The sequence below is a fragment of the Eucalyptus grandis genome, chromosome 2, assembly GCF_016545825.1.
Source record: "Eucalyptus grandis isolate ANBG69807.140 chromosome 2, ASM1654582v1, whole genome shotgun sequence".
NCBI classification, from domain to species: Eukaryota; Viridiplantae; Streptophyta; class Magnoliopsida; order Myrtales; family Myrtaceae; genus Eucalyptus; species Eucalyptus grandis.
Window position 1 is genome coordinate 41,425,708 of NC_052613.1, and position 128,248 is coordinate 41,553,955.

General features: G+C 40.6%; 19 protein-coding genes and 1 long non-coding RNA gene across 28 annotated transcripts; 10 read left to right on the top strand and 10 right to left on the bottom strand.

The window, feature by feature from the left end:
* Window positions 1–6,101: 6,101 nt before the first annotated feature.
* LOC104432856 (MLO-like protein 6) lies at window positions 6,102–11,281 on the top strand. The gene is given in 15 exon segments (XM_010045418.3): window positions 6,102–6,479; window positions 6,586–6,643; window positions 6,905–7,143; window positions 7,417–7,533; window positions 7,617–7,677; window positions 7,786–7,874; window positions 9,153–9,227; window positions 9,382–9,526; window positions 9,624–9,664; window positions 9,765–9,938; window positions 10,032–10,067; window positions 10,174–10,241; window positions 10,382–10,442; window positions 10,535–10,949; window positions 10,952–11,281. Coding segments are annotated over 15 exon segments (1,737 nt in total). The 5' UTR covers window positions 6,102–6,356; the 3' UTR covers window positions 10,987–11,281.
* Window positions 11,282–11,960: 679 nt separating this feature from the next.
* On the top strand, window positions 11,961–14,596 carry LOC104432858. 2 transcript variants are annotated; one of them, XM_010045420.3, is made up of 4 exons: window positions 11,961–12,135; window positions 13,089–13,136; window positions 13,408–13,748; window positions 13,848–14,596. In XM_010045420.3, exons 3-4 carry the CDS (start codon window positions 13,413–13,415, stop codon window positions 14,394–14,396), a joined length of 885 nt encoding a protein of 294 aa, XP_010043722.2. In that variant the 5' UTR covers window positions 11,961–12,135; window positions 13,089–13,136; window positions 13,408–13,412; the 3' UTR covers window positions 14,397–14,596. The 2 variants fall into 2 exon arrangements, with proteins under 2 accessions (XP_010043722.2, XP_010043726.2); XM_010045424.3 differs by lacking the exon at window positions 13,089–13,136.
* Window positions 14,597–15,362: 766 nt separating this feature from the next.
* On the top strand, window positions 15,363–21,035 carry LOC104432859. 2 transcript variants are annotated; one of them, XR_005548222.1, is made up of 4 exons: window positions 15,363–15,493; window positions 16,324–16,773; window positions 17,780–17,997; window positions 20,307–20,442. It is a non-coding gene; the product is annotated as an uncharacterized LOC104432859 (long non-coding RNA). The 2 variants fall into 2 exon arrangements; XR_005548221.1 differs by having other exon boundaries at window positions 15,381–16,773; window positions 20,307–21,035.
* LOC104432860 (NAC domain-containing protein 68) lies at window positions 20,532–21,811 on the bottom strand. Its single transcript, XM_039306254.1, has 2 exons — window positions 21,171–21,811; window positions 20,532–20,928 (listed from the first exon to the last, which is right to left on the bottom strand). The coding sequence occupies exons 1-2, from the start codon at window positions 21,486–21,488 to the stop codon at window positions 20,551–20,553; spliced, it is 696 nt and encodes a 231-aa protein (XP_039162188.1). The 5' UTR covers window positions 21,489–21,811; the 3' UTR covers window positions 20,532–20,550.
* Window positions 21,812–28,329: 6,518 nt separating this feature from the next.
* LOC104432861 (zinc finger protein GAI-ASSOCIATED FACTOR 1) lies at window positions 28,330–30,694 on the top strand. The gene is made up of 3 exons (XM_010045426.3): window positions 28,330–28,709; window positions 28,807–29,209; window positions 29,440–30,694. Exons 1-3 carry the CDS (start codon window positions 28,616–28,618, stop codon window positions 30,356–30,358), a joined length of 1,416 nt encoding a protein of 471 aa, XP_010043728.1. The 5' UTR covers window positions 28,330–28,615; the 3' UTR covers window positions 30,359–30,694.
* Window positions 30,695–33,496: 2,802 nt separating this feature from the next.
* Window positions 33,497–34,645, bottom strand: LOC104432862 (fasciclin-like arabinogalactan protein 12). The gene is given in 1 exon segment (NM_001319972.1): window positions 33,497–34,645. A coding segment is annotated over 1 exon segment (798 nt). The 5' UTR covers window positions 34,610–34,645; the 3' UTR covers window positions 33,497–33,811.
* Window positions 34,646–36,242: 1,597 nt separating this feature from the next.
* LOC104435375 (ena/VASP-like protein) lies at window positions 36,243–38,690 on the bottom strand. Its single transcript, XM_039305904.1, has 4 exons — window positions 37,964–38,690; window positions 37,670–37,757; window positions 36,787–36,828; window positions 36,243–36,670 (listed from the first exon to the last, which is right to left on the bottom strand). Exons 1-4 carry the CDS (start codon window positions 38,648–38,650, stop codon window positions 36,606–36,608), a joined length of 882 nt encoding a protein of 293 aa, XP_039161838.1. The 5' UTR covers window positions 38,651–38,690; the 3' UTR covers window positions 36,243–36,605.
* A 1,163-nt stretch (window positions 38,691–39,853) lies between these two features.
* On the bottom strand, window positions 39,854–41,618 carry LOC104432863. The gene is made up of 2 exons (XM_010045428.3): window positions 41,101–41,618; window positions 39,854–40,859 (listed from the first exon to the last, which is right to left on the bottom strand). Exons 1-2 carry the CDS (start codon window positions 41,393–41,395, stop codon window positions 40,123–40,125), a joined length of 1,032 nt encoding a protein of 343 aa, XP_010043730.2. The 5' UTR covers window positions 41,396–41,618; the 3' UTR covers window positions 39,854–40,122.
* A 1,597-nt stretch (window positions 41,619–43,215) lies between these two features.
* On the bottom strand, window positions 43,216–47,489 carry LOC104432864 (probable pyridoxal 5'-phosphate synthase subunit PDX2). The gene is made up of 7 exons (XM_010045429.3): window positions 47,321–47,489; window positions 47,066–47,193; window positions 46,371–46,458; window positions 46,161–46,234; window positions 45,707–45,883; window positions 43,680–43,777; window positions 43,216–43,613 (listed from the first exon to the last, which is right to left on the bottom strand). The coding sequence occupies exons 1-7, from the start codon at window positions 47,370–47,372 to the stop codon at window positions 43,487–43,489; spliced, it is 744 nt and encodes a 247-aa protein (XP_010043731.1). The 5' UTR covers window positions 47,373–47,489; the 3' UTR covers window positions 43,216–43,486.
* Window positions 47,490–54,369: 6,880 nt separating this feature from the next.
* LOC104432866 (serine/threonine-protein kinase GRIK1) lies at window positions 54,370–59,709 on the top strand. Of its 3 annotated transcripts, none has more exons than XM_010045431.3 (13): window positions 54,370–54,816; window positions 55,012–55,236; window positions 55,476–55,873; window positions 56,365–56,439; window positions 56,516–56,560; window positions 57,069–57,143; window positions 57,470–57,557; window positions 57,688–57,809; window positions 57,940–58,035; window positions 58,569–58,635; window positions 58,737–58,852; window positions 58,949–59,027; window positions 59,154–59,709. In XM_010045431.3, exons 3-13 carry the CDS (start codon window positions 55,544–55,546, stop codon window positions 59,315–59,317), a joined length of 1,257 nt encoding a protein of 418 aa, XP_010043733.1. In that variant the 5' UTR covers window positions 54,370–54,816; window positions 55,012–55,236; window positions 55,476–55,543; the 3' UTR covers window positions 59,318–59,709. The 3 variants fall into 3 exon arrangements, with proteins under 3 accessions (XP_010043733.1, XP_010043735.1, XP_010043734.1); XM_010045433.3 differs by having other exon boundaries at window positions 55,557–55,873; XM_010045432.3 differs by having other exon boundaries at window positions 55,054–55,236.
* Window positions 59,710–62,676: 2,967 nt separating this feature from the next.
* LOC104432867 (F-box/kelch-repeat protein At5g60570) lies at window positions 62,677–65,005 on the top strand. Of its 3 annotated transcripts, none has more exons than XM_010045437.2 (2): window positions 62,677–63,024; window positions 63,138–65,005. In XM_010045437.2, the coding sequence occupies exon 2, from the start codon at window positions 63,524–63,526 to the stop codon at window positions 64,661–64,663; it is 1,140 nt and encodes a 379-aa protein (XP_010043739.1). In that variant the 5' UTR covers window positions 62,677–63,024; window positions 63,138–63,523; the 3' UTR covers window positions 64,664–65,005. The 3 variants fall into 3 exon arrangements, with proteins under 3 accessions (XP_010043739.1, XP_010043736.1, XP_010043738.1); XM_010045434.3 differs by having other exon boundaries at window positions 62,677–62,940; XM_010045436.3 differs by having other exon boundaries at window positions 62,677–62,859.
* A 5,493-nt stretch (window positions 65,006–70,498) lies between these two features.
* LOC104432868 lies at window positions 70,499–74,358 on the top strand. The gene is given in 9 exon segments (XM_039305944.1): window positions 70,499–70,942; window positions 71,523–72,023; window positions 72,216–72,324; window positions 72,327–72,377; window positions 72,770–73,064; window positions 73,324–73,396; window positions 73,496–73,586; window positions 73,728–73,807; window positions 73,912–74,358. Coding segments are annotated over 9 exon segments (1,542 nt in total). The 5' UTR covers window positions 70,499–70,858; the 3' UTR covers window positions 74,170–74,358.
* Window positions 74,359–75,195: 837 nt separating this feature from the next.
* LOC104432869 (yrdC domain-containing protein, mitochondrial) lies at window positions 75,196–77,752 on the top strand. The gene is made up of 5 exons (XM_010045440.3): window positions 75,196–75,433; window positions 75,550–75,760; window positions 76,153–76,328; window positions 76,585–76,876; window positions 77,336–77,752. Exons 1-5 carry the CDS (start codon window positions 75,364–75,366, stop codon window positions 77,400–77,402), a joined length of 816 nt encoding a protein of 271 aa, XP_010043742.2. The 5' UTR covers window positions 75,196–75,363; the 3' UTR covers window positions 77,403–77,752.
* Window positions 77,753–80,715: 2,963 nt separating this feature from the next.
* On the top strand, window positions 80,716–87,316 carry LOC104432870 (4-hydroxy-3-methylbut-2-en-1-yl diphosphate synthase (ferredoxin), chloroplastic). Of its 3 annotated transcripts, none has more exons than XM_039307424.1 (20): window positions 80,716–80,945; window positions 81,320–81,546; window positions 81,961–82,118; window positions 82,539–82,645; window positions 82,722–82,822; window positions 82,894–82,970; window positions 83,403–83,522; window positions 83,657–83,887; window positions 84,146–84,262; window positions 84,356–84,430; window positions 84,515–84,592; window positions 84,754–84,813; window positions 84,924–84,986; window positions 85,141–85,285; window positions 85,397–85,535; window positions 85,898–85,975; window positions 86,056–86,215; window positions 86,309–86,407; window positions 86,500–86,604; window positions 86,850–87,316. In XM_039307424.1, the coding sequence occupies exons 2-20, from the start codon at window positions 81,336–81,338 to the stop codon at window positions 86,949–86,951; spliced, it is 2,226 nt and encodes a 741-aa protein (XP_039163358.1). In that variant the 5' UTR covers window positions 80,716–80,945; window positions 81,320–81,335; the 3' UTR covers window positions 86,952–87,316. The 3 variants fall into 3 exon arrangements, with proteins under 3 accessions (XP_039163358.1, XP_039163357.1, XP_039163356.1); XM_039307423.1 differs by having other exon boundaries at window positions 80,716–80,976; window positions 86,850–87,196; XM_039307422.1 differs by lacking the exon at window positions 80,716–80,945 and adding an exon at window positions 80,958–81,099 and having other exon boundaries at window positions 86,850–87,196.
* Window positions 87,317–88,571: 1,255 nt separating this feature from the next.
* On the bottom strand, window positions 88,572–89,948 carry LOC120290722 (skin secretory protein xP2-like). The gene is made up of 2 exons (XM_039307096.1): window positions 89,900–89,948; window positions 88,572–89,333 (listed from the first exon to the last, which is right to left on the bottom strand). The coding sequence occupies exons 1-2, from the start codon at window positions 89,946–89,948 to the stop codon at window positions 88,822–88,824; spliced, it is 561 nt and encodes a 186-aa protein (XP_039163030.1). The 3' UTR covers window positions 88,572–88,821.
* A 1,344-nt stretch (window positions 89,949–91,292) lies between these two features.
* LOC104432871 (protein disulfide isomerase-like 1-4) lies at window positions 91,293–95,532 on the bottom strand. The gene is made up of 12 exons (XM_010045442.3): window positions 94,909–95,532; window positions 94,589–94,718; window positions 94,005–94,170; window positions 93,795–93,913; window positions 93,635–93,715; window positions 93,093–93,179; window positions 92,937–93,011; window positions 92,785–92,853; window positions 92,621–92,701; window positions 92,403–92,537; window positions 92,060–92,116; window positions 91,293–91,698 (listed from the first exon to the last, which is right to left on the bottom strand). The coding sequence occupies exons 1-12, from the start codon at window positions 95,481–95,483 to the stop codon at window positions 91,528–91,530; spliced, it is 1,746 nt and encodes a 581-aa protein (XP_010043744.1). The 5' UTR covers window positions 95,484–95,532; the 3' UTR covers window positions 91,293–91,527.
* A 3,712-nt stretch (window positions 95,533–99,244) lies between these two features.
* On the top strand, window positions 99,245–101,292 carry LOC104432872. Its single transcript, XM_010045443.3, has 3 exons — window positions 99,245–99,387; window positions 99,533–99,652; window positions 100,890–101,292. The coding sequence occupies exons 1-3, from the start codon at window positions 99,367–99,369 to the stop codon at window positions 101,004–101,006; spliced, it is 258 nt and encodes an 85-aa protein (XP_010043745.1). The 5' UTR covers window positions 99,245–99,366; the 3' UTR covers window positions 101,007–101,292.
* A 1,117-nt stretch (window positions 101,293–102,409) lies between these two features.
* LOC104432874 lies at window positions 102,410–103,212 on the bottom strand. The gene has a single exon (XM_010045444.3). The coding sequence runs from the start codon at window positions 103,023–103,025 to the stop codon at window positions 102,594–102,596; it is 432 nt and encodes a 143-aa protein (XP_010043746.1). The 5' UTR covers window positions 103,026–103,212; the 3' UTR covers window positions 102,410–102,593.
* A 2,379-nt stretch (window positions 103,213–105,591) lies between these two features.
* On the bottom strand, window positions 105,592–107,208 carry LOC104432876 (probable aquaporin PIP2-4). Its single transcript, XM_010045446.3, has 3 exons — window positions 106,792–107,208; window positions 106,126–106,562; window positions 105,592–105,977 (listed from the first exon to the last, which is right to left on the bottom strand). Exons 1-3 carry the CDS (start codon window positions 107,093–107,095, stop codon window positions 105,864–105,866), a joined length of 855 nt encoding a protein of 284 aa, XP_010043748.2. The 5' UTR covers window positions 107,096–107,208; the 3' UTR covers window positions 105,592–105,863.
* A 3,229-nt stretch (window positions 107,209–110,437) lies between these two features.
* Window positions 110,438–112,034, bottom strand: LOC104432875 (probable aquaporin PIP2-5). The gene is made up of 3 exons (XM_010045445.3): window positions 111,643–112,034; window positions 111,023–111,459; window positions 110,438–110,898 (listed from the first exon to the last, which is right to left on the bottom strand). The coding sequence occupies exons 1-3, from the start codon at window positions 111,944–111,946 to the stop codon at window positions 110,785–110,787; spliced, it is 855 nt and encodes a 284-aa protein (XP_010043747.2). The 5' UTR covers window positions 111,947–112,034; the 3' UTR covers window positions 110,438–110,784.
* Between the last annotated feature and the right edge of the window lie 16,214 nt (window positions 112,035–128,248).

The following is a 128,248-nucleotide window of genomic DNA, read 5'->3' on the forward strand; positions in this document are numbered from 1 at the left end:
TGAAGGTCCGGAAAATTAGTTTGCGAAAATTTCTTTCATTCGAACAAACATACTTTTAAATATCAAACGCTATTAGTAGTGACAAAGACAGAGAAAAAACAAGGGAAATCTCAGCAAATTCGCAACCAGAAAATCATTTCTAAGTTTCTCTACGTGATGAAGATTGAAGAGGACCGCAATCATAGAAGTTGTCCATCCGTCGTAGATCTCACGCGTCATCTTTGGCTGCGATTTTGGCACGTTCTTTAAATTTGACTAACCTGAAACTTAGTTTAGATCGTGAATGTGTGTGCACACTAGACCTAAGACTTATTTTCATTGTGCATATCTCCTCAATCTTTGGATATCATCCGCAACACCACGTTCTTGAGAATTTTCATTGCTGATTTTAAGCTTGACCATCCTTTCCGTTTGGAAATCGTTAGTGGTGCAAATGCCTTTTACACATATGGTGAAGGTGATGAAATCTCCATATGACATACAATTTTCTTTGGCATTTCTTCGAGGGAATAGAAATGGGCCGTTATGATTTCTGCCGGTTCTTAAGCGGTGGCAGTGAAACTTTTCTTCGTTGTTGCCTCTGAAGATTCCATAGGAATTTCCAATAAATTCACATCAAAACTAAGATGAAAGCACAGAGTGAGTGAGTGAGTATGAGATGGAGTGAAGGCAAGAAAGGGCTGAGGTGAGTTTGGACTCAAATAAGTTGTTAAACTATTTAAAACTCATTTATGAACAATTTATAACCCATAGAGTTGACTCTAAACTCATTTATAACTTATTTACAGAATATAATTAACTCATATAACAACCTAACTCATTAAATATGAATTAAGAAATGGGTTAATCCTATTTTGACAGCCTAGTGCACACATGGCATGACTAGCATGTCTTTTTAAACTTGGTAAGACTTTGGATATTTTCATCTTGCATCTTAACGCTTGCCGATGAACTTATTCGCCATAACTGCTTTGTTAATTTCGAAAAAAAAAAGTAATTTGAAAAATATTTTTCCCAATATAACTGCTCATATTACTTGCAACAATGAATAATAATTTCATCTTAATGAAAAATTTATCATCAATTGATAATTTTTAGTGATATAAGTGATTATTTTTAAATTGTTTTAAAATTATTCATTTTTTTTTTTCATAAAATAAGCGTGCCCCACATTCAATCTGTAAAACAATATCACCCAAATTAACGGGTTACGTTTCAACACGACATAGCAAAGGAAGACGTACGAGAACACTCAGCATATCTCGTGCCATATAATTTCCACCCGTTTACCTTTTCAAACTCTTTGAACCATTCCCAAACGTGGCAAATTCCAGCACGTGCATTTTTCTAAATGACACTAACGGCTTCCATACGAAAAGAAGTTGAAGCGAACGGATTCGGCGTCTTTGGTCCAATATAGTAAGCCGTATGTCCCCAAGTTTTAGACTCTCGCACGTAGGAAATTCCAAAATCTTGTTTGTTCCTCAAAATTCGGGAAAAAATAATTGTTTAGTTGTGGAAGATTTAGAGAATTATGGAAAAAAAAATTGTGTACACAAATCGCTGGGTCGATGTTTCTAGACTTTGAAAGTCCAATAAACAACATTTTAAACATCAAAGAAATTTTAATTAAGTGACTTCTTGCTTAAAAATGTCAGAAATCGACGGACCAACTCTAAAACATCACAACATTTGTGAAAACTCGAGAGAGGGAGTTGATATTTTCTAAATTTTTGATCTTTTGAAATCACGGCTTGTGATTGCATCTCAACCACCATTCGTTTTCTAGCGTGATATGCTATAACATTGAAGGCATGAACTGAGTCAAGTACTCAAGAGCATAAAATAAAGATAAGCAGCGAATGTCGCTAACGCGTAAATAATCAGTTTTGTCGTCCCACATTCAAAGCTAACCTCGTTTGTCTTCGGTTACTGAAGTAGTCGTTCCACGACATCGAGAAGCTTTCGGCAAGGAACCCCTTTCGTCGAGCTTTTTGATTTTTTTTTTTTTTTCGTTTGGTCCGGCCCGACTTTTCGTTTCTCTTTTTCACCCCTCGTGAAGTCCTCTGTTCACAGTCTTGGATGTCGGAAAAGACATGTTATGCTATCAATACTTCATCGCAATCGTCAAGGTCCTGCGGAAACTGATATTGGCCGACCAAATTTGAACATCAAGCGATGGATCATTGACCCGGAACTGGGGCCAAACTTAAAAGAAGAAAAGAAAAAGTCAACGATCCAAATCAAATAACGACGATACACCAAACCAATGAAAACCCATTCGATAGAATGCCTAACAAGCTCTCTAATAATGGATGTCATTATAATGCACGATCGACCAAGTGCCCATCAGTTAAATATTTGAAGAGCTAGTTGCTCATGAATTTCCAATGGATAGATTTTTAAGTAGAGTTCATGACATGTGGCAACAATCGAATAATTCGAAACAAGGAAGGAAGTTTGGATCCGAGTCAAGAAGATCCATTGACCTATGGAACTGTAGCTAAAGGATCAGCAGGAGCAGTTACAAATCATCTTTACAGAAGCATGCAATTTAAGAGGCAAATTGAGATTTCTGTGGAGTAAGATCTAAGATACACAGAAGGAGTGACCCATTAAAGATATAGAAGCGATCAAAGTAAAAGGGAACGCAATACTTGACACATAAGGGACGTCGAATGCAATACCTGGCACATTGAACACAGACAATACACCACAGCATCAATCAAAGCATCAGAAATCGCGAGGGGTTCACCAAATTTTGAAGAAGATCAACTGGATTAAATTTTCCTTGAGTTTCAATTTCAAATTCGAGTTAGATTAGCTTTCCTAATTCTAGCTCTTGTCTTTGACTATAAAAGCCTTCCATTTGTGTCTTGTAAGTTTTTACTTTTTCTACACACTTCATCAATTTCCTTTAAGAAGTTTACATCCAAATTTAGCTATCCAGTAAGCATGGTTTTCAAGAACATAAACCGTTCGTTCCGATTCAATAAATTTCCTCGCATTCTGAAATCCATTTGCTTTTAATCTGAAGTCAAATTTGATACTCTGATCGGCCATCGCTAACCCTTGATTCGGAGTTAGTAATTGAAACTACTGAATTTTTTGGGTGATCTTGATCGGTGGTTTGTCCTCACTTGACCAGCTTGTTTGAGTTAAATTCCCGGGGTAAAGTGATTCCACGCGTAACGTCCGATGTCCGAGGTTCCAGCTGCTCGGAGGTGAAAATTCTCTGATCGTCGGTATGAAACCGGGTGGGTCCCGACAACGACCTCCTCCAATTCCGGACAGGGACGAGTGTCATGGAAAGCACCCCCCGATTCCAATCATGAGTCAGTCTCTCAACCCCGCGCTTGACCAAATTGGATTTCGTGATTCAGCGATTACGTATGACCCGCGGTACTGTGCAATTGTGCATGCATCGTTCATCCTATCGAGTGGATGTCGGAAACGCATTCTATCTTTGCCAAAGGAGCACCGTTTTTGGTCCTCCAACACGTGCATGTTTGACTTTCTTTCGACCTGAAAGAGAGATGAAGAAAGGCGGAAGAAACGTAAGTCGACCGGATCTCCATCTTCTAATTTAAGAGTGATCGATGTCAAAATAGTAGGTTTCATTTTTGAAATGTGAAATCTACTTTATTAGAACCGCTTCTTAATTTTTGAAATCCGAAACCGAAACCTATCCTATTTGCTCTTGAACTGACCATGAAATCTACCGTATTTTTATGATCCGATTCGAAAGTCTACTCGAGAATCTATTTTTTTGTTCTTTTTTATTTCATTTTTTATAGCAAAGTAATATGAGTGACAAAACTGTTCAAAGTAAATGATGAATGTGGGTGGGTGAGTGAGCAAATGTGAGTCAAGAACAAGCTAGGGTTGTAAGGCTTGAACAAGCAAGGGCAAGCTACGAGAGAGAGAGAGAGAGAGAGAGAGAGAGAGAGAGAGAGATGCTAAGAAAAAAATTAGGATTTTTAGGGTTTATGAAACCAGCTCCAAATTCGATGTTGATTCCCAAGTTATTCTTCAGTTTGAATTGGGAACCAGATTGATTCCAAAAAGAACTTAGAATCAAATTTGTTTCTTAGATGGCTAGTCCAGTTTTCGAACAGAACCAATCCGATTGCACAACCCTAATCTCACTCGCCCTAGACTTCACGTAGTCTATTATCATTGTAACATGCCTTGATGTTCCATATCCATAAGTACTTGCCATGGAAGGCTCGACTAATTACTAATTATCCAACTCTTTTGAAGGCTTCTTGATTAAGCGAGTTGCTTAATAACTAAATTAGGTAACTGATTTAACGTGGAAGAACAAAATTTAGGGTTTTGCTCGTTCCACTTGCACCTCTTCTAATCTCACTCGGTGCACAACCCTAATCTCACTTGCCCTAAACTTCACGTAGTCTATTATCATTGTAACATGCCTTGATGTTTCATATCCATAAGTACTTGCCATGGCAGGCTCGACTAATTACTAATTATCCAACTCTTTTGAAGGCTTCTTGATTAAGCGGGTTGCTTAATAACTAAATTAGGTAACGATCTAACATGGAAGAATAAAATTTAGGGTTTTGCTTGTTCCACTTGCACCTCTTCGATCTCACTCGGTGCCAGGAGACGCGTAACCTTAGCATGAGAACTCGTATAATTAAGTGAAACTCCTTGAGAGAAAAAAGAAGAAGAAGATGCTTTTGAAAAAAAGTTATATACTAATTTTGGATTGTGGACTCCATATAATTAAATTTCATTCTGAATTTTCAATAATATCCATCCATCAATATTGGTCATATATCGAGAGATAGATTACCCTTTAATCAACCTGAATAAGTTGACTCTGCATCGTTTCTACATATTCTATATGGATCAGCCAATCAATTTCGACCAAGCAAATTTATAAAAAAAAGGAACCCATGAACGTGGACATTATATATTTGAGCCACGGATATATAAATTCCAGCTGGAAATTTCTGAGCCGCCGGGAAAATGATGCGTCCACAATTTGTCAGATATTATACTTCTAGTGTCCACTCAATTAAAAGATAAGGGGAAAATAGTTGTTGGAAGGGACCGCAAAATACGGCGCGTCAAAGCAAAAGTTCAGTTAAATGATGCATGGAGACAAAAATATAAGCATTAGGAAGGCGTGATTTAATATATATTTATTTTAATATTAGCTATTAATTAAATAGCACGTACAATTTGGACGCACTTAACGTCAAGCTCATACTCACGAAGGACGGACAGAGAAATTTAGAACATAAAATTTACATAGGATTTTTTTTTTTTTAACCTTCCTTAGGCAAGTTAATTTTTTTTTCAATCGCTGGCCTAAAATTAGAATTTATTTATGTGCAGTCACTGCACACGCCATTGATTCTTGAGGCAACCATCAGCTACTTTGTTTTCTCGAACATTGTCTAATTCAAAAATAATAGTCTACTAACTATTAGAAGAGAAAATCATTTCTTTATAATCAGTTGCTATCGCTCGAGTAATCAAATTTGAACCGGGTGCCTTCCTTAAATAGGAAATTTGCTCTTCCGTCGCTACATCAAAGTCTACGAGAACTTGCCGTGCTTGGATTTGCAATGAAAAGAGTTCGAGCTATTTCCTCGGATTAGGCCCCAAATTCACAGGGCTACGCATGTTGCTGATATTTTTTAACATCGTGCATGGAAGTTATTGCCATCGCTGCTCCTATCATCATCGTCATCATCCATCAGTAGCTCGCCATTATCATCGGACGAAATGAAGTTTCGGAGCAAGCAAGAGACGTCACTGAGCTCGGGGCGTCGTCGCAAACGTGGAGGGAAAGGTAAGAGTTGACTCGGGAGAGGAGCAGTGCCGCAGCTGTTTGAGCTCAATGGCTATTATTTTAAGAGTCTGAATTGGACTCTCTCTCTCTCTCACCACGGTTGCTGTGTTTTCGGTTTGTACGACTTTATGTCGCAGCTTCGTTTACACATTCGCATTCCTCGCATCCGGCTCACGCGTCTAAAAAGTCAAAAAGTCAGACCTCTCGTGTCTTCCCGTTCATCGATTCACCGTTTCTCCCCACGTTCATATAAAGGCGCTCGGCCCCTTCGTCACTTTGTCCCTCGCTTTGTCCCACGCACTGCTTCGCACCACTTTCCGTCGCGATCCCTCTTTAGACCCGCGTAAAAATCTGGTCCCGTATTCAGGTCGAGTCTCGAGAAAAAAGGGCTCTCTAAAAAATCACTTCTTTCTCGAGAGGGAGCTGAGTGATAGACAAATTAGAGTTGAGTTCGTAATTGATCACCTGAAAACCCAGATAGAATTTGTTCAGAGTTTGCTCGCGGAGCCACCGTTGAGAGCCTGGTTCCATGGCGGGTGCCGCGGGGGGGAGATCGCTGGAGCAGACGCCGACGTGGGCCGTCGCCGTCGTGTGCTTCGTTCTGGTTCTGGTCTCCATCATCATCGAGTACATCATCCATCTCATCGGACAGGTTAGCCGGCAACGGTCTTGTTTAGCGATTTTCAGCACGAACTCGCATCACTATAACTCGAGCAACAACACGATCTCATATTTGCTTCTTTCTCTAATCTCTACAGTGGCTGAAGAAGAAACACAAGCGTGCACTTTACGAAGCGCTCGAGAAGATCAAATCCGGTAGGCAATCTGTTGAATTAAAAGATTACGACTTTAGCAGTTCCAAAAAATTATTGGTCCATTATTTCCGCGATCCAAGTCTTTGCGAAGAAACGGTTGATTAACTTGATATTCAAGTTCGTCAGAAGTTCGTTTCCGTTCTTGATTATGCAGTCGATGCTATGAAACTCGCTCGAGCGAAAACGGCTCGTTTGCCTGCCTGATCAACTCGTTTCGTTTCGTTTTTTATTTTTATTTATTATTTTTTAATGGGTGGTGCAGAGCTTATGCTTTTGGGATTCATATCGTTGCTCCTCACGGTGGGACAAGGCCCAATCACCAAAATCTGCATACCGCAGAAGGTGGGGGCCACATGGCACCCGTGCAACAAGAAGGAAGAGGAGGAGGGGGCGGAGGAAGAATCCGACGCCGGCCGGCGGAGGCTGCTCGGCATGATGGGCCCCGGGGGAAGCTTCCGCCGTGCTCTGGCCACCGCCACCACCACCAACCAGTGCGCGGAGGTGTGTACAAACGCTTTCACGTTCATTCCACACTTTTGTCGTGTTTGTCCTGGGAGTGTGCCGACTGCACAGAGAGACATGCACGTCAATGATTGACTTAGGCGATAACCAAGTAGGGACCTAGCAAAACATGATGAATTAGAGGGGCTATTGACATGGAACCGATGGATCCAACGAAAGAGATTAAATTGCCATGTTCATTTTCATACGAGTAAATTGGAAGGACTAAATTGATTTGGATTTTGGTGGTGGGCATGGATTATATCTTTGCAGGGTAAAGTTCCGTTTATTTCTGCAGATGGCATCCACCAGCTCCACATATTCATCTTCGTCCTCGCTGTTTTTCATGTCCTGTACTGTATCCTCACCATGGCTTTGGGCCAAGCCAAGGTCTTTCTCTCTCTCTCTCTCTCTCTCTCTCTCTCTCTCTTCACAGCAACGATTAATATCTAAGAAATGATGTGATTGCGCAGATGAGAAGCTGGAAAGCATGGGAGACGGAAACAAGAACAGCTGAGTACCAGTTCTCCCATGGTTAGTGATATCCGTTTTATCAGTTCAGTTCACTCCATTATCTGGGTTTGATCTTGCATATGCGTGTATGGGAAATAATAGTAGCTGTTTTATCATTGTGCGTGACAGATCCACATAGGTTCAGATTCACCAGAGAAACATCGTTCGGAAAGAGACACTTGAACTTCTGGACCAAGACACCCGTCCTCATCTGGATCGTAAGTCTTCAAATTCTTACCTTCTGTTTTTCTTCCCCACCTTTATTCATTGATTTCTTGATTGTTCCATTGTTTCATTTTCCCTTCCAATTAGGCGACTTTTTTTTTTTGGTCATTAATTAGGCGACTGAAATCGCCCTAGTACTTCATGAGTACCTCTTTTGACTCTGTCGGGCTGTAGAAAACGTGGAGGTTTTGGTTTCCACATGCTATGACAGATTTACTTGCGAGAAGCATGTGCTTTTCTCAATTCAGGCAAATTTCAATCATAGAATCGGGACCTAGAAAAGATTGAACAAATCCCTTTAGGGCATTAGCGCATTCTTTTCTTTTCGCCCCCTTCATCGCTCGACCTCTCGATGAGGTCGGCACATTGCCAATAACTGGATCATTACCGAAAAGTGTGTCGATTGAGATGACATAGTCAATTGTCGAAGCGACCATATGAAGTTTTATAGGAATAAAGTCATAGAGATGCAATAAGTACGTGCACTAATGGTCGCTCACCTCCTAAGCCAAACCTCCCCAACCCCACCTAGATTTGCAAAGCTTAAACATGGAAGTCATTAAGGCAGCTATGCTCTGCAACTTAGCAGTAAAATGAAACGATTGACTTAGGCACTTTGCTTTTTAGTCGATCGCTTGCAAATGGGGTTTGTCCAGATTAGCGGCGTTTTTCTAATTTTGGAGTTTAGAGATCTTAATTAACTGCAATGAAGTCAAGGTTGGGGTGACGGTCTTGGCATGGCTCTGGATCACCTAGATAACGATGGTTGCTGTCCAATGCATCTCTCTTGTTTGACCATTTATTAGTACGGCGTATTTGACTTCTTCAAACCGGGCGGAAGAAAAAAAAAAAAAAAGGGAGAGAGACGCCATAAAGGGCAATGTACAAAGTAGGTCTTGGTTGACTTCTCGCCAATCTTCCACGAGCAAATTCGGTTCCAGAAGGGACTTCGTCGCACGATCGACTGGTTCTCCACGTTCTTCAATTTGGCTGTTTTTTACGACCTTTGAACCGAAAGATTGAACGGATTAAGTCCGAAGAGGGCTTTTTGTTTCCAGTTCATGAAAGTTTCTACTCATGTTGAGAAAATCAGAATTGCACTGAGATAATTATCATTGCGGATAAATGGCGTCATTTTTCGCATGGTGTTTAAACGGAACTTCAAGATATAAGGAATATATATTAAAGTAATTTACATAACGTACACTGCAGGTGTAACGTAAAATAATTTGTATATGAGCGATTGACCCTTTCCCTTGTTGGATTTCAAGGTCTGCTTTTTCAGGCAATTCGTGAGGTCGGTCCCTAAAGTTGATTACTTGACCTTGAGGCATGGGTTTATCATGGTAAGTTTCCATTGTTTATTAACCATTTCCTTCTTTTACGCTTGACTCTTTTCATTTTTGTTTTATGTTTTGAAGATCATTTGGAGTGAATAATCTGTCCTTTTTCCTGACGAGAGTTTTGCCTTTCGCTCTTGCGTTTGACTCCTTTGTTCAGGCACACTTGGCACCTCAGAGCCAGACCAAATTCGATTTCCAGAAGTACATCAACAGATCCCTTGAAGAAGATTTCAAGGTTGTGGTAGGGATCAGTCCACCTATCTGGTTTTTAGCTGTGTTGTTCTTGCTCTTCAACACTCATGGTAGGTAGTCAACAAATTTCGCTTTCTGAATGGTCGCACTTGCAATATAAAATTTTTGGCCGAAATTTGACTGAATTCCGATTCTTGACGTGTGCAGGGTGGTACAGTTATCTGTGGTTACCGTTCATCCCACTGATTGTAAGCACAGTCTCGACATCTCATCGCTTGGAAACAACGTTCCTGCTCTGGTTTTCGTACTTTGTTAGGATCTGATGCAGTTAAATTCAATGGCTTGCAGATCATCCTTTTGGTGGGAACAAAGCTGCAGGTGATCATCACGAAAATGGGTCTCAGGATTCACGAGAGGGGTGAAGTCATTAAGGGCGTGCCTCTTGTTCATCCGGGGGATGACCTTTTCTGGTTCAACCGTCCTCACCTCATCCTCTACCTCATCAACTTTGTTCTGTTTCAGGTACTGCAGTCTACATTACTGTCGCATTTGCTTCTTGTGGCCTAGAAATCAAACTACATGCTTACCTTTTTGTGATATGTTGCTCTCCTGCAGAACGCCTTTCAGCTCGCTTTCTTTGCTTGGACTGTGGTGAGTTGATTCGCTCTCGAACTTCAATTGAAGGGCATCATTTGATTCCTAGATATCGGTATATTCATATGAACGAGACATGAACTCTTGTTTTTTCATTTTTCAGTATGAGTTTGGGTTCAAATCTTGTTTCCATGCGCATACTGAGGATGTGGTGATCAGAATCACCATGGGGTGAGTTGTCCCGATTCGATATTTTTCTTTTACTTTTGTTGAAGAGCATGTTAGGTATAAGCAAGTAAAGATTTTATACAAAAGCATTTCTGTCTATTGGAAAGAGGAACGTCTTTGCTCATCGGAATTGATCTCGACAGGGTCCTGATTCAGATCCTATGCAGCTATGTCACCCTCCCTCTTTATGCCCTCGTCACTCAGGTAAAATCTCTTTCTCTCTGTCTCTCTCTCCAAAACCAGCATGGTTACCTGAGGATCCAACTATCCCGAAACTGATTATTTTGCCGCGCCAGATGGGGTCGACCATGAAACCAACTATATTCAACGAGAGAGTCGTGACGGCGCTGCGCAGCTGGCACCAATCTGCTAAGAAGCACATCAAGCAGAACAAAAGCTCCTCCGTGACCCCCATGTCGAGCAGGCCGATGACCCCTTCGCACCACATGTCGCCTGTGCATCTCCTGCGCCACTACAGGGGCGACAGGGATAGCTTCCACACATCGCCCCGACGATCGAACGTCGACGCCGACCACTGGGAATCCGAGACTCCATCCCCCTCCCATCACCATCACCACCAAGGCGATGGCTCGTCGTCTCACCGTCACCACGGGACGGAACACGGTCACGTCGGACCCGAGGTGGGTTCGTCGCAAGCGGTGCCGGCTTCTCAGCCAGTCCAGACTCAGCACGAAATCAATATCGGGCCGCAGGATTTTCATTCGACAAGAGAACGAGTTCCGCGTGAGCATCGCGATCCCGCCCGGCATCGTCGCTTGCTTGACCATGGCGTGCGATTCATCAGGAAAAAAAGGAGAGATGAGCCACTGGCTTTGCATCCCCTCGTATATATATAGAGAGAGAGAGTCACTTCTAACTTGTGATGGAAGATTACCAGCTTTTATATTCTTCCCATTTCTTCCCATTTATTGTACTTGTTACTTCAAGAATTTGTATAATTTGCAGTTGTATATCGCTGGGTCGCCAGAACATGAATGTGATAGTTTTGATCCCCATATTCAATTCCAGTCTTTTTCCTTTTATTTTTTCTCAATTGACATTTTTTTTCTTCGATAAAGAACACTAACGTCGTTTGGAAACTTTTTTTGGACAGGATCATATTCTTATTATTATATTTTTTGGCTTCTCTTTATCGAATGTCTTAAGTTCTGACTTTTTATAACAAGGCTCTCTTTTTGTTTTTTTGTAAAATTTACTGAATTAATCAAATCATTGAGTTATGGGTATCTGATTATTGCTGTGAAAATCGAAGTAGGAAAAATTTGAACTTTCAATGCAATATCTCTTTTTCTTACTTTTCATTATGTGTAATTGATCGTTGCTTTTGAAATTGAAATATTTTCTATTTGGAGGTTTCTCTTTAACTAAGGATCATCAAATAAATACAATGATGATTTTGTGAATTAGTGTGCTGGAAAAAAAAGATACTATAATTATAATATATTTGTTTGAGAATAGATTTCTTTTCATTAAAAGTTAAGGCCTGTTTGTTAAAAAGTGTTTTTGTTTTTGAAACAAAATTTTCTGAAAATAAAAAAACTTATTTGGTAAAACATATTTGGTAAAATTTTTATTTTCGGAAATAAAAAAAACCTATTTTTCACATTCCCTCAAATAGATTTGAAACGGATACAAAAAATAGAAAAAAGTAATTAACGTTTCCGGAAAAACTCAAAACCCTTCTTTTGTTTATTTCTGCGTCAGCCCGTGCCCTTTGTCTCAGCCAATACACCCGCGCCCTCTCTGTCTCGAGTCCCTCCTTTCTCCGGCGTCTCTCAGCTTCTCCACCGTCATCCTCTCCGGCGCCTCCCAACTCGTCTTTCTCTCCGGCGCCGACAGCTGCTGTTCCTTCACCGGCTGAAGCTTCTGATTCGAGGTAACTTTCATCCATCTTGCTGACCTGCAACCATGGGATGGACGCCTTCGGCTAGGGCTTGGCTGAGACGATTGACGAGGGCTTCGGCGAGAGCGACCCCTCGCGGATCTGGGCGATGGCTGCTCGGGGCTCGAGTGCGACGGCTCGCTCGAGCCAGCGGTCGCCCAGATCTGCGAGACGCTCGCTCGAGCGAGCCCTCGCGCTCGAGCCAGCGTGGCGAGGCGACGGCTCGAGCGAGCCCTTGCGCTCAAGGCCCGAGCCAACGCTGCTTGCTGGAGCCAGCGCGGGGAGGGCTCGAGCCCTGAGCCAGCGCGGCTCCAGCGAGCAGTGCTGTAATTCAGACCTCCCGTTGGGGATTAGAGATTGTCTTCGATGATTGCAACATGTTTGGCTTGCCTGAAATGCAGAAGTCACCGTTCTATTTCTTTGCTGGTTTGAATCGAAGGTAATAGGAAGGGAGGTCTGATCTTCACTTTGGCCTTTGAACTCTGAAGCATTTGGTTAGCATCCTAAACGAGCTGTGGGAACGGATTGGATTTTTAATCTTATGTGCTTTGGGAGAAAACTGAAAGGACTGCTTGAAGAACTGCTTTAGGGGCTGTTCTTTTCGTCATCGATTTTGTTTGGTATAATGTTGACATTTAGCTTCCAACTAGGCCTTTTCTACGATTCAATTGGCTTGTCTATTGCGGATAGTTTGATATTGAACCTTATCACGTTTACAACGTTGGAAGTTACTTCTCATGGAAATTGTTGAAACACAGAAAATTAGTTTCTTTCTTTGAAAGGTTTTTGTAATCTATGACGCGTGATGTCGCTGTCATGGATTCAATTTTTTCCTATTTGTGTACTTGAGCTTGGTTTGGTTTTTGGTTATTTCTCGTCAGGTTTTTCATTCTCACTCGACTGGTTTCTACTTGCTCGCTTGACATATTCTTTTGCTACTTGCGCAGTTCCATTGATATCAGTGTTTCCAAAATCTTGCATATCTCCAAAATTTGGTAGGTTTCTCACAATGCTCTTTATTTAATTTTAAGCATTCTATTTCATTGATCATTGATCGTCATAGTACTATATAGTGCTTGTAGCTCAAAATGCAACTTATGCAGCTTATGTTAGCTTCTATACAAGCTAGTTCAAGAATTGTCAATGTTGTCATTATAGGCTTCTTTGCTTGCATCTCTTGAGAATGATTTTGTGTATGGCGTGTAGTTTCTATAGTATTATATTATTGATTTAACTCATAACTCATATGATGCTCAACCGGTCAAGGTTAAATGGCATCTGAGAATCAGACATTCAGTGCAAAGTGGAGTGCAAAGTGGACCGAGTCTGTAACCAACATATTAGTAAATTTGTTGGTGGATGAGGTTAAAAAGGGAAATCGCACCTCTTCTACTTACAACAAAGCGGGGTGGAAGAATATACAGACTGAATTCATCAAACAGACAGGATTCCAATATAGCATGGTACAACTGAAGAACAAGGTAAACAAACTAAGAAAACAGTATGGCAGTTTTAAGAAACTTATTTCTCAATCCGGATTTGGTTGGGATAATGTGAAGAAAACAGTTACTGTCGACGATCCAAGTATATGGGAATCTCACATCAAGGTATCTTTTTAATTTTTTGGTCATTTTGATATCATTATAGATGTAAATTTAAAATGTATGATTATGTTCTTTGAAATGTCATTATTGTGAAAATTGTAGGATAATGTCGATTGGGCAAAATTCAAGAAGCATGGATTTCCTCAGTATCCCAAGCTATGTATTGTATTTGATGGTACATACGCTAGTGGGGATTGCACCAATGTTGAAGATTTGACGATGTCGGAGGAAAATGACAATGGTGGTGGTAATGCAGATGGTGACAATGGTGGTGGCAATACAGATGACTTCAGTGAATATCACATTGATGAGAGAGTCTTTACATCTGACAGTGCTCCAACTAAGAGGAGAAGGAGTAACCAATCTGAGAGGATTAGTAACCAATCTGCTATTGCTGACACTTGCAAAGCCATACAGGATTATTTTAAAGCTAGGGCAAGTCAATTTGTTAGTGGCTCTGCAACCTCAGTGGTTACACCACCACATGTAGACCCTTTCTCCATATCTGCCATGATGGATGTCCTACTTAGTATGGATGGGCTAGAACAAGATCTTTATAATAAAGCAGTGGAACGAGCATGCGATAGTGCCCCATGGAGGGAGGCTTTCATTAAATCCTCACCTGAAAGGAGAATTGGACTTCTTCAATGAAAGGGTCCATGTAGAGATCTATAAGATACTCTTCTTTTTGCTAGCTCTTATTGTAAGAACTTTACTTAAAAACTTTTCTTCCAAGTATGTACATATGGCCATGTTCACAATGTTTTTCTTCACTCACCATGAACAAAATTAAATTGGTGAGTATTCCCTGAGGATTATATCATCCCACCTGCCTCTCATTTTGTGGATCATTGCTAATGGCCATGATAATATCATTTTCATGGTCTTTCCTAATCACACTATTTTATTTATCTAAACAAGCACCTAGATTTTTTTCCCCCTTAAAAATAGGAACTTTCGATTATAGGTGAGGACCTTATGGTTATAGACAGAATACTAGGGGATCTATTTGTCTTGCATCTGTCACAAGTTGTGCATCTTTTCGGTGAGATTGCAAGATTGCACTAAACGTGGCCCAGTTTAAAAGGTTATGCACCTTTGTTATTGTCTTAAATTGTGTTGTTACATCAATAAATAAATAAAAAGTTTGTACTAATTAGGGAAATTGATACAACTAATCCGTGAAACTTTTACTCGATGTGTAATGTATTTTCTGAATTTTAAATTTGTTCAATGTGGATTATGAATTTTTGCGCTATATGCAATGTTGTCTTTAAATGTTTATTTTGTTTAAGGTGATATATGAAAATATTCAATGTAATTACTGAAGTTGAATTAATAAAAGATAACATTATATGTTTTTATACAATTAATGAAGCAATCGAACATTAATAAAAAAATTAGAAATAATATTGAATAAATTAAAAGTTTCATGGACGACATTTTATATAAAGCAAAAATTCAGTTATCATATTGAATAAATTAGATTGACTATATTGCATATTGAATCAAAATTTTAAGAGCTCATGTAATTATCCCTATTAATCAATTTGGCCCCAAAGATAATAGGCCTGGTTTCAGAGCCCGCCAAAGGCATTTGCATGGCCGGGTTAATCTCCCAAATGCACTCGTGTACAGAAGCGAACGAGCTCTCATCCCTTTCAGGATCGACGCCGTTCGCAGAGAGCCATCGATTTCAGCATCCATGGAGACTCTGCTTTCGAGCTTCGGCTGCCGTAAGAACTCAGGTCGATTTCAGGTCCTCGAGCTAAAATCACGCTCCTCGGATGCTCTACTTCCGATCCCCAGTCTGCAAAGTTCACTCAGTTTTTTTGAAAAATTCCAGCTCGGATTCCCGTTAGCTTTATGCTCTGTCGAGTTTTATGTCACCGCTTAATGCTTCTGCGCGTTTCGACGTTAGTCCTGGAGGCAATGCTTTTGAAGCTGGTTATTTAGGTGATGGCAAGCTTTCTTTCGACGCCCAAGGGGGCCTGGGGAACGAAAGTGTCCTAGGACAACGCGTCACTATCAATTCTATCCATTTGTCTTTGTACGTTAGATTATGTTCATCAAAGCCGTGGGCAAGAGACATAGTTCTGATGTTATGTTTCTCATGTGCTACGTTGTTGAGCTTGCTGTCATAGTCCCCATGTTTCAGCTGTCAAGATGTATCTTAGAGGAACTTCATTGTTGAGTCTGTTGATGAATACTATCAGGTTAAATTCTGTGAGATTTTGTGGGATTATTACCAACTGTTTTAAAAAGTTAAGCTGTTGGATGAAGGTATATTTTAATTTTTAGATAATCTATCAATCTCCTCACACGTAGGCTGGACTTTTTGACCTAAGCCTATAGCATGAAAATATGTAATTTTTTTTTCTGTATATGAAAATATATGATTGGGGAGGCACATTAACGTGGTTTAATATTTATATTGTATCAACTTCTACACTCTTCACTGTTCAGAGATTGGCTATATATACGTAGTTTTAATTTTCTGGATTTCCCAAGAACTCTTCACTTCAGAATTGATTTTTATAGAAGTTTGCTTGTCATTTTGTCTACATGATTTGGAAAGAATGGATGGCGTTCACGAGGATGAGATTGCAAGAACGCTGCCTTAGATGAGACAAAATTTGACTGGATAAGAAGAGGATTGAGAAGAATCTAGAAGAAAACTTGTTGAATAGCCACATAACTGGTTAAATCACAAGAGCACGAGGAATCTTAGGATCAAACGGCCGGAAGAAGGCAAGTCTATTTCCCCACATCATACCTTTTTTTTTGGAAGGGACAACTAATAAGTCCATATCTGTTAAGGTCTTTAGATTTCTTATTGTTGTGTATAATCAATGTCCTATGCAAGTTATCTGTTAGCAGAACTTAGCTGAACTACTTCATTGATAAAAAGTTTTTAGTCTCTCTTTTTTCAATTGACTCCACTTCATTGCTTCATTGAGGAGATCTTGCGATTTGTAGACACCACCCAGCTGCTCTGCTTCACCGTGATGTATTCTATCCAATCAAGGTCAGCTGCTGCTCACGATTCACTGTTGCTTCTCTTGGTCAGTCATTGCTTGACATTGTCTGAAATGTAACTTCTAATGTTCTCTCATCATGATCGACCCTAATTCATTTTCCAGCATGATAAGTTACAAATATCAAGAAATTCAAAACCACCTGAGAAGGAAATCCTCTCTTTCTTCACACTAACTTTGAACTCTTCAGTTCATTACTGGGGAACTTTCTGTTGGCCATTCTTTGAGCTGTAATAAGGGGTAAATGAGCTTCACCTGTAAGATAAAGGATTGAAGAAGGAAGAAGGTAAGGACGCAAACTACGTCCTCTACCTACACTTGGCCAAAAGAAGGTTTATGGAAATGTGGAGTCGTAATTGATCCTAGGCAGCCCTGCCTTGTGAAAGGTAGCTACACTGCATGCAGAAGTCTTCAGTCTTGAAGAATATAAGATCGAGTGCAGATTAGTCACGTTTATGGCCAATCCTATAATGAACTTGGCTTTCATTCCAAGTTCAATACTCCGTCATCATAATTCCTGTGAAGAAGTTCCTCAGTTTAGAGATCCATGTTCACTGATCTTATATAGTGTTTTACTGGTAACACCCACACTCTGATTTTCCTGTGCTGTTTGCATATTGATAAATTTATGCAATAGAATGGGCTAAGAGCATCATCAGTTCAAATATTGAAAGGAGATAGGAACACTGGACTGAACCATGAATAACTTTTCTAATTAGGAAATAAACAGATTAATGCAATCACTGAAGAATGAGAGACACTTTTTCTATGATTGTCATCCTATTAGTATGTTCATGTGTGTTAAGGGACCGAACTTGTGGCTTGGTTAACATTGCCAGAAGTTCAGTGCTAGACTTCAGTCCTCATTTCTGAGTTCTTGGTAATTCCGACTTCCTTTTAAGAAAAAATTGTTTCTGAACCCATAACCCCACCCACTACGCGGAAAGCTTATCTGATGAGAAGTAGCTGATCAGTACCTGGCACAACATGATGCAGAGCAGAAGAGTTTGGCACAATTGTCACCTCACAGAAATATCTTGACTTCTTGGACAACACAACAAGAATTGCTCATTCTTAGATGCAGTTGGTGATAGCATTTGTCGCCTTTTCAAATATGGACATCAGTGAGATGTCAACGAATGTCTTTCTTTTTCAAGTACTGAAATCAAATCAATCAAGCATCAATCTGAAGTATGGAAGATGAATCAGGGCACGTAAGCATCTTGACTTTTTCTTATTATTTGTTTTGTCTGTCTTTCTCTTCAGCAATGACCGGTTAGTTCAATCGTAGGTATTTTCCTATAATGGTGCACTAGTGATTTGTTTTGTGAAATGAACCCACAGGATCAAGGTCTTAATGCCATATTGGGAGGATTGGATGCATAGTTAAATGTGGCTTGTCAATGAATTTAACCATTGTTTCAATTAATCATATATTTTGTTTGGAAAAATATGATTAATTGAAATAATGGTTAAACTCATTGACAAGCCCTATTTAATCTTATTTCACTGCTAAACAATTTGCTCCTTGCAATTTGTTTCAAAGTTGGATTGTCAACTTCATTAACTGTATGCAAATTTGCCAATTTCAAACTATCAAGATGGAACAGGTGACCTTATGACTTGTGTACTCTTGTGCAGAAAAGCCATAACTGACTTTGAAACAGAAGATGAGCTAGTTACTTCTGCATTCATGTGTAGAAAAGCTATATCTGATTTTCAAAAGAATATTATCAGGCTCATAAACCTAGGCCTTTTACCCTAATCTTTAGAATAATGTTGTATTAATCATTATTTGGGAACTTTGGGTTTCCAGATGGGATTAGCAGAATTCTTCATCTTGAAATGATTAATCCGTTGCCTTCCTTAGTACCATTTCCTATACTTACTCATAAAGTTCAGCTGAAAATGATATTCTTGCCATAAAATTTAGTCCCTGGAGAATGAGAAGGTCAGGCTCTTAGTCGTTTGTGACTCTCTCTTGTTCTAATTTCACTCTTCTCAAATTGAAGAAACTACTGGATTTCTCAACAATTAAAACTTGGTTCATTCTGCTTTGTCCAAGTTTCTATGAACTCATGGCAGGGACACAGAGATTGAATTTTTCCCTTACATATGGTATTTTACTCCCGTCCTTTGAGACCTTAACTAGATTTGCTGGTGTTTATAATGAAATAATCTAATAATTTGAGTCACTGATCCCTCGGCTACTCTGTGTCTTGCTGTTTTCGTGCTTGTAAGTAGGCATAGGTCTGAGAGAAATTAGACTTATGATTCTTAATTTACTCATTTCTCATTAAAGACGACTGCTTTATGGACCAGTGACTTGGTCCACATTGTGTGATCCAAGACCTTGCTGTCATTAAGATATTGACCAAAAGTTTTGCATGCATAACACATGCAACTGTGCTTTCTTCCTTCCCCTTACTATCTGGTAAATCTCATCTTGGACAGCTCACATCAATTTATGATTTCTCTGATCAGTTCACAGAAATCAAAATGACCATCTGAAAGTGGAAGTGACCTTAGGAGCAAAATTCATTAAGGGAAATGTGAATTACAATTTCACTACTTATTTACAGCCAGTATATGTTTGACATAATTATTTGAGAACTGCTTTAAATATATCATATCTAGAGAGTATAAGTTGAAAAGGGTGATAATTGTTGTTCTTATGTTTCTACAAAAAGGGTGAGGTTAAAAGCAACTCACCCTTCTCTGCTCTGAAGATACAGAATGGCATGTGTTTCTTGACTGTTGAAACCAGAGGAAGAAAGAAAGAAAAAAGTACCAGTAAAATGATATGAATATAATGATCTACTTAAAGTGATTACAGAATCCCTGAAATAATTGCACCTGAGGAAAAAAGAAGTGAAGTAATTTTTTGCACAAGTCTACTAGTTCCTTGTCCTCAAGTTCATCCCCGCAAGTACTTCATTATCTTATTGTAGAAAATTTACAATTGGTTGAAACTATAGAATTATAATGTAGCCAGAAGCTTAATGATTTTCAAGAAATGAAGTAGACTTAGAATCTTCTCATAAATCACTTGTATGCTTCAGGCTCTACACAAAAGGCTGTCCTGGAAATTTTCTGATTCTCGATCCTGTTTTCTCTAACAGACAGACATTGGTTTCTCCTAAGTCCTTAGAATAATTGATGTGGGCAATGATATATTCCCTAGATAGCCAGATACCAAATTTGGATTCTGACTATAACGTAAGAGATCTTCTGCATCTACCAACAAATTGCCCGCGTTCTTTTTGCTAATCTATTTCATTTCCCTCCTCAAACATGCTAGCAGGAGCTGTTTACTTGCAATCATCACATTACCATTCTATTGGGTAACATACGTAGTGAGCTTACATGGCACATATATCCACTTCCAGTTTCACAATACAATTTTAATAATCACAGAAATATATATCACATGCAAATGTAGAACTGCTAATATTGTTTCTGCATGCTTTGTCTACAACTTATGCTGTACACCCTGAATTTGCCCCTAAATGACCACCTTCAGGAAAGTCATGCCCTCCTGCCCATTATGTGCTTCATTCTTGCAAGTGTCTAATATATGCCAAATCATTAAGTTCCTGGAAGTCAATCATGGAATTTGGTGGAATCATGTTGAAGATGTTCTCCTGATACTGGATGTGGCTGTACCCATTTGCATCATCACCAGCTCCAGCGTTGCCAATCAAATCCTTGTTGCGTCCATTTTTGTTTTGCTTCCTGCTGTCCTTAGTGCAAATGTTATGCTCATTCTACTCAAAAGCTTTCCTTTTTAATGTGTTGACACAATTGCTTGTTGGATACACAGTACTTGGAGAATCTATATTATCAGAACTTTCATAATAAACTGAGTTTATATTGTTACCATTCCTACTGCCTTCAACACTTATATTAGAGATGGCTTCCATGGCGGGTGGAGCTTTCCCAGCCAGCAGGTATGCTATAAGTTGGCAATCTTTGAACAGATGATCCATGCTCATATGAGGATTGAAGTATGTGCATGTAGGTTGTGCTGCCTCGGTCTGTAGTGAGTACCTCGGTGCTTCAGGTGATTGTCTATCTTGGTTTTGAACATTCTTTTTAGGTACCTTTGTTTTTTGTCGCACTCTGCATAGCACCCAATCATCCAGCTGCACCAACAAAAGGCAATATTTGTTTCACTCTTCTAATGATACGTGATAGAAAATATAGTTGAACATTAACTTCTTTGTTGGCCGAGCCATAGAGTAGCATGATATCTTGTAGGAATATAGTTTGTAAACACTTATATATATATATATATATATATATAGAGATATATATAGAGAGAGAGAGAGAGAGAGAGAGAGAGAGAGAGAGATTGTGTTGTCATAGGTGCGATATACCCACTTACTCTCATGGACCCTTTTAACCTTGATGGCCTGATTACTGTGTCGAGCAACCTGTATTCATTCATGATCCAATCTGTCTTGGCCGACTTGGTTGGGCGACCAGTATAGAAGACAAGAGCTTTCTTGACTCCTATGCTCCTTGATTCCCCAGAAGCAAGTATTGGCTTGTCGGTTCCTGTTGCTTTCCAATAACCGGAAGCTGCTGCCCTGTTTGGTCTTCCACCATTTGGATATTTTCTATCTCTTGGACTGAAGAAATACCACTCATCTTCCCCAAATAAAGCCTTCTCTGCTGGGACAAAAAGAAAACCAAAAGCCATGAAACAAGGAAAACGGGATCTGCAGTCTTAAGTTTCGAGGAGTAAAATGAAACGAGTACACAAGAAAATGGTGTAGAACAGACTGGGTAGCTCCCATGGATTATACTTGTACAGGTCTATATCGGCAATCACTGGTGCTGGAAGCGGAAGTGAAGTGACCTTGTTCTGCAGGTAATGAATTATGAGTTCTTCATCTGATGGGTGGAACCTAAAACCTGGAGGAAATTGAAAGGTCGAACTGGATTCTTTCTCCATTTGCAGGTGGTCTTTTCTTCTGTCTTAGAAGAGTATGGAGAGAATAATGGAATCAGGAAACTCTGATAATATCAACCAATTTAGGAGTACCTTATGAGAGCACAGTGCCAGTGTTATATGGCAGAAATTCATGCAGATGTGGACGTGATTTAAGATAATAGACAGGAAAGAGCCAAATCAATTAGAGAGTGACCCATTTTGTTCTACTTGTTGGAGCTGACCTTAGTCTGCAAACCTCTTGGAAGTGTCAATAACTGCATCATGCATGAGGAAACCATTTGTTAATGTATATTTATGAGATCAACTTCAGGTTTATCCCTATTTTCCTATTTTCTTTTTCCCTATTTTTACTTGGTCAGGGCTCAGAGTTTTGTCGTTCTGGTAGCTTAGCCATAATATGGAGGGGGCTCTGAGCCTTCACCTTGTCATCATCCCAATTCTCACCATAGATTGGAAGACAAAAAGATGCAATCAAGGGAATTACTTTATCAATATATTGAAGATAAAGTATGCAATTACTTGTTCACGTACCTCCATTTCATGGTTTATGGCTTGTTATTCTGACAATTTGGTTCAATCGTCTCAGCTGGTCATCATAGTTGAGAAGGGCATAATGATACAGTTTTCTCCAAATGCAAAATCACATTTGCTTTTTAACAGGTAAGGCCTGAGAGTAGCCCAAGCAATGGAAGTAGGCACTTGTTATGTTAAGCTATTGTACATACCAAGTAACTAATAATTTTAGTGTACAGGTTCAGAAACAAAACTCCACTAATTCGATGGTTGTAAGTTGAAAGAAACTACTACATAAACAACTTCGAGCTTGAAGTTGTTAGCTATTAGTATCAAATTACCAAGATGAAGAACCTATCCCAGATGTTTGACATATATTGATTATTGATCAACGTATTTGAAAGCTCTCCATGCATCACATGCCTTATTTCCATTGAGAAAAGCAGAAAACAACGAGATCTATACGCATTGCTGGTGTGAACAGGTGAAGACATTGGCGCATTTCTTAATTACATTGAATTGTTTGTCCTAATAAATGCATGAGAGATTCTCCTAAAATGTTATCAATTATTTTAAACCTGGATAGACGTCTAGATTATGACATGAAAAGTAAAAGATTCAAGCCATCCCTTTTGGTTTGGATATGATCAATGTATTTTGCAAGTAGGAGCTTCACGCCGAAACTCTGTAGAGATGCTTTTTTTGGCTATATTCATCCTAGGACATTGTTCTCACCGAGGCAAGATATGGGGAGAATGCCACGCCGCTGGTTCATGAACATAGTAACAACGAACAAACTTGACAGCAGATCCTTGGCTGCATAGGTTACTTTCCTTATTTGGAGTCTTGTAAGAATGACTTGTGTGTCTTTTCCTCTGGCTTTTGTTCTGGACATATCTAAATGTGCATGGAGTTCATTGGTGTATGTTAACATGTCATTACAGTACCTCCGTATCCTTAGTCTCTGGAAAGAATGAGAAATGTGAGCTGCGTTGGCGATTCCTCAGGTTATTGACCATCTCAACTTAATTCTTTCTTTTGTTTGCAGGCTAGGTTTCTTCCGACCAACCTCATTGGTTAGCAATGGGAAACTGAAGCTCAATGAGAAGTGAGAACATTTGCAGGTTCGGCCTTGATAACTCAGTAGAATCAAACAAATCAATCCTTGAAGTAAGATGGAAATATGGTTGTAAGGAAGAGGAACAAACTATTACCACTCGGTCCATCACGCATAGGATCCCTCACACAAAAAAAGTTGTGATAACACGACCAATGGACCGGGAAATGTTTGTAACCTGGATAAACTACATAATGTGATTTTATTGAGATGAGAAACCGTATCACGAGTCGGACCGATGACATGGTATAATGATCACAGGATCCAGAATACGCTATTCTTTTCTCCAGGGTGCAGAAAGCGACTTTGGCATATTTTAGATAGAAACTAGAGATCTTTAGCTTGGAGGCGTTTGGAAGAAAGTTCCTCGTGCAAGTTCCTCTAAATAAAAACAAAAAGTGGACGATGGTACCCAGGTCCCATGTCTTCCTTATTGGAGATAACAGGATACGATCCTTAAAAGAAAATTCAAAAATTGACACATTCGCGTTTTGAACCTTGTTAAAATCGAGGGAACCTTGTTTTCTTCCTGAAGAAATTGATATTAGAATCCTCGAAGTTGGTGCTCCTGTCTTTTATGCATTGACTAACATGTGGGGGACCATTTTATCTCCTGTCTCTTATGCATTGACGAACCTGTGGTAGATGTTAGCTGGGCTCATATGAATCGAGTTCACGTTATAATCTTCCCACAAATGAATGAAAAGATCTGGCCAGAAAATAGGGGGAAAATGGTAAGAGATCACGGCGGCTCAATAGTCAATCCCTAGCGATTCATGCTTCGTTTTTATGATTTGGGCCGTGTTCGGCCCAAGTAGGCCCAATCTCTGGCCAAGATACACACGGGCATTGGGTGTTCTAAAAGAGAAACAATACACACGGGCATTGGGAAGGGAACTAGTTGCCTGTCGCGGATCAGCACTCGAACTCAGCTGATCCAAAGTTAGCTCACATAGGATGTGCCTATCAGTTCATGCTGAGATTATTCATCAAGACATGTCATATCGAGCCATCGAACTGGGTAAAATGAGGTGCAGGTCGTTTCATCCATATTTTTCTCACAATGAAATATCTTTTACTAGAAAGTCGTTCTTCGGTTTCATTAAAGAGGACCAGAGTTTTGCGCTAACTCTGGATAGAGGATATCTCATGCAAGAAGGAATCGAACCTCTTTAATTCAAACAATACTACACAATCCCAAATCGAGTCGAAATTTAATCAATGACGAGACTCAAAAGTTACAAAATCAATATCGAGCTATGCCGAAATCCAATCAACAACATTGGATTTTAATTAAGGGCAAGGTATCGAAATAAAGACATATGCCGCAACCTAATCGACAATGCGAATATGAGAACTATAGCCAATGAAATTTAAAGTAAAGTGGAGGAAAAGTAAAGATAATTGAAAGATAACATTTTGCTTGATTTGTGTGGGCTCTTATGTTTGATGATTGGTGGTATTTTATAATGAAGGTGTCAAAACCACTCTTCAAGTATGCTAAGGATACGAATGGTAACACTTCTTGACCGAGAAACAGTTTCTTTTCAAAATAATTCTTTTTATTTTTACTCCTAACAATTTCTAAGTAAAATAAAGTGTTTTGTAACTATACAAAATTTCTATTCTTGAAATAGAAAAAAAAATAGAAATGTATTTGGTACGATTTTTTATTTTTTGTATTTATTTGTTTTTTATTCTTGCTCACGGACCGCTACTTGCCGCCGCCCGTTGCCCGTCACCGCTGCCCACTGCTCGTCTCCGTTGACCGCCAACGCAGGATCGCCGCTGCCGATTGTCGCCATTGACCGCCACCGCATGATTGCCGCCCACAACCTCCTGGCCACCAAAGGCGGACAAGCGACCGTAGGAGGCGACGGCCGGGGCTATGGGCGACAATCGGCGGCGGTTAGTGGCGGCAATCGGCGGCACGGTGGTCCTACGGCGGCAGCAATGATGGTCGATGGCATTCATCGACAGTTGGGGGTGGTCAGTGGGCTATGGACGGCAACAACGACGATCAGACGGTGACGGTGACGATGGTTGCCACCGGTTGAGCAGAAATCAGCGACAACAGGTAGTCAATCAACGGTGGCCGTGGCCGACCAAAGGTGGTCGGCAATTGGTAGGCGACCACCCAAGGCCGCAACAAGCAAGAAAAACAAAAGAAAAAAAAATTGACTTATTTCTGAAATTGTTTCCGAAATAAGAAACTACTTTTTTTTTATTTCTTGTTTCGTTCCAAATCTATTTCCTAGAACTTTTCTATCCTAGAGAATAGAAAAATAAGTTGGTGTTACCAAATGGATTTTTGTTCTTTTTTTATTCCAGGGAATAAAAAAATAAAAATTGAGAGAAATGGAAACATTACCATACAGACCCTAAGCAGCTGTGTTCCTCCATGTAACTTCCATTAGTCTCACCTATACTCCTTTATTCCCACAAGCTTCACTTGCCCACATTCTTGAATAATTGTCTCATTATGTGTTGATGGTTTTATAGTTATCAATGATTGTTCTATGGCTGGGTCTTTGAATGGCAATTGCTCCCTCCACAATGTGCACTCTTGATGCCAAATCGTCTTGATTTGAAATCCTTTCAATGAAAACTTGCCACTAGTGCCCATATAGGTGGCCACCAACCGTCCATTATCACATTTCAACAACTGCACAGGTAGTAGTAAAGAACATTGTCATTGATCACCATGCTTCAAATGTCAACAGCTCAATATGTACAAGATAATTGTCATGTGTCATGCACGTGACTTCTTCTTATCACTACTCATATGCCACATGTTTCTCACTCCCATGCAAAGCATGTGCGTATCAATAACCAAATCAATTTTTAGTGGCAACATGGGTTTTAAGAGAAGAGGAAAAATATGGAGTTTGACACCTATGGATCACACCTAGGTCTCATTTGGTATCATGAGTTGAGCAAACAATGAAAATTTTGGATGGATGGACAACCACTCTTGATTGACAACTAGACTCGTCAAAGAGATTGAAAGCATGAGGCAATGGTAAGATATTGTCTGGGAAAGCACGGTTGAAATTCGACACCTTTATAATGAGGAAATTTGAGAGAAGGTCCATAATTTGGTCCCGTTGACATTTCTAGTTAGATTTACATTCATTCAAAAACTCAAGTCATTGAGTAACGGACCAACCTAGATATTGTCTGTTGGTTCTTTTAGCATTTGAAATCCCATTTGAGGCTTTTTTTTTTTTTTAACTTTTGCACCTTGCAATGGATGTTATGGTAGAAATTCCACACGCTTTTTGCACTTTTATGATGTTTTACATCCATGTCCTACTTTTCAAAACCTCCTTCCGACCCACCAATCAAATGTCGTGCGGCTATCAACCCTTTCACATTAATAGATCCTTTTCTTCGCATTAACTAGTGTTAAGGTCTGGGGCGTCTTTAACACCCGAGAAAGGTGTTGACCCTGTCAGAGGACTGAACCTTTTCTCTTGTATAATGTGACTAAAACCATAGTGCTTAACACCCATTTCCCTGATGTAGAAGTAGCCCATTCAATACGATTTGTTCATTAATCTCATCGTGCTTCGGCTCTCGTCCATTGGAATGGCAGCAAAGTCAAAAGGACTGGGCCCATCCAAGAAACTCCCAAGTAGGAACCTTCCCACCTAGGACCCTCTCTCTCTCTCTCTCTCTCTCTCTCTCTCTCCCCTGCGTCCATGGGACGTTACAATCCTTTGATTGGCCAGATTTCGGATGGACCCACCAATCCCATCCCGTCTTCGCGAATCTGGTGAATCTAATGGGGTTGTATGATGATACTTGACAAGTATCAAGTCCTCCTGCTGTGTGGTTCACCAAATGCGACTCGCCTTATGAGCATCGATGAGCTCATGTCAAAACCTCGGAACCGGGCTTTGCGCTTGTCATCAAATCCGTCAAGCACGCTTTAAGACTCATGCCCATCATCCTAGACTCGCACATTCCCTCGGAAAAACTCAGCAAGGGACAAGCAGGTCGACGTCGGCCGTTTCTAGAATTCTGCACCGCGCGAAATGCATGAAACCGAAAGACAGCGGGACAGAATTCGACGAACGGGTGCGATATTTCTCCATTGGAGGCCCTCCTTCATGCTCTGTTCCATAAGCGTGTTCATTGACTGGGGGCGACTGCAGGCGAGCGGGACCCTCGGCGTCCCCACGCTGTCGGACCTAATCTCCCAGTTTAGCGAGCCAGGTCTCACGGACGGCACTCGAGTCACGGTGGGAATCTGTGGATCCTTGATGATGTGCAATTATTGACACGGACTCCTGATCGAATATTGCCCCTTTTCTTTTAGAAATTTCCCATTTAACCATGATGAGTGACTGTTAAGGATGACAGCTTTTGTTCATCGCCCTTGTCACCATCTATCCTCCCACTCTCGCTCGGCCTTTTAGGAGTCCCACGTCCCGAACCCCTGATTCGACCCTTTTCAGCCTTTTTTCAGATTTCGCGGGGAACTTTCCCCTGCCTTTGATGCGTGTCGTTATTGCCCCCTAGCAAAATCCCGTTTCCAAGAAAAAAAAAAAATTCCCCCTTGCGACGTACGATGATGATGATGATGATCTTGATGAAAAAGAGAGCGAAAGTTCGTAGACGGACGTATCGCGGAGGTGAGACCGGCTTGGGCATCTCTGCTTTTGCCACGATGGACTGATGTTGCTAGACGTGGCAGTGGAACTTGCCTTTCGGGGCAAGTTCTCTTCATGTGAAGAGCAGTAGGGGTAAAAGATAGGCGGTGAATTGTGCAGTCTACATGTCTGATCTTTATCACCCAAAAACAACGTATCAATCAGACCATGTTTTGCACGTCCCTTTCATCGTTTCTTCTTACTTCTCACATGGGAAAGAAAGAGAGGGAGAGAGAAAGAGAGGGGTCCAGCTAAGTCTACGGCTGACCGACTTTGACAAGAGCCGTGCAAGATAAGGAGAGCATGAGAGAGAGAGAGGGAAAGAACCAAACTCCATGGTTGCTAGCTTTTACACACTTCTCTTATAATAAGAGTGATGACTCAGATGTGAAATCTGCAGCAAGAGCCTGATTGAACTGGTAGAGTAGGAACCTAACGGGTTCATTGATTTCAGGGACCAGAAATTGGTCTGTCTCCCTCACTCCGCTCTTTTCAAGTTCTCTTAGATTAGCATTTTTGTAGATTTTGAGGTTCGTTTTTCCCTTCTACAAAAGACCATCCAGTTACGAATATCAGTGCAGAAGATGTCTGGAAATGGGCTCTTTTCAGTCAGAGATCCTGTTCAAGAACCCAAGGCTAATCCAATCAATAAAAGGAGAAACTTGCCAGGAACACCAGGCAAGTTTGAACTTTCTTCGCAGACAGCTTTTCGAGTTTCGAATGAAGCTCCCTTTTTTTTATCTTACCATGGACTTATCTTTTAACTTTTGAGCAGATCCAGATGCTGAAGTGGTTGCTCTATCCCCAAAGTCTCTGATGGCCACCCACCGCTTCGTGTGCGACATATGCAAGAAAGGTTTTCAAAGGGACCAGAACCTGCAGCTTCACAGGAGAGGACACAACCTTCCATGGAAGCTGAAGCGAAGGACCAAAGACAGAGAGCAGCCAAGAAAGAGAGTTTACATATGCCCGGAGACAACCTGCGTCCACCATGACCCATCAAGAGCTCTTGGGGACCTCACGGGGGTGAAGAAGCACTACAGCAGAAAGCACGGTGAGAAGAAGTGGAAGTGCGAGAGGTGCACCAAGAAATATGCGGTCAAGTCAGATTGGAAGGCTCACAGCAAGATTTGTGGGACTAGAGAGTATAAATGCGATTGTGGCACCGTCTTCTCCAGGTAAATTTTTCGCTTTGTCTTATTCCATTCACTTGTTTTGGACTCGCACACGTATAATTCAGCTTTCTATATAGCACTGAAGTGATTAGGTTGGTTGAGGGAAATAAATGAACACACTAGGCGCTTTCATTGTTTTCATTTGATTGCAACAGGGGCTCTGTTATTCCTATTAATACTGAATATAATTGAGACGATTTTGATTGTTAAGATCATGCATCATCATGATACAGGAAAGACAGCTTCATCACCCACAGAGCCTTCTGTGATGCTCTAGCTGAAGAGAGCACAAAATTCAATCCCTCAAACTTCAGGAATGAGCCAACACTGGCTCCTCCTCCATCAGCTGCGACAATCCCTGATAATTTCAGAATACTCGGCCCGGAATTTGCTATTCCTCATCTTAACAGCTGTGGATTTTCCGGTTCATCTTCCAGTGCATTCTTAGCTTCAGTTTTCGGCAGCGACCGACCAGAATTTGTTCCTACCGTACCGATGAGTATTTTCGGGTCGCCGAGCGCATCCTTCCTTGGGTCCGGCGCATCCGTCTTGGAGTTGCCTCAGTGTGTGAAGGAGGAAGAAGAGAGCAAGAGTTCGATATCTGATGCAGTGAGTTCTTTGTATGGTTCAAGCGATCAGAATCATCCGCATCAACAAAGCCAAGGTCTCATGTCAGCCACTGCACTCTTGCAGAAAGCAGCCATGTTGGGAGCTACCATGGCCAATCCACCACTCCTCAATGACATGGGTCTCGGACTAATGAACTCATCGTCATCTTATTTTCCCAACACTACAAATTTCTGCTCCCTTTCTCAGAACTTGAATGAGTCACTACTGAGTTCATTGTCCTCTACAGTCACTTGCTCTCCTGGAGGAGATCATGTGCTGGTGTTTGGCGATTCGGACTCGAGCTCACCGACAGCCGACACTGAGAACACGCTGAGTAACATGGTGATGCAAGCCAATGGGAATGTGAGCCGACCGAGAGTCGTTCAAGGGAAGCTGAATCATGCATTGGTTGAAGGCAATTTGACAAGGGATTTTCTTGGTGTTGGAGGCAAACCAAGAACACACGTCAACCAGCAGGGGCTAGCAGATTTTGCTTCACTGGGTTCGTTGTCCGCGGATTTGAGCCCAGTACAGTTCACTTAGCTATGCTAATATAAATTATATCTTGTTCTAGAAATCTTTCATGTACTAATAGAATTGATGAAAGAAGCTATTTCATGCTTAAACATATCATGGGAAGGTAGAATGGTGAAAGCTTAAAGCTTCAACCAAGCCTGTCTTTAGCTAGTCCGCGCAAGTGGCAGCCCGAGTATATTGAAACGACTCGTCACTGAGCATTAGGTTTAACAATCGAGAGGACGAAGGCGAGAATGGGAGATGCTTCGATTTCTCTATGTAATCAAAGCTCGAGCAAGTTTATATTTGAGTCACCCACTTGAATTTTGACTCGCGTCTTATCAATGCATGAGGTTAATGAGATATTTTGTGAGTACATTTATCTATTTAAACGAGCTATTGCATTGTCAAGACAGGAGTAAAAAAATATGTGAAACTTTCCATCCAGGGAATCAGAAAGAAAACGCAAAGGGACTTTAGCGACCGGAGTCATCTCTCTATGCATGAACAAGTGTGAAATGTTTTACTTTTCTGCATTGAATGTCGACATCTTTTCGCACATTAACATCACTCCACTAGCAAAATTGTCAAGTGTTGCCGTGACTAATTGGAAGGGGATCTTCACATGCTTCCGACACGCTTCTTCTCCAATTCTCACTTGCTAGATTGTCCTTCGATCACACGTAATTTCCAGAAAGACCGCAGCCTTAATTGACTAAAGTCTCCCCATGGAGTAAACTCTTGATTAGATGGATGGATGGATACGGCGGACCTTGCAAGCTATTCTGTACCAATCATTGGGGCAAGCCACACCACGGTTTCTAGGAACTCGATGTAGTCATATTGTATTATTGATGTCTTTGAATCCTTAAATAGACCGGCAGGCAATCCATCGTGCCAACAAATCTGAGGCCGTAGTGGATGGAGCAGGGATAAGGGCGTGTTTGAACAATTTTGTTTCCGGAAACAATTTCTATGCATTTTAAATCGTTTGATAACTTTCCAAAATTTCGATTCCTGTATGTAATCAAGCGTTTGACCTTTATTATTGATTCTATTCCAAATCAATTTATTTTAATTTTTAAATAATTTTGTTACTTTTTTTCCTTTTTTTCTTTTATTTTTTTCCTTTCTCTCGCTATGCTTCTTCTTCTTCAAGTGGACAAGGACCGTGACCTCACGGAGCGTCGCTCGGCCTCTCGGGCTAGGCAAGGCCCGCCTAGCCACCGGTGAGCTTGCCGGACCTTGCCCTGGCCTAGTGAGCATCCAAAATTGCCAAACCGATTGCCGGCAATCGGCGGTAGATGAAAAAGAAGAAAAAGGAAGAAGAAGAAGAAGGCAGAGAACATATGAGTAGAGGAGGAGTTTCACTTTTTTTTATTCTTTTTTTTTGTTCGGAGAACAAGAATTAAGTTTTTTTTTTTATTATTCTTGATTCTACTCCAAATCCGTTCCCGGAAATAAAAAATCAAAATTAGTTACTATTCGGATGGTTACTAAATAGGGCATAAGTATGCCGTTTAGAAGGAGATGGCGCTATGTACGTCGTTTTCGAAATACTACTGTACACGACACGAGCTATCCCGTAGGTCAACCATCAGATTGACAAACTATTCCTACTTTCTCATAAGCTTTTGCACTCTTGTGAGTGTATTTTGGACTTCGTAAGGAAGAGGCCTAATTCAAACTCTCCATTTTTTAAGGATGGTTTGTAGAGTCTCAAGGCTTGGGATTGGTGTCATGATGGGCTTGTAGAGTCTCAAGGCTTATGATGTCAAAACAGAGAGTTCCAAACGGAGCTTTAGGACGCGTTTAGTTCAGCAACCTTGCTCAAAAATTATTTTCCTAATGTAAATGAAAAACTATTTATGTTCCTGAAATAATTTTTGAAAAGAAGACGTTTGGTAAACTTATTCCAGTATAAAAATAAACAAAACACGTTTGTAAATTTGTATTCTTTTTTTGTTTCTTTTCATTTTTTAATATTTTTATTTTCTTTTTCTTTTTTCTTTTTTTTTCTTCTTTTGGCCGGTCGTCGGCCTCGGCCATGGTCCGGCGACCGGCCAACAAGGGTTGGCGACCTCGCCCAGCCACGACAAGGCTCGCCGGGGGCCGGTGACGCTCTGGCGAGGTTGCCGACCCTCAACGGTCAGTCACCCAGCCATGGCCGGGGCCGGTGACCGGCCAAAGAAAAAAGAAAAAGAAAAGAAGAAAAAAAGAGAGGAGAGAGAAAATTTGTTCTTAAAAATTGTTCCAGAAACAATAAACATGTTTTTCTTATTTTTCGTTTCTGTTCCAAATGTGTTTCTGAGAACAAAAAAATAGATTTGGAATAAAAACGCAAACAAATGCGTTTATGTTCTTTTTTTGTTCCCTGGAACAAAAAAACAGAAATTTTGTTCAAAAACAGGAAAAAAAAAAATGAAAACAAACGGGCCCTTATAAGCTCTTCTCGTGTGTACGTGGATCACTGATTTTCGTCATAATTTGGAGGAGAATGCATGGCCAAGGTTAAAGGCCCAGGCAAGGTAGAGGCCCAAACAAATTCACAAGCTCAGTGCACCCGGACTTCTTCTTTACTGATGGCTTGATCGTTGCGTACTCGTCCTCGTTGGAATGATATTGTGATCTCTATGACCCCTTCTTTGTAGCCAGTCATCAGACAATTTAAGCATCTCATCGATGGATGTTATGTGTTTTTTTCACTTCCTGACAGATAGAACTTCTAAAAATCCATCCTTTAGCAGACATAATACTGTATGAAAGAGCTTTTGCTAAGTATTTTCTCGTGAGAATGCTTGCGCTGAATTTGTATGGTCCTAAATAGATGCAGAAGAGAGGTTGATGTTGTCTGTTCTCCCCTGAATTTCGAGTTACCCATGAAGATCTAATGTTTCTTGAAGAGACTTGAATCCTTACGGTTTTTGAGAGAAAGTTGCGTTCATTCTTGTCCGAATGGTTCCTATGCTGCTGCTGGTTAGCAGCCTATTTTGATGCTTACCAAAGCGAATGCATTGTTTTCTCAGTCATGTGCAAGGGCAACGGATGGCATTATGCAGTAACGAGTCATTGCTCCTTGCAGTTAACATAATGGCTGTTAGGTGCATTAATGCTTTCATATCATGGTGATGGAGGAAGCAAACTGAAGAAGAAGAAGATCAATTTCACAATCCAGGAACATACAGCACTTCCTCAGCAATGACACAACAAATAAGTACATGAAAACTGAAAGCAGTGAACACAGGGAAGGGAAGGAAAAGGAAAGGAAAATGAACAGACTCTTGACTCTCTTTTTTCTCTTTTTCTCTCATCACTGGCGTGTTCTACCATCGGGACTCGAATTTATTTCAAATCACTGACCACATCTCTCACTGCCCTCTAACCAAATTCACCAAATAATAGCTCATAGGAGAACCCAAAAGTGACCCCCACCTCGGTGTTTCAAGCTGATCATTCTCGTGATGTCCCAAATGTTCCTCGTCACGAGTAGAATGTCCCAACAACACTCAATCCAATGAACACCATCATTCCAGGGACCATCAATTTCCCTTCACCAGATGTGTCCACCGGGACGCTGTCGGCTACCGGGCTTGATGCCAAGGCAGGCTTCTTCTTTGGCTTTGCTGGGGCAGGCGCCGGCGCAGGTGGCTTCGGGCCGAATATGCTCATTGGAAGCAGAACCTTGTCGACCATATACACAGCCAACTGGCCATCGTTATATACTGTTTGGTCCACTGTTGCATTGGTGACACCAGTCGATATGTTCACACTGCTACCGGATGTAGTCAAAGTCAGTGGGAACTCGAACTTCCCGCTCCCGCCTGCTTGTGTCCTCAGCGGATTGCTGACTGTTTGGAATTGGGGCACAGCCAAGTATGTCGGGACTACATGGAACTGCACGAGCTCAACCTGCTGCTCAGACGAGAGCTGGTTCAAAGTCCCAGACTTGAGGCTCGAGAAGGCATTGTCATTCGGGGCGAAGATGGTTAGGCCATTGTTCGAGTTGTTAAGTTGCGCGTTGATCTGTTTGTCGACTGAGGTGGCCCTCATGAGCTTGAGCAGCACCGTAAATTGGCTCGCCTTCTTGAGGACCTTCGTGATGTCGGTTGGGCCTGCAGGAGCTGGGCCTAAGACAGGAGGAGCCGGGCCTAAGGCAGGCGTAGCAGGTGCAGCCGGGGCTATCACAGGCGGAGCTGGGGCGGCCGCAGGCTGAGCCAAGGTGGTAGAGCATTGGAAGAGCAGGACCAGTAGGAGCAGAAATGACAGTCTCTTCATCATGTTTTTTGCTTTGCTCTTGGTAAGAGGGGGATTGTGAAGAGAGGACAGTGAAGAAGTGGTACTTGAAGAAGGCTTTTGGTTGTGTGAGGAAAGAGGAGGGAGAGAGTGGCAATTTATTTGAAATCTGGGAAAGAGAGTGGTGCTCATCAAAGTGGGAGAAAATGAAATTAGGTGAGAGGTTCCAATTTTTAGTTAGGGGAATTCAGTAGTTAGCACCTCAATGATAAGTGTTGTGCGAAAAGCAAAAACATGGATGGAATAAATGGAGAGAGAGAGAGAGAGCCGGGGGATCATTCACTGTTACAGCAACTAGTTTGCTTGAGAAAGCAGGAAAAATAGTAGAGGGAGATCAAATGGACATGGCACAAATCAGGCCATGCGTGATTGCTTGGGTTTCACTTTGTATTTATTTCTGGTACAAAATCAATTTGCTTGCCAACAAACTTAGGAGGAAAGCTTTTGCAGCTTCCTTATCTTTTGCGAGGGAGATGAATCGAGATTCATGTTTGCTGCAGAAAATAGGGCCCAACACTCTCATCAACTTGATTAGGATTGAGTTGACTTCTGCATAGCAACTTTGGTTGTGCGAATTTCCCTTTCCTTTTTTTCCCGAGTACCTTGTTATTCATTATTGAAAGGTGAAACATAAAGTGGGGTAATCCAGACTTGCAAGCACCAAACAACCAATGGTTTTAGATATTTGCATTTGTCAGCTGTGATTGAAAAGAAAGAAAAGGCATCTGTTACCAATCAAACATTCGAGCTAAGGATTAAGACTTGCCAGTGCCATCCATCCGCTCTGTAAGGCATCGCTGGATCCATATTAAAGAGGAAACAGACATTTCACCTCACCCCCATCAATCCTTGTTAGGTTCTCTAGATGTCTAGTTACAAACAAGGTGATTGCCTCTGCGGAACATACATGAGAAATATCATCCACTTGAAAAACTGACATCTTCGCCACTTTAGTTCGAATGGACTAACTAAAATCTCAACCATTTAGGATTTGTTATAATCTTCTCCTCAATGATTGAAATGTAAGTTCTTTCCATGTTTGCAGCAGAAAGCAGACTCTTTTATGCTATTGAAAATGATCTTTCTCGCACGAACTGTTCGCTACACTCGAACCCCCTTCATGTCGTGCTGTACATTAAAAGAATGCATTCGAAGACTTGTTACAGCGGTTCTCTACAGTTCTGCGTCACTGCCGATGGCTTGTATAAGACACCTTTCGCCACGGCGGCCCAACAGCTAATCTTCAACACCTATCGTCTGGTTAATTTGATATTACTCATTACACACACCCACACACACAGAGTGCGATAACATAAATGACAGTCATCAGTAAGATTCATAATCAATCATCTCAGCATGATCTGTCCATCACTATAACAACATTTGCCTTTCCATTTCTGATGGCTGGCAAACACGCGATGGTTTAATCATCTTTGATCATAACCTGCTTCCTAAGCTAAAAAAAACCAGAGCTTACAGCAGTGACTGTGTGAATCCAGTTCGTAGGGATCTGGATATCCATTCTTAAAAACTATATTGCCAAGATGCAACTCTCCTCATTAGACTCTCCGGGTTTTCGTGAATAGATTGACATAGATTGATCTGAATATCTTTAGTATAACGCAAAACAGATATAACATAGGCCGAGAATCAGATTAACTACAAAGTACTTGTCCATGACAGATTAATTACAAAACACCTAACTCCCCAGAAGAAGCTATCCCACCATCCATGTTAGCAGGGCATGAGACTATTTGCTGAAAAAATTACCAGAAGTATAAGCATTTCTCTTCTCCAATGTAACATGCGAAAAAATTCGCCCATACAGACATCATCTGCAGCTAAATGTAAGTGCCCATTTTGCTGGCTCTATTCTGCTATAGCAGGAAAAGAACCAAATCACAGTATAAGATGCTCATACAAATTGAAGCCCCTCAATCAATGAAAGTTACAGCTTCTTGACCTAAGATTAGTATCATATTCATGTCTCTTCTGGTTTCCTCTCTGCCAATGCATCTTCTGCTTTCATTTTCTCTGGAACGAAATCTAGCACACAACCAAATGTCATTGAATAGGTCATACTGTCATTGGACATACAAACGATCAATACAAAAATTTCATGATTTAACCAGATGTATTAATATGGGTATGAAAACAAGTACCTGAAAGAAAGTCATATCTCTTCCACTTGCAAACAAGTGATGCTGAAGGAGGGGGGAAAAAAAGACGCACAAGAAATAATCAGCATAACTAAGAAAGGTTAATGCCTAATCTCCATGCGTCAAACAGCCAAATTCACCCTACAGCAACTTTCATCATTTAAGTGTCATAAGTACAGTAGCGCTCAAATATGTTAAATCACAACAAAGATGGTCAAAAATAAAACTTCAGTAAGGCATCAAGTTCATCCAAGCAAGTGCACCAAATGATAACTTCGCATAGTTATTCCACACTGGCATGTATTTTAAAGTTTTCCATGTTCAGGTTGGAAATCCCCATTCAATCTCTCCACAAGCAAGGAAAATCTACACAAATCTAAGTTGGAAGAATTCCACAAGGACTGAACAAGAACAACTGTATCTCTAGAGGAGGGTAAACAAAATGCGGACGAGGCAATTCAGAGTGGCGGACAATTAAGCTACGATATTTTCCAGTTTCAACTAGAAAATCAGATAACACAGCTCCTTTTCCAGGGAAGAAATAGGTTTCATGAGCCAAATAATGAGTGAGTAATTTACTCATAACACTTTGTCAAACCAAAGCCGAGAGCCTCCCCACCCTCAATCCTCACAAGTTTTTGCAAAGAAACTTCCAAGTGTAATTATTTCAGAAATCACTTCTAAAACAACAGAAAACCATTATTGAAATTCAAAAAGCCAGAGACTCCGCAACATTTTACAGCTTCACTAAGTAAATGAAGGTGGAATGGAAGATAACTCAATGTCGAACCTTATGATGTGAAACTCGGTATACAACAACATCAAGCATTCAATTTATTTTTTTTGCAGGAGTTTCAGTTCAAATGAAAACAAGAGAGAAACTTACACAGGTGGTTATACTTGAAAGATCTTCTACTATCGCGAGCAGCAGCTAAGGCATACGCGTCTTCACAAAGCTGCTCGATAAACTTTTCCTGCAACAGTCCCAAGAGCTGGATGAGAATCAGAAGCAGGACACATGATTCGTCACTCACAGAACAAGTATGTATACATCAAACCATCGATATACTCAAGCTAGGACTGGAGTGACTAGTGATTCGCAGGGTTTAGCAAGACTATGGAAAATGCTGCAACAACAGGACTGGGATTCCCAACAAAGCCAGAGCTCACGCAAGCATACCGTGGCTTTGTTGATGACGAAATAAGCCTCGTGATTGATGCGCAAGTCGGATTCTTCGCTCTTCGCGATCGTCCTGATCCTGTTCATCGGAAAGATGCAGAGCTTCGAATCGTCCCTGCTCTCGTCCCCGTCCTCTCGCTCCTGGCGCTTCCGCTTCTTCTGAACCGCCGCCGAGCCCGCGGCGACTTCTTCGCGCACCTTCGCGCTCCGATCTCCCTTCGGCTCCCGCTCCCCTCCTCCTCCTCCTCCTCCTCCTCCTCCTCCTTGCGACTCGGCGCTCGAGGACGGGACGACCAGCGCCTCGGGTTCCCGCGCCGCGGCGGCGCCATTGCTCATGCTCGATCCACGCCCCTCCCCGCTCGCCCCGCCTTCCTCCCGCTTGCGACGCCTCCGCTTCTTCGCGCCCGCCGGATCACCGCCGCGCTCGCGCGCCTTCGGGCTCCGGCTTCGCTTCGATTCGGGCTCCCGCGCTTGCGATTCGGTGCTGGAGGACGGGACGACTAGGACCTCGGTTCCGGGAGGAGGCGGCGCGACGCCGTTGCTCTTGCCGGCTTTAGGCGGCGGCGGCGGCGGCGGCTGCTTGTTCTTGACGGCGGGGGCGGCGTCGGCGCCGCTCTTCTTGTTCGGCGTCTTAGAGCTTCCCGCTCTCTCCCGCGATTTGGCCTCTGTCATCGTCCGACGTTGCATGAATTTGGCGCCGATTCTTTTTTTTCGCAGAGCGATCGGATGACTCGGGGGAGATTAGGGCACAACTGTAATTTGGGGATTCATTTGATTGTGGGCCGTTTTGGCCCGCCTCATCGAGACTACTTTGGTTATGGGCCGTTTCGGCCCGCCTCGCTCAGGTGAGGCTTTTGAGACTACTTCTTGTGTGGCTTTTTCTGGCACTCTCGTTGTTTGATCGGTACATGAAATCAATTTTTTAGGGTTAATACTACCAAAATTTTCAAATTGATACACTTTCCACAAGTGTACCTCATCTAATTTTTTAACCATAAAAAATTCCCGAACTGATATATTTATGATAAATTTACCCTCCATTAGTTTTCCAAAAATTTTACTACCAAATTATTTAATAGGGTGACACATAACAGTTAAAAAATATATCAAATTGGGATTTACATTCAACTAGTCACTTGTGATATTCTTGACATTAATTCGATTTAACATAAAACAACGAAGGGTAAATTTGTTACTCATGAACCAGTTTAGAGTTTTTTTTTTGTCAAAAAATTAGTTTCGAATAAATTTATTATCACATGTATCCCAATTAAAGGATTTTTTTTTTTTTTTTTTTTTGTATTAATCTCTGCTCACGTTAGAGTAAGAAATGCGGCAAGGCTGTTTTCACAGTAGGCAGAACTTCTACTACTTCGTTCAAGGCGCAAAGAACGTCCGCCTCTTTTTCTCGTTTACAGTAGCAAGACTATCTCAACGAAACAGTTGTTATGGATGCAAATCAGGTGATCCTCGGTTGGCTACTTGCTGTTGGCATCCCTGCTCTCGCGAAGGAAATTTCTTGGCGGTACTGAGAGACGCTGCAATGTTGAGGCATCTAGAGCATCTTTGAACATCGCGCAACATCGATGCATAGGTTCGCTGTTGTGCAGTCTAATGTGTCCATCTTTCTGTTTCATTTGTCATGTGTATTGTCGATTCAAGCAAATGTATCTCTTGCTTGCTTGCCGTTTGTGGGCGTGAAACCGAACTCGCAAAAGGTAGTTCTCTTCCTCTGTAACAGTATCATCACGAGGTTGCATATTTAGTTATATGTCCTAAACATAGCTTTGATAATAAACACCATGTTCAGTTTGATTAAGTTTTATCGACCTTCGCCACTATTAAGCAAAATTAAGAGGAAAAAACAATTCGTGAAGGACTCTATTCAACTTGCAGAACAGACCAATTGATGATGCTTCGTCTACTGTACGGACACATAAAGGCTCAGGTACTTTCTTCCTGAGAAATTGCTGATACCAAATGAAGATAAGATTTAGTGGAACACGACATCATGGGCCAATTTGTCCCTTATTTTGTACACACGTGAATCATTCAAGTACAAAGCAGAAGACTTCCCCCAAAACAAGATGCAAACACAGATGTTTTCTGTGATTAAAATGAGAAAAAAGGAACGAACTTTCTTTTTGTTATCAGCATGATTAGTACTGAGCAACGCCCTCAACACTAGCACGCCCAGTTGGCCCCTTGAACCTGCAAACTTTGCAGACAGGTGACAATAGAGATGGTGTTTGGTACTTGTCTTCGCCGCCCATCATCGGCATGGGAACGCCGACCTTCACAGGGCTCACGTAGTTTGGCCTGTAAGTCTTGCCCAGAACTCCTTCAACCAGGTCCGACAGACTAGAGAACCGGAACTGTGTCTCCAAGTGAGCGAACGCATCGTCTTTCGGTATTTGATAGTTGTGAACCCGGTTCTCTTCTTCACCAATCGGCCTTACCCCTACATCCATTTCGAGCAATCCACTCACCGTCACCCTCACAGAGTTAGTATCATCGGTCCTTTCGACTATCACGGTCCTGTCCTCGCCTTCATGCCTCCACTCGGCCTCTCCGTCGGTGGGGACTTGGACCGCCTGGTTGTCCCAAATGACGTTGAGAGCATCTACATTGTCGTCCCAGTGCGAGACTCTCTTCGCTTGGATGACAAGGGTGTGCTTGTCAAAAATGACCGCGAGGGCTTGGACCCACGTGAAGTCACGCGCCCGTCCCTCAGGGCGAGTCCCGATGAAGTGGGCATTGATGTGGAGGTTGTCATCAGAGACGAGCGCAAAGTTCCCTCCAGTTGCCCCGTGGAAATAGAACATTACGCCGTCGCCGCCGACGAACCGAGGGTCGTAACAGAGAGAGCCATATCCCTGGCAGTTGGCTCTTCTATCTGCAAGAGCAAGAAGAAGAAGTGAATATCAATACGTGAGCCTGTTCCCCGATGGTTCGAACTTTTAGAGAAGAACGGTTGTGTCAAAATCGATGTCCAGGATTCATTGATCATGTCTGCATAAATCTCGCCAAGACAAGAAAGACAACTATCGTGCTTGTGTTTTTTCGAAGTAGCAATCAGAAAACAGCTTAAGACGTAGGACTGTTGTATCGGGAGAGTGTGAGAGAAGCTTGCTTACATTTGCAAGTGGCTTCGCACTTGCTGCTGCTGCAGTCGATGAAGCAACCCTTTTGCTTCTTGTTCTTCTTGGGCTTCCTCACCTGGCACTCGGTAGGGCAAGTGAGCCTCTTGAAGCGACACTTGCCGGACGCCAGACAAAAGGCTCGTTCATGGCCAGAAGACGTTTTATTTAGCATCACGTACTTGGTCGAATCGGGGTCAGGTTTTGTGGTTGCCCCTCGGACCATGGATGCCCCCAGCAAGACCAGAACCACAAGGCTAGCCATCAAGATCAATGGCTTTCCTCCCTCCATTGTCTTCGAGATGCAATCGCAGCCCGAAGATGCTTCTCTCAACCTGTTTTCCTCTGTTGATTGTCAGATGCTTACAGCAGAAAATGATGGATATTCTTGGACGGATTAGAATGTTGAGAGAGGCCTCTTTATATGGAAAAGTGAAAATGCCTAACTTAAACAAGGCCTTGGAGTTCGGCTTAATCCTTGTCTTTCTTGCTTCCTAAACAAAACGTAGGTTTTGACTAAGAATCGTAGGCCATTCTTATCATATTTAATGAGTCTTATTATACATTTTGAAAGGGCTTAAAGCTTCTATTTGCTTGAATATGTAAGAGTTGACTATGTGCCAGTTGTAAAACTATTTGCAATACTTGAGCCTGCAGCAAGCTTATCGACCTCGCCAGCATATGCTCCACTTAATTGGTGTAATTATGGTAATTATCATAAGATTTACTGTGAGCTCATTATCCACGTTCTCCGAAGCAAAACCCATAAATTTTTAATCAAGGAGTTATTGCAAGCTGACAAGTTATAACTCAGCTTAGGACTCTAGTATTCAAGAAAATCCAAGTATTGAGTTCAATTTAACATTGTTCTCATGGCAATAATTCACTGAGTAAACTTTTGCAAATCCTCTAATCCTAGCTAGGGTTACCGTAATTTACATTGATTCTTCTTGCTTAGGCTCATTCATAGTGAACTCCTCCATATATGAAATAACCCTTAAGGAACTCTCGTGACTAGCTATGGTAGGTAGGACAAAGCATCAAGCTCGAGTTTTCAGACAAGTTTTCATCCTCGAGACCATGCATCAAAAACCCGCCCGGACTTACAGAATGTGACATGTCATGATGCTGAGGGTCGGGTCCATGTGGCTATTGAATTCGTGAAAGAGTAGCTCAACCTGATGTAGGAACCTAAACACTACTCAAGGTAAAGAGTTTTCCCTTTTCTAGGCGTAGCCACGTTTTCAGCTTGAAAGATGGCTTTCCCTGAGGAGATATGAACAAGATCCAGCTTATCATATCCGAATAAAATAAGCGAAGAAGAAGAAAAGATAAGGGAGTTTGTGCTCTTCGGGAAACTTAAACTCCACTTGTATATTACTCAGCAGACCCTCCGTTTCGTTTCTGCTACGCACAGGCCATGTGGCTTGAACTTCGAGCCCCCTTAAATTTGCCTTGGATCCTCTGGTCTCACAAACTGATGATTCACGTAATTCTGAGCTGCTAAATCTGATGTTAATGGAAATCTCAAGTCGTTACTAAGGCACTTGCTTCGTTTTTTATACTTCACTTACGATGGATTCAACAGAAGGAACGCCTCGTGTGAACCAAGGTAAAGTCGAACGCATGCTTGCTGTGATCACACTTTAATTGCAATTGTTACCGTCATCGTACAAAATGGGACACTATGCCCATTTCAAAAGCTTCCGAGTTCAACTTCTATTCTTTGATAGCCGGAAAATAGTAAATGGTTTTTTATTTCTGCGGGAGGCAACTCCCGCCTAGCATTGACCAAGCAATCTTGGAAGAACCGACGGGCCTTAATTGCTGGAGCAGAAAGCCATGTACATTAACGGGAAAAGGTCAAGTCCTGCTATCACAGAATTTAATAATGGTCATCAGGCTTAAATGAACTTCTGCATACGGCAACGAACAACGAAAGCCGTAGCTCTAATGTAAAATGTACGTGGAACAAACGCGTTTTAGGGGTTGCTTACATCGGCCGCAAAGGTTGCTCAGTCCACGGGCCAAAAAATGCCCCAACATTTTACCCAAGGGACAGACCTTAACTAGCCAAGTTGATCAACAGAACTACAATGGACGCCACTCCAATAAAGCTTAAGTGCTTTAAAAATGGATACCCACACAGTTAACCCGCAGAATTGGTAAAGCTTCATCAACTTATTCTTTTACAACCGGGACATCAACATAACCAAATTTCGAAGCAACATTATATACACGTTCAGCACGCAGGAGGAAACATTAAAGCTGGACCGAAAAACTAAGACCTGAGGAGAGGTCGAGCATCATAAAGTCACCTATAAGTGAAACCAATTTGACTGTGAAAAGAACGTTCCCGGGTCAACGAGATGAAAGTGAAATACTATTGGAATATGGGAAGATCGTTCATTGGCTGTTGGTCAAAAGTCAAGTCACCTCCTTCGACCGCCACAATGCTGTTTGAGGCTCCTCCTTCGATTTCGCTTGCCATTTTAAGGAAGTACGTATGCCTGCACAAGCACGTTTAATTAAAGAGATGCAAGGAGAAAAGACATTCATGTAGATAAATAAGTTACCATCGTGAGTCCGCTGTCAACTCTGGATGGAAGGCAGTCCCAAGCAAGTTCCCTTGCCTGAGAGCTACAATTACTTTCTTTTCAGATCCTTTGTTCTCCTAAATGTCACAGCAACAAAGAAAGGTTCAGAAGGAGATAAATTACAGGAATGATATATGGAACCTATTCTAGCAATATCAACTTTCCTGGGGGAGAGAGAGAGAGAGAGAGAGAGAGAGAGACATTGGCATCTTGATACCCCCAGTAATGGGAAAAATAAATTCTAAGGAATCAAAAGAATTGAAAACTTGGACCTATGTCCAATGGATCACCTACTGAGGAAAAGTATTTCATTGAGCAATGCAAAAATCCGGTGTATCAACCAATTGAAGAGCAAGATTCAGGCAATAAGTATTCAGACTAACTTCCATAAATGTATACTCCAAACAGGAAAACAAGAACAAAAGAGCTCGAATAATTCATCTCCAAAAAAAAAAAAAATGATGGTGCAACAATAACTTCCACATCAAGAGGAACAAACAACATTAAATAAAGGTCATAGAATTCCACAATAATAACTAAATTGCTTGCAGGAAATGTATGATGAGCAATCCACAGCAGTTGGCATCTCCACTTACGTTGGGAAAGAATATGTATTAAACATGATAAAAGCATATTCAATTCAATGCAACTTTTTAAAGGCCCCTTCGCTGTCACTTCCCTGAGCCTCAACATTGTTGAACCAGGATACAGCAAGCTCATAGTACAAGTTTATTAGCACTCTGACAATCTTGTAATCTTTACTTGACGAGCTGCTTATCCTAGAAGCCAACAAGATGAAGCTGCCATGTGCCTCCCTTATGCCCTTATGACAGGGCCTGGAGGGAGACAAGGATGCATGGCCAAAACTGAGTATGGCAACTCTGTAATTTGATCTAATGGCTACCAGATCATATCAAAGCAACTTTCTCTTGCATCAAGGTCACTCCCTCAAAACCTCAAGATGACAATGAGCAAAAGAAAAGTACATGCTTGAGGTCGATATAATGCATAGTATCACAATGTTACTTCTAATCCAACTGAAATAAAGTGGGGGCAGTCACATAGATCAGCAGGCCCAAAGGCCGAACTCAATTCACTGGAAACAGTAGCTAAGCATCCACAAGGAAAAACTGAAGACTAAACAGAATGTGCAATTTGATTGTTGTCCTTAGAAATGATAGTTAATATCTAATGCTTCATTTTAATTCAATGCCACAAAGTTATTATCGCTTTTTAACATTTGTGCCTTACTCGATCAATTTAATTGTTCTAGAGCATTAGAAATGTAAAAGTCAACCAAATTATTGATACAAAAAGTGAAAAAAACTACCTTAACATAAAACTGAACCTATACTTATTATAACTCCTTATATAGGAGACCTTTTGACAGTGACTGCCATTGACAACTTTTAGGTAAAACTATTCCATATCATACCCACTTTCCTGAGTATGGCCTAAAAAGTGTTGAACTTAGTACTAATCTAGAAAGTCAAATAAAAGAATCAAAATCAGTATTACTCTTGCTCCTCAATGTGAAACTGAATTCACACTTAATGGGGTTCTCACTGCAAATTATCCAATCCACTCACTGGAAAATTCACATGGCAACAAATTTCAGCCATTCGAATGAATAGAGCTGGTATGAGTAATGCAAGAGGACTGACAGGGAAATGATAACTCCAGTTGAATTAAACCCACATTTCTGTAATGGCAGCTACAAATTGAAATATGCAACTATAACACCACATCATTGCACTCAAAAGATGCAATATGGAGCAAACATGTTTACGATTCAAAACCTAACAGATACTAATCATGTTTACGATTCAAAACCAAAGAATTTGGAACCACTATCAAGTCAGAAGCATACCCATGCAAACCTAACCATGAGGGTTTGACATATTCGAAAAACTAAATCTCACTATAAAACTTGTTATATAAGAGCAAGACATAGCAAATTATACCCAATGAACTTTCTTGAATAAAACAAATATTGTATGCCATACCTCTTGAGCTTCATCCATCAGTTTGTCAGACGGAACTGGATAGTCAGCAAGCACTTCAACTTCTGGCCCTACTTCAAGTACAGCAGGAGCTCGAATAAAAACTCCACGGAACGTATCAGGACCTCCTTCCTTTGATGCGAGCTCCGGAACTGAAAGATCTGCTTCAAAGCTCTGAATCTAAATATCAGGGGGGAAAAAAGAAGCGAGTCAATTCATACTTCATTGTGTATAAGCAACAACATGCTCACTCTTATGCAGGTTCAGATTTTGTGATATCATAAAAATCACTGTGGCATAAAAGTTACATATACTGGACACGAAGATAAAGTCGAGGTTCACGCTCGCAATCTCGCATGTGATAGCAGATAGTGCAACAATTATTTTCACCGAAACAGCTACAATGTGTCAGAAATAAAGTAGAGCAATATTTTCAGAATCATGAGGGTATGCAGACCTGACTGCCAAAAAAGTTCCTGTGGACAGTGCAATGTAGGCCTCCAATAAGATCTTGTCCTCCTGCCTTTTGTCCTGTGAAAAACAAGTATCTTTTGTCAACCATCTGAACTTCATCACCAGCATTCCTCACATAGCATACAGATAAAACAATGAATTTTGTAGCAGTGCAATCTTCAGGCCTACTACGAAGCTACAAGAGAAGACCCACCAGTTACTTTGTCAGCCAGGAATATCAGACCAGCGCATGTTCCCCAGACAGGATTTCCCATCTTAACAAACTCTCGAAGAGCCGGGAACTGCAGAATTGAAGGACTTAGTTACAAATGACTGAACTAACTGTACCTTGCTGATAGCATTACTGTGGAAAAGTAAATTAACTCAGCAAAAGTCCATGAAATTGTACAGGGCACGCTGAAATACCACCGAACATGCATGCAGCAAAGAAATCAGAGACAAGAATCATGGACTCTTCTTTCCTTGAAAAACCAAATGAACCGATACTCTTGTCAATTCTCAGAAAACATTTCAGGAAAAGAGAAGAATCACTGCATCCTACTCCACACAAAAAGTTACTTCAACAGAACTGGCCGTGAATTCGCAAAGGTGGAGCACTTAAGACTTGCTCCACCACCACTAAATTCCACGCAGCAACGACAGCTTACGACAAATGAACACGTCTACATGGGGCGAGTCCTTCCAGGTTGTGGAATTCTCAGAAAGCACTGTCCAAAACAGACCGACCTCATCTCATCCTACTCCACACCAAAAAAAAAAAAACCGACACTACACTCACACCGCCCATCCTAAACCGATAACAGCAGGGGCGCGTCTCTCATTGCCCAATCCCAATTCGACAACCACCGCGACGAAGGGTTCATCGGAAAGGCTCACGAGAGCACAAACCAGGTTATGGAAGTCGGCGAGCTTGGCCATGGTGGTGCTCTCCCCGCCGGGGATGATCAGCGAGCTGACGCCCTGCAGTTGCTCCGGCTTCCTTATCTCCACTCCCTTCACCCCGAGCCTCCGAAGCGCTGGCGAACAAAAACGACAGACAGACAGACAGACGGATTCCGTCCGGTCACGAGCTCATTATGCAAAAAAAAAAAAAAAACAGGCGACGGCCGGCAGGGAACGAGGCGGGGGGGAGAAAAAACGTGCCTGCGATGTGTTCGTTGAAAGATCCCTGGAGAGCGAGGACGCCGACCGTCATCTTCCGCTTCGAGGGGGCGAGGGTGGGAGGACGAGCGGCCCCGTGAATTGTGCGCCAATGAAAGAGGAGGTGCGTGCGAGCGAGCGAGAGAGCGAGAGGGAGACGTGGAGCGATTGAAATGTGGAGGCCTTTCGTTTCGAAAAGCCGCCCTTTTCTTTTTTGTGCGCTTCGCTCTCTCTGGGTATTTGGCCTCAATTGGCAAAATCTATGTGGACTAAAATATTTAGATTATAGGCAAGTCTATACTACCCATGTTTTTTTGTTTTTTTTGTCGGTCTTACTTTATACTTATTTTACGCTCACTCTCAGGCTTTTGTCCTGCCTCTTGCAGGGCGTGCGAGTCGAAACCCACTCCTGAAACTTACACATCCTCACTCAATTCCCCCTGAGAAGGTGGGGATTTGAACTCCTCACCTCCCCCTTCCATGTTTATGTGCCTACATTATGCATTTTCTTGCGTGTCTATATGTGTGTTATCAGCTAATTGAATCGCGCGAACATTTTGGCTGTTCACGCGTGCTACCATGACACGGTATTGAAGCATGAGATTTTGTTTTCGAATTGGACAATACTACAAAAGACCCCCTAAACTTTGATTATATAAGCAATACCACCATTCTTGAACTTTAATTTATGCAATGCGGTCCCTGAACTTTGGTCTAATGTATGACGTCGTCCCTAGACTTAGATTAGGTCACGTCATAAATGATCCGATTCAAATTGATTTAATTCATTTATGACCCATTTATTTCTTGATCCAATCCATACCCGAATGGACTCATTTAAGCAACTCTATAAAAGCTTGTTTCTTATGATTTTTTCAAAAATGATATTGTTAAAATGCTCTCATGCGGTACATATCTAGTGAATAATTTTGATAATATTTTTGAAAAATTGAGGTTTCATTTGTATTTTCTAGAAAATAACAATATTTGCTAGTGTTTACTGAAATCTGAAAATAAATTAAAAGATATTTCCAGTGATCCTTTTAATATTCTTTATCTTTCTTTTTTTAAAATTGAATTTTAATTATTTTTAATTTTCCTTTTTTTCTTTTTTCTTGTGGTAACAATTGATAACTAACCATAGGTTAGCTCGAGCCTGGCCACAGGTTGGCGAGGCTCAAGCTAAGCCAAGCCAACTTCAGGCCCGACTTCACCTCGCCTGTTGGTCGCTAGTCGTTGCCATGGGTGACCACCAGCTAAGGAAGATGGGAGAAGGAAGAAGAAAGAAAAGAGAAAATTAATTATGATTTTGATTTTAATATATATATATATAATCATAAGGTTGTAGAGGGAGAGAGAATGTGTGAGAGTTTAGTGGGTTGGCAATGGGATTTAAACTCAACACATTTAAGCCTCATTATTTCTAGCCTTTAAATTTAAGATCATTTAAGGTAGTCTCTTCTTGAAGTAATTCATATATGACCAATTTATGGATTTAAGAACCATTTTGACAAGTCTATAAGTCTCTTAACTTTTCATTTGTTTAATATGATCACGGAATTATTTTTTGAGAAAATCCCCTATAATGTTTTGAAGGTGACAACTAATCAAAAGCTACAAATGTATTTATTGGTTGAGTAAACTAGTTGAAAGACTAACAAGCTATTGTGCATATGGTGTCCTAACATGATGGTATGAAGACAATGAGTGCACTACTCTATCAATGGTGAACAAGGCATCGAGCATAGAAAATGTTTATAAATTGGAGGTACCTACGTAGAAGGTGAACAAGCCCAAAATGGGGTTTCAGTAAAAGCTTGGAGGTAGCCATAATTGCCAATATACTTGGCAGAACCAACATATAGAAGCTCCCTGGTAACTTTGACAATGTCGGGGGTATTCGAATTATGAAGTAAAAAGACCGAGGAAAACCAGATGGACCTTTATGGAGGTGAACAACTCGTGAAAAATGGGACACTAGAGAAGGTGGACAATTTATATTATTTTGGATCATCGAGATGCTGAGGAAGATCAATGAATGGAAGCTCATGAATTGAATAAAAGCGGGCTTCTTGGATATATTCGTGGATTGTTGGCGGAAGTAGTTGCTTATATAATCTGCGAAGAACATATTTATAGAGTGTTTGTGTGATCCAAATAAGAAGACCTCAATATTTCTGAACTTGCAAGTTAAAAGATTTAATAGCTAGTCATCAAGGAAGAATCTAATCAATCGTCAATCTTTTGGTGACAATGAAAATCTCCTAATATAAACAATCCTATTCATGGAAGCAACAATATTACTAGCAACAGGTAATGGGATATGCCAAAACTTGGCACGAATGAACACTTAAATACCAAAAGTTTGGAAAATGACAACTAAAATTGGAATAAAATAAATCACTTAAGTATCACTCTGGCTAAAATCTGGTTAAAATGTTGACGTGGCGATTTTCCAGCAAAGGAAATGCAAAACAACACCGTTTTGCACGGCGACATGACTAAATAATACAAAAATGATATCGTTTTGGTTTTGACGTCACAAAAAAATTAAATTAAATTTAAAACTAAACTTTTTAAAACATTTAAAAATAAAATAAGAATATTAAAAAAATTTAAAACTAAAAATTTAAAAATTTAAAATAAACAAAAAATATTTAAAAACTAATTAAAAAACTAAAAAAATTAAAAATTAAATAAAAATTATTTAAAACATTTAAAAATAAAGTAAAATATTAAAAAAAAAACTAAATTTAAAAAAAAACTAATTTAAAAAAAATTAAAACTAAAAATTTAAAACATTTAAAAACTAAACTTATTTAAAACATTTAAAAATAAAATAAAAATATTTAAAAAACTATAAAAAAGGGGGGCCGGGCCCTTTCGAAGGAGGCAAGGAGGTGGCGACGGCGGGGCTCAGCCCTCAACTACCTAACCCTTTTTTAATTTTTTTTTAATTTTATTAATTTTTACTTTTTGAATATTTTTATTTTTATTTTTAAATGTTTTAAATAAATTTAGTTTTAAATTTAATTTTATTAATTTTTATATTAATTTTTTACCATGTCAGCACAAAAATGACGTCATTTTTGTATTATCTAGCCACGTCAACGTGTAAAATGACGTCGTTTTACACTTTCTTCGCTAAAAAGTTGCCAAAACGTCGGCATTTTACACGTTGACGTGGCTAGATAATACAAAAACAACGTCATTTTTGTATTATCTAGCCACGTCAACGTGTAAAATGACGTCGTTTTACACTTTCTTCGCCGAAAAATTGCCCCGTCAACATTTTGGCCAGATTTTGACCAGAATGGCATTAAGTGATCCATTTTGCTCCGATTTTGACACTTAAATGTCACTTTCCAAAATTTTGGACTTAAGTGTCTCTCCGTCTTAAGTTTTGGCACTTGGGTATACTTTGGGAAAAGTACCAAAAAGTCTTAAACATTTTGTATTTGTGCCAATTTAGTCTTAAACATTTTTTTGATGCCAATTAAATCTTGAACATTTTTACGTTGTGCCAATTCAGTCCTTTCCGGTCAATTTTGGCCGGATTTTGCTAACTGGACACCGGCCGGCTGACGTGACCTCATCGGTGCCGACGTGGACAACTTTTAATAATATTTTAGTATTTTTGAATTTTTTTTCTTTTTTTCTTTTTCTTTTTTCTTTTCCTCTTCTAGAGGCGACGGCCAACGAGGTTGACCACGACCTTGCTGGCCACCTTGCCGGGCCGCGAGGGCGGCCTTGCACTCGGCAGTAAGGCTCGCTCGCCCGACGCGAGGCTGCCCTCGAGGCCTGGGCGGCGAGGCTCGCCCTTGCCGGATCTGGGTAGGGTCGAGCCTCGCCCATGGCCCGTGAGGGCAAGCGAACCTAGGGAGAGAAGGGAAAGGGTCGATCGGAGGACGAAGGACCCGCCGTCGTGACCGTCGCTCCCTATAGTAGCCTCCACCCCCCCCAACGCCGTCACCTTATTGTCCTCGCCAAACCTCGAGCCATGGGCGAGGCTCACCCTCGCCGACCATGGGCGAGGCTCAACCCTCGCCGGATCCGGCGAGGGCAAGCCTCGCCACCCGGGCCTCAAGGGCGGCCTCGCGTCGGTCGAGCCGGCCGAGCCCATGGCCGGCGAGGCTGCCCTCGCGGCCACTAGCGAGGTGGCCGGTGAGGTCGACCTTGACCTCGCTAGCCGTCACCTCTAGCCGGTTGCCGAGATCCGACGATCGGCTAGAGGAAGAAGAGGAAAATAAAAAAATAAAAAAATAAAAAGAAAAGAAAAGAAATTAAAATATTGAAATATTATTAAAAGTTGTCTACGTCGACACCGATGAGACCACATTAGCCAGCTGGCGTCCAATCAGCAAATTCCGACCAAAATTGGCTGGAAATGACTGAATTGACACAACGTAAAAATGTTTAGGATTTAATTGGCACCAAAAAAAGATTTATGATTAAATTGGCACAAATAAAAAAGGTTTATAACTTTTTTTGCACTTTTCATGGTATACTTCTACCATTGTATAAGTGACCAAATCTCCGGCGATTTGATTGCTTATCTTCGACCGTAAATTGATCCTCTTGAAAATTATGTAATAACTAATTTAGAAATTGAATACTATATAAGAAGACCAAACTACACCGGAGAAATCATAACTACGAAATTGAGATAGCTTTATACACTTATCCTCTCGTGGAGTTGTTGAAAGTTTGTATTTATGGAGAGCATTTATCATTGATTGTAATCTCTTTTAAAGTGTATGAGTGTTATAACGGTGCTTTAAATTAGGTAGTGTGATCTATCAACTTGAGGTATAAGCAACACAGTTACGCTTGGATCTACTTACAGATTACTAGTGGATTCCAGCCTTATTGGTTACTATTAGAATGGGAGAGTGGAGATAGACTTTGTTTAAACATAATTATTATAAAATTTACGTGCATCTTATTCCATCTCTATATTTAATTTCTATATATGTTTGATAGATGCAATGCACTTGGTATAACCAATTCGTTTTTGCATATATTAGATTGTTCCTACGTATATTGACTTGATTATTTTTATTTCAAGAAAATATATCATATAACCTATTCAACTACTTTAGGTGATGTTCTTGGTTATAACGAACTATTGGTAAAGATTCAATAAAGTCGTTACATTCGTGTCATTTTCATTAATCTAAGAATTAAATCAAATATTTATCAATAATTTATATAATATATTAAACAAATTTAAAATTTAAAAACAACATTATACTTTGAGTTAAATTTTAGAGATCACATCATATAAATTAAAAATTTAATGATGACCTTTGAATCATTTGTCCCATTTTTCCTATTTCAAATCTTTCAAAGCCTTATAATTCCACGGTCAAATCTTTAGGCTAGCTTAGACTTCCAGTAATATTTAAATATTAAAATCACGCCGCCATACAACTTGAAGTTTATAAAATAGTCATAAATGATTTCACAAGACCTTCGGGACCACCTACGATTTATCTCTCCTCTTTTTGGGGCAACCTACGATTAACTCTCGTCTATTTCAAGCGGGTGCTAAAAACGGTTGCTGCATGTTCGAGAGGGCTGACGCTAAGCCCTCATTGGTCCTCCAAATGATTCCACGTCGAACCCTTAAAAAATTCGAGAGCGAAAAACAACGCGAAAGCATAATTAGGTGGAATCTTCGGAGCCTTTTTGCAAAGCCAATGTCGATTGAATGGACTGGGTACCTCCGAAACCCCAATAATCAAATCCGTCAGACGTCGTCTTCATGTGCCCGCACGGACAAGATGCTCTCCTACGTTAATAATTCTCTAACTTAATCCCACGAATCTTAGCATTATAGGACGATTGGCCAGATCATTCGAATTGATTAGTCTATTGCGAACATGATTTTGTCGCAACCAGATGGGCCGATGTTTTTCCAGTGAGACCGATCACCTAACGCAATGGATTATTAGCATGCACGCGCGCCGGTCCCTTGCATAATACCTAGCTATAAGTCAATTCACGCGAACTTCGTAACTCTTTAAGGTCAAGGTAAAAAAAGGGTGTTGAGGTGCTGAAGTTGCACGCCACCGCTCGAAAGAGATTGGGGGCGCAAAGTCAAAAATAATAAATATTTTCTGACCCGAAAAGAGAATTAATGATGATTTAACTTCATTGCCATGCGTAGAATTTGAAGGGGGGAAAAAGAAGGAAAAGTAGTAATCAGGGGGCGAAAAGGAAATTTGGATTATGTGAGGGTGTACGATCGGAGGAAACTTCTCGGTCGGACAACGCCAAGGGGAGAGTACTCGCACGGCTTTGCTCCGTGAGTGTCTCCAAGTAACGGTTACTTCGTTGCTAAGCTTTACCCCCTGGCGCGAGACGGTGACTTTTTCCGACCCGGGCCATGTGATGTCACCATCTAACTGTTGCGTACTGGGTTAACTCGTATTTTAGGTATCAGTCAACAAAACATCAACACCAGGACATTGACAAATATTAATTTCGAGGAATTGCATTGGATGGGAATAAATTTGAAAGTTTCATGTAATTTATATTTAATTATTTTCATCAATGATGATTTTTTTAAATTCTTTTAATCGATACAAATGATTAATACTTAAATTATTAATTTTTTGCGAATCAAATGGATCTTTAAAACCTACCGGTAAACAGCTGTGATAGTTTGAGACTTGTTTATCATCGTTGAGATCGCAAGTTTCGAATCTCCAAGCTGGTGGGGTCATGTGCTAATCTCCCCGAGATATAGAGGTCAAATCCTTCGACACTGTCCGAGCACGAGGAGCCCGTGATGTAGTCCTCGATTACAAAAAAAAAGAAAAAGAAATGGATTTTTGAATGTCCTGCTGATTAGACGTGGCTAAAGCACGTATGGTCTGCCCAATTGGAGCCCACTCGGGCCATATATACCCCTACAAAATGGCAATTAGGGCGTTTTTTTTTTTTTTTTTTAAACGACGTGGCGCGGGCCGATCGAAATCAACGTCCGATCAGAACGCAGAAAACCTCTGCCCATCGCTATTTATACATTCGTCCCTTCCCCCACCCTTTCTTCTCCCCACTTCCCTCCTTCCCCGGACGCGCTTTCGGTTATCTTCCAATTTTGGCCCCCCGGGATTCCCCTAATTTCTCATCCCGCCCGCCTCGCAAAAACCTTCCTATTTCAACCCAATCGCGCAGGCAGGACCTCCTTCGGAGGACTCCCCCGGTCTCGCGGCGAATCTCCCTTCCCGATTCCCGTCGCTCCCTCCCGCCCCGGGCCGTATTTATCCATCGCGGCTTCGTGCTCGATTAGGGTTTCTGGATCTCCAGCCGATTCGCCTTTCGGAGGTGCCGCCGATTTCGCATCGCTTTCCGGAGGCCTCGCGCCTTCGTGCGCCGAATCGCCCGGTGCCGCCGTCGGGCCGTTCGTATCGCCGAGCGCGTCGTAATGCTCGCCTCCGAATAAGTTCCGGCGCCGGCGCATCGTCTCCTTCGGCAGATTATACGCAAGGGTGAGGTTTTTATTTTGGATTTGTCGGACGTGCTTCGGTTCGATTGCCCCGGAGGGTATTGTCTGGGAGTTCTATGCGAGCGTGTCGCTTTCGTATTTCCTGTTTATGAATTTCGTCAACTGGGCAGGTTTTTCCTGCGTTAGCTTGTGTTATTTTTAATTGCATTATTGTTGTTTTTCTTTTCTTGTCGGGAAGGGGTCAAGAAATTCCATTGCTTTTGCGAGGTGGTGGATTCAGCTCTCTCTCTTTGTTTCTCTCGACAAGGTCTTATAAACTGGAGCTGTCGCTATGTTGGTTCTCGGTAGAAACAGCTGCTGCAGCAACGTAATCAGCTGTTTCGTTCATTTGTCTGAATGGCATCCGTTGGAATAGCAGAGCTGCTTGGGGCTTGAAAGCCCTGTCCTCTCCTGTGTACACCAGGTGTGTGTGTGAAAGTCGATTTTTTGTTCACTTGTGGAACGTGATTGATTTTGTGAATATTTCGTGAGGAAGCTTCAGAACTACACGTGCTAATTTTGTTCTGGAGTGAGGATTTCGCTACCGAGTGCACTTCGTGGCGACAATCAAGCCAAGAGTTTTGTTTCTTTGCGTGTCGTTATCATTAGGCATCCCTTTCTTTTGGCTTAGGAGAGGATATCAAGGGTGTGCATTTTTTGCAGGTTTTTGGACTTTTTGTTTATCTTGAAGCTGAAAGTTGCAGTGTATAACTATAGTTTCCAAATTTCTCATGTTCAACAAAGGGTATCCTATTGCAAGATTCATGGGCTGCTGTAGTTGCTTTGGATTCTCCCGGAAGCCCAAAAGAACCTCGAGGCCCGTTTCTGGATTGAATAATCATCCTTCTCAGGAGTGTCTGTTGGATGAAGACATGGAAGATGATCATGAGGATGATCGTTCATACAATGGTGAGGTCACGGATAGTGCTCATGAAGATGATGACAGAGAATTGCGGAGACGTGCCCAACGTTCGGAAGATATACTGAGGTTTAGAGAAGAAAATGGCATGATTTGCAGGCAATATCCTGTAAAAGAAACCCACAAAGTGTTCCGTACAGAGGTAAATATCGAGGAATTGTGAAACTCTTCCTTGGCCACATTCATGGGAGTATGCTGCAGTTGTTTCTTGAGAGATCATAAATGGATATCTTGCTGTCAGGGAAATTATTGTTGTGTGTGCTGTCAATTTGCGTGTTCTTTTACCTGAAGTAGTTTTTCTATCCAAATGTTGTCTTAAGAGTTGAGCATCTATCCGGCTCGCTTGTTATGATGCCTTCATATAAGCTGCTGATTATACATATACGACACACTAGCCTGCACAGCTTCCTTGAGTGAATCGTGCACGCTTTTAGTCTTACCTCAGTAGGGGTACCTGTGATATTGAGCAAAGATATGTGAGTCTATCTGAATCACTTGTTCTGAGTGTTTGCAAGTGATCTTGGTTGTGTAATTTATCATCTTTTTTCTACTTTAAGCATACAGGTGGTCATTTTCTGATGAGGCACATGCGTCTCTCTCTGATCATGCATTTATGATCGATTTTCTTATCAGGATGAAAATGGGAATAAGATGGTCAATGAATATGTTCGTGAGTGTAAGATTGGCTCTGGTAGCTATGGCAAAGTGGTATGTGGTTGTATCATAACTTATCTTGTTACTTTCTTAAGGAAAATGAATTACTTAATTCTTTCATGTGCAACAGGTTCTCTACCGAAGTCAAGTCGATGGAAAGCATTATGCAATTAAGGTAAGTTATATACTTTCTGGCTGCTAATAAGTTTGCTAAAAACTCTAACTAAGAGATAAAAATTCTCTCCCCCTCCTCTCACCCCCCCCCAAAAAAAAAAAAAAAAACACACACACACTCCCACAGTCTCTCATCCTTACTTTTGTTGCAATATCTTGCATGCATGATATATATTTTTTGCGAGCATGATATAATGATAAGACAGCAGCTTAGAATTTTGGAGTAGTTAACTTAATGAATCCTTTATCTTTGTCTGATCCTCATTTCTTGAAAAAATGATGGATACTTCAAAGATGGTGCACTAGGTGGCTGTACATCTATTGGTGTGTCAGACCTTTGTTTAGATGAATCTCATCTGATGAATCCCATCTCATACTATTTCTCTGGATTAATTATATCTCATTGTCCATTAGAAGCATGTATTTTTTCTGTATTTGCATAATGTAGGGGCTTGTTTTCAATAACTAGAAAAGTATAATCTGTATGAATTTTAATCATTCGATTGCAGGCCTTTCATAAGTCACATTTGCTAAGGCTGCGTGTGGCACCTTCAGAAACTGCCATGACCGATGTTCTTCGAGAAGTATGTTTTCAGTCTGAATCACCTTTGTACGCTTATCTCAATTTGCTAGGAATTTGAATTCTCTGAGCAAATTGTGTTGAAGATGACAGAAAAAAACATGCATCATAAAACTTAACTCTTAACTTCTTATGTCGCCGGATCCATGAATTCTATTTATGTGGTGCAGCCATTTAATGTCATTCATATGCTATTTCTTGCTCAACTATGACATAATAAACACCTTGAGCAACATTTGTTCCTTGACATAACCTATTAGAGGATTAGAGCAACAACATTTTGCATGGAGTTGCACTTTCAGTTCATTTATGTTCCTCCATTCTCTGTAGGTTTTGATCATGAAAATGTTGGAGCACCCTAATATAGTCAACCTCATAGAGGTGATTGATGACCCAGAAACAGATCACTTCTACATGGGTATGCTCATCAGATTACTTCCCATTGGTTTTTTCTGATGAATTTTCTGTGTGCTTGATTATGCATTAATTTTCTGTTGAAATTGTCTCAAGTATCATAACATTGACAAATGGTTTGTTTTTTGTGTTAGTCCTTGAATATGTGGATGGCAAATGGGCTTATGAAGGATCTGGTCCCCAAGGGATTGGAGAAAATACTGCCAGAAAGTATCTGCGTGATATTGTTTCTGGGCTGATGTATCTCCACACTCATGTATGCTACTACTATCTGAGTTGAAATATATGTGTGCAGTACTTTATATTTTTTCCTTCATGCTGTGATGATGATAATCTGTCAACACTAGAATAAGTGCATGTTCTTTTCTTTAATGCGAGGGAACCAGAATATAGTGCATGGAGATATCAAGCCTGATAATTTGTTGGTGACCAGTTCTGGCATTGTGAAGATAGGAGATTTCAGTGTTAGCCAGGTCTTTGAGGTAATGATTGCTGCTCCCAAGGCTTTTGTAAATCGTCAATGACAGAGAAATTACCAAAAATGCTTTTGCTTGATAACTGAAGTAGTAAATTTGAACTTCATATTACAGTTTGTATTTTCTGGAGGAAAAGTCAAATCTTTAACTAGCATAAAAGATATACTTACTCTTTGACCCCCCCGCAGGGAGAGGTGTTTAATGTTGATATTCTCCTATATCAGGCAATCTGTATAAGTATGCGATAGAAAAGTTTATGCTAGCTCATGTTTGTGGATCTAAACAGGATATTCTGATGCTACGTTTGGAACACTTGGAGGTTAGGAGAAACGATGGAAAAATTAAAATTTCCTTCCTTTCTTCCTCATGGAGATTTTAAAGTTTATTACATTTTCTATACCCACGTGTCCTTTTTTTTTCCCCTCCTTTCCAATCAAACCAGAAATGTACCAAGTGTTTGGATTTAAATACAATAAATCCTGTGGTCACTTTTTTTGTTAAATGATGGGATTTTGAATGTTTGTCACTGATATCTGCAGGATGATAATGATGAACTCCGGCGATCCCCTGGGACTCCTGTTTTCACAGCACCTGAGTGCTGTCTAGGTCCAGTCCCTTATCCTTTTTGGGCAATGATAGAACAAAATCTTGACATGAAATGATTTTTAACTTCTGCTCTGTAATATGATTTTCTTCCTGGTAAATAGGTCTCACTTATCACGGGAAGGCTGCTGATACTTGGGCTGTGGGAGTCACTCTTTACTGTATGGTCTTGGGACATTATCCTTTCCTTGGAGAAACACTGCAAGACACGTATGACAAGGTGCATATGCCTCACTCAGAACTTTACCCCTTCTTTCTCACCATTTCATCCCATTAGTTGAGTTGAGTTTATGCTTTTTGAAATTTGTTGTGGCAGATAGTTAATAACCCTTTGATACTCCCGGATGGTCTCAATCCACAACTTAAGAACTTGCTGGAGGGGCTTCTTTGCAAAGGTTAGTATTAGTAGTGTTGGTGGGCTCCATCACATACCTTATCCCAACTGCAAGCTGTGCACAATGACTGTTTTTCCCCCTTCTTCTTTTAGTTGGATTGCTAAAATGCCAATCTATCGTATGCAGATCCAGAACACAGGTTGACATTGGATGCTGTTGCAGCTCATGCCTGGGTTGTTGGAGAAGACGGACCGATCCCTCAGTATTTATGCTGGTGCAAGCGCAAAAGCTTGGAGGCGCAAGAACGTGATGGGAGCAAAAATGATACTGACATGAGTTTGACTAACTGAGTTTCGTTGACTTTTGAAATTACCTATCTGTATAGTAAAGCCCAAGAGCTTCTCCTTTCCTTTTCCTTATTGGCTCATGAGCTGGCGAATCTGGAGACGGGAATCAGAGATGCTGCTGGGAGGAATTATCCGTTGAAACAGGGATGAAAGACCTGTGCTCAGAGTGGAAATAGAGATGGATAGATATGTCTGGATGGCTCTAGAATGCAGATATGAGTTTTAGTAGGTTAAGGCTTTTGGGATTTTGTTCATGATCTCTTGCCGGAAGATTAGCTTGTCTTGCCATTTACATTGGGTTCATAGGTTTTGAAACTGAGAGAGAGATTGTACTGACATTAGTCAATTCCTTAACGATTTGCTTAATGCTTGATTTTCTACCGTCTTTGGTTATAGTATGATTGAGTAATAGTCTCACTGCACTTCACTGATATTCCTCACTAGTTGGATCGACGTGGTACCTTATACAATCATAACAAATTTTCCGGCGTGAAGTCTTCATTCATGCCTACATCCTCTCTATGTGATGGATGGGGCTGGAGATCTCATTGACAGGTGCAGAAAGCAACAAGTGGCAAGTGGTCCTCGAATGGTTCTCCGAGTCATGCTGTGAATAGAGATGGTTTTGAGTTATACATCGTTCTTTAGAAAAAAAACAAGAAGCACTCGCGTGCGCATAATCAAAAGTTCAGTATACACATTAGAGAAGCCTCTCATTACCACGTCTTATTCGAAAGAGCCATGCTTGCAAACACGGATGTTCTTATCATCACTCGCTCTATAATTGTTTAATCGAGAGAAGAAGAGTAATGGGTTAGGTGAGTCTGTCAGAGATTATCTTCATCTTTATGTGTCATCATCTTCAATGGGGACAAAAGTAACACAAGCCGGATTTGGTCCACTTTGGCCTTTCCATGTAGTCTAGCAATCATGAATAGCGCATTTTGTCGAAAAATACTCTGTAGGTGGGTTGGTTTCGAAGTGAAGTCAAGAACTAGCGAATCCCTCTTTATGATGCCATAGATAGAATGGATTTGGGCCGTCGGATCGGATGGATTTTATACCGTCCATTACGGTTAGCTCGACGTAGGAAAGTGTTCCACCTTGAAGGCTGGGAGGAGTCGGCAAACTTGAAAAGTAAAGTCGTGGTGTTGGAGATGAAGATTAGATAGATGGCTAGTTGCGATTTTAGCTTCTTTTGGTGGGATGAATATCGACCTTTCAGGCCAGACTTATAGAGCCGAAAGAGGGGGGAAGAGTCGATGAGCACAGCAAAGCATTGAACATTCAAAACCTACTTCAACTCACAATAATGAAGTTCTGCAGACGGGCGATGATCAAGACCGGAACCAACGAATGAGTTCAACTTCAAAGCACGTGTCGGTCGGCATGACCCCTTCCGTTCGCCGAAGTCAAAGCTCTACATCAAATTTGCCACGCATCGCGGTTATAGGGAAGATTTAATGAGGGCATACCTTAAAAGATCATCTCAACGACACCCTTTTACTTCCTCATAGAAATACACTCCGTATCTTTCGTTTCAAATGGTATCATGAGCAATCTTTCTTGCATTAACACTCATATCATCATTTTTCATCAAAAACAATTTGATGTCGAAATTATGATTTGATAGTCGCTGCTCCTCATCCGTTTGCATTTCTTCTTCTTCGTTCGCTTTTGCGTTTTCAATTTTTCTCCATGGAAAAAAGTAAGAAGGCCTCATTTGGTTTCTTCAGAGTCGTGGAACGCTAAAATTCAAGGTAGGGAGCTGGGGAAGAAGAGACGTGCCTTGGACAATTCAAACTTCGATAAAGTGTAGCCTTTGACGACAGAAGATGCGGCTCAAACCCACCCGTGATTAGATCCCCAATATGCATGCGCTCTTGCAGACTTTTTTATTCATCTTTCTATTTGTTTATTCTACCTTTTTTTCTTTTTATTTTAAGGCGGCTGTCAACTAAAAAATTGCTCTAACTTCACCTCAATCTATATATGTATCTGATGCGTGCGAGCTCACTCCATTTTAACCATTAGATCATGTAAATCTTGTGTGGAACATTTATTATTTAATAACCGAGATGGAGTAGATTACATGCTTTTAGTATAATTAAATTTCTTTCTTTCTTTTTTTCTTCAAATTTCCTTGCGGTCGTATCGTATGGACGGCAAGATAACTCATTTGGACAAGTGCTCCAGAAGCTGGACGCCGGTTCCTTTCTCTTTTCTTGCTTTGGCGATAACCTGCGCGTTCGTTTGGGATTTCCTTCTTTATGGTCACTACATCTTTAACATTGTCGAAAGCTAATGTAAGATTATCGAACGCATAGGACATTACCAAGAAATCATAACGATTTAACGACCTCCAACTTCCATCGCCCCGGGGCTTTTGCACTGTTTGTTGACTCCGGCTAGTCACCCGTTCCTTATTTTCTCTTTAATTAAAGATCAAGTAGTATCCGACTCACCTTCACGCACTTTGTCCGATACATCTCTTAGATAATCCGAAAAGACGCGACTAATCATCGTTCAACGCGACATTAAGTAGTTGTTTTATTTTCGTGTCTCGATCTAACCAAAATATCTTTCGAATAACGATGGACTACCAACTTAAGTATATACATTGGTGCTGTTATTACGTGCAATTGTTCACATGATTAATCACAATTCAAAAGAAGATTGTACTCCTGTTCTTTCCCTAAAGTTTTACATTAATTCTACAAAAAGCTCTCAAACTTTAGATCAAATCCCAATTTTGTCGTGATCTTTTTTTTTTTTGTCTAAAGAAGTCCACAACTTTCACCCTAATCCAAATTTGCCCATCCATCCATAAATTAGCGCTAGTTTCTTCAAAATTATCAATATGTGAGGTTGTTGTTTTTCTTCCATAATAAGATGTGAGTGGTGGTGAATACATAAGTATCTACAATGAACATCTAACTAACCCTAATGTTGATAATTTTAAAGAAGTAACGTGATTTTTTTACGTGTGAAAGTTGAGAATTTTTTTTTTTTTTTTTTTCAAAGTTTGGGTTAGAATTGAGATTGGACTTAAAATAGAGGGATTTTTTTTAGAGAATTAGGCCGTGAAGTTTTGACGAAGATAGTCAATTTTTTTGTTCCACAAAATTGACTTGGTGAATTCAAATGAATCTAATGTGGTTTTTCGCCTACTTACATTGCATTGAAACGTGTCGCGAATGCCATGTCACAAGGACAAAAGAACAAAAGCAATCATGTCACCAAATTGACCCAAAATGAAAAAGCTGGGGGCTAAAACAGAATTAAGAAGGAAGTGAGGGGCGAAAATGGAAGCACCGCGAACATCTTTTGTTATTTAACGCGATTCTCTCTCTCTTTCTGCCCTCCCCTCTCTCTCTCTCTCTCTCTCTCTCAAGCTGTGCCAGCTCAGTTTTTATGTGCTAAAGTAGCTCCCATCTTATTCTCTCTCTCTCTCCGGCGCCGGAATCCGGCGACATGTCCGCCGGCGACGACCGCACCGCGAATGCCAAGCGCTGAGATCGAGGGCCGCGATTCCGAATTCCCCGGTACGCACGCGCTCGCCCGCCATCGGCTCGGCCGTTCGGGAGGCTCGCTCTGATCTTCATGGCGCCCCCCCCACGCTAGCGGTAAATCGCATGCGGATCCGAGCCCGGTTGTCGCAAATTGATTCGCTCCGAATCCGGATTGATTCGCGCAACATTTCATTCGATGTTCGATTTTTTTTCTCTCTTTTGATTCCCGTTCGTTCGTAGTAGCGGGAACGGAAGCCGGATGATGTTGTGGCGCCGGTGCTCATGTCGAGTTTCTGACTGATTTTTTTCAGATTCGTGAACCCGGTTCGATTGCTTGTATGGAGGAGACGCGCGCGATGCTATCGGTGACGGGGAGGCTCTGGTTGATCGTTCGTGGGAATTATGAGCTTTTGCCCAAATTAGAAGCTTTGGTTCGTTAGAAGCGTTTTAAATTCGGGCATGATCTGAAGAAGGCGGTTTCGGGTTCGTCGTTTCCCAGTTGGATGAATTTATCTGAAGAATGAAAAGGAGATGGAAGTTGATTGCGTGCAAAGGCCAAGACTTATTTCCTGGATATGGCGTCATAGAACTTTACTTTAGCGTTTTCTAGAAATCTTTCTGCGTGGGAAATTGCGGGCATTTTGCGTGGAGGGTCGGTATAGTATAGACAGATACGGTGAAAAAGGATTGTTCAGAGATGGAGGAGGTACAGGAAGAAGTGGATTCTGTTTTTAGCTTAAGTTTGATGGGAGAAGTGGATGATGGTCATTCACCATCCAGGCTGAGACCAAGTGATTCACTCCTTCCGGGTCTTATAGATGATGTTGCTTTAAACTGTCTTGCTTGGGTTTGTCGATCTGATTATGCTTCGTTATCGTGTACCAACACGAGGTTTAGAAAATTAATCAGGAGTGGGCTTTTGTATGAGCTGAGGAGGCGGATGGGTATCATTGAACATTGGGTGTATTTTGTTTGTGATCCAAGAGGGTGGGAGGCGTTTGACCCTGTTAGAAAGAAGTGGATGTCCTTGCCTAAGATGCCTTGTGATGAATGCTTCAACCATGCAGATAAGGAATCGTTGGCTGTCGGCACTGAATTGTTGGTTTTTGGCCGTGAGCTGTTGGATTTTGCCATTTGGAAGTATAACTTGGTTCATCTAAGTTGGGTAAAGTGCGAGGGAATGGAATACAGACGCTGCTTGTTTGCCTCTGGTTGCCTTGGCTCTATTGCTATCGTGGCAGGTGGAAGTGATAAGAAGGGGAATATACTGAAATCGGCTGAGTTGTATGATTCTTCCACCGGTAAATGGGAGTTGTTACCTAGTATGCACACACCACGTAGATTGTGTTCTGGTTTTTTTATGGACGGCAAATTCTACGTGATTGGTGGGATGTCGAGCCCTACTGATTCATTAACATGTGGAGAAGAGTATGACCTAGAGACAAAGAAGTGGAGGAAGATAGAGGGAATGTACCCAAATGTCAATAAGGCTGCTCAGGCACCTCCACTTGTGGCTGTTGTGGATGATGAGCTCTACTCTGTAGAGCCCTTGACCAACATGGTGAAGAAGTACAACAAAGTGAAGAACACCTGGGATGTGCTGGGGAGGCTTCCGGTCAAGGCTGATTCTTCGAATGGTTGGGGCCTTGCTTTCAAGGCATGTGGCAAAGAACTTTTGGTTGTCGGAGGGCAGAGAGGTCCAGAAGGTGAAGCTATTGTGCTGAACTCTTGGAATCCAAAATCGGGGGTCAAGAATGGCACTTTGGATTGGAAGGTGCTTGGTGTCAAGGAGAATGTTGGGGTGTTTGTATACAATTGCGCTGTGATGGGTTGCTGACTGGTAAATCAGAATTGACTTGAAGAAGGTACAGTACCTGCTATCTGACCTGGCCGTTTAGGATGCTATCTTGCACATTTGTTTCAGCAACCAGACTAAGTCTTTACAATAGGATTTGAACGTTGAACTTGGTTTTCTTTCTCAATGCTTGTATTTGGTTATGTTTATCCCTCCCCTTATTTGATGTTTATTGCATAAGAGGAATAGAGAAATCATTTCAGCCTTGTCTCATCTCTCTGTCTGATGCACAGGGAGGTCATCCCTGCAAATGAAGTGAAAAGTTTTAGTGTGTACAATAATGACATTCATCTTTTGATTCTTAATTTGGCTTCTTTTCTGTTATCTTTTTCATTGAAGCCGTTTTCAAGGAAAATTTGGATTTTGTTCCTTGGATTTGAAGTTCCATGTTCCAATTTAAACATCATTCTAGTTGTGGTCTCGTGTAAAGAAAATGCTTAGCAATTTGCTTCAGATATCTTTGCTCAAAGCCCGGTGTTGAAAAGATGGCATGGTTGAATCAGACATGTCATCATTGTCATGCAAAAGCACTCTGATTTCCAAGAAATCAATACGGATTATAGACCATGACATAATGAAGTTGGCATCATTTCAAAACAGGATGCCAGATGCACTGTTGTGAGCATTTGGAAATGTCAGTGCGCTTGGGTAGTGAGGATGTTTCTTGCTTGACCATGGTGTAACCTGTTCTGCACTTTTACAATGAAATTTTTTTGCATAGTGGGAGAAAATTGACATACTTGCTTTGCACGTCATAGCTTTTAGTCTCTTTAGTATATTTCAAATGCACGGTTAGTTGTCTTCCTCCGCTGCTCATCTCACACAGTTTTCTCTGATTTATTAGGCTTTTTTGCCAGATCTTCTGTTGCTCCTTGGGTCAAGCATTTGCACCATATAAGATTTGTCAAGTTAAATTTCGTTTTCATCACACTGTCTGTCTGGATTGTTGCAGCAGTTCAGTTTCATCTGATTAGTTTTTTGGGCAATCTTAGATGAGTTTCTTCCAGCTCGTCTAGGGTCTTGAAAAATTTGCGAGCGACCATAAGTCGCAAAGGGTTCGACTTATTGTGATGGTCAGTAGCCTTGTCGAACTCTTTACAATGCCTGCCAGAATGAATGTTTCGCATGGTTATTAAAAGTAAAAAGAAGGCGTCCCCGTGCACAAGGCCCTCCACACAGCAGGGGCCGGGGAGGGAATATTCGGCATTGTCATGATAAATAATCATCCGACTTGTTTCTTCCCTGTCTGTATATTCAACATGAATGACACGAGGGAAGAAAAACCAGGCTCGGTTCATAACATTCGACGCCATTTTGACAGGTCTGGTTTCCAGTCTGCGCTTTCATATTAGGAATTATTTCGCACTTTTACCACATCCTTAGCAGCTCTATGGTTCTGCTTGTTTCTTTTCTGGTACTATTGATTACCAAAGTACACTGGTCTGTGTTGGGTACGGACTAAAAGGAGGAGGAAGTACTATTGCCATTCGTGCAATGCAGCAACGGGACTAGTCAGCGGGCCAAGACCCTAGGCCCTTTCATTATTGTACTTCGGATCTCTGCGTCATTGCAGGCAGGCCCATATGAACAGAACTTGGTTCATAGTATTTCTTGTTCCCCAACGTTTGAGGTGATGGAGGACGCAGTATGGGGTTGGGTTAGGGTGGGGCAGGCAAACTGGTCCTTAATCTCTTGTCTCGATTTTCTCTCCCAATTCTCCGTAGTTGTCACAAAATCCTTCGTAAGAAGGGATCATCGACAGCAGGGGAGTAAGCCTGGACTGGGCAACCACAGCAATACCTGAATCCGAACCAGGAAGAAAAAAGATTATGGAATTATATTCGAGGCATGGTTAGACATATTAAGGGTGCACTTATTTGAGTAATTGTTTTCCCAAAATTAGTTTTCTCCACTTTCATCAAAAATATCTAGTTGACCAAAAATGTTTTTCGTTCAATGAAAAATTCATGTATAAAATTAGAAAAGTGGATTCCTAAATTTAAAGAGTTTGAGGAATTGCTCATCTTTATTTTTTAATATTTCATGTTTTTCTTCTTCTTTTTTCATTTTCTTTCTTTTTTTTTTTTTTTTTTTTTTCCTTCTCTCCGTCAATTGTTAGGTCTTGGTGACAACTAGTGACCGCCAAAAGCATAGGCTGATGAGGATCAAGCTCAAGCCCAGCTTGTGGCTTGATACTGGCTGTCATCAAGGCCCGCAAGCCGACAAAGGAAGAAGGAAAAGAAAAAGAAACAAAAGAAAAAAGATTATTTAAGAAATTTTTTTCCTTAGATAAAGTTAGGAGATTGAAATTATTTTCCAAATGAGTTATAAATACGCAAAAACATTTTTGGTCACATATCACTAAATAAAAAAATATATATACATTATTATCTTAAGACTGAGCACGAGCTCCGACTTGATGTGACATTCACATGTTCAAGCTTAGTTCTAACCTAACCCAACCAAAACATGGATCTTTAGTGGAGTTGAAGCTGGACTACCCAGGTTACTAGAACTACAACAGTCGACGTCGAGGCGGGTCTTAGTTGATTGGGTTAGGTATTGTCTATGATATTCAAATTTTGACTACTCCTCCAGCCATAGAATCGAATCGAACTCAATGACTAGACGGCACGATTGACTAGCTGTTGCGAGCTTGACCACGGGTCAACCGCTTGTAGAGGCAAAAGCAGTGGACGATGGAGTCAGAATAGGATCATGATCGTCTTTTGATTTTTTGCTTTGATGAGTTTGTGCCTACCTTTGCTTTTTGGATCAGCCTGAAGAACAAAGAGAAGCCTCAAAGTTCATTTTCCCCCTTCCTTTCTCTTCTTTTCTTCTGGGTTTTTTCAGCTTTTTTTATCCTCCTTGTCCAACATAAATCCTTTTCATCCACCGGCTTTCTCTTCTTTTCAATTCGCAGCCCGAGCCTTGCAGGCGATGGACCCTTCTGGACCTAATGGCGAAGTCATGGTCCATTTTGCCATGTCCCAAAAATAATACTTAGATTCTCTTTTCTTTTTCACCCAAAATTTTCAAAAGAAGGGAAAAAGAAAAGATACTTTGTATGGACATAGAGCTTTCTATGAGCACTTTCTTGGGCTTATATTGTGCCCTTTTCATTTTGTCCGGAAAAAGGTTCGTTGTCATCGTTGAGCTTAAGACCTATCAAACGAGTGAGTTAAGTTGACTTGAAAGTAATCTAACCCAAGTTAACCAATTTAGTCCGTTTTGATAAATTTCTATGCAATACAAATCTAGTGACTCATACCAAACTTAACATGCACCTGACTCTATTTATATTGTTAAAACACTGCTATATTTAACTTAATTTTAAAAACTCAAACATAAACTAAAGTAAAAGAATGGAGTGAGCAAGCGTGAGATCGAGTGAAAGCAAGCGAGAGGAAAAGAGAGACGTAGAGATGAGTTGCATTTAAATAAATTACAAACCTATTTAACATCTATATTAAACCCATTTATGACTCATTTATTGAATATAACTTACTCATATAACAACCCTATGAGTTAAGAAATGGGTTTATGATCACTTTTAATAGGTCTAGTTGAACTATCGGCCAAGTTAAATTCCACTGATTATGTATTCATCTTATTGAGCAAACCAATTTCCTCCCAAGTTCTTTCTAATGGAGACGTAGGGGCTACATGGTAATGTTCTTTTCTTTTGTTTATGAACAAAAATTTTGTTTTTTTGTTCCCGGGAACAAAAACGCGTTTGTTTGCGTTTTCGTTTAAAAACTGTTTTTTTGTTCCCAGAATGAAATTGGAACAAAAAAGAAACAAAAAAAAAAGTTACTTTTCTGTTCCATAAACACTTCTTGAAGAACAATTATCTTTCTTTTTTTTCTTCTTTTCTTCTTCTTTTTTCTTTGGCCGGTCACCAACGCCTCGACCATGGTCGGCGACCGGCCTCGAGGGCGACGCCGCCGAGGGTCGGCGACCTCGCCGGAGTGTCACCGGCCCCTCTGGAGGCCGAGCTCGCCCGGCCAAGGCGAGACCGAAGCTCGCCCGGCCACCACCGAGGTTGCCGGCCAAAAGAAGAAAAAAAAAGAAAAAAAAAGAAAGGAAAATGAAAAATAAAATAAAAATATTAAAAAATTAAAAGAAACAAAAAAGAATATAAATTTACCAAACGTGTTTCTATTCATTTTTTATTCCCAACAAGTTTACCAAATGCATCTTTTCTGGTCAAAAATTGTTCCTCGAACGTAAATAGTTTTTTCTATTTCTATTTCTTAACAATTTTTAAACGAAACGTTACCAAATGCACCCATAATCGACAAAATCATTCGATACTCTTTCAATTTGCGTATCTCCGATATGTATTTTCGTTGTGTGTAAGTGTCAAAATCATTTGCACTAACTACCTGAAGCAGCCTCTTCTCTTTAGGTAGGTATTGGCAAGCAAAGGGACCTAACTTTTGTCATTTTGTTTGAAAATTTGTGTGAAAACAGATGGTTTCCCTGTTTCAAATGAACCTAAACCCTAACTTTGTGCCTAAAAGTAGATCGTACTAACATTATCCATCGGATTGCAAAAAAAAAAAAACATTATCCATCGGAAGTCGAGGCCCAGGAGACTTTGCAAAATTTGATGAACTTAGCTTACCCTAGATCCATATTTTCGTAAAATCAAAAAGAAGTTTGATTTCAAAGTTTGGTTCCATAAGTCCTTCTATACAGTTGGCGTGCCATTTTCTGTACAGGACAAGTAGAATCATCCAGGGATTACAATAATCTGAATTTGATCCCCAATCTTTTCTTCTATTTTTTTTTCCAATGATTGGACAATCCAAAAGGAGAATTATATTCCCATCATTCAGTTAAATAACTCCAAAAATATGTGGACCGTCAAATTCTTTTGTTCACGAATCCATCCTGCTCTTTTCCAACCGCATAATAAAACAATAATAACAATAAAATACAGAAAGAATGTTCGTTCACTAATAATTGATTTGTTCCGGTAAAATGTTTCCTGTGGGCTCGAATAATTTTGAGATTGAGTAAAAATATTTTGCACCTTGAAGGCATATTTAGAAGAAGCTTTTCAAGATACTTGCCGACTTTTGGCTAAATCGCAGAAAATAATGTTAGAATACGAAGGAACTCGAATAGTTCATATAGAAATCGTACAATCCATATCTATATAGGTGCTTTTTGAAAGCTGTCGGGCGTTCAGCGTTTGATAAAACTGAAATCCCAAAGATTAAAGAGAAATAAATTTAAACGGACTCTAAAGTTATGCAAAGTAAATCAAGTAACTAAACAGATGAAAGCGGGGAAAAAGAACTGCAAGATCCGGATTGTTCCGCTTCTGCCCTCTCTCGCACCTTGTACCTCGTCAATTGGATGATGATGGTGCACGATGAAACCGGTTCTTTCTTCTTTTTTTTAATTTCAGTGCATGATGTGATATCGGTCCATCGGTGAATCATCATCCATCCATTGCCTGCTGCATGCTGGTGCGCAGCAGCTTTGCCAACCCTCGGCCTTTTACTTGACCGAATGATAACGTGGGCGAGCGAGCAAGGTTCGCTACGGTCGAGAGATGGCACGCACGCACGCACGCACGCACGCGGTTAACGTCCAAAATCAAAATCTAAGATGCATCGTCCGCTGTGCTCTGTTCAGGGGAACAGTGTTTTGGCCACCCGCAGAGCACACATTGCAAGCAGAGCATTAAACAAGTGATGCTCTGTCGTTCACTTATCGACGACATGATGAACCAATTATCACACGCAAAAGGTGGCGAGAAGTCCTCGCGCACTGCACGGAACTTAAGTGGGGGGTGCTTGTGTGTCGTGCGTGCCTGCGCGTACGTTTTGGGAGGGCCCTCCATGATAATGAAAATCTTCGCACCACCATTAAATGAAGTTAACGCTAACGCTTCATCTCCTCCAGGATCCCATTTATGTCCAACACTCAATTCCTCTTTCTATTTTAAACTTCCTCACACACACCCTTCTTCTACTTCTTCTTCTTCTTCTCTCTCCCTCCTCCCTCTCTCTCTCTCTCCCCCTCTTTTCTTCCTTTTCCAAGTTGTAAGCGTTATGGTGTGACTTTTTGTATGGTCTCGTGCTGATTTCTGTGTTCTGTTCCGAAGGTTGCTCTGTTTGCTGAATCCTCTGTATACCCTTTCGGGGATTTTTAATAAAAATGGAAACTGAAGACAAGGTCTCAGAGAAGGTGCAGGGAGACGTTATTACTGGTGAAGCAACTGTAGTCATTCCCATTCATAAGGTAGTTCTGTGGCATCTATGTTTCTTTCTTTCTTTCCTTTTTTTTTTTATTTGGGTTCTTTTAATGCACTGTGATTTAGTTTTGGTGAGAGATGTTTTCTGGAGCTCAAGGACTTTGAATTGAGTGAAATAAAAACTCCAATGGCAGTGCATGTTTTCAGGGACTATTAATCTGCACCCCGAAGTTGCAGCAGTTTAACTTGTACTGCTCTTTGCCATCTTTGTAGTTAGTACTTACTCTAGCAGTTCTTTGTCTAGTTGACTATTTCTTTATATTTTCTTCGAGATCGTTGATCCGATATGTTTCTTGAGTACTGACGTTCAGCTTGCCTGCATTTCTGGCACCTGGCTAGTGCACTCGGTATCTGAATGAGGTTCATCATCTCGATCCGTTGCTTTCTGGTTAGGCCAATGATTTGTAGTAAATTCTGCCATAATAACTTGGATTTTGTTGTTTATCTTGTATCATAAAAAGGGATTGAGTAGCTCCACTGCATGAATAAGGCTTGGCAGATTAAATTTGAAAGCGTATATGAAGTATGGTTTCTGATCAGCGGTCGATCCTTGTTTCTTATTTCTAGGTCGAAGATTTGATGGGAACAGCGCAAGAAGCTCCACAGGCTCATCATTGGAAAAAACAGAATCTTTTCCTAGACATACCTTCGAGGAAGATGGGAACGTGGACTCAAGACAGTGTCATCATCAAAATGCCGCCGACACCGGGTGCCACCCCTAAGAGAGTAAATTTTCTCTTGACGCCTAGCTCAAACGAAGCGAGAAATAATATTGCGTCTCCAGGTCCCTCTTCTTCTAGGGGCAAATCATCCATAAAAAACTTACTACCTAAGATGAGCTTCATACACCGAAATTCAGCAGCAGACACTGAGAAAGCCACCAATCCAGATCCAGATGCTTCGATCACAGGACTAAGAGAAAAGCCTTCCATAGCTAGGTCGCTGTCATTTACGAAGCTATTCACTCCTAGATCAAGGAGAGCATCTTCGCTACCGGCGACTCCAATTGGGAACTCCAGTAAAGAATCCTCGCACAGCGAAAGAGTGTGTAGTACTCCACAGCCCACTGTAAGACATTTACAATACCGTCTTGTGAGCATCTAGTACCACCAATTTTAATGGACTTATCTTGAATTTATTTTTTTAACAAACTTATGACACATAACTAGACAGTCTGTTGTGGGAAGGAAATATGAAATCACTTTCTGAGGGTTCTCGATTTGCAGTTCTTGGTTGATAATTTTTCTGTGGATTTTGCAGTCAACAGGACTTCAAAGAACAATTCCGCGGTCACGTTCAGTTCCTGTCAATGACAAAGAGGATAGCATTAGGAGAATGGACTCCTTCTTCCGCATAATACCTTCCACACCCGGTCAAAGGAAGGAGATGTGATGCCTAACATATCTCAGACAGCTGATCACGGTATATTCTCACTGATTAGCTAACGGATGAATTCTATAGCTTCCTTCTTTGAACTCTTTTACTAAATTTCTTGTGCACACCATTTTTCGAAGAAATTTCTGCTTTGAGATATTTTCAAATCGCTGCTAGATGTGTAGCTGCAATCGTGTTACTAGTTTAGCCCTTAGAGGAGCTACCTGACTATTTTAATCCATGAACTATTCGCCTTTTTTCAATGTCTTCGACTTGTCCAATATCTCACAGCTCTTTCTCTGTCTCTCTCCATCAGAGGGACAATAGCTTTGCGGTATTCACAGGCGCACTTCTTTGCCTGCTCTTGTTGCTCAAGTTTGTCTAAACATAAATGCTTGGTGTTCTGGTAATATCCCATACTTAACCTTTCAATTGAAAAGCAGATGATACTGATGGTGAAGACATACCCGAAGAAGAGGCGGTCTGTAGAATTTGTCTGGTTGCTTTGTCTGAGGGCGGGGAAACTCTCAAGATGGAATGCAGCTGCAAAGGCGAATTGGCTCTGGCCCATAAAGAATGCGCTGTGAAGTGGTTTAGCGTCAAAGGTAACAGGACTTGCGATGTGTGCAAACAAGAGGTTCAGAATCTGCCTGTGACTCTTTTGAGAATACAAAGCATCCACAATGGAACCGTGGGAGGCACTCGATTTGAGATGGAAGATCTTGGTCGATACAGGTAAGTGAATGGCCACTTTTATTTACACGTCCGTTTTGTATCTTTTAAATTTGTGTTTCCTCTCGATTCATCGTCAGATGTTCAACATTTTTCTGGGTTCTGATAAAGGTTTACCAGCACTAAAAGTTGACATGTGATGAACATGCCATCTACTCTGCAATATCAAAGTACTTTCGATCAAAATTGACAGAAAAGAGTGCTATTAATAGATAATTGATGAGGGGCAATTTCCTGAACTTAATACTTCGAATCTTTACAGGCTGTGGCAGGAAGTGCCAGTCCTCGTCGTTGTGAGCACGCTGGCCTACTTTTGTTTTCTTGAGCAGCTTTTGGTGAGACATAAGCCATCTAAATCTTTGGAAATAGAATTGACTCAAATATGTTGTTATGTCATCCTCTCTGTTTCTGAGCGACATGTCTCTGACGTGCAGGTTGGGAAGATGGGTACAGGCGCAATTGCCATATCTCTTCCATTTTCTTGTGTTTTAGGTCTCCTAGCATCCATTACTTCATCAACCATGGGTAGGTCGCGAAAGATGCTCCACAAACATGACTAGGATGTATATATGGCAAAAGAAAAACATGTATTTATCGAAATGGGGTGTATTTTTTGTCGATCGGAACAATGTTTTCTAACTTGACCTCTTTAATGTGTCCGTGCAGTGAAGAGCAGATTTGTCTGGGTTTATGCATCTTTCCAGTTTGGCCTGGTGGTTCTCTTCGCTCATCTATTTTACTCTTTGGTAAGAATCCAGGGCCCGTGTCAAAATCACAATCAGTTTTCAAACAGCTCCTTTTCCATTTTCGATGGGCGAGTCTGCTCAAAACTTTGTGATGCCTGTCACAGGTTCATCTGCAAGCCATCCTATCGGTTCTCTTCGCATCTTTTGCCGGATTCGGCGTCGCAATGAGCGGGAGTTCGATCCTCGTTGAGTTCTTCAGATGGAAGAGAAGACGGCGTGCCCATTTGGTACAATCTCGCCGTGCTCAGGTGGCCATACGTCCCAGCCAGGCTCCTCGGGGATCTCTGGAGTCACCGTGGGAAGGATCCTCTCTGACCCATCCAACCCATGTGAACAACCCGGAAACTTTTAGCGGGAGTTGAACCGGTCTGTACTCTGTAGCAGATCCTGCAAAATTCGATGCGGCCGACCATAAACAGTTTCAGGCCAAATTTTCTGTAGTTTGTGTGGAAAGATGCTGCAATGTATGTGCTAGATAGGCGGTTTCCTTTCGGAACTATTACTAATCATCGTGGTACTGTGACTTGTGGCTGGTTTACGAGCTGCAGATAGATTTTGTTCCGGCCCTAATGTCTTAGACATTCAGTTTTCAGATTACGTTAAGAGCACGCATGACAAAATTTCTAAAACATAAATCAATTTCTAGTCATAAATTAATTTATCAATTTATATTCTTTAAACGAGTTTCTAAGTAAAGAAATGCATTTAATAACGACTCAAAATTTCTGTTTTTGAAATAGAAATTCGTTTGATAACAAAATAAAATTTCTATTTATAGGGCGATAACGGCCAACGTCCAACAATTGGTGGGGCATCTGGCATTCGGCGGCAAGTGGTCGGCAACCAAAGTTTGACAACCTGCAATAGGCAACCGATGACCGATGCCCCCATAGGCTGTAGGTAGGTAGCAAGCGATTTTTGTTCCAAAAATTAAAATTGTTAAATCTATTTTTTGAATAGAAATCCGTTCCCGAAATAAAAAAAAATGAAATTGCGTTACTAAACATATTTCCATTCTAAATTTGTTTCGAAGAATAGAATAATAAAGAAATAGAGAAACGGAAATTTTGTCATATACATCCTAAGAATTCGATACCAAACGAGGTCACTCTATTGTACGTCCTAAGAATCCGATACCAAACGAGGTCACTCTATTTGGGTTTTACATCGAATCGAATGAATGAAACAAAACCTGTCATTGCACAAACCAACTATCGGCATCTAACTTCATCATCGAAAATCAATCTTTATATAAATCGATTACCATCCCCTCCCCCTCTCAATCTGCAGGGGCTTCGGGGCTGTTTCCAAAGGGGAGAATGAGTAATGTAGCTCTTCAGTCCAATCAGCACTCGCCGTCGCCGGTCGGAACCAATTCGGAAAGAATAAGGAAAAAGTAAAAGAGAAGAAATTTACGTAAAGGAAAAGAGAAGGGAGTGAAGAACGCGTCGAGCTCCAAGAATTTAGGGCAATCCGTTGACAAACGGTCATGACACGAGTTGACCCCAGAAACGAAGCGCCCCCGAGATCTTCCGCAGCCTCACCTCTCCGACTGAATGAATGTTCCCACCAAAATAGCTCATACCCTCCCGCCTCTCCTCCTCCACGCTCGCTTCCCTCTCTCAGGTCCGTCTCTCCGAGCGTGAGCGTGCTCGTTCGTTCATGGGTTTGTGGTTTTCCGGCGAAAGTTTCGGTCTTGGTTGCGTTCGGCGTCTGACGTGCCGTTTTGGTTGGCGTTTCAGGTGTGCCCAGAAACGGGTTCGTGCGAATTCCGGAGCAGAGCAGGCGACTCGGGAGTAAAATGGCGCGGAGCCTGGACAAATGCGAGGGCAAGTTGGATGTGGTTCGCGAGGCGACCGAGGCTCACGCCCCAGAGGCAGTCGAAGCTCTCAAGTCGGGGAAGGTGATTGCTGTGCCGACCGATACGCTCTACGGCTTCGCTTGCGATGCTTGGTAAATGCCGCTTCGCTATTAGACCTTGCCGTTGCCTTTCTTAATCAGTAGGCGTGGTGTTCGGAAGAATGCCCACTGATAAAGTGGTCCAATGTTGAATCTTGTGAGGCGCAGTGTTATATCTGTTAGTAGATGGAATTCGAGCCAAATGGGGTTCACTCAATTTGTTCAGCTGATCTTGCTAGTTGCCGGAGGTCTGTCTATCAATTCGAATTATGATTTTCGAATTGGAAGTGCTTGTAGTAGTATGCGAGACAGAATGAGGAAAGATGACAAAATAATTGAACTCTCGAGTAATTGATCATTTTGTGTGTGTGGGTCACTAGAGTACTGTCCAGGCGTTGTGCCTCTGATTTTAGATTACTGATGACATATGGTTTGCTGATCTGCAGTTCTGCAGAAGCTGTTAACCGGATATATGAGATCAAAGGACGGAAGCATACGAGTCCTCTCGCCATTTGTGTTGGGGATGTCTCTGACATAGAACGTTTTGCAGTGACCAACCATTTGCCCCATGGTTTGCTCGATTCTCTCCTTCCAGGACCAGTAACTGTCATATTGAGGCGAGGTACTTAATTTATCTTAACCATCTTGAAGCATGAGTGAGAAATGAGAATCAGTGAACTGAGGAAATTGTTATGCCAATAAAGCAACTCCTGAGTCTCAACCACCTGTGCAAAGGTTTCCACCCTACCTCTAGGAAGAGCATTATGCCAATACGTTTCTCTCTCTTCGTGGAATAATACCATTTCATGTTTCACATTCTATTTTGTTTAATCATCATGCAGAAGAGTTATAAGGGCGGTAATTTAAATGCTTTTCAGGGGAATCAAGTATTCTGGATAAGTCTCTTAATCCTGGATTAGATAGTATAGGAGTCCGAGTGCCAGACTGCAACTTCATCAGGGTAATTGCCCGTGGAGCTGGGAGTGCTCTTGCCTTAACAAGCGCTAACTTGAGTGGCCAGCCAAGTAGTGTCTGCATCAAGGATTTCGAGAACCTCTGGGAACACTGTGCATATGTTTATGATGGTGGTGTGCTTCCTTCAGGTCGTGCTGGGTCAACAATTGTGGACCTTACAAAGCTCGGCTCTTATAAGATTCTCAGACCTGGAAGGTACTCCGCTTTGCTGTTGACTCTAACCATCCCATGCCTATGCGATAGCCTGTATTACAATTTGTACAAACATCATATTTTAAATTACTTGCACACAACAAATTCTGTGACCAAGACAGAAGAGAGCCTATATTTCTCTAGTTTGAGTTAGTAATTTTGAAAAGCAATGGGTTTTGGTTATGCCCATAAGGATATAGCAGCGATTCCTTAGTCATTATTGTCACAATTACCATATGGGATTCTACTATTAGAAGATGCATTGATCTGTGTGTGTGTGTGTGTGAGGATGTGTGCCCTTGTTATGTCATTTCTTTCCTGATTAGGCTAGGAAATGGCTCAAGCTGGAGACAATTGGTGTTTAAACTGACATAGGCAAAGGCTTGCATCATATATCGCTGAAATTTGCCACATGGTTTATTGGTATTAACTCTTCTAAAACTCATCTGAACTAAATGCCAGCGCTGAGGAAGAGACTGTTGCAATCCTCCAAGGGCACTCTCTTATCGAAGAGAAGTCTGAAGCATAGAGGAGCTCTCGCAAAGCTATTAATTCCCCAGTGAAGAGGCATACTGAGATGTGGGTCTAATTCTAAATATAGACAGGTCCAGGTTTTTGTCCAGAAGATGGAGGAACTGATAGTGTCTCTGTGATTGTACTTGTATCACTCGGAGCTTATGTTTATTTTTCTATATGAGGAGGGTCCCTCAGAGTCTTCAGTATATGAAGAAAACATCTGGGCATTTTGGTGATTGTACACAATATGTGTTGCCATTGACTCTAACCATCCTGTGCCTGCACGATTACCTATATTACAATTTGTACAGACATCATATTCCATCAAAATACTTGCGCATAACAACGTCTTTGACCAAGACAGAAGTAAGGGAGCCCATATTTCTCTAGCTTGAGTTAGTAATTATGAAAAGCGATAGGTTTTGTTTATGCTCATAAGGATACAGCCTGCGATTTATGTATATGTATTTATACATGTGAATAATGAGGATGCGTGCCCTTGTTATGTCATTTCTTTCCTGATAAAGCTAGGAAATGGCTCAAATCAGAGTCAATATTGGTGTTTAAACTAACATGGTTAGGCAAAGGCTTGCATCATGTATCACTGCATTTTGCCACATGGTTTATTGGTATTGACTCTTCCAAAACTCATCTGAACTAAATGCCAGTGCTGAGGAAGAGACTGTTGCGATCCTGGAAAGGCACTCTATAATCGAAGAGAAGTCCGAAGCATAGGAGAGCTCTCGCACTGAGATGTGGGTCTGATTCTAAATATATATAAGTGCTGGTTTTTGTCCAAAAGATGGAGGACTGACCTGTTTGGTCCGGCATTTGGAAAGAGCTTTTGGTCTCTAAAGGGGTTTGGCCAAATGCAAACGTGTTTAGTTCAATTTTTTGGACGACTTTGACAAGATACAATACGTCTCCAAATGGCTCTAAGTGCCTTAACCCCAAAACAGCTCTAGAGATACTTTGGGAAGTTACATCTTCAGAGTGCAAGTCACGAGTATTGTTCATCTTCTTCGGAATAATAACGGAGGCCAATGACCGCGCGGCCAAAGAGTTGCTCGTGTCAGCAACCGCCGCCTAAGGGGTCACTTGACCACAGTGACTGTCGCCCAGGGATTGCGCCACCCACCAACTGCCATTTGAGGTCATGCGATCTCAAGTGAGGCGACCTGAGGTCCGACGACCTCAGGCGGCGGTCGCCTAGGTTGAGCAACCCAACCCCAGGTGTTACTTGAGGTTGGATGACCTTAGGCAGCCATTGCCCGGTTCGTGTGTCACAAGGCCGTCCGATAGATCTAGCCGCCGGTCGCTAAATTAAAAAAAAAAAAAAAAAAAAAAATTGAAACTTTTTTTATAAAAAGTTTAGCAAAAACCCTTTGTAAAATGCAATTTTCACCGAAAGACATTTAAGTCAAAGTTGTTTCACAGTGTAGTTTAAAATTATAATTTACCAAATGCTATTTGCATTTTCAAAAACTCCTTTAATCCAAAGATATTTGCATTGTCTCAAGGATATTTGCCCAAAGCCGAACCAAACGGCCCGGATAGTGTCTCTGTGATTGTACTTGTATCACTTGAGCTCGATTTTTATTTTCCTGTCAGTTGAATAGTCCTCAAGACATGAAGAAAACGTGTGGGCATTCTGGTGAATATACACGATATCTTTTGTTCTGCTTAGTCGCATGTAATGGGTTGACACAGGATATTCCACTTTTCCTTAAATCAGATCATTTGATTGCTCCAGACAAATTGCAGTGACGCCTCTTCGCTCCCGAGTGAAAGTGCAAAACGTGTTTGGTGCTGGCGTTGAATCGATATGCTGTTCACCTCAATATCTCTACAGAACCTGAGACCATGTGAATCATGGATCCATGTGAATCTCGTGAATCTCGTGGTCCGTCATGCACGATTGCTTGAGAACTTGGTGTACAAGGTGGGATCCAATCCAGACTTTACCCAAGTCAGTTCTCATTCACGACGTGAAAAACATGCTGTACGGCTTTGTTTTGGTGACGTTGCGCGATGGATACAGGTGAAAGCGATTACAGCCTAAAAAGTTGGTTCGATTTTGAATAAGATAAGTTTCGACACTCTTCTCATCCCTTGAACAAAGGAAGGGAAAAAGGGGCGGATTGGACACGGGCGTAATGAAGCGAAAATGCATCCTTTGCATTGAATACACCTCAAACATGGTATGCCCGATCAATCAAATTGTCCATTGGATATGTATCTCGATCGATTGTCTAATTTGAATACAAAAACTTCTATTTTTTCTTTTCTCGTCCAATTTTTCCACAAGCTATCATACCACGATACAACTCCCACAAAATCATCAAGGACCGTTATGACCATTTGATTACAAAAGAACAAATCTCGATTGTTTGGCGAAAACTTTTTAAGCGTTTGTGAGGCATGGCAAGATTCATGTAACACTTGATTTTAAGGACGGCGAATTGATCGCACAATAACAGAAACCTTAAATCACCCACCAAACCTCGGTCGTCCTGTCCTTTTCTATGTAACGGCGCTAGAGAATCAGTCTTGGAGTTAATTGGCATGCTAAGACGACGGTTTAGACGTGAAGTTAGACGCCAAACGGGGTTCGATTAAAGATTCTTCCTAGTAAAAGTCGATACCTCTCCCCAACTCTTGTGGCCGCTAGCTTGTTTGGCTGGGGAAGCCCCTGCAAAATCCCATAATCGCACTTCTTCCCACGTCCGTGACAAAATTGGGCCAACCTCAATTGTTCCAAAAACAACATAGTAAATTCCGCTCGGAGCTTTTAATTTACTCCGGAACGCTCCATCCCAATCAAACGAACAGATACTTGCCCATGAAGAACTGAGTTCTCGACTCGAGTGTTCGATTCAGCGAAGGTTGCATTTACGAGACTCATTAATAAGTCCAAATCTAGCTAGAAAGGGAAAAAAACCTTGCATCCGTTTGGCCAAGCTTTAAGTATCGTCCGAATTCTCAGGTTTGCTTATTCCTTCTAAAATGGCACCTTCGCGGAAGAGAGCATCGCGGGGTAAAATTAACAACGCGAGTGATAGAGTTGTTAAACGGGTGAATCGAGTCGGGTTTGGATCAGTCTAGTGGGAAGCAAAAATGAGTCTCGACAAGAATCGAGGGGCCTAACAGAAATAAGCGAAAAGGAAGGGACCGTCCCATAAAATAAATTAAATTTCCCCCACTCCGATCGCTGCGAGCGTTCGTATGGCCACCACCAACCACAACCATCAGGAAGGACAAGCCGACGAGCCAACGAGAAAAATGTTATTGTCGGGTTGCTCAACGTGTTCTCGTCTCTGGCTCGTTTTCGGCATATGCCCACCCCTACTCCGGCTCCTGGTTAAATACCCACCTCCTAATTTCCGTGAAAACGATGGGGAAAGATTAAACAGGAAAATTCCTGCAACACGAGCCTCAAATAATCCTCTCTCCCTCCTCTCTGGATCCTTCGTCTTCACTTTCAATCGCTCTCACTTATGCACCGCGAGTCCCGTCCTTGGATTTGAGGAGCTAGCGGGTGTGTTGCGTTCTCCAGGTAGAACCGCGAGGCCTCAGCTCTTTTCCTGGTCAGCTTGTGTTGCCAGCACTTCTTCTTTGTTGGGTCCTTGCTTTTGATTTCCTTAGTCTCAGAAAATTGACGGGTTCTCTGCTTTGACTGTCAAGTATTGAGCTTTCGCTTGAGTTGTGAGGTGGGCACTCTCTGATTTCTTGTGGGATTACTCCCCCTTTGCTGAGGAAATTGATGGTGGTCACCTGTTGTCTTGAAGTGCTCACTGAACTTTGTGCTGCACTTACCGTATCAATCAATGGATAAAAAGATGTATATTTGAGACGTGTTGTGCTGAGGATTGAAGTGTTATTGTGTTTTGACTGATCAGTGTGATCTCTTTGTTGTGTTTTTGGCTGAAGGTGACGGTACTACTTCATGGCAATGGCGAGCGGAGCAGTGCCAGCTTCCTTCTCGGGGCTGAAGAGCCGGGATAGCGGGTTGGGATTCGTAAAGAGTATGGATTTTGTCAGGATTTCTGATCAGCAAAGAGTCAGGTCTCACCGAAAGAAGATCACCGTGATCAGGAATTGCAAACCTGCTTCCGAGATAGAGCTCAAGCCTGCATCGGAGGGGAGCCCGTTATTAGGTAAGATACCTTTTGAATTGGGTTGCTAGTTCTCGGAGGCATGATGACACAAATTCACGGCTTTCTAATTCTTTTCCGAAGTTCCAAAATCATTAAAAAAGGAGAAAAGGTTACATGACTTTTGACATACTTCTCTTTGGTTGGCTCAAGTTAAAATGGAAAAGGTAGAGAATCCTAATTCTGGATATGAACGTTGTAACTATATTTGCTTGACACATAGATGGTCTTACCACATGGTTTTTCTCCTGGAGCAAGGAGAAGTTACTGGTCACCATCTTTATATTGCTTCTTTATGCCTCAGTAAATGCAACTAAACATGCTTAAAGGAAAGACAGATATGTACTATATCCTTTGAAGTGGGAAATATTGAACAATAATAAACACTTTTTATCTGATGATCATAAATATAACCAGTTCCCAGGCAGAAGTACTGTGAGTCTTTGCACAAAACAGTCAGGAGGAAGACACGGACAGTGATGGTGGGAAACGTGGCTCTTGGAAGTGAGCATCCCATAAGAATACAGACGATGACTACAAGTGATACTAAGGACGTTGCTGGAACAGTTGAACAGGTTCTTTACTTAAACCTGCATGTTTAAGTTAGTTCCATTACAAAGTGCTATTCCATTCTGTTGATTCAATAATATGCATTTATGGCATATCCTATCCTTTAATTTGGTAACTCTGCTAGCCAATCATTCATTTGTTTGATCTACTGAGCCGACATTATGATACCCTATCCTTCCGTTAGTAATATCATCAAAACATCTGCATGTTGAAGAGGACCAAGAGCAGCTGAGGTGAATGCAGTTACTTCTGGTGATAGTTAGAAGGCTAGAAAGAAATTGAGTAACTGAAACATTTTCATGGCATAAAAATATTGCTTTTATGGAAATGTGATGTGGTGGACTAGTTAAATCATGCGGCCAGCATTAGTACTATCACACATTTGTGAAGAATCTTCCTATATTAATTTTCTGTTCTGTTTGTAGGTGATGAAAATTGCTGACAAGGGAGCTGATCTTGTCCGGATAACAGTTCAAGGAAAGAGAGAAGCAGATGCATGCTTTGAGATAAAGAACTCTCTTGTGCAGAAAAAGTAGGTCTTTATTTACTGCTATTGAAAATTATGGAATGATTCGTGTAGAGTGATATATATCTGTTGATTATGGCAGTTACAATATCCCGCTGGTAGCAGATATTCATTTTGCACCTTCGGTTGCACTGCGGGTGGCTGAATGCTTTGACAAGATTCGTGTTAATCCAGGAAATTTTGGTATGTAGAAGTCCTTCTTGGTTGTTAATTGCGGATGATGTACACTTCCTCAACAAGGTTGTATATTGTAGCTGATAGAAGGGCTCAGTTCGAGCAGATAGAATACACAGAGGAGGAGTACCAGAAAGAACTTGAGCATATTGAGCAGGTTATATTACTGATCCATCAATTGCTCAACCTCTTGTGGCCTGTTTGACTTGAACCCCTTCCTTGTAGCTGTAGAAGTGGGTGCGTGACTTGCATACATTCTATCTATAGTGATGAGATCTTACAGAGAAATAAATTTACAAGATAGAGGGTAAATGCCATAACAATTTATCTTTAGGCATGAATAGTATGATTTTAGATTCCCAGCCTGCACCACAAGAAAGAAGTGTCAATGTGGCGGCAGTCTTTCTTTTATCTGTCAGTAAAATGAAAGAAGGGTCATTCGACAATGACTAACTCTTTTTATGTGTGTGGGCTTGAATTTGGTGAAAAGAGGGCTTTGGACTAAATTGTGGGGTTGTCTCAGTAGAAGCAATCTGAATTCGCAAGTACCTAGTTTCTTATTTTTGATACAGTTGTTCTGCTCTACTAGGTATTCACTCCGTTGGTTGAGAAGTGCAAAAAGTATGGAAGGGCGATGCGTATTGGCACAAATCATGGTAGCCTTTCAGATCGTATCATGAGCTACCATGGGGATTCTCCTAGGGGAATGGTGAACAATTATTCTCTCTAAATCTATATTAAAAGTTCTTTTACCTTTTCTTTTTTTTTCTTTTTTTTTCGTTTTTGGCTTTTCAGTTTTTTTATGATCTGAACTCTGAAACTGAAAGGTATTCATTCAAACAGGTCGAATCTGCATTTGAGTTTGCAAGAATATGCCGGAAGTTAGATTTCCACAATTTTGTCTTCTCAATGAAAGCAAGCAATCCTGTCATCATGGTTCAGGCATACCGTCTTCTCATAGCTGAGATGAATGTTCAGGGATGGGATTACCCATTACACTTGGGAGTGACCGAAGCTGGAGAAGGTGAAGATGGACGCATGAAGTCTGCAATTGGCATTGGAACCCTTCTTCAGGTCTCCTTTACACCTACTGGCTCGGTGCAACTGTTCTGAACATGATTAGAACCCCTGTTGATCTAGATATATCACACTGCAATTCAGTGATTGGGTGGTTTAAAATGCTTTGCAAAATTCTGTTTTCATTTATATTTTTGAATGATTGGAGTCATTTTGTTTTTGGTGGACTGCGCATAACGGGCCCTTGCTGGTGATATTTGAAATGCTCCTTATACCCTAATTAGACCTTGAAGTTCATGGAACATTTTAATGCAGGATGGTTTAGGTGATACAATCAGAGTCTCTCTTACTGAACCACCTGAAGAAGAGATAGATCCCTGTAGAAGGCTGGCAAATCTCGGTATGAGAGCAGCAGAGCTTCAGAAGGGGGTGGTAGGTTTTTAATTTAGTTTATTGTATCATTCTGCATTAGTCGACCATTTTGGGATTCTTATTTGCCCCATCTTTATTTCTAATTACCATCAGGCACCATTTGAGGAAAAGCACAGACATTATTTTGACTTCCAGCGACGATCGGGTCAATTGCCAATGCAAAAGGAGGTTGGTCATCAACTTGAAAATGACATTGGCCATAAAATTTTAGATAGTTCCATTTTCTAATAACCATACTTAACATGGGAGTAGGGCGAGGAGGTGGATTACAGAGGTGTCCTCCACCGTGATGGTTCCGTTCTCATGTCTGTCTCCTTGAATCAGTTGAAGGTATCGTTTCAACTTTCACAAAACAGAAAATATTTGAGAACCTTTTCACTTGGGTGTACTTTTCTTCTCTCTCTCTCTCTCTCTCTCTCTGGGTTGGGGGAGGGTGCAAGTATGTTGTAAGTTTTGGTGAAGTGGTCTTCATCAAGAATTTGTTAGTGCAGGCCCCAGAAAATTTCTACCGTTCTCTTGCTACAAAGCTAGTTCTTGGAATGCCATTTAAGGTCTATCCCTTTCTCAGATTTGTCCAGTCATTTACTCTTTTGCTAAAAGAAGTATATAATGGTATATGGATTTTGATCATATATTCAGTGCCTTTCTCTCTTAATTTTAGGATCTGGCAACAGTAGACACAATTTTACTGAGAGAGCTTCCACCAGTTGATGATGCTGATGCTGTAAGAACCAGATTTCTCTTGCTTATTTTTCTATCACGACATTTATCCCACCGCACATTCCCTGGATGCACTCACATACCTGCAAAATATTCTGACAGCCACTAAGCAGTTTGAGTAATGTGACTAAGATGATTTTCAATCTTTTCGTGAGCAGCGACTAGCCCTCAAAAGATTGATAGATGTAAGCATGGGTGTCATAACTCCTTTATCAGAACAGCTGACAAAGCCATTGCCCAATGCCATGGTTTTGGTCAATCTCAAGGAATTGTCATCTGGCGCTCACATGCTCTTGCCAGAAGGTAGGACTGCTGATGTCCATGCGTATTTAGTTGGGAGTTGCTAAATTGAGCTTAATGTCAGTTGCTTTTGGGGCAATTTTTCTTATGGCCTATTAATGTACTGGTTGTCAGGCACACGCTTGGTTGTGTCCTTGCGTGGAGATGAGCCATACAAAGACCTGGAAATACTTAAGAGCGTGGATGCCACAATGCTTCTTCATAATCTCCCACTTAATGAAGAAAAAACCAGCAGAGTGCATGCAGCAAGGAGGTAAACTTTTGGCAGGTTATTGTTGTCTGGTTGAACAGCTATTGGAAGGCAAATTCCTTAATAGTGATTAAAGTACTCGGGAACGACAAATTCAAGGCAGTAGACACATTTTACCTGATGAAACCTCATGAATTTGTTTAGCTCCTTGAGGAACAGCCCTATTAACCCTATAATTCCAATTCAATGCTTGGCATGCATTATATAATCTCAAAGCTAAGCACAACACTATTGTTCACCTTGATCATTGGCACATCAGGGGAGCATATGCGGTATGCCTCCATACTGCTCAACCCCCACAATCCTCTCCAGCCCGTTACAAATCTTCTCCACCTCAGAAAATAATGCTGTATGTCTTTTTGCAGGCTCTTTGAGTATCTACAAGAAAATGCTCTTACTTTCCCTGTTATTCACCATCTTCAATTTCCAGATGGGACTCACCGGTAATTACAATGTCCTTGAATGTAGTGAATGGACTTTTATACATTGATAAATAAGCTGACGATGGTTATTCTGATGATAGGGATGACCTGGTAATTGGTGCCGGAACAAATGCAGGAGCCCTTCTGGTAGATGGACTTGGTGATGGAGTCCTCTTAGAAGCGCCGGACCAAGATTTGGAGTTTCTGAGGAATACTTCTTTCAATCTACTGCAAGGCTGCAGAATGCGAAACACAAAGACGGTAGGAAAGTTGATCGGAAAATAATGAGACTGACAAATAGTTTTAGAAATCTTCATTCGAGTGATCCTCTGAGCACGTAAAATCTTCTTTCAGGAATATGTGTCGTGCCCTTCCTGTGGCAGGACGTTGTTTGACCTTCAAGAAATAAGTGCAGAAATACGAGAGAAGACATCTCATTTACCCGGTGTTTCGGTAATCAGATACTCCCAGTTGTGTATGATAAAGTTCCTACTACACTCTACTAGGCCAGAATTTCACAGCATCTTTGTTTTCCATCGTCTCAGATTGCAATTATGGGTTGCATCGTAAATGGACCAGGAGAGATGGCTGATGCAGATTTTGGTTATGTTGGCGGTGCTCCTGGAAAAATAGATCTTTACGTTGGGAAGGTGATACATATATTCCTATCTTTTCGTGCACGTTATTCATTGAGCAGCCCATCTAATTTGCTTTCATGGTTAAGATCAAGTACCTGCCGCCTATGGTGTTGAGATAAGAATGTGATGACACTGTGCTTGGTTCACCAGTGTGACAAATTACCGTGACAAATGATTAGTACACTGATTCGGTCTTTAAGTCCTTAAATGCGTTATGTGGATAGTATTCAAACTTCACCATCGTTTCTCTATTTCAGACCGTGGTCAAGAGAGCAATTGCGATGGAGCAGGCGACTGATGCCTTGATTCAGCTGATAAAGGATCACGGTCGGTGGGTAGACCCTCCTGCTGAGGAATAAGATTTAGCACAATCCCCATTTCAAGAAAGCATGTGGCAGCATTTTGACGGTAAGCCACTTATGTCTATTCGACTTGTCACACCAGTTACACTATTGTACAACAGAGGAAGAGAATAATGAGAATAATCACCGAATGGTTGAGCTGCAGTGTATGTAACACTTGTACTATTGTTCTGGGGGGAAATGGCATTGCGATGATATTAGTGCTGAAAATTGATGTCCGAGCTATTCGTGCTCTTCTGTTCCTTTCTTTCTCGCAATGTGTACTTTTTTCCTTCTGGCCGAGATAGCCAAAAAGGACGTTGATATGTAACAGAGCTTGCTCCTGTGAACTTAAGCTGCATTTTTTAAGGCCTTACATTTGAGCGCAGCGTAAGAACTGAATTGCTTAATTGTCGTGTTGAGTTGAGGTATCCTTGACTTTGGGGTTAATAAATAAGCATACGGCGTCTATTATCTGCCGAGAGATGGATTTTCGATTAATAAGGGTCGCCTTTATATTCTTTTGGAAACTATAATACAAAATATTGAGGAAAATTATCAAAAAAGTCCTAAACTTATGGTTATTGTACCAATTCAGTTCCAAATCCTCTCTTTTTTTCAATTCAGTTGAAAATTTGTTTGCATTTGTGCTGATTCATCTATCCGGTCAATTTTGGTCAACCAACGCTAATATAACAATTTTAAATTTTTTTATTGTTGAATTTTATTATTAATTTTTATTTTTTTTTTTTTTTGTGAAAGGTAATAAATCAATTTTTATTTCTTTTCGTTTCTTTCTCTTTTTGTTTTTTATCCCTACTTCCTACTTCCTTCTTCCTCTGGCAAGCCGCCAGCTAGAGGTGAGGCTCACCCCACGGTGAGGCTGACCTCATCGTCACTGGGCGAGGCATCACTGGACGAGGTGCCACCACATCTGACTAGGCTCAGCCTCGCCTATGGCTAGGCAAGGCCACCATTGGTCATAAAGATAAAAAGTCAACAGAAAATTTCGAAAAAAAAAATTAAAAAATTATTCACATGAGAAGCTAGGCAACCAAAATTGGCCAAATGGACACAAAAACAAAATGGACTGAATTAATAAAAAAAAAAATAAAAAGAGTGAGATTGACTATTTTGCTTGATCTCACAGATGACATAATGAGATTGGGATCCATTCTCCAAGAATCCTTAAAAACACGCTTATAAGCGAAACACCGGTGAAGATCAAATGAAAAATAAAGAAAGTAAATTATCAGACACTCGGAAATAGTACTTGTATGGCAACTCATCTCCCTCTTAATTACCTCGTTAGTTGATGTCACTCGGTGACATTTTTGAGCAGATCTTGATTGGTTTATCTGCACTATAAGCATTATGAAGAAATCGAATCATTGTCAACTATAAACGGACATTCAATTTAGTAAGTATTTATACCTAAAGAAATTTTGCACATCTACTAAATCATTGGATTTCCCAAGTATTATTAGTCAAATTCAAGAGAACAAATTCTGTTTCGAAGTCCGGGTCACAGAAAAATTACATATTACATACAAAAGAAAATACTAATAATAATAGTAACAAGAAGAAGAAGAAGAAGAAGAAGAAGCAACATGATGGTACCTCCAAAATGATTTATACATGTCAACAGAAGCTGAAGACGACGATCGACAATCAACAACGGCGAATCGCTGACTAAATATGGACTATGCATTATTCAGTGTATATATATAAATAGAGCGAAAATCAATCAAAATGGCAGAACCTCTTTCTCTCTCTATCTTCCCTTCACTTCTCCATGCACTGGTCAGCGACAGCGTCACGACAAAAACTGATCTCCTAACATCGGACACAGCTCGGTACCATTACAAAGGAACCCTTCGAGCCTTCTCTACAGAATCTCTCTCCTCGCCGCGTAACGGTACTGCGAGCGCCGTATGTTCTCCTGCCTCCTCCTGTACACCATTCCTCCGAGCACGGCGAGCGCGACCGCGGCGACCACGCCGATGGCGATCCCCGCCTTCTTGCCGCCGCTCATCCCGCCGGGAGATCCTCCTCCGTCGTTGGACTCCTCGTCGGAAGGGACGGACCCGGTCGCGGAGCGGCTCTCGTCCGCGGCATTGCTCGGGGCGGGAGCGGGGGCGGGCGTCTCACCAGGCAGTGGAGAAGGCGACGTCTGCGGGGCGGGGGCGGGGGCGGGGGCGGGAGCGAGATCCGCCGGGGGCGGCGCAGGCGGGGAAGGGAAGCCGGAGGAGGGCTGAGGAGCGGGAGCCGGGGAGAGGAGAGGGGGTCGGAGGAGAGCGCGAGCGGGAGGACGAGGGAAAGAGAGAGAGCGAAAGCGAGAATGCGGAGCCTGGCCATGAAGACGAAGGGTGTAAAGCTTTCTAGTCAGCGAGACTCTCTCTGGTTCTTATGTGGCTGGAAAGAGAGAGAGAGAGAGAGAGAGAGAGAGAGAGAGATGCAGATCTGGGGAAGTATAAAGGTAGTTCTTGTGTTTTTTTTTTAAGGGAAAAGAGGAGGGAGGGAAGAAGGAGGAGGCCTCGAGGGAGCAGATTGAATGGGGAGCGGACAGTTTCCGACTGCCGAGGAAAACTTGACAAATATAAGCATGGGGAAACGACGCGTCGTCTCGCGTGGATGAAGGATTTTGCTTTATGATCAGCGAGGGGATCGATGGCGAGAGGCAGGCCTGCGATGCAAGCAAAGCGATGGGACGCGTGAAGTACGGGAAGCCGTCGGCTGTTCTTCTTCTTCTTCTTCTTCTCCCCCGGGGGGAGGTGGTACCGAGGTGGTCAGCATTCCATCTCTGACATTTTGCTGTGGAGAGACTTGAGTTTGAAGGATGAAGAAGAGGAGGGAGGACGTGGGTGCATGCGCTTTGCGATCGTGGAACCCGGTCTTTCCGGGCCTGCTTCTCAAAGTCTCTGCTGTCGTTTAGTGTTGCGAAAGCTACTTTAAGAACACTGCACCTGCACCGGTACCAGTTGGCAGTTGCCCAAAAAGCTTAGTCAAACCCATGATGATTCCGGATGATTTTTCCTATATTCTTGATCTATTCTTTTCTGGATCTGGCGCGCGTGAGGAGGAGATCTTGGGATTCTTGCCCAGATTGAGCCGTGTCCTGATCCCATGATCTCAAGTAATGTCATTGCTCGGATCGGGCCCGCACGGTTTCAGTCCGTTCCATATTTCTGTTAACCGGAGATAAATGGTATAAAGATGTATGTGTCCCGAGCCGATCGATTCTTACTCGACACACAACTCACTCGTGCACCCGAATCGTAGAAAGAAAAAGTTTAAAGAGAGGAGCTAAAATGGTTAGATAGATACAAATGAGATGTGTCCCAGCCCGATCAATTGAGATCGTAACTGCACGGCGACTCGGACTATTTTGGATCACCCAACCTTACTCGATCAATCACACAACTCACTCGCACACCCGAATCGTAAAAAGAAAAAATTTAGAGAGAGGAGCCGGAAAGAAATGAGCTTTGTATTGCTGAAATAGTTGGATGGATACAAATGAGAGGACCTTCTTATACTCGAGGCCCTCGGCTTACATCCGTTAATCTAAAATTTAATCGGTGGACCAGATCGCACCGCCTCAACTACCGACATTAATGTTAACTACCATTTACCGATATAAATAAAGATATAATCTTTTAGAATCAGGCGTAAAGAGAAAATTTAGAGAGACGAGCTCCGGAAAGAAATGAGTTTTGTATTATTAGATGGATACAATTGAGAGAACCTTCTTATACTCAAGGCCCTCGGCTTACATCCGTTAATTTAGAATTTAACCGGTGGACCAGATCGCACTGCCTCAACTATCGACATTAATGTTAACTACTATCTACTGATATAAATAAAGATATAATCTTCTAGAATCAGGCATAATAACGGTGTCGTCCGCCCTTTGAAACTTCAAAGAGAAGATTTGATGGGAATCCGAGTGAAAACGGGAGGTCCTCCACGGATGAGTCACAGCCGTCCCTTGGGAACCTCTCGGATCGATCTTCTTTCGGACCATGACACATGCATATAATCCGTACCGTGACACATGCATATAATCCGTTGTCACAATCGAAGAACAGATGGAGCCTTGGACCGTGTTATGATAGCCACCTGAGATCAAATCCCTCTAAGATCACGTTTAGTAACTGACCTAAAGATTTCTTGCCTTGCTGTCTACTGATATATTTCACAGCGCCCGCCGCGCATTCATTCTGAGGGAGCAATACGGGCAGAGCAGAAACCTACCGATGCAAGTGTTCATTCGCAATCTTGGCTTTGGAGCTAATGAGAAATGACTAAGCCTCACAGGCGTTGGCTGGAGGCATCGAACAATAGATCAAACAGATCTTGAAAGGAAAAATGCACTTTATTACTGATGATACAGAGTCAAAACTAGAAGGCCAATACAACTTTTAAGAGAAACGACCCCCACAGTCCTCACCCTAGTAAAAACAAAAGCTTTAAATTACTGTGGATGTTTTCCTTCTCTCTCTGATCACTCTACACTCGTCTAGCTTCTATTTGCTTCTGTTGTTCTCTTTCTTTCCTATTACCCAATGAAAGAGAAAGATACCCATTGCCCTCATAATTCATCCTTCAGATCAGTAGTGACGGTTTCTTCGCTCTCTTTGGTGTCAGTAGTAGCAGGTTTAGGAGTAGAGGCTGCTGGTTTTTGAAGCTTGAAAGGGATTGATGCGTTTTTCTTCAGGAATTTGTACAGAGCCACCACAGTCCGGTCAGAGTCTACAGAGATCTGCCCCAAGTAAGATGATTTCGTTAGGCAGTTGCTGACTAGAGACAGAGGAAAATTTTCTATCCCAGCATTTCTAATACGAGAGAAGGGAATTGATCAACACGTATGAATCAATGCTCTTTCATTTCCAAGCAACATTCGGTTATCGGTTTTACCAAAACTGGAAATCACTAAAGCCTTAGAGGACAGTAAACTTATTTCAGGTTTTCAAAAATTCATGAAGACCGGGCATACATAGTTCGATTTTATACAAGACTTAAAACAGGCAACTAGTTCGATTTCATACAAGACTAAAACAGGCAAAAGCTGAAGTATATGAGCATACAACCACAATGATAATAAACTTCAAAAAGCCACTTACGGGATCAAAGCTTTTGTTTCCAGCTGGGAAGAAAAGAAGTGTGGGAAATCCATCAGCCTGCATGAAGCAGAAAAATTTTAGCCACGCCATTCCTACAACAATCCATTGGAGACATTTCATAGCAAAACCTCTCAAACACAGATAGATCAGAAAAGGTGAATCCCTAAGGATTTTGACAAAATAATAGAAAATGTGGACAACTTAATCAAGAAAAGATCCCTAAGGTTGCAATTAATGACCCAGAACAAGAAAAACATGTATTTGAAGAACAAAGCTGAAATGCTGACAACCACTCTTACAAAATCTCTTTTCTTTTCTATTGCTGTATCATAAGCCAACTTACCTTTGCCCTGGGATGTTCGTTGGTCGTTCCATCCATCTTGGCAATAACAAGACTGTCAATGCCACGCAAATGTTTGGCAAGTTTGTCGTATGTAGGCTCCAGTGCTTGACAATGCCCGCACCAAGGCGCATGTATCTGGTGACAGACCTTGCATTAGATTTGTTCCATACAGACAGAATAGAGATGAATCACACTCTCGTCTAAAAAGGAAATGGTACCTCGAGCAGGACGTCCTTTGACTCATCCAACACAATTTCATCAAAGTTGTTCCCAACAACAACTTTCACATCACCATCATTCTACAAGAGTCACAGGTACCAAATTATCGAAAGTACAACCAAATGACAATCAAAGTTCCACAGAATTGAAACCAATCACTCACGGTTTCAGGAATTGGGTCTGATTTATAGAAAGGTTTTAGCTTCTCCTCCAAGAAGTCCAAAGCGAAAGCCTGCGAGTGATAAACGCAAAATGTTATGTCTAGCTCACTAAATGCAATACAAAGTGTTCTAACTTTACAGAATGCTTTATGACCTTAATATTATCCAAAGTCACTTCTCCATCAAGGAAAAACTTCCTACTGTCATCATTTCCAGTGTATCCAAGGACCTGTTGAAGACAAGTACCAAGAAGTTATTCAAGACATGAAAGCCGATCAATCCACATTCATCCTCATAAAACAAAAATTACCTTGGGACCACTCCCGGAGACACCAAAATAATCTGACACAGGCTTTCCAACATCTTCATTATCCATTTCCACATATACGAAGATCAACTGGGGTTGAAAGAAAAAGAAAGTCATAAATGCATCAACCATCCTATTACTTTTGTGAAATGCATTTGACTGCTACAACTTAGTTTAGTTTCGGGCAAAATAGACCATGAGATATCACCAGCAGCCACTGGCCGGCTAAACTTGTCATTTGGGGAAGACAAACCCAACACTTGCATGCTTATAAGAAGATAATAATCTGTCAACTTAGTACAATGCATCATTAAAGTTATGAAGTTGTGGAAATGAACTCCGCCACTACAACTCGAACTAGTTCATACACTAATAATTCCAGGCTCTGTAAGCAGCAGCATCTTCGATTGCTCATCAAGTTTCATGTAGCCAGTAATTCATGAAATACTGACTAAGACTACTGAGGAAGTTCCTCAATTGAAAAACCACTACTTAGAAGGATGTAACACCAATAGAAAGCTTTCATCCTTATGGTCTCAACTTACCTTTCCCTTGAAAAGCTTTGCAGCTTCCTCAAATACCGGGAAAAATTTCTCCGAATCTTTTGATGTGGCAAACAGCAACACCTGAAAAGAATTTGCAAAACTCAATCATCATCAACAAGGAATTCTGACACTTGCTCATGTACCAAGGAATTACACTTACCTGCTTCTTAACTGGGCTTTCAAAAATTAAAGGTGCGCTTTCCCTGGTAAAAGTGGTAACCAGAGGAAGCTTGTTCGCAAAAACGAACTCAGCTATTGCAGACTTCTCAAATTTACCATCTGCAGAAAAAGGAAAACATCATAAGACACAGGTGCCTTGGCATATATGCAACTTTGGTTTCATTCACCACAAAGAGCAAATTAAAATTACCGAAAAGGCTTAATTTTTCTGCCTCCTTCTTAAGGATGACCAAAGCAGGACGCTTGACTTCAGGGTCTATGTGGAAAAGCTTTGCAACGTCAGGATTAACAGTTTGGTAGAAGTTGACATCATCTTCAATTCTTGAAGCAGCAGCAAGCTCCTCACTCTCGGGGCCCTACCATCAATTACAAAATGCAAAATTAACTTACCTCGAATACCTTTCTTCCTTCTCCATTTATCTTTTGGTATTGGAAAGTGTGCACAAACCAAATGAATGGCTAGGAAACGGGCATTTTTTTTTAATCTTTAAACTGGGGGTATAAGAACAGAGAACAGTCGCTCCATACTTAAAAGGAGACAAGTCAAAGCAATTCTCATTCATTCCTACTGAGAACAATTATCTCGAACTCGAGCACCACATAAATGGCATGCAGTGTGAAATAATGCATATAATTCCAACATACTTCAGTTAATGGCAGAAGCCCATCAATTTTGATTGCATTTTGCTCCAAAAGTAGTCGCTTCATCCCATTACAATTAGATACCAGAAAAAATGTAGGAAATGCAAATGTTAATTCTTCAGTACCACGTACCTTCAAATGGTTAAGATAGCCCAAAACAACTTTGTTTTCGGAAGTCAACACCCGTTCGGCTTCGTCCGCTGTGGTTAAGTTATTCACGCCAGGCCCTGTTTTCTTCTTGATCCAAGTCACAATAGCATCCCTGGAGTGAAATCAGATATACCGCTAAGCCCAACTCACATGCACGTAGCATTCAATCAGAACGGTCTCAAGGATGAACTGAACCAAAGACCGCAAAATCGCATCTTGACGTTCAGTTCTGGAAAAATAAATGGAAAATAAAACGGATCTTGGGAATGGACGAAAGCAGAAAAAAACAATCGGAACGTTACTTGGTCCTTTGGCCGGAATACGGCTTGTGAACGCCATCGACGAAGAAATAAACAGTGGGGAACCCTTGCACCTCATACTTCTGAGCCAACTCCTCCTCCTCCGTCGCGTCCACCTTCGCCAGGACCACCTCCTCTCCCTTCAGCTCCGTCGCCGCGGCGGCGTACTCGGGCGCCAGGGCCTGGCAGTGCCCGCACCACGGCGCGTAGAACTCCACCATCACGAACCGGTTCTTCTCGACGAAATCGGAGAAGTTCCCCTCCTTCAGGACCACGACGTCCTTGTCGTCCACCTCGGGCTCCTTGTACGCGTCCGCATCGGCCTCCGACTCGTCGAGATCGGAGTAATTCTCGAAGTCCTCGTCGTCCTCGAAGTGGTCGGAGTCGGGGAACTCGTCGTGAGCCCCCGCCGCGGCGGCGCCGCCGGCCCCGCCGTGGCCCTCCTCGGGCTCCTCGAGGAAGCTGAGATCCTCGTCGTCGTCGACGTCGACGGCGGCGGCGGAGAGGGAGCGAGGGAAGGAGGCGACGAGCAGGAGCGCCGCGAGGGAGAGGAGGAGGAGGAGGACGCGAGTCGACATTGCGATCGGAAGAGAGAAGAGAGGAGGGAGTGAGATCTGGCCGTGCGCTGCGCTCTGCTCGGTGCGGTGCGATTTTATAGCGGCGACGACTGCGAAGGAGGAGCAGAAAGACCGTTGACTGGCGATCGTGCGACGTCGTTCTTGGGCTGACCGGCATTAAATTAATGACGTGACATAAATCTAAGCGGTTGGGTTCATTTAGGCGAGTGATAATTATAGTTTTTATTTTATTTCCGTTTTTTTGTTCATTTGCTTTGATCTCCTTATTTAATAACGAATTAAGTCGAAGAAAATACGTGGTTTTTTTTTTTTTTTTTTTTGCCGGTGACTGGTCACGCAAAACTTGGATCTGCTTGATCTCGATTAGAAAAAAAGGCCCGGGGGGGAGGGGCAAATTGTCGTGATGGTGGCGAGGACGAGAGGTTGGTCTCAGTTTTTTGCTAACGTCTGTCACGTTTAAGGAGTGAACAGTTTATTTCATGCTTGGAAGAGAGAAAAAAAGTATAGCATCGAAAATCTTACTAAGTTAATCCACCAAAATTCCAAAATTAATACATCTATAATAAATTTACCTATAATTAAATTTTTTTACCACTAAAAAACCAAAAATCAATATATTTTATAATAAATTTATATCAAATTAATTTTTTGACCATAAAAGATTAACCCGATATGTTCATAATTAATTTACCCTTCATTAATTGCCAATTTAACCACGAAATCTGTGACAAAACAAAGGTAAAACCCAAAATGATGTACTTATCAACTATTTATGTCTTCCAATTTGGCAATTTAATAGAACTAGTGAAAAATTAAATTTGTCACGAAATACCAATCTAATTAATTTATAGTAAATTTGTCAAAGTGGTAGTGATATCAATATCCATATTTTTTTCCTTTTTGGATCAGTTTGCGTGACATTAGTTCCACAAGAATTGGTCCGATTCCTCCATAGGAACCGTGAACCAAACCAAACCAAACCAAATTGGACTATATTTTTTTTTTTTTTTTTTATTCGACAAGGGTAAAAATACAAATTATTTGTGGAAGTAACTTCTTGTAATTAATAATTTCATCCTACATTAAATTAACTTTCAATGTATTTAGGAATTTTTTAGAAATAAAATAAAATACTTAAAAAATAGGGATAATACCCTAAAAAACCCCAAACCGATACACTTGTGACAAATTTACCCCAAACTATTTTTTTGACCACCAAAAACCCTAAACTGGTATACTTTTGACAAATTTACCCCAAACTGGTACACTTGTGACAAATTTACCCTATGTTAGTTTTCGTTAAATTTTATTCTCAAATTATTAAGTTAAATAACACGTGACAGTTAACCAATATACCAATTTAGGATTTTACGTTCCGTTTGTCACAGTTTACAATTTTTATGATTTTTTTGTGGTATTAATCCAATTTAGTACAGGGTATATTTGTCACAAATTTACCAGTTTATGGTTTTTTGCAGTCGAATAAATTAGTTTGGGGTAAATTTGTCATAAATGTACCAGTTTAGGGTTTTTTATAGTTAGTCGGGGTAAATTTGTCACAAATTTACCAGTTTGGGATTTTTCATGGTCAAAAAAATAGTTTGGGATAAATTTGTCACAAGTGTACCAGTTTGGAGTTTTTCAAGGTATTAACCCTAAAAAATAACATTGTTGTTCCAACTTGAGTGTATTGCCTAGATGGCTGCAAAATTGTTCTCCTTTGAGAACACTAGAGATTGAAGACTATCCTGAATTGTCCTCTTTACCGATGGCATTCGCCTCAAGCCAACATTGACAAAGCTGCAGATATTTGATTGTGGGGAATTGAGCAATTGTGGAAAAGAAGATGATTAAAATTGAAATTGAGCAATTGTAGAGAAGAAGATAATAAAATTGATTGATCGATGTAAGCAAACTTCCTAGGAATCCTCTCTCACGCTTAGTTTTTTACACAAAGTGGAAAATAGAATGACGAAGAATTTTATATTGTATATCTAATTATATATTTTCAATGTATAGTCCTCAATAGATAGTACAAAAATGTAAGTAATAAAAGAAATGATGTTTCCAGCAAAATCAAGAAGAATCGATTATAATCCTAGATTGACAAATCAATCAATCACAATCTCATTTTGACTCAAGGAATCAAGCATATCTTCCAATACTCCCCCTCAAACTGGTGATTTATATATGTCTAAGACGCCTAACTAGCTTAATAGATATGCATGTTGTCTATGACATATGGCTCAGTAAAGATATTCATAAGTTACTCTGTGGTTCCAATTTCTCTAGTTTCGATTATTCTTTCTTAAATATTATCACATATGAAGTGATAAGTAACCTCCACTTGTTTCATTCTCTCACATACTATGGAATTTGCCACAAGTTTAAGAGCTGCATCGTTGTCGCAAAATAGCAAGGTTGGTCTTTTAGCTTATACCCAAGGTCCAGAAGTGTGGTCCTCGTATCCACATTATTTCCCAAGGAGTTTTAACCATGGCTCAATACTTAGCTTTGGACAATGACAAAGAGACAATGAATTGTTTCTTTGTTTTCCACGAAAGCAACAATTCTCCAAGTTTAGTGTAGGAGACAGTGATGAACCTTCGACTCGTAAAATAAGTTGTATAATTTGTGTCACAACAGGCTGTCATTTCTATGTCGCAACTTTGAGAAAAAAGTATCTCAAGTCCTGGGCATTTCTTCAAGTACTTCACAACCTTAAGATCGGCATTCATATGGTACTCTTTCGGGCTATGCATGAATTGACAAAGACCAATTCACAATTGTTCATAACGTATTATTCTTCAAAACTCTCTATTATTTTATTTTCATATATGCAACTTTAACACATCCAAAGTGAAATTTCAATAGAATAATTGAGTAATTGCTGAACTCATTTATCTATAATTTTGATGTATATCTTGGAGGTATATTTGTTTTAAGCCATACAAAACAATAGTGGAGGTAAATAATGCCTTAAAGAATATTGATCATCATTACGCATCAAAGTATTAAGGCTACTACTACTTCTTTATCTTCTTCACCAAACAAATTTCCCCATCAATATTCGTTATAAAATGTACAAATGAAAATTATTTTCATCATTTATAAAAAAATTAAATATAAATTTTGTCCATAATAAAAATTATTTCATTGATACTTTAAGCTATGCAAGTGATTATTTTTAAGAAAACATTTTCCGAACCATTTATTTTTCATGAAACAAACGTAACCTAAGTAGAAAACTAATATTAACTCTCATTAACTTTCCTAGAGTATATTGATATTTATTTATTTATTTTATTTACTCGTTGCACGGTTATTTGAGTATTCAAACGTACAAGTGCATTCATTTTTAGAAGAAAAAAATTAGTGATATGAGAAACATTTTTCGATAAATAATCACTTGAAACACTTATAAATATATTAAAAGAAAATTATTTTCATTGCCCATGAAATTAGCTAGGCATAAATTGTCATGAATGATGAAAACATTTTCCGCTGAATAATTTTTCTAAGTGGTATAAGAAATTATTTTTCGATTTTTTTTTAAATCATTGATTTTTCTGTGAAAAAACGCACCAGTAGAGTCGTATGTAAATTTTTCAAAATTTTTACAATCGAATGGTATTTTATTTGGAATCTATCGCGAGGAAAATCACAGCCCACGGACCGCGGGGGGTTCATACACGAACGGGCTTTTACTACAAAAAGCCTTTGGGCCTCGTACGGCGGAAGAACATCGCAATTCAGGCCCGACCGCGAACCTCCCGATTCATCCCGGTCTCTCTCTCTTCCCCTCCCTGCCTCTTCCTCGTCCTCCGCTCTGCAATTCCGCAAATCCCGAACCGAAGCAAGGAAGCGAGCGAGCGAATCCAGCATGATTAGCATTCTAGCTCGGGTAATTTCACCGAACGATTCGCCGAACCACCGTCGAGATTCCCTCTTTCTTTCCTTTTTTTTTTTGGGCAGTCGAATCCGTCGATTGTGTCCAGCTTCTGTAGATGGTTGATCTTGATTGATTTTGCGGTGATCCGATTATGCAGGAGCGCCTGCTTGGCGCAGCTCTGGGCGGCGCGCTCGCCGGAGCGGTGGTGCTCGAGGAGCGGAAGAGGATATACCGGTCCATTTCCGATGATCGGTCTCGCCTCGCCGCCCAAGCTCAGGTGAAAACTTCGGCGTTTGATTCTGCTTGCTCTTCTTGACTGGCATTTGGTTATCCCGATTCTCAACCCTAGACCGCGCCTCTTCGATTGGGATTTTCCTCAGTAGAGCTGCGGATTCCCTTTTGTGTCGCTGTGTAAAACGGTGAATATGCGTTTGAGAAACGGAATAACTCTCGGTTATCCCAAATCGAACGAGCATACTTCTTCGGGGTCAGACGATTGAATGAATGCGGCGTGAATTACCAGGAAGAGCATATCGTGGTGTCGGTGCTCTATGCGGTTTTGTTTCATTCGATTGCACTTAGAAGTTTGGACATTTCGCCTCGACTACGAACTGGTCGGAGATGGTGGAAGTCGTTCTTCCAAAAATGGAATCTTGAGATGATGGAGATTGAGGTTTGCTCTGTTGCATCCATCATTATGGCTGTCCACTTGAACCGAAGGAACATGGAGGCATTGCATAAACCTGCGGGATATGTTGATACCTTAGGTGGAGCACTTTGTTGGTACATGAAATAGATTTGCACAAACACATGCCAGAAACTGGTTTGAATTTTTTTTCTTTTTCCCAATTTGCAATAGTTAATAGAGTTGAGGGGAAATAGGATGCCGTCCTTATCACGATCCTGAGTGGCTCTCTTTCCAATTTTGCTTCTCACAGCGCTCAAGCGGTTAGTTTGAATATGATTAGGCACCTTGCCTCTTCTCCTTGTACTTAATTGAGAGGGTTTACCACTAGGTTCTGTGGCACTGTCTTGAAAGAACTTCTAATCCCTGTCAGTCTTGGGTAAGAGTAAGAACCTAACGGTGCCAGATCCATCCAGGGTGTTGTTCTTGCCTGCATCTCAAGATGCAAGTGGAAACAGTGTCTCTAGCAGTTTATGAACGCTGTGAAGGATGTGAGGTTTCACTTATTTTGATTCAGGCTATTCGATTTGTTAGTGACTTGGCTTCTGTCGTTATGCGAATTTGCCCATTGCTACTTTGGTTACTTAAGTTCTGCTTGCTTTGATTTCTGATTTGTGGAGTTAATGGATGCAGTTTTTTGATTTGTTAGTGACTTTGCTTCTGTCGTTATGCAAATTTGCCCATTGCCAAGCAACTGGTGTACTATGGTTGATTAAGTTCCGCTTGCTTTAATTTCTGATCTGTGGACTTAATGGATGCAGTTATTTGCATATCTTTTTGGCATTGCATGGTGCAGTATTGTAAATCTCATTGCTTCAACATTCTGCAGAAAAGTGAGCTGATATTTGGAAAAGAATTTCGCTCAGAATTGGCACACCTGTGGAACAAGTCAGTGGATAGGACGTTGGGACCTGTAATAGAGTATCTTAGCTCTCGTGGGTGGTAGAAAAATCTGAGCTCCTCGCAATACATGGAACTTCATAATTTTTTTGAAATAACTTCTGTAATGTCCTTCCTATATTTGTATCTCTCCATTTCCTCTTTAATGGACCTGCTTCTTCAGTTAGGCCCATTGGATATGAACCCTGGTTATAGTTTTCCCTGTGCCGATATCACTTCAATGCTGTTGTCCTTTCATTTGACTCATTGTATCATTTACGAGATTGAAACTGAATCCTTTTGGACCTTCCATTTTGATTCACCGAATCGGCCTGTGAATCTATTTTGATGTTACTGTTGATTTAAATAGAGCAATCGAATGGCAAAGATTTATCAAAATCAAACAGGGACATCTAATACTAGTCATTCTTACTGGACTTGTGGATAGATGATCTAGAGCTTGGTTAAGAGCAGATCGAGCTTTCACTCACCTTTCTCTGGAGCAAGACTTAGAACTCCTCGAGAAGAGTGTGGAATGGAGGTGATAGATAAATTATCCTCAATGAGCGTGGGGATGCTGACATAACTTTCCTTAATGTATTAGGTGAGGCTTAGCTTTCCTGTATATCTTGGTGAAGGTCCAGTTGAATAAATTTTCATTCTTCAAGATGTTGTGAGGAGGGCACATAGTGTGACTCATATCATGAAGAAAATGTTAAATAGTGTTAAAGGCACTTGTTAATGGTCATTAATCGTCCTCTTGTTTCTATTTAAAGCATGCCATTTTTTTTAATATATTCTTTTCCCATTTTCAAAAAATGTACTGATATGCATTTTTTTACCAACTCTAGTACTCTTAACTAGTGCCCTTGGGTCACCTTTAACAAGACTCCATTAGAAATACATCAACATGAATTTTGTTTTGAGTGGACTAGAGTGTGAGGAATATGCTGATATAGATGATTTTACCATCTGAAGGCGACTTGTCTGTTCTCATTGGTGTGATTGGTATTAATCCTTAACTTCAGGTGTCACTAGAGTTGTCTTTTCCACCAAAGTTCGTTTTGTAAGCATGTGAAGAGACTTTATTTGTTTGAAAGTTGGATGTTCCTTTAGGTTGGTATGTGAATTCTTGTTGGACATTGATTGCATGTTGGCAAGTACTCGTAATAGTATGAATTAAAATGTTTATACAGCTGGTGAACTCTCCCAATTGTGTTCCTTGTTTTGTGAGTGCATTAGTGAAATTACATACCTCTGGACGTCCTAACACTATCTTGTCAATCTGAGGTCTACATGTCTGACAAATTTTCATCTGGATTTACATTTTCAGATATGCCATTGCGGTTATATCTCTCTGAATTATCCTATCATCTCGTATTATTCCTGGGAGACCTTTTTTACAGGATGTCCTTGTATCTGGCTATTTCTTAGTTCTCATGCAGTAAATTGAGCCAGGACAGTGTATCAAAGGGTAAAGTCATCGATGTTGGAGGCAACATATGCACTAAATCTAAATATATTCGCTAGATTCAGCAATACATACATCAGCTAGAAAACTCCCTGACAATAAGTCCTATAGAAAAGGAACAATAGCAGTAGTAAGGACGGAGATAGGGGGATAGGGAGAGGCTTCTTGGCATGATGGAACACCCTATACTGACTGTGCACATCCGGTGTCTGGTTGAATGGCTTTGGCTTTGCTTGCATTAGCCCGGCGAGTAACCACAACATAGTACACGCCCATTGCCAAGAGCACGGCAAATGCAAGAGCGAACACAATGCCAACAATGCCACCAACTCCCATCTGGCTTTTACCATCACGGGTCGCAGAGAGTTTGCCATCCTGTCCTTGAGCAGCCCCAACCACTTGAGCCGCCTCAGGCAATGGGGAGCAACTAGATATGGCACATGGGTTCTTTACAGTGGTCTGTTGCGTGTTTGGGTGGAAGAAATCGTATGCCGAAGGTGAGAAGGCCATGGGGTTTTCATTGGCTAGGCCATGGGGGGCTCTGTCTTGTGCTCCAGCCAGGCACAGAAAAGTGGGAGTCAACAGGATGAGCAAGAAAGAAGACATGGGCGTCATGTTTCTTGGTCTCTCGGGAGTAAAGCTGAAAGTGAAAGTGGTCTAGTTCTTGGAGTTGAATGGGTTACGATGCTTTGGGCAGGTTTTTATAGGGGCCGTGAAGGGGCCTGTTACTTTGAGTTGAATTTTTGACGAAGTATAATTGGAGGGCGGTCGTGATTAGAGAGGGGGGAACAAAATGATGGGTAGGTATATAAGCATAAAGAATAAGAAAGCAGGTTCTCCCCAAAATGGCTTCTTCCAACCCTAAGTCTGAGAAAGGAAATTGTCTCCTCTTCTTTATTTCCAAAGACTCCTCGGATAAGATCATTGCTTAATATTTCTCGTGGATCTTAACTTGAGTGCTTAATTTTTGCGAGAACGGTACCCAAGTAAAGGGGGAATCTTGGACACTGAGGCTCCCTCCTCGTGATCTTATTCATTCCACATCTAGGCCTGCGGCATTCAAGTGGTTCCGTGACGTGTCATCTCCGCTTTTGAGTGCCTTCTAATTCACATTTAAGTGCGGACGTGAGAACAACATTTGTGACCCTCGAACAAATGTGCTATTTCTCACTACGAGCCAATCTTTTTCTTCTTGCTTCTTCTTTTTTTCTACTTTGTTGGTGGTAATGATGGGAGAGAGCGAGATTAGAATCATAAGGGGTCGACGTTGGCTCTGCTTTATAGCGTGGTGGAAACGGAGGAGTGATGGCGCATCATGTGGATTTTCATTTCTTAGCTTGGGAGTTCAGCAAGGGTATATACATTTTGCATATATAGCAATGAACCCCTTGGTGGGTGTAATTATAATGGTGGGGGTGTGGCTACTTCCGCATTACACCTGCCCGCGAATTATTATAGCGAAGGCGGCACCAGAAACGCATGCACAGAGGGGGCAAGAAAAAGAGCTGAAATCAATGCTCATTCCCTCGACTAATATTATAAAAAAGCCACCTTCACGCTCTTTCCCCTTATCCTGTTCCTCTTTCGCAACTGCGAAAGCGACTCTCACTCATGTAGTCACATGACATGCTACGCGCACCGCGAAGGCGTGAGCTCAAAATTTGCACGGGACTCTCGTTTAGCGCGGTGAAGTGGGGTTCCCAATTGCTCAATGGGAGGTTCACCGGTCTTTGCATGGTCGTCCCCACATGAATCGGCTCTTCGAGTAACGGTTGCATTGAGGGCGATCGCGAGTGTACTGCCTTGACTTGATGGGAGTTCGATTTACAAGTCACTGATTAAACGGCATAAGACGAGTCAAAGCGTATTGAATCAATTTCTGTAAATAAATTGATTTAAACTTTGATGAAGTTTCATGTGGACTTGACGTGGCCCTAATGCATTTATTGCTACTCATGACTTGGTCATTGAAGAGACTTAGCCACGGAAGATAGGAGTTGATCATGGCCCTCATCAGTATACAGGCTTTGGCCACTTGGGATTTGGATTAGGACGAGCATACCGTAGCTTATTTATTCACCTATAATCATGAGTGACCGCTAGTGGTGAATATGATTCCAAAGTAGAACCGAAAATTGAGAATTGAGAATCGAAAACTAGATCGGGAACCTATGAAACTCCAAAATGGAAAGTTGAGGCTTAGCAGCTTGAGCGGACAAAAGAGAATTTCTTCATATTTTGTGAAGTTAGACGCACGCGCATCATCCCCTTCTTTGCTCTTTTGCTTATTTTCCTGACATTAGAGAGAAGACTATATATCATTTATTTAACTGTGGTCCTAGCTAACTAAATGTTGTTTTTTATTTTGTATTATTAAGGTGTCGTTATTTAAGTAACTTGAAATATAACATTGAACAACGAGGCACTCATGTCTTCCTCTTGTTCTGTCCCGTGACCTCATAATCTAAATAAAAGGTCTGTTATATCTATATATTCAATTAAATGAACTAGGACCTTTCATGCTCATTATCTTATTTACAGGAAACCCTACAATTTTATTTTTGGTCATGAAAATGATGTTGCTTGAACAAGATTATCATTATGATACTTTGAATGAAAATTGATCGGTTCCCAAATGGACCCTTGAACTTGTGACATGATAGGTTTCAGATTTCAGGATATTCAAGCTAGATTCAAGGTTCCAAAATATGGAAAATCAGTTTTGATAAGTAGGTTCTAGATTTTGCATAGAACCTAAATAAAATTTGCGAAATCTAAAACCATTCACTCTTGGTAGTGATTGTTGCTCCATGCTAGTATCTAAATCCCACTTCTACATATGTCACAACGCAGAATCCCAAGAACTTCCATCACAGTTACATTTGGTGATTAAAACCATGATGAAAATCATAGGGCAGATTCTAAATCAGCTATTGATCATTACATTATCAGATCTTAGTTACTTGGTGATAATTAATTTGCGGTGTAATGGATGCGTTTTATAGCCTCTCTACCTTAGTTTCTGTGGAGTGAACTCTCTGAAAGTTCGGGATTCTCAAGTGAGAGTTAATAATGCTTGTAGGATTTTAGTCTTTTTTTCTCCTTTTCCCCCACTTCTCGTTGGCGCTCAGTCCTGTTATCTTGGTCAAGCAAGTACATAGATTATACATAGCACGATGCGAAGAGAGAAGATGCTAGAAAGTTGACATATGTGCATTGCTGCAATCCATTACGCCACTTAAAAGTTAAAGAGATTAGAAAACAGCAAATAACCACAACAACCAGCACTCGAGAACACAGCTTAAAGATCGGAGAGTTGGAAAAAGAAAATTCAACAGACAAGACGCAAGACGCGAGACACAGTCGCAAATTCTTTATCCACATTTTGCTTTGACCCTCCCTTGATCCAGCTCCGTCCCTTGAAACGGAGAATTGAAGAACTCATAGTGAGTTTCAAGCGTTGCTCCTGAAGGATCCCAAGGCCTTGACGGCTCCAGCTCTCAAGATATACTGGTGATAGAATGCAGCAATCGCAGCCCCAATGAATGGTCCAACCCAGAACATCCACTGCATACGTACACAAAATCAAAGAATCGTGTCAGCTTCTGCCTTACATTACTCTTAATTATGCCCAAAAGTCAATGCACACCTACACATGTTAAAAAAGGGAAATTTGATGATATAATCTGAGGTACGATAGCTAGCAACGCAATACCTGGTCGTCCCAAGCCTTGTCCTTGTTGTAGATCACGGCAGCTCCGAAGCTCCTTGCTGGGTTTATGCCTGTTCCCGTAATGGGGATCGTGGCCAGATGCACCATGAAGACTGCAAACCCTATGGGCAAGGGTGCCAACACAGGAACGTGGGAGTCCCTGGCGTTTCGCTTCGGATCGGTGGCCGAGAACACGGTGTACACCAGGACGAAGGTGCCGACGATCTCTGCCCCCAGCCCCACGCCCTTGCTGTACCCATCGGCCAGCTCGTTCGCGCCGCCGCCGTACCGGGTGTAGTACGCCCTCTGGAACGCCTTCACCAACCCACACCCGCAGATGGCGCCGAGGCACTGCGCTACCATGTACATCACGGCCCGGACGAGCGACACCTTGCGCGCCAAGAAGAGACCGAAGGTCACCGCGGGGTTTATGTGCCCACCTGTTCATGTTGAAGAAACCGAGTTAAGGTATGTACAATGAGAGATGATGTTACATTTTCCGACAATTTAAGCTTTTACACAATGACGTTTTAATGAATGTTGTGATGTAATCTCGTTACTGATGTAACATTAAAAGTTCACAACCTACATGAACAAATATATTTGGTCTAACAAATTTAGAAGTGCTCAAGAAACAAGTTAAAATCGGTCAAAGAAAGAGAAACCTACCGGAGATACCGGCAGTGCAATAAACAAGGACAAAGATCATGCCCCCGAAGGCCCAAGCGATGCCAAGAATACCGACGCCACCACAGTCACTGCCGTTCATGGTGGGGTCGGTCTGGCTCTTGTAACCGATCACGGTCAAGACCGTGATGTAGAGGAACAACATCGTGGCAATGAACTCGGCGATGAGGGCACGGTAGAACGACCACTTGCCCAGCTCCTCCGGGTCGACCAGAGGGGCGGGCGGCGGGTCCTGGTAGTCCCTGCCGGCCAACGGGGGCTGGGCACCTTCCAAGTCCTTCCCCATTTGCTTGGGCTCTCCCTCTTCCGAGCTTCTACTTCGAATGCAGGACTTTAGAAGGTGAGGTGGTACGAATGTGATTTGACTTGTTAGTTTTTGTGCGTGTTGTGGGAATGTGCATGAATTGAGTGGTATTTAAATGAGTGAGGGAAGTGAATATTGTGTCAATAATTTGCATACGGCTTCAATTGATGACATAATTAGAGCATTTCTTTTTGGCCGCCCCATTAGGCTTGATTTCGATTTCTTGGCTCGCATGGTCCCACCCACTTTGTCCTTCATCGACTCTCTTTTCTTTTTCCTATAATTTTTAATCGGAAAAATTATCCAACTAGTGAATTTATTATACAAATACTAATTCCGTGTCAAATTTTTCAATTTTGTCAATTGACTCATAAATCTTTACAGGAAATTTAATATAGCCATTTCGACTAGTGATAAATAGATCGAAATGTTAGCGATTTCTAATAAAAATTGACTGAATTGGAATTTTGAACAAAAGTTTACGGCTAAATTAACAACATTAAAAAATTTAAGGCTGAATTAGCATTCGTAAAATAAATTTAAGATCAATAGGATAATTTTTTCATTTGTTATTTATAAATATAATATAACGGATATAACCATCGGTTTTGTGATATTATTAACTAACTGTTGGGTTGTCCTTGGCATTATCTTCTAATCATGTTGCCGCCCAAATCATGCTTCGAAACATTCTGACGGAGTGGCCAATAATGCAATGCCAGATGGATGTGATCTGGACGATTACCTTCTGATCCCATTGTCGTCGAAGCAATTATTATAAGGCTCCTCCTGCTGCATATCATGTATATAATTGTGTCCTATTTCCTTCCTTTTTCCTTCATTATAGTTCCTAACTTCTTTTCCTATCTATTCTAACTTAGCCAAACCAAAAAATAAGAAAGAAAGGTGGTTGTTCCATACATGGCAAACGGACAAGTATTGCTTAAAGTTTAATAACAATATTGCATATTAATTAAAATTTATGAACTATATTAAACAAATAAAAAATTCAAAGACCACATGGCATATTAAATCGAAATTCATTGATCATTTATGTCGTTATCTCTTCATTATATTGAACTAAGCCAACGTTGATATGAAGGATCGAGTTGATGTATTTTCCTCATTTTGTTGGATCAATTCGCGTTACGTATCACTCTTCTCTTTCTATCTCCGACTCTTTAATGCTCTTCTAATTTCCATCGCACTCTATTCCCTTTGCCCGAACAAAAGATCATATTTATATATTTCAAATTTCAAAAGCGCCCTAAGCTTAGTTCTTCTAAATTGCGATTAGTTATATAAAATGCGGCGATCGCATGCACATATCGGATTTGACTAATAATGAGGGGGAAAATACATATTTTCAATAGCCGACCACACATAATAATTTTATGCACTCTAATCCTCCACTGCCAACCCATTTTTGTTTAATCAAATCTTAAATTGCATACTTAAAGCATTTTCTTCGCTTAACTGAAAATGGAGGATATAGTTGTGGCCTTGAGGCAGCCACGTGTCCAACCGCCAAACACGCAAACGCCCAAGTCTCCTCCCATGATCCTCCCAATTGGCCGGTGGATGTTATGCTTACGACGATGGTCGTATTCTTTTATTTATATGCAATGACATTTTTTCTATAAAAAAAAAAAAAAGAAAAGGAAAATTAAGCCTCAAAGAGTGGTGGCAAATGAGTGGGGAAGATTGTCCAAAGAGTTCTCAATGTATCATACGTGGATTAATTTAATTCAAAAAAATTTCAATCATGTCAATTTAATTATAAACATTTTAATTATGTCAATTTAATTTAAATTTTTTTGCAATTTACCAATTTAATCGATCTAATCAATTTTAATCGAAAATCGCTAATATAGACATTAATTTTCTTATGCAACACAACCCACAGTAATGTGAATTTTTTTTTTTTTTACATTTTAAAAATTTTATTGATTTTTTTATAAACTTTTTCTTTTCTCTCTTTCTTTTCTTCTTCCTCAAAAAAGGAAAATTAAAAAAATGCATAAAAATTTAGAAGAATTTAGAAAAACTAAAAAAAATGCAAAAAAAAAATTGTTCATATTAGCGATTTTCAACCAAAACTAGTTAATGACTAAATTAGTAAATCATCAAAAGATTTAAGATTAAATTAGCATAATTTGAAGGTTTAGAACTAAATTGGTAGCCATATAGTAGATTTCAAATTTTTTAGATAATTGTCTCAAATTAAGTGTAAGGGCATCAAATTTTTTTTTAATGGAAAAAACCTCATTTCATTTCAATTCAAGTCAGTAATGTAAACGAACAACCCAAACGAGTTTTACAGCAAAGGACATCCAACAACGATTTGGGAGTGGGGGGGTTAAACTTAAATGGGAAAGAAGAAAGTCCAGTTCAAAGGGAGGGACTAATGACGGAGTTAGGCTCTAATGACACGGTTGGCAATCTTCTTTTGGTCTCTGTAATAATGGGTTAAACTTAAATGAGGCAAAGAAGAAAGTGTGGCCCGACCTTCGTTGATAAGCACCATATCTTCCCATTGCACGTGATATGATCCTAGAAGTGCATGAACTAAAGTAAGGCAGTCCGACTTGACAGTTACAACTCTTTTGCCATTTTCCTTCTCACACACGGTGGCGAGAGCTCCATTCCTTCGATTAGTCATAGGGTTTCAGCATGCAGTGCAGATTGCACCTTCACACCTCATGGGCGAACCCACCGATTAGCACTCCAACAACGTCTCTGCACCCTCCAGTGGATGTTCTAGCTATGAAGGCTCCATCGACGTTAATTTTAAAGGACTTCGAGGCAGGCCAAACCCATTTCAAAGCTGAGGTCCAATCTCTTGTTGAGTTACTCTCCATCGACGATCCATCATGAATCGCTTTATGTGCAGCCCAATGTTGGCCCGACCATTTCTTAAATTAGAGGTTCAAGCACTTGATAATTTGGGCCCATATGGGCCAATGATGTAAAAGCCCAGATTTGCCTACTTTCAATTTCAACCGTGGCCAATGGGCCAAATCATGGAGACCCAGTTTGGGTCATCGGCCATTCTATTCGCACCCGTGTGGATATTCTCATTTAAACTATTCGAGTATCTATTTCTTTCTTCTTCTTCTTTTCTTTTTAGGGGAAGCCCACATTTATATTTTTCCTTATCATAGATTAGGGTGATAATTACCAAGTCAATTGAAACATGTGTCACGAAAGAAGAGATGAAGCGAGAAATGGGCACTGACACTTAGATTAGTGGGCGAGATAAAAAGAATCGTGCAATATCCTACTTTAAAGGAGCAAGATATAAAGACTTTGCATAAGATACCATAAACTTAAACCGTATGTTCACGAAAACTTCCATTAAGAGCATGGATTATATATAGCACAATGCAAAGAGAGAAGTTACTAGAAAATTAACATATTTGCATTGTTGCAACCCATCACACCACTTGCAAAGTCGAAAAGAGAAGAGAACAGCAAATGACCACAACAACCAGCACTCGGGAATACAGCTAAAAGATCAGAGAGTTGGGAAAACAAAAAAGAAAAATCAGAAGACAAGAAGCAAGACACACTCCAAAAGGGCAAATTTTTTATCCACATTTTGCTGTGACCCTCCCCTTGATCCAGCTCTGACCCTTGAAACGGAGGAATTAAAAAACTTATCCTGAGTTTCACGCGTTGCTCCTGGAGGAACCAAAGGCCTTGACGGCTCCAGCTCTCAAGATGTACTGGTAATAGAATGCAGCAATCGCAGCCCCAATGAATGGCCCAACCCAGAACATCCACTGTACACATTCACAAAATCGAATGACTTAGATTATCGTGTCAGCTTATGCCTCACGTTATACATATTAAAACAGGAACTTATGATGAGATAATCTGCGGTATGATAGCTAAGCAATACAATACCTGGTCGTCCCAAGCCTTGTCCTTGTTGTACATCACAGCAGCTCCTAAGCTCCTTGCTGGATTTATGCCAGTGCCCGTTACGGGGATTGTTGCCAGATGAACCATGAAGACTGCAAACCCTATGGGCAACGGTGCCAACACAGGAACGTGAGAGTCCCTGGCGTTTCGCTTTGGATCAGTGGCCGAGAACACGGTGTACACCAGGACGAAGGTGCCGATGATCTCCACCCCTAGCCCCACGCCCTTGCTGTACCCATCAGACAGCTCGTTCGCGCCGCCACCGTACCGGGTGTAGCGCGCCTTCTGGAACGCCTTCACCAGTCCACACCCGCAAATGGCGCCAAGGCACTGCGCTACCATGTACATCACAGCCCGGACGAGCGACACCTTGCGCGCCAGGAAGAGACCGAAGGTCACCGCCGGGTTTATGTGCCCACCTATTCATGTCAAGAAAAACCGAGGTATGTACATGAGAGACGATGTCATAATTTTCTGACAATTTTAGCTTTTGCGATAACATTAACAATTATGCACCTATATAATCAAATATATATTTGGCCTAGTGAATTTAGAAGTGTTCGAGAAATAAGCTAAAATCGATTAAAGAAAGAGAAACCTACCAGAAATACCAGCGGTACAATAAACGAGGACAAAAATCATGCCTCCGAAGGCCCATGCGATGCCAAGAATACCGACACCGTCACACTCGGTGCCGTTCAAGGCCGGGTCGACCTGACTCTTGTAACCTATCACGGTCAAGACGGTGATGTAGAGGAACAACATCGTGGCGATGAACTCCGCGATGAGGGCGCGGTAGAACGACCACTTGCCCAGCTCCTCCGGGTCGACCAAAGGGGCGGGGGGCGGGTCCTGGTAGTCCCTGGCGCCGATCGGCGGCTCCCCAGATTCCATGTCCTTCCCCATTTGCTTGGCTTCTCTCTCGTCCGGGCTTCTACTTCGAATGCTCTTAGCTTATTGGTTTTTGTGCGCGTGTTGTGGGATTGTGCGTGAGTCGAGTGGTTTTTATACGACAGAGGGAAGTGGACATTTGGGTGCGTAATTTGCATTTGGTGTCGATTGATGACATAATTAGAGCATTTCTTTTCGGCCGCCCCACTAGGCTTGATTTCGATTTCTTGGCTTGCGTGGTCCCACTTTGTCCCTCAGCGACTCTGTTTTTTCCTCTTATGTCCTGTAATTTTCAATAGGGGAAATTATTTAGTCTAACTCTAAACTTATTGTACGAATGCTACTTCAATCCTAAATTTTCCAATTTTGCTAATTGACTCATAAATTTTTACATGAAATTTCAATACAACACTTCCAACAAGTGATGAATGGATTGTCACCAAATCGATCTAAATTGTTATTTTGGAATTTCGCACAAAAATTAAGATGAAAATAACAAAAAATGGAAATTTTTATAACTAAATTGGCATCCGTAAAAAAAAAAAAAATTAAGATCAACTAGGTAATTTTTTTTTCATTTTCTAATTATTAAATATAATAAAATGGATATAATCAATGGATGTGTGAAATTATTAACTAACTCTCGGGCTGTTCCTTTCATTATCTTCTAATCATGCTTTGGCCTAAGTCAAGCGTCAGGACAAATTGATGGACTAGCCAATTATGCATTGCCTGATGGATGTGATCTGGACGATTACCTTCTTATCCCATTGTTTTCGGAGCAGTTATAAGGCTCCCCCCACTCGTCATGTATATAATTATGTTTTATTCCCTTCCTTTGTCCTTGATTATAGTTTCTAACTCTTTCCCATCTATTCTAACTTAGCCAAAGAAAAAGTAAATAAGCAAAAGAAGCAAGAAAGAAAGATTCTTGTTCCATACATAACAATCGAGCAAGTATTGCTTAAAGTTCAGGTGTGACATTGTACATTAAACTAAAATTCAATGATTATATTAAACAACTTAAAAATTCAGAGATCACATTACATATTAGATCAAAATTCAAGAATTGTTTATGTCATTATCCCTTCGTTATATTGAACTAAGTCAATGCCGGACTTTTTGATATGGAGTTCTCTTCCCATCGGATCAATCCATCGGTAGTATTGGTACTCTTCTCTTTTTATCCCCACTTCAATTCTCTTCTTACTTCGTTTACGCTCTATTCCCTTTGCCCAAACAAAAAGATCATGTTCATCAATTTCACATACCAGAAGCCCCCTAAGCTCAATTCCTCTAACTTAGAACTTCTAATTTGCAATTAACTATTTAAATTGCATTGGTCGCATTTACATGTCGTATTTGACTAATAATGAGGGGAAAAGAATACATATTTGCAAGAACCGACCACGCATAATATAAGCCGAAGCCAGCCACCTCCGCCGCCCCATTTTTGTTTAATAAAATCGTAAATTGCGTAATTGAAGCATTTTCTTTGCTGTACTGAAAGTGAAGGGCATAGTTGCGGCCGCTAGGCAGCCACGTGTCCGACCGCCAAACCCACAAACGCCCAAGCCCGCGCGCATGATCTCCAAATTGGGCGGTGGAGGTTATGGTGATGACGACGATGGTTATATTCTTTTATTTATATGCAATGACGCTTTTCCTCCAAAAGAATAGGAAAATTAAGCCTTCGATGAGTGGTGGGAGTTAAGTGGGAAAATTATCCAAAAAATCTCAAATTTATTATATGCCGGCTAATTTAGTCTCAAAATTTTTCAATTATGCTAGTTTTATCTTAAACATTTTGACAATTTATTTATTTAACCAATTAAGTATAAAACATTTCAAAAATTGATAATTTATTTATTTCGGCTAATGTTAACTATAAATCGCAACATGAAGGTTTGTCGTTGGACGTGAAATGGTAAGTATGTGGATAATTTTTAATTTTTTAATTTTATTGAATTTTTTATTAATTTTTATATTTTCTTTCTTTCCCCCCTTCCTTTGCCTCTTTCCTTTGCCAATTGTCAGGCAAGGAAGAAGGGATAAAAGAAAGAAAAAAATTCAAAAAAAAAAAATTATAAAAATTAGGAAAATATAAAAAGTAAAAAATTATCCACATTAGAATCGGCTATGCTATATAAAACAGTCGGCGATGACTAAAACATAGTGATTCACCACCAAAAGTAACTAGAGAGATTAAATTAGCAAATTGTCAAAAAGTTTATAACTAAATTAGTAAATTGTCAAAAGGTTAATTATTACATTAGTAATATTGAAAAGTTTATGACTAAATTGATAAATCATCAAAGAGTTAAGAATTAAATTGGTATAATTAAAATATTTATACTTGAATTGGTCACCGTATAATAAGTTTACGACATTGTAGATGACTTTTTGAGTTAAGTGTGATGGGCATCAAGGTTGACTATCCACAATCCATTGTGAATCAATTAATGTGCAAATAATGTTGGCCCAACCATTTTATCTTAAATTGGAGGTTCGAGCACTCGATACTTTGGGCCTTTATGGGCCCACGAAGGTAAAGCATCTGAATGAATACATCTCTTTTTCCTTCTTGCTGTTCAAAAACAGATGAGTTGTATTCATGTTTCTTATAATCACCACCTCACATAATCTAAGCAAACCTTGTTAGGATGACAAGTCTATCCGACACTGGCTTTCGATCTTCTGTAAGTAAGATCTCCATCTCAACCGGCAACAAGAATTAAAGCTGCTGCAGTTTCTAAACACGACTTTGTCCAGCGCATTCACAATCAAGTATCTTTCAGTGATGACATTAGACACAGAGGCTAATTGCATGAGGAGATTCATTGCTGGATCCATTATTGCTCGGGAATAATGTTGGAAATCCGAAATGGCTTTAGCTAACTTCTTCTTTTAAACCTATGGAGGCTAAACTAACATGCATCTAGATGATCACATGATCGAAACATAAGCCCCCCCCTACTAAAAAATGTCTATAAAGCATTACTAATCAATAAAAGCAGTGTATTGCTGGGGTAAAAAAGAGATCCCCATTAAACAAAGTGTCGCGACCTCCCTGAATGATATATCACCTAGGAGTTTGACTAATGTATTATTAAGCTTGGACTTAATTCGGCTCTCCTAAGCCCATATCAATTTGCAACCTAGGGATTAAGTCGTATACAAGCAAATGACTTTCAATCACCACTAATTTATTTTTTGCTTATTTTTATATATAAAAAACCTTAAACTATCCAATGGCACACTGGTAACTCCCCGATTGCTCGGTTGCTCAGTAGCTAAGGCAAAGTTAGGGTTTTTAAAGACATTTTCAGAATTGTAAAGTTGAGCAAGGACAAAGTTTGAAGAAAGAAAAAATCTATTTGCATTCCGAAATGCAGCATTCCAAGATATCTCTAAGCATATCTTGTGCTAAAGGCATTTAGAGAGTTTTGGAGATGCCATTCACCACCGGCCATCAAACATTTCTTGTCTAATGACCAGGTTACATAAGACAATTGAATTTGATATTTCTTGTCATTTACGTCGGTCATTAGACATTCATTCTTCACCTTGTTCAATATATGTTCTATCAGACATAACCACACACAAAGGAGGTACATGCCCAGATAATGACGACTTACAAGAGCCAGGATACAAGATTCTACGCCATGAAGAGTCTTGGCAAACCAAATAAACTATATACTGAGAAAATACATTGGAAATCAAGAGAAAGATGTCTTTATACCTTTATAAATATCACTCTGAAACCAAGAATTCACAAGCCACTGTCAAATTGATCTATAAAGGCATTGATGCACACTTGCAGCCGAACATCGTATGGTGATGAACTACTGCAGAGGATGAAATCTGATTTGAATTGCGGGCATTTGATAAGGAGATGAACTGGGCAGTGGATATATGCTGGGGACAACTCGAAGGTGTAGCGCTAGAGGATCATGAAAAGGGCGACTTTCGCTTCGGTCGTCACGAAGCTTATCCCAACTCAAGATCGAGCTTAGAAGCCAAAGGTGATGAACACAACCGCATTGTTGTTGGTAGCTTTACCTACTTTCTGAGAATCACTCTGGTTTGAATTTTTGCACATCTTCCCCCCATATATCAGGGTCACTGTGAAGCTTAAGAATTGGTACAAAGATGTGAATATCAGCAGGAAGAACAAGCCTCCCTAACCTCTGTTTCTTGCCAACTTTTCGAGTCAAACCGACCATAGGGGGTACAAGCGCATAGTTTCATTTATGTTCATTCTAATCTGCACATGCAAAGGGAACGATGATTAGTTGGGCACTATGTCTAAACTTAAAATTCAAGTGAACCGAAAAAGGTCGACCGAGACCATGACTCGAGTCGTTTTCTACTCCTTCAGTAATTTTCCAACTCCATCAAAAGTCAGGGTCTTCATTCCCAAATTCATTAACCTCTGGCCACTCTGGATGAATCGCTAGGAGGAATAACGACCATGTCATGGTTAAGTTGGTGGTCTCTTGTTTGGAAACGTAGAATGTCTTGCATCCACCAGATTATAAACCGCGATTCTCTTGCTCTTGTCTGCGTCACACAAAGCCTTCCCAAGTTGTCCTATGTTATCATCCCCAAAGCCATCTACTTCACAGGCCATCACACTTTTCTCTCTTCTCTTGATCATATGTACGATAAAATCGCATTTCTCAAGCTTCTCCACTTCGACTTCATCCACCATCCTTTAAAAGGGTTTTTCAAAAGAATTTTGCTAGCATAACAGTTTTTGAGTAACTGTGAAAATAACATTTTGTTGTGAGTAACAAATTCTGAAATGGGTGAGCCCACGACAATTTATAATTATGGGTCTCCTAAGCTAACAGCACCGTTATTATGGAGGAATGACCAAGGATTTTCCACCGCTTGTTTTTCTACCTTGCAATAGGCAACTGGAACTGGGGGTGTACTCATTAGCAATTAAAATTCACCAATATTACTTCAACACTTTTGTGATTTAATGAAAGACAAAAAAACGTATAATTCCTCACTACGGATATAGATCCTCGGGGGAAAAGAAGCTAATCAAATATTGGTGCATATTTGAATTTGCATTTAAACAGGCGTTTGTTGGAATAGTATTATAGTCATAGCTTAAATGACATATTGACAGGAAAATTAGTACGATAAAAGTACATTTTTTTTTCCATTGGGATGGGACTAGTAGAAGTACCTTCTAAGGAAGTCTCTCACATCGGTAATGTTTGATTGGAGTGGTAAATATCATTTATTAGAATTGCGATGGTTCAAGGTTGACAAGGCTATAATGGCAACTTGAAGAATAGAAAAATAAACTCCTAGTGAAATACTTATTGAAGTAGCATATTTTCAATTGAAAAATTATTAAGGTTATGAGTGTGAGGTAGGTCCTAACTCCGAAATTTTTAAACTTCGATAAAATTTCTAAAATTACAGTAGGCAACAAACAATTAGGAGATAATGGCCCATCAGCCTCCCTTGGATCCATTGTACCTAATACTATTAACTTATTTGTTCTTTTAAAGAACTTTTTAAGCATTTCATGCTTCATATTTGATGAAGTGGCATGTCACATAATGCTCAAGCATAGATAAATTACTCCACCTTTCACCCGCCCTTAAGACCTACCTTAATATTTTTTCTTTCGTGTAGATTTCTATAGAATTATGATTCTTGAAATATAAAGAGAATGTTTGGCAAATTCCTATCATTTCCAGCGATAAAAAACCATTTGTATTTCTGAAAATTAAGTTACAACTTTAGCCGAAGAAATATTTTTTTTTTTTTTTTCCTTCTTAGGAAGCTTCAGCATCCTCTATAAATAGACTCATGAAGTGGAAAAACTGGATCCGAACCCCAAAGGAAAAAAAAAAAAAAAAAAAAAAAGTAGAAAAACTGGCTACTCAAGTTTGTGGATTAGTCCATTTAAATTGTGCGGTGGAAGACAACCCATCCTTTGATTACAGATAACGGTGCCGTTATGCTCGCTTTTCGCTATAATTATTTGTTATTTAATTTTTTGTAGTCTAAAATAAACTATTATATTATCATAGTAGATTAAAGACTGTTAGCTAATCATTTTTCTTTTCAAAATGCAAGTAGTGTTTTGTAAAGTAAATTCTAAAAATATATTAAAAAGAAACTTTAATATAAATGCCATTCAGTAAAAACTACATTTTGTAAAGGATTTTTGCTTTTTTTTTAATAAAAATCTTAAACAATTTCCAGTAAAACTGAGCCGCCTTAGACGATCCAAATTGGCCAACCTCGCTAGTCGTATGTCGAATGCACGCTAGATGCACCCCAGCTGCTCGCCAATTGCCCGATAGTGGTTGAGGCAAAATTAGGTTATCAAAGACATTTTTGAAATTGTGAAGGTGAGCAAGGGCAAAGTTGGAACAAAGAAAAGTCTATTTGCATTCTAGAAATGCGGCATTTCAAAATATCTTTGAATTTGTCTTATGCTAAAGGCCTTTGAAGAGTTTTAGAGATACCGATCGTCAATCATCTGATGTTTCCAATTAAAATTAGACGGTTGGAATAAATTAGCAAATTGTCAAATTGTCAAAAAAATTAAGGACTAAATTGATAACATTGAATCACAAAACAAAGAAAATGGCAATATCGAAAGATTTATGATTGCATTAACAAATCATTGAAAGGTTTATAACTAAATTAGTATTATTGAAATGTTTAAACCTGAATTGTTCATTGTACACTAGGTTTGGGACTTTTTAGACAATTTTCCCAAGTTAAATGTGATAGGCTATTAGGCATCGAGGTTTTTTTTTTTGGAGCAAATATTAGGCATCGAGGTTGACTGTCGACAATTTATCATGAATCGTTTTATGTGCGGTCCAATGTTGGCCCAACCATTTAATCTTAAATTTGAGGTTTGAGCGCTTGATACTTTGGGCCTATATAGGCCCATTAAGTAAAAGCCCAGACTTGCCTACTTGCAATTTGAACCGTGCCCAATGGGCCAAATCATGGAGACCCAGTTTAGGTCATTGGCCATTCTCTTCGTACACGCATGGATATTCTCATTTTGAACTATTTGAGTATCTTTTTTGTCTTTTTTTTTGTATATTTTCTAAGAGAAGCCCATATTTATACTTTTCCTTATCATAGATAAGCGTGATATTACCAAGTTAATTGAAATATGAGTCTAAAAAGAAGAGACAGAAGGGAGAAATGGACACGCATGCATAGATTATGGGCGAGATAAATAGACCGGTGCAATATTCTAATTCAAAGGGAGTAAGATATAAAGACTTTGCACAAGATATCAGACTTAAAGCATAAGTTCAGAAAAACTTCCATTAGCTTGCCCTCCATCGGACTTGTCATCGCTCAAGTTTGTATCGCCGCTCGCTCCATAAATCTCACACGAGTGCAATTACAATTATGTAAAAGAAATTACCTAAAATGGATATTGATATTTTAGGTGGGGCCGGATTGAACTTGCTCCTTTTTTCCCGCGCATCTTTTATTTTTTTTCCCGATTAGTGCCATTTTAAAGTCTAAATTACCATAAAAACTAGGAAAGAGATCGCTCATGGAGCGAATGTGGATCATGTTCTACGAGCCATCCACGACGGCACAGGAGTCATCAGACCTCGATTGCGAGAAGGGACTGAAAGCAAGTGCAGAAGCTTAGTGGCAAACAGGCATTCGAGGGTCAAATCAGAAGCCCCCCAGTTCACTTTCGGATCATCCATGACGCAACAATAATGCTCTCCTCTCTCTCTCTTTCTAGAGAGAACAGAGCCTCAAGTTCGCAAGTTACAACCACTTTCGCCTTTATCCTTGAGTCCATCGGTCCAGTCTCCACCCTTTTATGGTCACTGTCTGTGGTAGCATCTGCTGAACATTTGTGGCATAATGCGCGTCGCTTTCGCCCCTCCCCCCGCTCACGTCCTTTTCCCCTCTTGCGCAAATGGCCACGATTCCTCCAGGCAGGCGCACTGTCCATTCTCGGCCCGAGACCGAGAGCGAAATGAGACTACAGGGGAAGCTGTTCTCTGCCCCGCATTTTCTATGGTTCACATTCAATCGTTCCAAGATGCTTACCGGGCAAGTAACTCATGGATGCGTTTGGTTCGACATTGACAAAATCCTTTAGGGCCTCAAAACTCTTTAGGACGAGCCACTGCCACTCTAGCCAACTGCAGCTAAATTCTACCAACAAATAGTTTTTGAGATTTTTTATAATTAAAAAAAAGAAAAGAACATTAGCAAAAATTCTTCACAAGATATAATTTTTATCAGTTGCTTTTCAATGATTTTCTAAAATACATTTTACCGAACGCTACTTATATTTTGAAAAATCCATCTAACCTTTACATTTTTCCAAAGACATTCCCCAAAATCGAATCAAACACACCATAATTCAACTATGGGGTGCGTGTATTGATTGGACTAGATTTGAGAATCCCTAAAGTGTCACTAATATCTTTCGCTTTTTTATTATTCTCTATATGCTTCCGCGGCTCCTTTTGAAACTTTGCCAATCGTCGCAAAGTTCGTTTGAAAACGAGAAAACTTTAATGAGGAGAAGATGGAAAGGACTGGCCCGTGTTTAGTATGATATGCACGTTATGTCGAGTAATAGCTCTATGATTAAGATGGGTAAGTTTACAATTTGGATAATTACACATATGGGCGACTACCTTTTAGTGCTACTTTTACTTTCACCTACTCTCGTTTTCTATTCCCACTTTCGAATTTTCACTTTATAAATAAGTACAAAAAAATCCTCAAATTTATCACGATAGTGAAATTGAATTCTAAAACTTTCAAAAAATAGAATAAAATTCTCAAACTTGTCAAATTGAGGCAATAATCTAGTCATTATATTAATTTTGCCAGACTTGGCTATCATAAAATGCCGACGTGGCTTTGATCATCATCATCATCATCTCTCTTCCGAGTAGCGTTAGGTTTAACTGAAGTACTAACATGACATCATTTTAGTCCAAATTTTAATTAAATTATGTTTAAAAAAAGTCCAAAAGATTTTCAAAAAGAAAAAGACCAAATAAAAAACAACAAAGTAAACAGATTAAAAGATTAAAAAAAAACACACACACACAGAAAAAGCAAAAGAAAAAAAACACTGGTGGAATGAGAGCTAGGCCCTCCACCTATGGCCACCACCCCATTCACAATGGAGCATCAATTGTGGCTAATGGAGGTCATCAGGCCTCGGCAAGGGCAATGATCCTCGCCGAATCTAAGAAAAGGTCGTAGCCCTCAGCCAAATCTTCTAGATCTTGTGAGGGTTGCCAACCCTCCTCAAGGACACTTACATGCTGAGGGCCTAGCCCTCTCGCCTGCTATTTATTTTTATTTTTTAAATAGCTTTTTTTTATTTTTTAAATATAATTTAACTAAATTTTAGGTTGAAAATTGAGTTTTGAATCATAATATCATTTTAATGTTTTATTTAACATCAACGCCACATAGGGAGATAAAATAATAAAAAAAGTCACATCAACTTTTTTCGAAAAATCATTTGATAATGTTAATTAAATGAATTGATTATTACATTAATTTGACAAATTTTAATACTCAATTACATTTTTTAAAAGTTTGAAAATTCAATCGTACTTTAATCAAAAAAAAAATTTAGTGCTTCCATGCATTTACTCTATCTTTTCTTTTTTTTTTTTTCCCTAACCTTCAAGTGTTTGCTTTGGCGAGGACTAGGAGCAAAGGTGGCGGATGAAAAAGAAACATGCTCCCATGTTTTTATCGAGCCAAAGTTGGTGGAATCTCAAGTAACTTAAAGGACGAGATTAGTTAGTTTATGCATTATACAGACTTATCTTTTTTCGTGACGAGCGACTTTAACATATTCTCTTTTTTTGATCTTACTCATCTTTATCAACCCATAAACAAGGCTTAAACCTGGATCTCGATTTCCACGGCGAAGTCGGTTCCTGTCCTTTTGTAGTCGTAAAACGAAACACGAAACCCAGTGACCACTTGAATCGGAGGGGACTTTTCTAATGCGAGATGGCGCCTTTCTCTTTTGCAGGCTACAAAGCAATCTCTAACTCTAAGTCGCATCGGATGCTTCATTTGATTAGCTTAATTCTTTTGCGTTTTTTGTTTATTCAGAAACCGAGTGCTCTCCACGGATTGGAAGAGGTTAATTGATTTAATAGTAAAGAAATCATTTATTAATAAGTGCTATCGAGATGTTGATTGCGTATACACTTGGCTAATAAGCAGAACGGCGATTATTAACCGTGTCCTTTTCTTTCTTCTTTTTAATTTGGTATGTGGATTTATGCTCCGAGAGCACCCGTCGGTAATATCCTAAGGATAAAGTATTCTTCATCGTATCTAGTCCCAAATTTATTGTTTAACAAAGCATACCTCGCGAGCATCGGAAGGAGATGATAATGTTGATTAGCACAACTGGGGTTAGAGATCCAAAGGGACTTTTGTAATGAGGTCGTCATGGAGTGCTTTTTGGTTTAGGGTTCGAGACATTGGCGATCTCGATAGAGCTGTGCATTGATCTTGTTGAAAAAAAATATATGAATTTTGAATTATTTTAGGGAATTGATAAATAAAACAACAACAATAGGATGGAGGATTCAATTCAGATTTATATAATATAGGGAAAAATAACACAGATGATCCTTGGACTATGACTGAACATGTAATGTGGTTTACGAACTTTTAATTTGTTTAGCGTGTTTCATATAGTTTAGCCCAACATGCAATGTTATCTCTAGGGATCTCTGGGCGTTTGTTACATGTTCTAACTATTTATGAGCTATATGAAAACATCAATTGTTGTCTCTAAACTTCAACTATAGGAATGATGACATTAGTTATTTTCATATAGTTCGGGAAATAGTTTTAACATCTATCAAAAGTTTAAGGATCATATCGAAAAAATTAAAAATTAAATTCAAGGATAACATTACACGTTAGACTAAAATACAGAGACTCCTTTAAACAAATTAAAAATTCAATAATCACATTGCATATTAAATTAAAATTTGTATATCCTTTATGTCGTTACCTCTATAATATACATGATATCTATGAAAGGAAAGAAAGAAGAGGTATAAATAGTTTATTTTTTAGGTCGAATAGGTATAAATAGTTGGACAATGTCGACATCGATGCAAGGAATAAACCATTCGTAGTCCATTTACGCTGGCATTATCTTGGAATCCTAATAAACCACCTTTTTTTCAATTTTGCCCCTAATTTTTTTTGACAAACGGAACAGACCCGCTTTTCTCGAAAAGTACACAATCAGAGGTCCGGGGCCAAAAGGAAAACGCGGTTAAAGAGGGAATAGATATCGCTTTCACGTGAAAAGCATGGAAAACCATATCCTATTCCCCGCCCATTTCAACGTTCAACAACCCACCTCGATGAATCTGAGACTTTGCGTAACGCACCCGAAACTTTCACGTATTCCCGAATTTGTACATTATCGCCAATTATATTAATGATCACGCATGTAATATTCCACCGATTTCATTTACTTTTTCCCAAGAATTTTAAGAACGCGCCTCCGGAAAGCAGGTAAGGCCGCTTTCGCTGTCGGGTGGTCATCTCGTCCCGTGTTGGGAAGATGTTACTGAGCAATGTTATTGATCTATGTTAGCAATGACCTTGCACATTTTCTGTATCGTTGAGAGAGACGATCTAAATTTTGGAGAGCTAGCAGAACTGCAGGGACAAGCATGTCGGTCTCGGATTTTTGATAACTAGGTGAACCGAGTAGTTATGATTCATTTAGAATAATTCAAAATGAGCGAACATCCTTATTAATGCCTAGAAGTAATTAGTTATCTTTCTCTATTCCCTTAATAGAATGATACAATAAACTGCATTTATCATGGGTTGAGATCTCAAAAGATTATCTTCTCAGAAATCAATGATTCAGTCACTTGTATTTTATAAAAAAAAAAAAAAAAAAAAAATGATTCAATCACTTGTTTAAATTTTAGCAATTGGGTTCAAAGCGCTTTAATCGAGAATTATCCATTAAAGATTTAAAACTAATTCATTCATGAGATTTACACTATCTTGATGGGAATAATTAGTCAATTATTATATGTCATCAAAAGATAAAGAGAATGATTACAATAAAGAGCATCCATGCCACTTGTTAATTCACCGGTTTGGGATTTCCAAGGCGTTGTTTTCTCGTGTCATTGCGTGTAGTTATAGCTCGTCGAAAGTTCGATGAAGTTTTCACGGCAACATTTAAATAACATTTTCCGGCGAACACGCCACCGTAAAAACGACCTCGTCTCGTCGATATGCGACAGCGAGGCGACGCGGGGGCGAGCCCGGTGGCCCCGGGCCCGGTCCAGCTGGAGGGGCGACGCGAGCCAGGACCGCGTGGGCGGGGGTGGGGCCCACTTCACGTGCCATCAAGGCCACCATAGGGAGACGCCGCGTGGGGGTGTCGTCCGTACGCGAGTGCCACGCTCGTGTCGCGATCGTCGGACGTCTGGAACACGAGAGGGACCCACCCAGCTGCCTTTTGCTCCCGTTTTCCAGGATCGTGGGGGAGCCAGGCAAAACGACTGCTGATGGGCAGTCCAGCGCGGGAGGAGCCCCCCCCCCCCCTGGCCTCCTCCTTCGACGCCTCCTTTGGACTTTACCGCGACGCGTGGCGCGAGCAGACGGGCTAGGGGAAAGGGGGAAGCAGTGGAGGGGTGGAGTCTTCTTTTTTGTTCTTTTTCGTACTTTGCATGTGAAAAACGGGCCCGGTTCTCCTTTTAAGAAACCGACTGCTTTTAGTGAATCGTGCTGTGTACGGTTAAAACCTTCAAAATCGGACTTCTTTTCATCGCGGATGTTTCACGATGCACTGGGATGATCGGACCGAACGGATTGGACCGGGACCGGGACTGGGACCGGCTATATATATATTTATGTTGCAATACATGAACAGATTTGTGTAAAGCAAATGATTGGGAAATTTCAATCGTCAAATTATCGGGACTCCGCTTGCCTCTGGCTTGCGGCTACCGCTTGAACCATGCATCTTCCTCGCTGCTAATTAGATAAAGCCTGCACTCTCAGCCTCCAAGCCTCGAAATTTCAGCACTTCGACCTAATGGAAACCAACACTCCTTGCCTCGTAATCTCTTGCTTCGTACACAGTCCAACAGTAAATATCACCTCGAGGGAGATGACTAGTTGCTCCCACCCTAAATTTTATTGTAGGATAGTCAGGTTCGTTGATTCAATTCCGTTAAGGAACTTGAGAATCACATTTATTTTAAAATTTGAGAATTGGTGCTCACTTCTGACGAGCACTATTTGATAGTATTCACATTTTAAAGTGTATCTAGAGGTGTAAAATGCCAAGATAATCATCGATGCATACTTAGCTTGATCAAGCCTAACTTATTATTCTAGCCCATCCTAAACAAATTAGAAACCTTATTCTCAACCAAGCCACCATATGTCCAATCAGGTCGGGGCGACTTTTATAACTAAGTTGCTTTGCTCAAGCTTGTCCGAACACATATCCATGTGGCTTGGGAAAATTCATTAGCTGCTAGACTTATGATCCAATAAAGTACTTATGTTTACAAATATTCCGGAAATACCTAAAAGCATAATTTTCTTTTGTCCAAATAGTAGTGCAATCTAAAAGAATTCTTATGTACCTTTAAAAGGTCATTGTTTTTTTTTTTTTTTATGACCTCGGAATCATCGTACAGCCGGCAGCCGGCGGCGCAAACCAGGAGGAGCACTAGCGCATGGGCCCACCTCCCATGGCACTCCACTTTAGTTGCGCAATGGGTGCGTGAAGTTTCAAACCCTTCCTCTCGAATAATGGGGTAGGGTGCAAACCAACACGTCCATCGCAAGGTGGGTATTGAAACATTACTATCAATGTTACAAGCTAATTTTATTTTGGTTGCTTTGACAAGTGCCTTTATATATGAACACTCGGTCTCATGCAAAAAACCAATTTGACAACGAAGGTCTATGACATGCAAACCCGTTATGTGTCGGTGAAAGAATTTTTGAACCCGTTGCACATGTAATCAAACTCAAAACTTTTGACTTTGATACTTGAAATTAAGTGCATAATTGCTTTAAAAGTTTAAACAGATAAAATATGATGCAAAATATATTTTATATTTTAACTAAGTTCGTGATATTATGAATTTGTACATAACATTAATCAAATGTGTGGTGAGATGCGAGCCAAAACCCTCGTGATTGGTCAAAATATGCAAATTTCTTCGGTTGATGCAATTGGGGAATAAAACAATATCGTGCATATATAGTTTAAAATTTTATCTTAGTCTCCATCTTTTGGACTATACATAGCATATTTTTAAGAAATTCGTATGTTTTAAAAATTGGCGATTTAAAAGAGTTTTAGTTTTAGGGAGCATTTGGATAAAAGAACTTTCGACAGAGGATTCTATTCTATCTAATTGCTTTCTAATTATATGGAGATATTGGTTTGTATAATTTTTTTTGTTCAATTATTTTTCGGTATGTAAGGGCGCGTTTGTTTATATTTCGTTAAAAAATTATTCCTAACAGAAATAGAAAACTATTTCTATTCCTAAGTGAACAATTTTTGACCGAAAGACGTGTTTGGTAAACTTGTTACGGGAATAAAAATGAATAGAAACACTTTTAGTAAATTTATATTCTTTTTATTTCTTTTTATTTTTTAAATATTTTTATTTCATTTTTCATTTTTCATTTTTCATTTTTTTCTTCTTTTGGCTGGTTGCCGCCTCGGCCATGGTTGGCGATCGGCCGACGAGGGCCAGCGGCCTTGCCCAGCCACGGCGAGGCCAAAAGAAGAAAGAAGAAAAAAGAAAAAAAAGAAAAGAAAAGAGATAAGAGAGAAACAACTTTTATGTTATTCAAAAGTGCTTCTGGAACAAACAAATAACCTTTTTTTGTTTCTTATTTCTGTTTTAATTTTGTTCCAAGAACAAAAAAATAGGTTTTGAATAAAAACGCAAACAAACGTGTTTTTGTTCATGAACAAAAAATAAATAAACACAAACATACAGGCCTTAAACTACTAGTTTCAGCAGATATTTTAGATGGGAGAGGCTGTTATTTCACTTTGAATATATTGGTTTTTAATTTTTCGAGAGGAGGGCGATTGGATTCAATAATTTGGCTGGCGTCTAATCCCCTTTTGAAATGTTTGTCAAGGACCTGGATTTCTCTTTGTTCAAAAAAATATTCTTCTAGCCAATCAAGAAAAATTTCTGAGTTCTATGTTCATAATGTGACTAATATTTTTTATATTATATATATATATTTTCTAATTTCTCGGGCTTGATTCGAAAAAGTGATAAAAAAAACCATTGCCTGGTTTTTGTATTTTCTTCTGAATTAAATTATTGGTTTAAGAACGTTCTGTTTAGTCCAAACATTTTTTTTAGGATAAGAAGTTCAGAATTGGTATCTTGATTTTCAACCATGGATGAATAATTCAAAGAATCTAATATTTCTGAATTCCGATTGGTTTATTCTTGTTGATAAACAAGTCCAAAAATCTAGATCTATTATCAAGACCACTAATACTAGCGATTATGGGTTGTTAGGTGAAGTGGAATTCCTAGATTGGAGGAGCTACTACTGATTGGAAGGGTGATTATAGGAGGAATGCGAGGATGGAGATCATCTGATGATTTGAGGTCAAATGATTTTCTACGAAACTGGTTGCATATTGGGTGATAATTGCGGGATCTTCATTTTGAAAATTTTGTTGGGGATCAACGGTTTTTAATTCCCATTGATATGGGAGAATCACTTAGCTCCAATGGATGGACCTAGAAATAACTGTGTTGGCTCTAGAAATATCTTTTCGAAGGAGAAGAGTTTATCCTTTTGGATCATGTCTAAAAGCTTTGCTGCTGCCGAAAGTAAAGGGCCACCGGGGTTTGCCCCACCCTTCCAACACGAGGGAGGTGAGGTTCAAATCCCCACCTCTCGGGATAAGGAGTAGGGACACGTAAGTTTGAGAGTGGGTTGCGATTCTACGCCCTCTCGCAAGAGGCGGGCGCAAGTCTGTGTGAGTGTAGAAGAGGAATAAGTAGACCGACAAAAAAAAAAAAAAGTAAAGAGCCTAGCTTTGTAATGGATTTTGTGAACAATCGCTAAAGGAATGGATCCATGGGCTATTTTGTAATGATGTGTTTTAAGCTGAAGAGTTAATGCTCGGAGAATGGTTTTATTTTTAGGGAGACCGAAAAATTGAATATTAATAAAATGGATCGATCCATTAGTTTTAATGATAGATTCCTCATAATTCAGTAGGCG

What these genes read in the sequence shown, in the direction of transcription:
- LOC104432858 (XM_010045420.3), top strand. Translation starts at nt 13,413, where the DNA reads ATGGCATCTGAGAATCAGACATTCAGTGCAAAGTGGAGTGCAAAGTGG. An exon ending in TATGGGAATCTCACATCAAG is followed by an intron (nt 13,749 to 13,847) that starts GTATCTTTTTAA and finishes TGAAAATTGTAG; the next exon opens with GATAATGTCGATTGGGCAAA.
- LOC104432860 (XM_039306254.1), bottom strand. Translation starts at nt 21,488, where the DNA reads ATGGCTTTTGGTTTTCTTTTTGTCCCAGCAGAGAAGGCTTTATTTGGG. An exon ending in GGTTAAAAGGGTCCATGAGA is followed by an intron (nt 20,929 to 21,170) that starts GTAAGTGGGTAT and finishes TTGTTGGTGCAG; the next exon opens with CTGGATGATTGGGTGCTATG.
- LOC104432861 (XM_010045426.3), top strand. Translation starts at nt 28,616, where the DNA reads ATGTCTGGAAATGGGCTCTTTTCAGTCAGAGATCCTGTTCAAGAACCC. An exon ending in AAACTTGCCAGGAACACCAG is followed by an intron (nt 28,710 to 28,806) that starts GCAAGTTTGAAC and finishes ACTTTTGAGCAG; the next exon opens with ATCCAGATGCTGAAGTGGTT. An exon ending in TGTGGCACCGTCTTCTCCAG is followed by an intron (nt 29,210 to 29,439) that starts GTAAATTTTTCG and finishes ATCATGATACAG; the next exon opens with GAAAGACAGCTTCATCACCC.
- LOC104435375 (XM_039305904.1), bottom strand. Translation starts at nt 38,650, where the DNA reads ATGCAACGTCGGACGATGACAGAGGCCAAATCGCGGGAGAGAGCGGGA. An exon ending in TTTCAAGTATAACCACCTGT is followed by an intron (nt 36,829 to 37,669) that starts GTAAGTTTCTCT and finishes CCCCTCCTTCAG; the next exon opens with CATCACTTGTTTGCAAGTGG. An exon ending in GAGATATGACTTTCTTTCAG is followed by an intron (nt 36,671 to 36,786) that starts GTACTTGTTTTC and finishes GTTGTGTGCTAG; the next exon opens with ATTTCGTTCCAGAGAAAATG.
- LOC104432863 (XM_010045428.3), bottom strand. Translation starts at nt 41,395, where the DNA reads ATGGAGGGAGGAAAGCCATTGATCTTGATGGCTAGCCTTGTGGTTCTG. An exon ending in GTGCGAAGCCACTTGCAAAT is followed by an intron (nt 40,860 to 41,100) that starts GTAAGCAAGCTT and finishes TTGCTCTTGCAG; the next exon opens with ATAGAAGAGCCAACTGCCAG.
- LOC104432864 (XM_010045429.3), bottom strand. Translation starts at nt 47,372, where the DNA reads ATGACGGTCGGCGTCCTCGCTCTCCAGGGATCTTTCAACGAACACATC. An exon ending in TCGCCGACTTCCATAACCTG is followed by an intron (nt 46,459 to 47,065) that starts GTTTGTGCTCTC and finishes TCAATTCTGCAG; the next exon opens with TTCCCGGCTCTTCGAGAGTT. An exon ending in GGAACTTTTTTGGCAGTCAG is followed by an intron (nt 45,884 to 46,160) that starts GTCTGCATACCC and finishes CCTGATATTTAG; the next exon opens with ATTCAGAGCTTTGAAGCAGA.
- LOC104432866 (XM_010045431.3), top strand. Translation starts at nt 55,544, where the DNA reads ATGTTCAACAAAGGGTATCCTATTGCAAGATTCATGGGCTGCTGTAGT. An exon ending in TGACCGATGTTCTTCGAGAA is followed by an intron (nt 57,144 to 57,469) that starts GTATGTTTTCAG and finishes CATTCTCTGTAG; the next exon opens with GTTTTGATCATGAAAATGTT. An exon ending in TGATGTATCTCCACACTCAT is followed by an intron (nt 57,810 to 57,939) that starts GTATGCTACTAC and finishes CGAGGGAACCAG; the next exon opens with AATATAGTGCATGGAGATAT.
- LOC104432867 (XM_010045437.2), top strand. Translation starts at nt 63,524, where the DNA reads ATGGAGGAGGTACAGGAAGAAGTGGATTCTGTTTTTAGCTTAAGTTTG.
- LOC104432869 (XM_010045440.3), top strand. Translation starts at nt 75,364, where the DNA reads ATGAATGTTCCCACCAAAATAGCTCATACCCTCCCGCCTCTCCTCCTC. An exon ending in GGCTTCGCTTGCGATGCTTG is followed by an intron (nt 75,761 to 76,152) that starts GTAAATGCCGCT and finishes GCTGATCTGCAG; the next exon opens with TTCTGCAGAAGCTGTTAACC. An exon ending in AAGATTCTCAGACCTGGAAG is followed by an intron (nt 76,877 to 77,335) that starts GTACTCCGCTTT and finishes ACTAAATGCCAG; the next exon opens with CGCTGAGGAAGAGACTGTTG.
- LOC104432870 (XM_039307424.1), top strand. Translation starts at nt 81,336, where the DNA reads ATGGCAATGGCGAGCGGAGCAGTGCCAGCTTCCTTCTCGGGGCTGAAG. An exon ending in TGTTAATCCAGGAAATTTTG is followed by an intron (nt 82,823 to 82,893) that starts GTATGTAGAAGT and finishes TGTATATTGTAG; the next exon opens with CTGATAGAAGGGCTCAGTTC. An exon ending in CTCATTTACCCGGTGTTTCG is followed by an intron (nt 86,408 to 86,499) that starts GTAATCAGATAC and finishes CCATCGTCTCAG; the next exon opens with ATTGCAATTATGGGTTGCAT.
- LOC120290722 (XM_039307096.1), bottom strand. Translation starts at nt 89,948, where the DNA reads ATGGGTTTGACTAAGCTTTTTGGGCAACTGCCAACTGGTACCGGTGCA. An exon ending in GCCAACTGGTACCGGTGCAG is followed by an intron (nt 89,334 to 89,899) that starts GTGCAGTGTTCT and finishes CATAAGAACCAG; the next exon opens with AGAGAGTCTCGCTGACTAGA.
- LOC104432871 (XM_010045442.3), bottom strand. Translation starts at nt 95,483, where the DNA reads ATGTCGACTCGCGTCCTCCTCCTCCTCCTCTCCCTCGCGGCGCTCCTG. An exon ending in TATTCCGGCCAAAGGACCAA is followed by an intron (nt 94,719 to 94,908) that starts GTAACGTTCCGA and finishes ATTTCACTCCAG; the next exon opens with GGATGCTATTGTGACTTGGA. An exon ending in CAAAGCTTTTCAAGGGAAAG is followed by an intron (nt 93,180 to 93,634) that starts GTAAGTTGAGAC and finishes TTTCAACCCCAG; the next exon opens with TTGATCTTCGTATATGTGGA.
- LOC104432872 (XM_010045443.3), top strand. Translation starts at nt 99,367, where the DNA reads ATGATTAGCATTCTAGCTCGG. An exon ending in TGATTAGCATTCTAGCTCGG is followed by an intron (nt 99,388 to 99,532) that starts GTAATTTCACCG and finishes CCGATTATGCAG; the next exon opens with GAGCGCCTGCTTGGCGCAGC. An exon ending in GCCTCGCCGCCCAAGCTCAG is followed by an intron (nt 99,653 to 100,889) that starts GTGAAAACTTCG and finishes AACATTCTGCAG; the next exon opens with AAAAGTGAGCTGATATTTGG.
- LOC104432874 (XM_010045444.3), bottom strand. Translation starts at nt 103,025, where the DNA reads ATGACGCCCATGTCTTCTTTCTTGCTCATCCTGTTGACTCCCACTTTT.
- LOC104432876 (XM_010045446.3), bottom strand. Translation starts at nt 107,095, where the DNA reads ATGGGGAAGGACTTGGAAGGTGCCCAGCCCCCGTTGGCCGGCAGGGAC. An exon ending in TTGCACTGCCGGTATCTCCG is followed by an intron (nt 106,563 to 106,791) that starts GTAGGTTTCTCT and finishes CAACATGAACAG; the next exon opens with GTGGGCACATAAACCCCGCG. An exon ending in ACAAGGCTTGGGACGACCAG is followed by an intron (nt 105,978 to 106,125) that starts GTATTGCGTTGC and finishes GTACGTATGCAG; the next exon opens with TGGATGTTCTGGGTTGGACC.
- LOC104432875 (XM_010045445.3), bottom strand. Translation starts at nt 111,946, where the DNA reads ATGGGGAAGGACATGGAATCTGGGGAGCCGCCGATCGGCGCCAGGGAC. An exon ending in TTGTACCGCTGGTATTTCTG is followed by an intron (nt 111,460 to 111,642) that starts GTAGGTTTCTCT and finishes TGACATGAATAG; the next exon opens with GTGGGCACATAAACCCGGCG. An exon ending in ACAAGGCTTGGGACGACCAG is followed by an intron (nt 110,899 to 111,022) that starts GTATTGTATTGC and finishes GAATGTGTACAG; the next exon opens with TGGATGTTCTGGGTTGGGCC.